General features: G+C 40.3%; 3 protein-coding genes across 4 annotated transcripts; 2 read left to right on the forward strand and 1 right to left on the reverse strand.

Annotated features, from left to right (window-relative positions):
• The first annotated feature begins 16,955 nt into the window (after positions 1-16,955).
• On the forward strand, positions 16,956-74,244 carry CC2D1A (coiled-coil and C2 domain containing 1A). Of its 2 annotated transcripts, none has more exons than XM_070938207.1 (30): positions 16,956-17,019; positions 19,614-19,736; positions 22,513-22,645; positions 23,725-23,834; positions 24,050-24,118; positions 26,792-26,929; positions 27,615-27,981; positions 32,000-32,124; positions 33,323-33,395; positions 35,294-35,407; positions 37,533-37,663; positions 38,821-38,893; positions 40,915-41,030; positions 45,148-45,280; positions 46,073-46,245; positions 47,769-47,891; positions 50,711-50,769; positions 52,314-52,430; positions 57,864-57,937; positions 60,698-60,756; positions 61,391-61,442; positions 63,977-64,076; positions 65,299-65,389; positions 66,676-66,807; positions 68,249-68,304; positions 69,514-69,580; positions 70,771-70,897; positions 71,022-71,098; positions 71,279-71,326; positions 72,397-74,244. In XM_070938207.1, exons 2-30 carry the CDS (start codon positions 19,665-19,667, stop codon positions 72,415-72,417), a joined length of 3,030 nt encoding a protein of 1,009 aa, XP_070794308.1. In that variant the 5' UTR covers positions 16,956-17,019; positions 19,614-19,664; the 3' UTR covers positions 72,418-74,244. The 2 variants fall into 2 exon arrangements, with proteins under 2 accessions (XP_070794308.1, XP_070794307.1); XM_070938206.1 differs by lacking the exon at positions 16,956-17,019 and adding an exon at positions 17,749-17,789.
• A 147-nt stretch (positions 74,245-74,391) lies between these two features.
• Positions 74,392-95,614, reverse strand: PODNL1 (podocan like 1). Its single transcript, XM_070934457.1, has 14 exons — positions 95,316-95,614; positions 94,949-95,147; positions 86,065-86,182; positions 85,666-85,772; positions 84,198-84,455; positions 83,948-84,041; positions 83,247-83,311; positions 81,173-81,282; positions 80,758-80,914; positions 79,379-79,494; positions 78,573-79,230; positions 78,005-78,153; positions 77,565-77,733; positions 74,392-75,282 (listed from the first exon to the last, which is right to left on the reverse strand). The coding sequence occupies exons 1-13, from the start codon at positions 95,612-95,614 to the stop codon at positions 77,583-77,585; spliced, it is 2,481 nt and encodes an 826-aa protein (XP_070790558.1). The 3' UTR covers positions 74,392-75,282; positions 77,565-77,582.
• Positions 95,615-97,460: 1,846 nt separating this feature from the next.
• DCAF15 (DDB1 and CUL4 associated factor 15) lies at positions 97,461-121,606 on the forward strand. Its single transcript, XM_070938210.1, has 13 exons — positions 97,461-97,587; positions 102,140-102,237; positions 102,380-102,515; positions 105,239-105,345; positions 105,806-105,942; positions 107,768-107,938; positions 112,272-112,856; positions 115,146-115,237; positions 117,172-117,300; positions 119,512-119,597; positions 119,972-120,076; positions 120,436-120,551; positions 120,941-121,606. The coding sequence occupies exons 1-13, from the start codon at positions 97,471-97,473 to the stop codon at positions 120,994-120,996; spliced, it is 1,935 nt and encodes a 644-aa protein (XP_070794311.1). The 5' UTR covers positions 97,461-97,470; the 3' UTR covers positions 120,997-121,606.
• Positions 121,607-124,327: the final 2,721 nt, after the last annotated feature.

Raw genomic sequence — 124,327 nt, forward strand, 5'->3', positions numbered from 1 at the left:
ACTCTTAATAGACTCAATAATAAACAGTGGGGTTCAAAGAAAGTAATACTCATTCCCTAAATTGGTTACTTCAATGTCATTACTGTGCAATTGACATACATTTGGTGGAGTGGCCTCCTAATAAGATGGGCTGTAATGAGAACCAAAGAGTGGTTCTCTTGCAAAGATAACAAACCATCTCTGTCTTCTGGAGTCACTTATTCAGATAAGCAACTTCAGGCAGAAGGAGGAGGATAGATTGCAGTTGAATTTATAGAGGCATAATTAGTTGCTACCTTTGGAGCCCTGTCAAGCTGTGAAGAGAAAGATTTATTAAAGAAGTCAGAGCAATGGTTCTCAATCTTTTATTTCTCGTGGAGCCCCTATTAAATATCTTTTAGTGGCTTTCAGAAGTTTTGCTCTGCAGTTTAACCAGATGTACAGTTTAACACTGTAGCTTAAGATGGACCCCAGGCAATAGTTTGATTTGTGCTGCTCTATCAGCTTCCCTGACTGAGCTGTTGCTGAGCTGGCTGGCCAGCAACACTCAAACCTTTTGTGGCCATGGAGCCAGGCCAGCGATCCCTAAGACTTAACACAAGATTTAAATCATTACATTTCTTCAAGCCTTCGCAGACCCCCTGTGATGGTATCACACACATCCCCAGGGTCTGCAGACCATAGGCTGAGAACCAGGAGAGTTTCAAATACACCACCAGGAGATGCAAATTCAGTCCTACAATATTACAAGATTGCAGAACAGCATTTACTGGACTCTTAGTTTTGTCAAAGGGCACTGGGATATCTCATGTTGGCTGTTCAGTGCCACAGCTGGCAGTATTTATTTATTTATTTATTTATTTATTTATTTATTTATTTATTTATTTATTTATTTATTTTATTAGATTCCTATACCGCCCTACTCCTGAAGGACTCAGGGCGGTGCACAGCCAAACAATAAAAACACATACATACAAAATTTAAAAATAGAATAAAATCAAATTAGATAATTTTGGCCCCGACAAATTTAAAACCCCAAACTTTTAAAACCAATTTAAAATTGAATATATAAAATACTAAAAGATATTTAAAATTTTAAAAATCTTTTATAAAAGAGGGGGAAAATTAGGCCAGGCCGGCATGGTGAAATAGTAAGGTCTTTAAGGCGCGGCAGAAAGTGCGCAGATCCGGGATCCTCCGTATCTCTGGGGGGAGCTCATTCCAGATAGTAGGTGCCCCCACAGAGAAGGTTCTCCCCCTGGGGGCCGCCAATCGGCATTGTTTGGCTGACGGCACCCAGAGGAGCCCCTCTTTATGGGAGCGTACCGGCCGGTGGGAGGCTATTGTGAGGAGGAACTACTGGATATAATCCACCCACCAGCATTACCCAGGGAGTGTCTACACAGCAATAGATTTGCCTGCCCAAACTGAATGAAGGATATTTAACTAATATATTCCCTATCCTTCATTTTCTAGAACATTGCAAGGTGGAAATCCAGAAGCAGAGTTCCACAATTCCTGGCATATATCTCCAGCTACAACTTTTCCCCCCCCAAGAAAAATGTTTTTTAACTTCTTGCCACACTGCAACAGTGACTGGTGACCTTTTTGTGATAAATGGACATTTCAGCAATCAGGAACAATCATTACCCTTGTTAGAATGGAATATGTTATTATAGGGGAATATTATTATTCAGTAATAATGAATAAAAGAAGAATAAGAGGATCTGGATGGTGAATCACAAGGCTGGGAGCAGTGTTATCTGAGAGTTCAAACTAGAAGTAATAGAACAGAATAACAGAGTTGGAATGGACCTTGGAGGTCTTCTAGTCTCAGACAAATTGTTGTCCAGTCTCTTCTTAAAAACCTCCAATGATGAAGCACCCACAACTTCTGAAGGCAAGCCATTACACTGGTTGACAGTTCTGTCAGGAAATTTCTCCTTAGTTCTAGATTGCGTCTCTCCTTGGTTAGTTTCCATCCAATGTTTCTTGTCCTGCCTTCTGCCTTGGAAAATAGGTTGACCTCCTTTTTGTGGCAGCCCCTCAAATATTGGAACACTGCTATCATGTCACTAGACTGGATAAACCCAACTCCTGCAACCGTTCTTCATGTTTCAGCCTCCAGCCCCCTAATCATCTTTGCTTCTCTTCTCTGCAGTCTTTCCAGAGTCTCAATGTCTTTTTTATATTGTGGTGACCAAAACTGGTTGCAGTATTCCAAGTGTGGTCTTGCCAAGGCATTATAAAGCAGTACTAACACTTCACATGATTTTGATTCTATCCCTCTATTAATGCAGTCTAGGATTGCATTAGTTTTTTTGGTACAACTACCTGGAGAGAAGAATGCATTGGAGTACCTCAAGGTTTTGTCATGGGCCAGTGCTCTTCAAAATCTTCATAAATGATCTAGATGAGGGGATTGAAGGGCACTCAACAAATTTGCAGATGACTCCAAGCTGTAGGGAATTGCTAATACTTTGGAAGAGAGACTCAAGATTCAGAAGGATCTTGCCAGACTTGAGTATAGAGCCCTATCCAACAAGATACAGTTTAGAAGTGAGAAAAGGAAAATCCTACACTTGGGCAGAAAAAAACAAATGCACAGGCACATAATAGGCAGTACCTGGTTCAACAGGAGTGCCTGTGAGAGGGAGCTAGGTGTACTGGTGAACCATCACAAGTATGAGTCAGCAGTATACTGCAGCATACTCCTCACTGTCCAACTCCGCTGCCAGCTCTGCAGGCTGCTGGCGGACCACAACAATACTGGTAGCACCACTAAATACTGCACTAGTGAGGCCACATTTGAAATACTGTGTCCAACTCCAAGATATAAAAAAAGGTGTTGACCCTAGAAAGCAGAACAACAAAGATGATATGGGGTCTGGAAGTCAGATTGTATGATGAAAGGCTAAGCCTAACAAAGAGAAGGATTAGGGGGTAACATGGTAGCTTGAAGGGCTGTGCCAAGAAAGAGGGGATTGATTTATTCTCCATAGCACCTGAGGGCAGAACAAGAAGCAGTGGGTAGAAGCTCATTAGAGGGAAATCCAACCTGGAACGAAGGAGGAATTTCCTGACAGTGAGGACAATTAATCAATGGAACAGCTTGCCTCCCCAAGTTATGGGTGCTCCATTGCTGGAGGTGTTCAAGAAAAGACTGGATAACCATTTGCCCAGGATGATATAAAGTGTTCTGCCTTGGGTTGGATTAGAAGATATCCAAGGTCTCTTCCAGCCCTAAAGTTCTATGATGCTATAAATTCTATGATGCTATAACAAGGGCCTGATGGCTCAGCAGACTGATAGCATTGTGATTAACACCAGCTGTCTGCAATTACTGTAAGTTCGAATCTCACCAGGCTCAAAGGGTTGACTCAGCCTTCCATCCTTTCTAAGATAGGTAAATTGAGGACCCAGTTTGTGGGGGCAATAAGCTGACTTTGTATAAATATACAAAAGTATGAAGGCTATTGTTTAACGCACTGTAAGCCGCCATGAGTCTCCGGAGAAGGGCGGCATATAAATCAATTTTTTTTAAAAAAAATTAAAAATAACATTTTAGCAGGAAGAATATGAATATAAGAATATGAAATAGGATATTCCCAACTTGTTCTTCAATAGTAATGTTGATTGGTAGTGCAAAATTTTAGTTATTTGATTTATTAAATGGATAATTCAACAGTCATTTTCCAAATACATTTTACTAAGGCATGAACTGACAGGAGTATGAATTTTGTAAAAACCAAAGCATAAACATGAATTACTCTAGTAATTTCTTCAAGTTAGTAATTGGCAAGTGGTTTGCAATTAGTATTAAATTAATATTGTAATTGTATTTGTTTTCAGGAATTGCTGAGCATTGCTGAATCCTTCTCAAACATTTTAAAGCAGTGAAGTAAATTAGTCTTGCAGGCCATAAAATATGCTGAAGGTTGTTTTAGAAATAGATTATTTTCCTTGATAAGTAAGTTTTCCAAGGATCTTGCCCAATAATCACAGACACGATAGGCTTTGAGTTCAATGTATTTTTTTACTCAATTTCTTTCTATTCAGATAAACTCATTTGGAACTGGTTCTGGACTTCTGCGCACAGCCTTTATATATGGAGGAGGTGGAGTCAAGGTAAGGAGGGGTTATGGGAAGGGCTAAGTGAGGGAGGAGGGATCAGTGGGTCAGTCTATGCAATGGTGTATACACAGTTAGGCATTTACTTGTAACAAATCCCCCTCTAAATGCCTAACATTCGGGGTTGATTCGTACCCGGCATGGTCACCCCTAGTTTTGATGTGAGATATGTGTGTTGCTTGTTTGGTAATGGTTTCGTTAGAATGTCCGCGACTTGCTCAGAGGTTTCACAATGTACGGCCCTAATAAAACCTACATTTGATAATTGCCTGACATGCTTATGCTTGATGTCGATATGTCTGGACCTCTGACCCACTGCTTCTGCGTTGGAGATGTCTATGGCTGCTTTATTGTCCTCGTGGATAGTTATAGGATAAGCCGGTTCAGTCCATATTTCAGAGAGCAGGTCATCGAACCACACTAAATTGTTAGCTGCCTTTGATAGGCAGATGTACTCTGCTTCTGCCGTGGATGTGGCAACCAGGTTCTGTTTGCCAGTATACCAGTGTACCGGGCAGTTATTGATGAGGAACACGTAACCTGATGTGCTTTTCCTGCTCTTGGTATCACCTGCCCAGTCAGCGTCCGCATAGCAGGTCAGCGCCGGTTTTTTGGATTTGGATGGTTCCAGGCATAGGTACGCGTCTATGCTATGTTTCAGGTACCTGATTACTCGCTTCACTCCTTCCCAGTGGTATACCTTGGGTTCACTGACATGTCTGGATAATAAATTAACAGCTAAGCTGATATCGGGCCTTGTCCAATTGGCAATATACAGGAGGGATCCAATGACAGATCTATACAAGGTGTTGTCCTTAAATGACTCCCCCTCTTCGTGCATATGTTTCAAGAAGTCTGTTTGCATGGGGGTTTCACATGGTTTAGCGTCCCTCATGTTGCATCTATGTACAAGTTCTAATATTTTCTCCCTTTGAGAAACCTTGAACCCGTTCTCTGTTTTCTCGATTTGTACTCCTAGATACTTATTGACTTTCCCTAGGGTCTTGAGTGTGAATTGTTTCCCCAGTTCTCTGGCGAATTTATCGCAATTTTGCTTGTGCTGCCCCATGTACAGGATGTCGTCTACGTAAACGAGTGCGTATTCGATCGAAGTGCCCTCCCTCTTGGCGAAGAGGCAGAGGTCTGCTGATGTGGCGGTAAAACCCATGTCCCTGAGTGTTTTGGCTAGGCATTCATACCATCTTTTCCCGGACTGTCTTAAACCGTACAAACTTTTGTTTAGTAGCCAAGTGACTCCCTCTTTCGCGCCTTTCCCTGGGGGTGCCCTGACATATATTTCTTTGTCTAACTTCGCATGGAGGTATGCGGTTTGAACGTCAAATTGGTAGACTTCTAGGCCTAAGATAGATGCAACTACTAGGGCGCTTTTGACACTTTCTGCCCTAACTGTGGGTGAGTAGGTATCCGTGTAGTCGTCTGGATACCTTTGGGCGAACCCCTGAGCTACGAGTCTAGCCTTGTAGAGGGCCTTGTTGTCTTCGAGTTCCTTGATTTTGAAAACCCACTTCGTGCCTATGAGTGTCTTATCGGCTGGGACCTTAGAGGGGGTGTACACGTTCAGTTCGCGCAGGCTAGCCATCTCCCTTTCCATAGCTTGCTCCCACTTATCTCTCTCTACCTGCGGCAGACTAATGATTTCTTCGTATGAGTTGGGTGTTGTTCTATTTGGGTGAATGGACATGACATAATCTTTAAACCTCTTGGGCATTTTGTTTCTGTTGGGTCTGATAGGTCTTATGGGTCTTGTGTCGGTGTCGTGCATGTATTTGGCCTCCTTCTCTGTGACCGTGTCTACCTTGATGATGGGGTGGTCTTCCTTCCACCCCTTGGTGGCTACCTCATGGTGTCTTGGTCTTTGTCTGTCTTGTGTATTTGCTTCTAATGTGATGGGTTTGCTTTCGTCCCTTGATTCGTTTGTGTTTTCCTGTCTGATGAGTGTCTCGTTGAGGTGTATCTTAGACCAGTTGGCGTTCTCGTGGAACACCGCTGTTCTGGATACGATGAACCTATTTTTTTTTTTATTTTTTTTATTGCAAAAGTTTTACAATTACATTTTCACCCCTTTTTCCCCCCCCACCTCCCCCCCCAATCTTCCCAACCTCCCTAACCCTCCCTAACCCTCCCCTCCCCCCAAACTTCCCAACCTCCCTAACCCTCCCTAACCCTCCCCTCCCCCCTGACTTCCCTATAATATACTCATAATCATGAAGAACCCTAATATAATAACATAATATAATATAACACTTATATATAAACTTGAGCCGCTCCCTCCCCTGTATAGTTTTTCTCTTTATCTCATTACTTTAAAAAATTTCTAGTACATTATTTTCAAGTAAAAGCTATTTGATACTTTCTAGTTTGATATTTGTTCTGAACATATTCTATCCACCTTTTCCATTCCCACTCATAAGTCTCTTGTGAACAATCTTTTAAATATGCTGAAATCTTCTCCATCTCTGCAAAACTGGCCATCTTCAAAGTCCATTCCTCAATAGTGGGCAAAGCTTCATTCTTCCAGTATTTACCTATCAACAATCTTGCTGCTGTTATCATATACAATATCAATTTTGTTTCACCCAATGTAAAACCCCTAACTATACCCAGTGTATTTGCTTCTAATGTGATGGGTTTGCTTTCGTCCCTTGATTCGTTTGTGTTTTCCTGTCTGATGAGTGTCTCGTTGAGGTGTATCTTAGACCAGTTGGCGTTCTCGTGGAACACCGCTGTTCTGGATACGATGAACCTATTGTCCCTGTCAATGAATCTATAGCCTTTTGTGCCTGGTTCATACCCCATGAACCTTAATCTCCTGGAGACCTTGTCTCCTTTTCGCCTCAGTTGCCTGGGGATGTGCACATCCGCCGTGACTCCAAATATGTGCAGGTGCGCAATCTTTGGTTTTCGGTCGTACATCACCTCATAAGGTGTTTTCCCTATTACGCTAGACCAGAGTCTGTTCAGCGTATAATTTGAGTAGTTGATAGCTTCCGCCCAGAATGGCTGTCCTAACCCCGCATCCTCTAGGGCGCATCTCATCATTGTTTGTAGGACTCCATTCCTCTTCTCTGCGACTCCATTTTGGAACGCGGAAAAAGGAGAAGTCTTGTAGTGTATTATCCCGTGCATCTTTGACCAGTTCGAGAATTCCCTCGATAAGAACTCAGACCCCCTATCTGTCATTATTTGCCTTATCTTTGTGTTGTGTTGCGTTTCCACTCTCTTATAAAACTCTTTAAATTTTTGGAATACCTCGTCTTTATGATTAATGGTATACACAAAGCCATAGCGGCTGTAGTCGTCTACTATTGTCAGAAAATATCTCCTTTTGTATTTTATAGAGGGCTTCATGGGGCCCACAATGTCCATATGTACCAGGTGGAAGATAGAATTGGTAGTACGGGTGGCTTTTCTAGGTCTGGGTTTGGTTTTTAATTTAGATGATTTACATATAGAACACTCTAAGTAGTTTTTGCAGTTTTTTATTTTCAAATCACTGGTACATTCTGTCATTTTTTGGATGACTGGGAAGCTGGCATGGCCCAATTTTCTGTGTAGCAAATGGGCGCAGTCATCGTGAATGGGTTTGCCTATTAGCAATTTCCCTCTGTGTGTCGTGTTGCCTTCGGTGGGGTCGTCTTCCCTGCCCCCCTCTGCCTCAACATGTGTGTTGACTTTATTCTCAGTGTTTTCTAGTTGGGCGATAACTTGGGTCTGGTTATTCTTTTTAGGGTGGAGGTATGTTAGCCCTCCATTAATGACTATTTTGCCGATGCTTTCCCTGTCTCTGGTCAGGTAGGCTTCTCCCTCTTTGAAGGTGGTCTCTATGCCCATGTCCTTGCTCAGTTTAAGCGGTGCTAAAATGTTGTGGGGTATTTCGGGTATGAGTAATACCCCCTCTACTTTGCCTATTCCGCTTATGAACGTGTTTCCTCTCCCTGTCACTAGGACCTTGTTTTGATTGGCCACCTTAATGTGGTAGTTTTCCTTTGTGAATGAGGTCAGTATCTTTATGTCATGAGTTGTGTGGTTGGTGGCTCCCGAGTCGATGAGCCATGTTTCTCCTTCTCTGGTTCGTGAGTGTGTGTGTGTGTTCTCCTCGATCCCATACATGGACCCTGGTCGGCTCTCCCTAGAGCTGTCCCTACTTCCCCTTCTGTTCCTTGGGTCGGGGGAGTCTCTGCGCCTGTATCTGTTGTCTGATGGGGATCTATCGGGGAGCCCTGGCTTCCTGCCTTCCCTTTCCCTTTGGTAGGTGTGGTCCCTTCCCCTTGAGTTTCTTGGGCAATCCCGTTTGTAGTGATTCTTTGAGCCACAAGTGAAGCATTCTGGGTAGTCTAGGTTCCTAGTTTGGAACTCAACTTTCTTAGTTGGCCTGCTGTCCCTGCGGCTGATGGAGCGGTCCCTCCTTAAGCTATCTTCTGCTATTATCCTATTTGTCAGTGACTCGAGTGTGAGGTGGCCTAAGCCTATGCTATCCAGCTGCATTATAAAATTGTCCCAGCTGGAGTCCAGGGAGTTGATGACTATGCTCTTCATGCTCTCTTCGGATATATCCTCCCCCCTTTGTATCAGTTCAGTCCTTGTGGCATTCAGGTTCAGTATATGTTCACCCATGGGAGTCCCCGCTTTATGCCTGGCAGAGTGGAATTCCCTGGATATCCTTGCTGTGGTGGCAGCGCTTTTACTATAGAACAGATTAAATATTCTCTGCTGTATCTCAGACACAGTCAGATAATGGCTTAGGCTGGGGTATACACCTGGTGGGATACTTGCTATAATTAAATAGTAAGCCCTGTGATGCAAGCAATCTGTTTCTAAAGTCCAAGGTTTTGTGGGGGGGTCATCAACTAAAAACAATAGATCCTCTTTTAAAAATAAAACCTGGAGTTGGTGATTCCACTGCATGAGGTTCGATCCGTCTAATTTAAGAGTGGGAAAGTTAGCTAGTAAATTCCCTGAGTTGTGTGATGAATTACTCACAGTCTGTTGCTGCCCATGGTGTCTCAGGTGAGGGAACTCACAATATGGCTTGGGTATGCAGTTTGCAGCTCTGCACAGACTTGGATTTATGTTCCCTCCTTCTCTTCTTGCTGGAGCCGACTGAGCACGTGCGAGGCCCATTTCGCTACTGTAGCCGATGGGGGAGTAGCTAGCTGTTGCTGCTCTTAGGCCTCGGCCTAGGCCTCCAGTTGGGGGTCCCATCTCACTCCAGGGGTGTCCGGCTTCATCTCTGGAGGCAGGCATCCATCGCTGGGCGTCCGGATCCATGCAGGGGGCTGGAGAGAGGCGAGGAGGCGAGGCGGTCGTAAGTCGAGGACTTCTGGGCTTCTGGGGCGTGGTGGCTGCGGTGGGCCCCGATCCTTGATTGCTGGTCCCTGGGCACGTGAGTAGGCCGGGCGGAGGCCGCATGGGGGTTGAGTAGCAGGTGTGGCCTCTTCCCCTCGGGCCTCTTATGCTTGGTGCTGCGGGTGCTGGGTTCGAGTCCTGCCATCTGCATGATTCAAGCACAGTTGGTGCCCTGCGGTTGTCTTCGTGGGGGTTGGTCATCGTGTGGAGTATCTGGGGGTGTGTGCTATCATCGATGGCCCCCCCGTAGCCCCCTCGGTTCGCGGCGGTGTCTCTGGGGTGCATGGCTGGCGTGAAGGGGTTGCGTGCAGGGCCTATTGTGGCTGCTGGGGCCTCGGGTGTCTTTCTGGCTTTGAGCTCGGGAGGCGAGCTCCAGATGCCTTGGTGTGTCCCTTCTGGGGTGCCTTTGGCTGTTCCCCCATTTGTTCTGGGGTTTCTTTCATTTCCCGCCATTGGATTTGAATCCTGGCTCCCTATTGGTCGGTGGCCATCCCAAGATGGCCGCCCGGAGCATGGCACGAAAATGGGACCGTTTGGCTCTTGGGCCTCTGCCAGGGGGTATCTCTGTCTTACCGGTCTGGCAGCCTCGTGGTCTTGCTCCTGGGGGCTCATCGCTGCTCCCTGGTCATCTAGAAGGTCCCGGAGCTTCGCGATGAGTTCATCCTTGCTTATGGAGGCTTCTATCATTTTCTGTATGGTGTCCTTCAGTTCATCTCTCTCGGGTGATCTGTCTCTGGCGTTCCTGGCTGCACTTTCTTTTGGCCTCACGCTTCTGTTTGTCTGGTCCAGTTCCTCCATCTCTGCCATCAGCCTGGTGGTGGACCTTGTGTTCATCCTTCCTTCCATTTCCGATTTTGGTTCTGTTTATTGGGCATAACCGTCCTCTGCTGCCATTTTGATAAGTAAGTTTTCCAAGGATCTTGCCCAATAATCACAGACACGATAGGCTTTGAGTTCAATGTATTTTTTTACTCAATTTCTTTCTATTCAGATAAACTCATTTGGAACTGGTTCTGGACTTCTGCGCACAGCCTTTATATATGGAGGAGGTGGAGTCAAGGTAAGGAGGGGTTATGGGAAGGGCTAAGTGAGGGAGGAGGGATCAGTGGGTCAGTCTATGCAATGGTGTATACACAGTTAGGCATTTACTTGTAACATTCCTGATTTTCCTGAATTTAACTATTATTTATTATTTAAATCCATTCATTGAAGAAAGAAAGATTGATTTTGAGAGAAACCATTATAGTCTTATTGGCAGGGGTTACAAATCAATTTACTGGGAGTTGTCAGGCACCAACCTCTCCCAGTAAAGAAGTAACACTAAAACAGAAAAGGGAAAAATGTACCAACCACATCATTGAATTAGCTATATTCACTGTTCTGAATGGTGCTACCTCTCATTCTGCTAGAATCTAGTCTGTATCTGACAGGAATATGATCGCCATCATAACTGTCCACTGGAGAAAAAAAACTGTCCACTTTGAAAAAAAAGTCCAGTTGCCTTTTGAAAAAGCACCTTTGGGACAGTTTATCTAGGCCAATTTTCCCATTTAGTGCCTTACTTTTCATATGTATTTGAATAAGCTGGCTGAAAATTCAGGAGTTATGGTCCTAAACTATTTCAGGAGTACCTGGTTGGGACTGTTTTGGAATTAGGTGGGGGAGGAGAAGATGCATTACCTTATACACACACACACACACACACACACATATATATAACATAAAATTGTTACCTGAGTTCCTGATCTTCTTCCAAATTTTCTTTATGTTCTTCATATACTTCTGGTATAGAGAGAGAATGACTGGTCTGAGAAGCTTGGGTTAACATTTCTAGATCACTTTCTCTTGTCAAATTCATTTTCTTTTTAGTATTCTTCTTTGGCTTAGAAATGCCTTCCTCGTTATTTTCTTCTTTTGAGAGAGAGGGAAAATAATATCAATAAGCTGTAATGTTTATTGAAACACAGCAAACTGGTTAGTACTTACCAAATGAAAATGAATATACTATTGATTTAATTAAAAATATTACATAGCAATAGCATGTAGACTTATATACTGTTTCACAGTGCTTTACATTCCTCTCTAAGCAGTTTACAAAGTCAGCATATTGCCTCCAACAATCTGGTCCTCATTTTACCAACCTTGGAAGGATGGAAGGCTGAGTCAACCCTGAGCCAGTGAGAATTGAACTGCCAAACTGCTGGCAATCGGCAGTCAGCAGAATTAGCTTGCAATGCTGCATTCTAACCAGTGCGCCACCATGGCTCTACACAATATGATGCATAATGCATATAATTCTTATTAATATAAGTCTTCAATTAAATGCTCCCCATGAACGTCATTCCCACTGGAAATAATGAGATTAGCGGCCTCTGACACAAGGCCGCAAAGACCTAGTTTTGTCAATGAGCCTGAGGACCCCAGAGTGGGATGGAGCCCATCAAATGTTTGTTGCCGCTAAGTGGGTAAAGGATTATTGGTTTTTTATTGCTTTTATGTTTATTATGATTTTGTTCATTAGCATGAATACTGAGAGCTTCTGTACCAGAGACAAATTCCTTGTGTGTGTAATCACATTTGGCCAAATAAAGTATTCAATTCAATATAGTGGGTTTTTAAGTATGTAAGTCATCCAGAGTCACTGAGAGTGAGCCATGGTTTTCTTAAATTTTAAATTTTTCTTAAATAAATAAATAACCTATACTCACTTTATTAAAGTATAACTATCAACATTATTTCTAAAAATGACAGGCATTGCATAGTATTCTCATTGCATCTTTGGGCAGATCCTTCAATTCTTCCCATTAGGGAAAGAACTGAAAATAAAAATATGTACCTAGTAATACCCTTTTAATAATTTTTAATATATTTGCATTTGGACTATTCTGTTTGGTCTTAGTTGCCATATTTGAGAAAGGATATAAGGATATAATAAAAAAGTACAGAAGAGGGCAAATCAAATGATTGGGCATGAGATTTTATATTAAAGAAAATCATCTTTATATAAAATGGTATGGAGAAAGTGGGTCAATAGGATTATGGTTTACCCAATGAAACTGATTAGAAAGAGATTTTAAAAAGACTAAAGAAAGCTTGTTTTCACATAATGCACGCTGCCAACATTCTACTAGGATTGATGTAATAGATAAATACCCACTCAGAATGGGCTCGCAATTTGGGGGTCTTTCTAGACTCACAGCTGAGATTGGAACAACATCTGACAGCTGTAGCTAGGGGGACCTTTGCACAGGTTCGTCTGGTGCACCAATTGCAACCCTACTTGGATCAGGAGGCTCTCCTCACAGTCACTCATGCCCTTATCACCTCACGGTTGGACTATTGCAACGCGCTCTACATGGGGCTACCCTTGAAAAGTGTTCGGAGACTACAGATGGTCCAGAATGCAGCCGCGTGAGTTATAGTGGGTACACCTAGATACACCCACATTACACCAATTCTCCACGAGCTGCACTGGCTCCCTATCGGCCAGTTCAAGGTGTTGGTTATTACCTTTAAAGCCCTACATGGCTCAGGACCAGGCTATCTTCGAGACCGCCTTCTACCACATAGCTCCCAGCAACCAGTAAGACCCCACAGAGTCGGTCTCCTCTGGGTCCCGTCAGCTAAACAATGTCGGCTGGCGGGCCCGTGGGGGAGGGCCTTCTCTGTGGCTGCCCCAGCTCTCTGGAACCAATTACCTCCTGAAGTCCGGACCACCCCCACCCTATTGGCCTTCCGGAAAGCGGTGAAGACCTGGCTCTTCCGGCAGGCCTGAGGCCATTGATCTCGTTATAGTGATCTTGCGAGACCCGGCCACAAATTGGAGTGTATGTGTTTTAACCTTTTAATGTTTTAATGTTTTAATGTCTTCTTTTAACTTTTGTATGGGATATTGTTGCATTATTTTATTCTCTGTTATAAGCCGCCCAGAGTCCCTTGGGAGTTGGGCGGCATAGAAATGCGACAAATAATAAATAAAAGCCCGATTGGGCTTATTATCAGGGGATGTCATATTTTCAGGGAAACATGGTAGTAGTGCAGACTTACTGATTTTGGAGACTCAGTGTACCTCTGGATTGGGGTAGCATGCTTGCAAACAGCAATAGCAAAAACACTTAAGACTTATGTACCGCTTCACAATGCTTTACAGCCCTATCCAAGCAGTTTACAGAGTCAGCATATTGTCCCCAACAACCTGGGTCCTCATTTTACTGGAAGGATGAAAGGCTGAGTCAACCTTGAGTTGGTCAGGATCGAAATGCCCGCAGTTGGCAGAATTAGCCTGCAATACTGCATTCTAACCACTGCACCACTATAGCTCCCAATATACATGCAATACCAGTTAAAGGAGAGCAGGTTTGAGAGTTTCCTAGAAGCCTCTAGTTACCACTGTGAGAACAAAATACTGGAGTAAAAAGGACCTTGGCTTAATCCAGTACAACTATTATTCGATTATTATGTACACATATATGAGAGTGGGAAGGGAAGTACTGTAAGTGTATGAGTGAATACATGATTATGCATGGACTGGTCAGCAACATCTTTTTTTCTTATGGAAGTTAAATTTAAAAGGACTTTGACATGCTATGCTATTAATAAATAAATAAATAAATAAATGCTAAGTCATCAGTATTGCATTGCATTTCAAAGTGGCTTGACTACCAGGTAATGGTGCATCAGATTCCAGAGTAACTAACTGATTGTAGAACAAAAGTTTCTACAGAAGATAATCTGTTTCAAGAGTATTCAAGAAATGGAACTAATATTTCTACCTATGGCCAACTAGATGTCTATAGGATACTCACAAATGCATATATATACTAACTATAGGTTAGGATATATTGCAAATTAACGCTTTTTAGTTGTGGTGTAGAAGAGTGAATGCCCCAGTAAGATTAGGCGAGGCAATACAAAAATATCCACTGTTTAACATTGTAGGTGTAGTTTTAAAATCATGCTCCCCTTCAACAACTACAATAACAATCTTCATCAATGAAATCTTTTTAAAAGGATTGAACTGGATTTAGATCACTGCATTTATTCACTGTATGATTATGAATTCAACTGTCAATTGCTGGACATAGATAAAATTGTTAAAAATTCTATATTACAACTATTAGTTTTACTACTTAAACATTTTTAAAAGTGCTTATGACTGTACAACTGAAAATATACAAAAATGGGAAAGTGAACAAATATGAAATTAAAATGTAATAAACTATTTGGTTTGAACATTCAGTTCACAAATGTGACATGATTTTTCTACTCTACCCTGTTTTCCCCAAGATAAGACATCCCCTGATAATAAGCCCAATCGGGCTTTTGAGCACATGGCAATAAGGCCAAGCGCTTATTTCAGGGTTCAAAAAAATATAAGACAGGGTCTTATTTTCAGGGAAACATGGTATTTAAAATGTTAAATACACACACTACTGGAATATAGGAGCATAAAGAAAAAACAATTATATCTTTAGCAAAGCAGATTTATAGTGAAAAAGTATATTTAGCGGAAAGGTACTTGACTGCCTAATTATAGATTCAAACTCATTTTCTGGATTTCCATTTATTTAGGTTAATATGTTGGGTGAACCCAACCATTGTAATTTATCAAATCATAACTTGTGACTAGTAGAAGTGGGCAACCTCTGTCCTATATGTGCCTTCATCATTCCTATTGCAACTCAGAATGCTTTGATGTTAAAGAATTTGATTTCAATACTGAATGCCTTAATATTTAATCTGAAGTTCTGAACTGTTTTTCCTAGTGCTTAAACTGAAGGATATAGGAATATCCTTCTGATACTGAAGGATATATTGTAGCACCCAGTCATATATTAATGATTTTAAGAAGATATAAATAAAATTATATATATATGTATATATGTATGTTTCTATTACCTGAAATCTGAGTCTTTCTTCTTTTACTCATTTTGGGGAGGCTTGGTAAATTGAAAAGGAAATTTGAGCAGAGGTGACAGATTTCTGTTTAAAAAAAACATATCACATTTCATATTTTGAAAACTGAAGCTGAAACGTCTTGTTTTAAAATAAACATTTTGGTTTACATTTTGTATGCTTCAATATTAAAGTTTGAACAAAACAATTCTGATATGTCACTTTTCTATTTGAAACTGAAATTAATCTTCTTGGCTTACTTTTTTTCCTGAGAGTGAAGCAGCAGCAAAATAGGAATAGCCATACCCCTACCCCAATAAATGAAAATAAGACTTTCTGCTGGTTCAAGTTGTTTAACAACTTAATGGGACCTACTATATTTGCTGGAAAAAATGTGAAAACTTACGCATGTTTCCTTCAAATACTCAGTTCATTTTTTAAAATGTCCATTGTTTGTAGAGTGGCTTATTAGAGACATTATGTAAATAGCAATAGCAATAGCACCAGTGGTGGGTTGCCCATGGTTCACACCGGTTCTATAGAACCAGTAGTAAAACCGGTGGGAGGCCCCACCCACCGACCCCAACGTCACCAAAACGCTTCTGCGCATGCGCAGCACACACGCGAGCGAAGCAAGCGTGTGCGGCCCTGCTGCAAACCGGTAGTAAATGTAAGTAGAACCCACCCCTGGATAGCACTTAGATTTATATATTGCTTCACAGTGCTTTGACAGCCCTCTCTAAACAGTTTAGAGTCAGCATATTGCTACCAACAATCTGGGTCCTAAAGACTCCTAATACAATAAAACTGATGATGCAGTGAAAAATATGTGGCTACAAGCCTACTGATGTAGATGTAGACTAAAATGTTGAAAAAAAAAATATTTTATTTTTTTCTCCACATAAAACCATCCATAGTAGAAAAAGACATCTTATTCTTTGCTTTTATTCACATAAATGTATTCCGTTATATAATTTTTTTAAAAAAGCTTTGTATTCAAGAATAACATTTGTTTGCAGCCCGCTTAAGAAAGCATCTTTTTAAGTTCATTAACATTCATCTCATCGATTATTATTAAAGTAGAATTTTGTCTTTAGAACCAGTATATTTGAAAATGGCTGCATTGGGACTGTTGTTGTGTGCTTGGGGTATTATGTGGAGACAAATTTTGTTTCTTGAAAGACAAGGAATCCAAAAATTACACTCCCTTTCCACGCAAGAAAATTTGCCAAGGAGCATTTATAAATTATGATTATGCGCGTAACTGATCCCACGTGTGTCCAGCTGCTTAAACCGACAAAGGCTTTTCCCGCCAAACCAAAGCACGCCCTTCTTTCCCAACAGCGCCTTAAAGTAACCGCGATCCACTCCGCCTTTCACCTCCTCATTTAGCCGTGGCTCCTCCTATTCTATTTCTTAACGCCACGCCCCCTGATAGAAACCCTGCCTTACTCCACTTAGATCGGCAGGAAGATAAACGTAGAAAACTCCAAGAGTTGTGCGCCGTTTCATTTGCGGTGCTACTTGAGGGAACTTCCTAAGTCGGGGTAACAATACTTCTATATGCCAGCAGAGGCGCAGCCCTAATTGTTACGAATTGTTCTGCTCTCTTCAGCGGGACGAAGACATTCTTCTAGAAAGCTTTGGGTACGTATTGCCCCCCCCCACTCCGTTTCAACCAGTTCATTGGAAGGTGGGAGCATCAACTGGGACTAAATTGTAAGCTCTTTTCATCGTTGTCTATTTCTCACCGGCTTCTCGGTCTCAGGGTCCTGGAGAGACTTATAAATTAATAATTAGGGAGATTGATGCCTCTGTGCCCAGACTTTCCAATCGGAATAAGATCCAACACCAGCCTTCTTTAATAAGGACAATTATGTGCGACTAGTTTTTTCCCCTCTTGCAGCAGAAAGCAGTTGGAAGGCAACATCTCAGTTTTGAGACATGATCTAGTACAGTGTTTCTCAACCTTGGCAGCTTGAAGATGGGTGGACTTCAACTCCCAGAATCCCCCAGCCAGCGTTGCTGGCTGGGGGATTCTGGGAGTTGAAGTCCACCCATCTTCAAGCTGCCAAGGTTGAGAAACACCGATCTAGTAGTTTGTTCCGCTGCGTCAAGCTTAAATTTGGAACTCTTTTGAGAATGCCGCGGCTGCTTGGTCCTTAATTCACTGTGCCCTTAAGAACTGCAGGGATAACGCCCAGGGCTTATTTTATTTTATTTTATTTTTGGACCCCATTAAGGCGAAAACCCAGCAGCTGCCTTCCTTAAAGAGAAAAAGGAGCTACGACTCCCAATTAGCAAAAGACAGAAGGTACCGTAAAGGGAGGAAGGGCATTGCCGTGACAAAAATCAAGGCAAGGGAGCCGTAAAGCCAAGCGCGGTGTCGCGGGAGGCTTCAGGAGAGAAAGCAGGAAGTGAGTGCCTTTTAATGGGAAGGGGAGGGGAGGGGAAGGGGAGACATGGCCCCCTGTTGCATTACATGTTGCGCGCGCGTAGGGAGGGGGACACACACACGACAAATCGCTGCATGAAAGCTTACTGGGGGGGGAGGGAGAATAGGGAACCCACAAATCAAGATAATCCTGTTAAACCTGCATATTCACTTCCTTGTTATTTATGCAAGTGTCCTGTAAGCCAGAACGGTATTGTGATTCCTATATTAGGGAAAGGGAAAATCGGAGTTTCCACTGAAGAACTAAGGGAACTGTAGTACTTGTCCTGTAGTTCTTGTCCTGATTTGTGGTACAGGTAGGCCAAATAGGACGTCCTTACCTGGGAACAAGCTCTCAATACCTTGGTGGCGCAGCAGACTATAAAGTGCTGTTAAGTACTCCCCTTTTTAAATGGAAATTTTAAATTTGGTTTTAAATTATTGGGGTTTTAAATTTGTTCAGCCAAATTATTTAATTCGTTTTATTTTATTTTAAATTTTGTATCTATATGTTTTATTCTATGGCTGTTCACCGCCCTGAGTCCTTCGGGAGTAGGTATATAAATTCAATAAAATAAAAATAAAATAAATAAATAAATAAGTAGCACCAGCTGCCTGCAATTACTGCAAGTTCAAATCTCACCAGGCTCAAGGTTGACTCAGCCTTCCATCCTTTCGAGGTAGGTAAAATGAGGACCCGGTTTGTGGGGGCAATAAGCTGACTTTGTATAAAAAAAGAACACCGCTTTGGGGGGGTGAAAGCCCTACTAAGCAGGTATATACAAAAGTATGAAGGCTATTGCTTAAAAGCATTGTAAGCTGCCCTGAGTCTCCGGAGAAGGGCAGCATATAAATTGAACCAATAAATAAATAAATGCAAACGGAATTCGGTGCAGCGTTTTCTGATTAACATTAATAGAGGCAAAATATGAGCTGACTTACAAGGACAAAAATATCACACCAAGTACATAGGTAGCAAGGTAATTCCCATTAAGTATTAAATGCTATTTGTTGTTTTTAAATTTAGTTGTACAACTAATTCTACAGTTTTAGCAGAGACTTAATGGGAATAAGAGCATATTTCTTTCCAGCATATTTCTGGAAAGTCTTTCTGGAATCTATTTATAAGGATGGCTGGGACATTGAGTTTGGTGATGTATATGTACAGTGATCCTATTCCAGATCAAAACCAAGATAATAAATCTAAAGGAAAGCATTCTGAAATAAAGGACTGTCCTTTATAGTAACATAATATGATTCATAACACAGTGATCATAGGTGTTGTTAAAATTGATACTCTACATAACTCACACCAGATTTTCTTATAAATAAACTTGCATGGATTTCAACAGCATGTTGACAAAAGAATGTGGGAGATATTGGGGTGTGGCAAGAAGCGGGTGCTTCTTGATTTAAAACATATTACAGTCATCATAGATGGCAACACCTAGGCATCCTTGGTTGTTTCTGAAAAAGCTAAGAAAGTTGTACTTGGTCAGTGCTAGGGTGGGATGACACATGGAACTATAATCTAGACTGAAATAAGAAAATTGGAAGAGAAGAATGGCAAAACACTTCCATGCTGTTGCCAAGAAAACTGCATGGATCTGTCTATTTACAGTGCTAATTGTGAGTTAGACTCTGCTCAAAGCAGTCTTGATACTTCATTTTACAAGGTATTAATTTAACTGTCTCCTGCTGTTTGAAGCCTATGTGGAGAAGGAAGTAAGGGCTGACAACAGAAAGGGAGATGAGACCGTGAGAAACAGAGACAAGAGCTTACGGAAGGCTTTCTAAATATCCTTAGATCCATCTGTCTAATGCTAACTTGCACTTACTGAGGGCATAGTAAAGGAAAATGAAGAAGAACAGGAAGCCACCACCTCCACCACCTTCACGGGGAGGCAAGGGGACTGCTGCAGCCAGACAAGTGAGTCATTATACATTTCTTCTTCTAACCTTTGACATGTGGAATCTTTAGGAAGGCCCTGACACTTGGTTCTGTCACCATCTCTGAGGCTCTGGTGATGGTGGGGAGCTTTTACAATGGCTGTGTTGAGCTGATGTAAGGATGGATTCTGCCTATGATCATGATTTTTTTTTGTTTTACTTTGATTGTAACAATAACAGAGTTGGAAGGGACCTTGGAGGTCATCTAGTCCAACCCCCTGCTCACGCTGTACTAGGGATTCTCGAACCACCGAACTGCCGACCTTTCTGACCAATGGTGGTTATATATTTATATATTAGTTTTCATTGGATTGGGTTTTTTTACCTGTTGCAAGTTGCTCAAAGTTGCTTAGATGAAAAGCACTAAGCACTTTTTCCCCTTGAAAAGCACCTGGAGGCTCCAACTGGTCCAAAATGTAGCCGCGCGGGTGATTATGGGTGCAGCTCGTTACGCCCATGTAACACCTCTCCTACGCGAGCTGCACTGGGTCCCGGTGGTCTTCCGGGTGCGATTCAAGGTGTTAGTTATCACTTTTAAAGCGCTCCATGGCTTAGGACCTGGGTACCTACGAGACCGTCTTTTGCCACCAATAGCCTCCCACCGACCAGTTCGTTCTCACAGGGAGGGACTACTCAGGGTACCGTCAGTCAAATTATGCCGACTGGCGACTCCCAGGGGGAGGGCCTTCTCTGTGAGGGCTCCAACCCTTTGGAATGAACTGTCCCCAGAGATACGGAATATCCCTGATCTCCGTGCTTTCCGCCGTGCCCTCAAGACCCTGATGTTCCAACAGGCGGGGCTAAACATATGAACATGTGAATGATTTTTTAAATGTGATCTAATTCTGGGTTTTATTTAATTGACCAAACTAAGTAATAATTTTAATTAGCAATTTTATGATGTTTGTGTGTCTATATTCTTGACTGTACACCGCCTTGAGTCCTACGGGAGAAAGGCGGTATAGAAATATAATAAATAAATAAATAAATAAATAAATGAGATGGGCAGACATACAAATTGAATAAATAATAATTCCAAAACATCAAGAGCAGCATTTGAACACCATTGGCACTGACAATATCACCATCAGTCAGTTGCAGAAGGCAGCTTTACATCCTGCAACAATACATGTAATATTATTGAAAAATAATACGTGCATATCCCTGGTCCTTGGGATACCATAGTGCTCATCACCGTAGTGCTCATCATTGCCAATTGAAAGTGATGTATGCTTTTTATTATCATGACTGTTGAAAATGTGCTCTAATTGTCCATCAGAAATCCAAGAATTGGATCCTGCTGTTCCTTGTACAGGAAAAGATGGCATATTTTATGAAATCTCATACATATCAAGCAAGATTCCTAAATTCCTATTCCTAACACAGCGTGACTCTATTGACTCTTTAATGACAACTTTAAGCCATTATGATTAGGCTGCAACAGAGGGGTCAATGGTTTTGACAAGAGCACAAAAAATAAAGCTTAAATCCCAATACAGCTATGCATGGAGTTAGTTAAAAGGGCACCACAATACAGTAGTTCTTTTTCTTAGGTCCTAAAAAGTTCTTGAAAAAGATCTTATCTAATGAGATGAATATATTGATACTGATATTAAATGCCATGGGTGTTTTAATTTAGAGCAGACCTGCATAAGTTGTAAATGGAAAAGGCCATATTGATAAATTAAAAATAATCACAGGCCACATAGGAAGAACTTGTGCTCTGATCAGCTGTTCAGCAGCTACCAGGGTGGTGTTATTGATTGAGCTGGTGATGTCAGTAAGGCCTGGGGGCATTGGAGACACTCAGCAGCAAAAGGTATGGGTGGTTCCTAATGACTGCCATTATTATTATAGAAAAACAAAACTTTTGTTGGGACAGTTTTTCACCCAACTTCCCCACATTAACATCTGCAATTTTATGCGTATAAACAATAACTTCCAAGTTTTCATTAAAACCATCTTTCTTTTTGTACAGCAGCCAGATTTATTTAACAAAAACTTTAGTAAGATCTTTGATCTGTCACAGAGATGCTAGTTATTTTAGAGATCCTATACCAGACCAAACCATTTTGTTCCCAAAGAAGCCAACTGAGTGCTAGATGGAAGGACTGCATATACTGTTTAGCAACTGGTACTTCCTATAGCAGTTGTATTAAGCATAATGATTAATAACTGTTGACAATTTTATCCATGAATTGACCTTTAAAAAAAGTTGGCTATTGATAAGGCTACATCCTAGGACAGTGATGGCTAACCTTTTCTGGACCGAGTGCCAAAAGCGCATGTGTGTGTGTGCGCACCCCCAAAATGCAATGTGCACGCCCCACGTATGCTCTCCACCCCCTGCTCATGTGCACACCCCATTCATGTGCCCCACTCCTCGCATGCACATGTAGCCCCCCCACATGTGCCCACAGCCCCCTGCATGTGCCCTACCCCTGTGCATGCACAGCAGAGACCTGACGACCAGGTGGCTGGTGGGAGGCGCGCACGCGTGCATGGTGGAGCTGAGCTGGGGCAACGCGTGCCATAGGTTCGCCATCACGGTTCTAGGATAATGAATTCCACAGTTTAACTGTGTTCTATATAACAAATTACTTCCTTTTATATGTCCTCAATCCCCTTCCCTTGAAATATATGCTAATATAACCTTATGATAAAATGAGCACCATAAGAATTTATCTATGAAGCAAGCTCTAACTTGGTTAAGAAAGAGGCTTCTGTAGTTTACATGCTTGAATCCTATTATACAGATGGGTTTGCTGTTGGATTTCTCTCCTGAAAACATGATGGCTAGCAATGGAGAGGATGATCAAGAACTGGAAGCTGAATTCCTGGCTATTGTTGGAGGCCAACCAGATCCCAACCAGAAGCCAAATGGAAAAAGTAAGTGGACTCTAGGGTTTTTATGGGGTTGTTATGACTTAAAAGTAGTGATTTATGAGGTCTATGAAGTGGATATGTGCGGAGTTATTTTTAAAAAATTGCTGCTGCTTTCTTGCATCTTTCTGGAATTTTATTATTGGTATTTTTGTGCTGGTCTCTTTCAAACCAGCTCCACTGGCCTACAACAGAAATAAAGACAAGAAAACCTAACATCCATCAAATACTGTCCTTCAGAGACATGTTTTCACTTCTTTTCAGAAACTCAGTTGGAGGAAGGGGTTTTTACATGCAGGGATAAGCTATTACTTGGGAAAGACACCACCGCTAAGAAAGGTGGAATGGACCTTGTTCATATTTTTTGTGGTCTCAATACTTCTATTCAGATACAGTATTCAGGAATAGAAAGAATAATCCAATCACCAATGCTCAGATGAAGTCAGGACTATGAGTGCTACAGATTCAGCATAATAATTGCTGAGAGAAAATCTTCATCTATGGCTTTATACACATTGGCTTCCAGGCCAAAAAAAAAGAGATCTAGCATTGTCATGATCCTTGCTCACATGAAATCCAATACATGCAGAAGTTTCTCCCATATATATACAGTACATACATACATACATACATACATACATACATACATACATACATTCTCCCATATATATAATATTCTAAGGAAGCTAATGTCATTTGAACAACACTGGTGGGATTATAGAGTACTCACGTGGTAAATTCAACCTGTGTTTGATGTCTGACTAAAGGGAGTACAGTAGCAGTACCTACATATAAATTGGAGTAAATCTATGAATATTTGATGCTAAAGCAAATAGACTTGTAGCGTCTTTTGGGTATTTGATGAAAGATCTACTTTAGTCTTCCAAGTTTCAGACAAGTACAATCATCCCTTTAGAGTTCTTATTTTAAGATTATAACTTTGTGCATCACAGCTGTGTGATTATGTATTTATCCATTTTTACCCTCTGCTGTATCTATGTAAGTTGTAAGTAATACAATCTTGAGCTGATTTCATGGCACACGAGAGTGACTGCTGGCTGATGCTGCTACTTTTTCTTTCTTAGCTCCTTTGCCAATGGAAGCTATTGAAAAAATGGCTGCCCTCTGTATGAAGGACCTTGATGAAGACGATGGGGTAGAAGAGGAAGATTTAGAAGATGATGATGAACTAATGGTAATAATACCTTGAGATCTAGTAACACCCGGTCACTATGAAACATACAATGTTAGAGGTGGAAATGAAAGAAATGTAGTTCAGAACAGGATTTCATAACATTTCCTAGGTGTTATGCTATAGTGTCAAGATGTTAGAAATGTTAGAAATAGAAAAAAAATTCTCTTGTTTAAATTTCATATGTAGCTTTAACAATATATTTCTCTGATTTTCAGGCTGAACTAACAGAAGTACTTGAAGAAGATGGTAAGGCCCCAGATGCTGTGGTACCTGCTGCTACTAAGGTGCATATTTTCATATCAACTTGGCTTTGTTGTTCTTGCTTACTTTTAAATTGCAACTCCAAAAAAATTGTCCCAAAAGGTAATTTGTGTACCTTTTTGTGCCATGGGTTCATTGATATCCCCCATTGTAACCCCTACCTTTTCACTGGAAAAGGTAGAAACCAAAGCCCTAGACTCCTTCACAGGAATTCCACCCACTCACTGGTATAGGTATGTGGGCAATACTTGGGTGAAGATCAAAACACAGGAATTGGAAGCATTCACCAAACACATCAACTCTGGACAGATACATCAAATTCACATGGGAGGATATTAAGGAAAATAGTCTAGCCTTCCTGGACTGTGCAGCACACATTAAGGAAGACAGAAGCCTTAACACTGAAGTTTACAGAACCCCCCCCCCCCCACACACACACGAATCAATATTTACATTTTGATTCCCACCACCGATTGGCACACAAAATGGGGGTCATCAGAACCTTACATCACCTAGCTGAAGACCTGCCTACCAGCAAAGATGGGAAAGAAAAAGAACGTAAACACATCAAGGAAGCCCTCAGAATGTGTGTCTCTCCCAAGTGGGACTTCATCAAATCTCAGAAAAGACCCTCCAGGAGCTTCTCCACAACAGATAATGAAGAAAACAATAAACGAAGCAACGTTGTCATTCCGTACGTTGCAGGCATAATGGAAAAGCTCAGGAGGATCTTCAGCCAACATAACATACGTGCACACTTCAAGCCCAAGAATACAGTAAGGCAGAAGCTTGTCCACCCTAAGGATAAAACACCCAGACAGAAACTGAGCAACTAGGTATATGCAGTACAATGCAGTGAGCCATGTGCAGATCTGTACATTGGGGAAACGAAACAACCACTTCATAAACTCATGGCACAACATAGGTGAACAAACACATCAGGACTAGATTCAGCAGTCCATCTGCATTTAAAAGACACAGGCCGCTCTTTTGAAAATAACAAAGTCCATACTTTGGACAGAGAGGATCGCTGGTTTGAAATGGGTTAAAGAGCCCATTTATATAAAATTTGAACAGTCCTCTCTCAACAGAGGGGGAGGGATACCACATCATCTATTTGAAAAGGCCTTCGGGCTATTCAATAAACAAATACACATCATCTATCTCTAATCTATAACAGTACTTTCAACAGCTCCAAGAAGGCTCCACACCCATTTGCACAGGTGATCCTGATGACACAGATAAACCTCCAGGTGGCCTTAATGACCTTAAAGAATGCAAATGACCAGCTGTCTGCAAGAAGTGTAAATCCTTGTCCCATTCCCCACCATCCAGTCAGAGCTGAAGAAACTTCTTGGATGAGAAGCAAAACATCCTCAAAGACAAACCAGAAAGTCCAGTTGCCTCTTGAAAAAAGCACCTTTGGGTCACATATCTTTGCAGTGCTTTCTGTGCCTTCCTTGCAACCTCTTACACTCTTCCCATCCCTTGTCACTCTCATGCAGCCTCCCCAACTCTTGCAGACTCTCTTACCCTCACCACATCTTGCTCGCACCCTTGCACATCTCTACACACCCTCCCGTGCTTTCCACGTACCACATTGTGCCCTCTCCCATCCAGTAGCAGCGATTTGCCTGCCTGCCTGCCTGCCTGCTTGAAAGCCACTTGCAATTTTGTGCCAGCAATACCACTGATTTGGTTGTGGGAAGCTGACAGGAAGTCGCCTCACTTAATGACCATGGGATTTGGTTAACAATGACAATGACAGGGATTGTCATCACTAAGTAATGCAGTCACATTTACATCCGCATCACTAAGAGATGGACATTCCAGTGCCAGTTGCCGATGTAAATCAAGGACTACCTGTATTGCCTCTTTCAAATCTCATGGAATCATTCTTCCCTCAAGGAAGTGGATTCTATTTTATGGATCCAATGCCATGTGACCTCCCTAATCTCACTAGCTAGGAGGGGTGATGATTTAATAAAAGTGGCTGAGTTAGCACCTGAGAGTCCTGTTTACTCAAGAATAACAGGATCAAATTCTTCCCAACTAATCAAGCTGACCCTGCTCCATCTGCCCACAATCACACATCTACCCCCCATCTACCCCCACCAATTCCTAGAACTCACACTGTCAGGCTTTCCAATCAACCCACTACCCCTCCAGACACCGTCTTAAATGCACTTATGCAACAATCTTAACAGCAGACCTATAAAATCCATAGTAATAAATTTTGCTCTAGCTTTTTTCCTCGTGTCTAGAAAATGTACAACCCAGCAACAATAAATCATGTGTCCCTAGGCAAAGAATATAACAATAATTTGAATTAAGGCAATAAGTATCCCAGAAATAAAAAGCTTATCTAAAAAGCAATCTGTTTGAGCAGTTGTTGTGCAAATTTCTGGGTGGACATAAATAAACTAGAAAGATAGAACAGCATTTCTTTTTGCAAGAGTGTAAAAGAGTGTATAATTTTGATTCCAAGTTAGTAGTCTCTCCCCTTTTTTTGCCAGGAATATGATTTTCCTTCTCTTTTATATTGCTGTTTATGGTTTATTGCTGGAGGGGGAAAAACATATCCTGGGACTCCTGGTTTGACCTCAGATGTATACTATGCCACAGAGTAACTCTTCTGCAATTGAACTAATGTTGGCTTTCTGTAAGAAATAAGGATTGGTGTTGTGCTTTGCCAGGAACATGGTGCTCCAGCTGCTTCCAACACATCTGAATCCATTTTGCTGGAAAGACTGGCTATGTACAAGGTTGCTACTGCTAATGCAAAACAAGCTGGGGAAAGTTCCAAAATGCGTCGCTATGAAAGAGGCCTCAAAGTAAGTCACCAAATATTTGCTGGGATAAATGTATTAGATCTTTAGTGTTTCTTAATAACATTAATAGGAAGCTTGTGCTGGAAAGGACTTTTGTGCCTTTCACACCTAGAACTTTCCATTGTGAAAGTATTTCTATTGGAAGCCATCACTAATCATTCCATGTTTCGTTACCCAGTAGTACAAGTAAGTCTATTTTTTAGTGCTAGCTGTGAGAGTGGCAAGTGAATGTCAGTTCTATACAGGATGCTAGAGTATAGTAGTGACATGGTTAGCCATTGGGATCTCACCTGATTTAAGAATTAAAACCTCTACTGATCTTGGCAAGATGCAGAAGTTATGGAAAGACTTGGGTAAGGTTTACAAGACGCTTGGAGGTACTAAAAACTATAAGTAGATGGGGCCAGTGGGAGGAAACCCAAGATAAAGATGGAGCTTTGACAGATATGGAAAGTGTCACATGAGCAGCTGATAAATGAAATGAGAAATGCTTTTTTCTAACTTCAGTGGTAGATAACCATTGTTTCCCATGAGGATTTTATAATGCTCCAGTCTTATCTGTCTTGAAGATCCTTTTGGGGTGGGTAAAGGATGTGATTTTAAAAAACCATGTCCTTTTACCGGGGGCATACTCAATTTATGGATGAACCTGCAAGCTGCTTTTATTATATGAGGCCTTTTTTCCCAGACTCTAGAAAACCTATTGACCTCTGTACGGAAAGGCAAAAAGATAGATGAAGACGAGATTCCTCCACCAGTAGCTACAGGAAAGAGTAGTAATTGCCCGCAGGCTGCTTCTTTGAAGATCGCTCCAATCTCACAACCCTCCACAGCAGAAGAAAGTGAAGTGTTAACCAATCACTTTACTCCAGAGCCACCAACTGCAGCTCTTGAACAATCACCATCTATATCATCCCCTGGGTTACAGCTGCCTCCCAAAGTTCCACCACCAAAACTTCCAAAACCAAAGATTTCTCCAACAACTGGCCCACCACTCAATTCCTCAGAAACACCACTGGAAACATCTGCCCCAACAGCATCTTCCCTTTCATCAGGTTAGTACTGAAAAATATGACCCAGCTTAAAGTGTCTAAGAGAGGAAAGATGTGATTCGTATTGGGAAATATAATTTTCTGCAGAGGAAACAGTCTAAAGCTCAGTTTAGCTTTGATTCTGGATCCAGTACTGTTTTTGAAGAGTTGAGTACAAGGTAGTTCAAAGGACTAACTAAAATGCCACGAGAAAGTGACGAGCTTTCTAGCTCTCCAAAGTCTCTATCATCTCAGTCAGCCCAATAGGTAGGAAAGGAGAAAAAGCAGTAGAGAAATCTGTCAATTTTATCGGGTATCATGATTGTGAGGTCTATATGTCAACCATCCCACCCAGTCATCTAACAAAGAAAGAGATGCAGCTAGGGCACTATAGCAGATTCTCCAGGTTGGAAATTCCAGACTGACATAATGAATTACAGAGAAGAGCTGTTAATAGGGCCAGGAGAAGGGAGATTTAGGTACAACCCTGTTGATGCTCATGAAAATAAAACGGAAAGAAGTCTGAAAAGGAAAATTAGAATACAGAACAATTATAATAAGTTGTTTTGCAGGACTTAGAGACCTCAGTGGATTAATATTTATATTAGCTAAGTAATTGTAATAAGTATATAGGAGCTCTCTCTTTCTCTTATGTCTAACTATTACTTTACTTTTGGACCATTATTCGTATTAGGATCTTTTTTAATGTTCAGCACCTTAATGTCTGAGATTTGGATTTGATTTAATCTTCCTTGCATCATTTTGAATTGCCTGGAGCTTAATTTAGCATTAATTTTGTGTATAGCTAGGATTCTTCAGTTAGTTTCACCAAGAAACTTGGCATGTTGTAGCCAAGATACAACATGCTTTTTGTTCATTGACTAGATCTGATAACAGCAGCTGAAAGGATTAAAAAGGATAGAATCAAAGCAAGCTTTATTTTTGTTCTTCTCAGATCCCATGCATTTGATGTCTCGTGTTTGATAGAAACCACTTAAAAAAATCTGTTGCCAATCATAAACCTTTGAAGTTGGGCCAGAGCATAAATCACAGTAAAACCTTGTGCTAATATTTTCTTTTGGGAATGCATAGCCTTAGCAGAACCACCGAGATCTAAAGAATAGCTTACGTACTCATGGTGTGTTCTTAAGCCACTATTCCTCGTGGTAAGTTGCTTTTGAAACAGAGGTGATTTTTGAAAAGCATCTGACAAATTTCATGATGGCCTGCCAATCAAAAGGGGTAGTTAGAGACATACAATTCTTGGAACAAATCAGTGAGGGTCTCTTACTCCCAGTTCATCAGATCACTTTGATAGAGAAGGTAGCATTGTGATCAGCCACTAGTTTCTGATACGTTAGAACTGTATTTTATGCAGTTCTTCCTACACCAAGTATAAATTTGTGTGCCGCAATATAAGTAGAAAAGTAAATTGCAAATACATGTATTGCGATAGTGACTTGTTCAAATATTTATATATATTTATATTCTTGATTAAAGTATAGAAGCTGGAAAGCATAATAGCATGTCTCTCACATACACCCTTCAAGTAATTTTTGATGCTTAGCAACAGCCCCAGAATTTTTCCAAAAGTGCTTTTCTTCCTATGGCTGAGCAGTCACCCAGCTGATTTTGAGTCTACATTGGGAGTAGAATTCACAGTCTTCAAGTTTCTAACTCAGTGCTTTAACTTTTACACTGAACTGGCTATACATTTAAATGCTTACATTATAATATAAACTAATTAGGAATAGCAATAGCATTTAGACTTATATACCGCTTCACAGTGCTTTACAGCCCTCTCTAAGAGGTTTACAGGGTCAGCATATTGCCCGCAACAATCTGGATCCTCATTTTACTCATCTTGGAAGGATGGAAGGCTGAGTCAATCTTGAGCTGGTCATAACTCCTGGCAATGAGCAGAATCAGCCTACAATACTGACTGACTCACTCAATATTTTGTAAGCATTTAATTTTTTTTATCTCACTTGTAGTGAAAGAAAAAAAATTAGCAAAAAGTAAAACATATAAAAAGTATTTATTTCTAACTGTTTTTGTGCTTTTATGGTTTTAATTGATGATGTTCACCACCCAATGTGAATTGGATTGAGATGGGTTGCTATAGAGATTGAATGAATAAATAAATTGGATAGCTCCCTTTAATTTTTCCTCCCATTCTTTCCTTCTTCCCTACATGCTTTATTAATTTAAAGATGAAAAATTCTATAATTCTATTTTTATAATGTTTTTATTAAACATTATAACTAAACAGACACAAACTAATGCAGACTACAAAAAATAAAAGAATAAAAAGAAACAATAGCGCAAAAAGAATTGAAAAAGAATACAAAAAAGAAAAAGATAAGAGTATAGGAATAGGAAAGACATCCCGATATAGTCAGTTGGTGCCATCACTGACTATTGGGGGCGAGTCATTGGCCCCCACAGAGACAGCTCGCAACTTGGGTGTCCTCCTGGACTCACGGCTGTCTTTGGAAGAGCACTTGACGGCCGTGGCCAGGGGGACTTTTTATCAGGTCCACCAGATTCGCCAGTTGCGTCCCTTTCTGGATCGGGACTCGTTAAATACGGTCACTCATGCTCTCGTTACTTCCCACCTGGACTACTGCAATGCTTTCTACATGGGGCTCCCCTTGAGGAGCACCCGGAGGCTCCAGCTGGTCCAGAATGCGGCCGCGTGGGTGGTTATGGGAGCAGCGTGGCGCTCCCATGTGACCCCCCTCCTGCGCGAGCTGCACTGGCTCCCGGTGGTCTTCCGGGTGCGCTTCAAGGTTTTGGTTACCACCTTTAGAGCGCTCCATGGCATCGGACTGGGGTATTTACGAGACCGCCTTCTGCTACCAATAGCCTCTCACCGACCAGTACGCTCCCATAGAGAGGGGCTTCTCAGGGTGCCGTCGGCCAAACAGTGTCGACTGGCGGCCCCCAGGGGGCGAGCCTTCTCTGTGGGGGCACCTACCATCTGGAATGAACTCCCCCCAGAGATACGGAGGATCCTGGATCTGCGCACGTTTCATCGTGCTCTCAAAACTTTTTTATTTCAGCAGGCTGGCCTGGCCTAACTCTCCCTTTTAAATTTTTAAATCGTTTGATTTGTTTTATAAATTGGGTGTTTTAATTTGTGTTTTGGCCAAAATATTTAATAATTTTAAGGGACTTTTAATGTTTGTATTATCTGTATTTTATCTTGGCTGTTCACCGCCCTGAGTCCTCCAGGAGTAGGGCGGTATAGAAATTTGATAAATAAATAAATAAATATAATAAATAAGAAGTGACTTCCTCCATACAATCAGGATAAACAATTTTAACAACTTATCACCTTCTGTAAAAATACAACAAACAATCTCTTCATCCCATATCTCAACTCTTACCTATAAACAAATCCTTAAAACCTTGTCATTCAGTCCTAGTCAGCAGAAGTCCATTAAGGAAAATTCTGTGAAGTTACCTATGATCATGGACCTTGTATAACCTGAAATTCAACACATGGCAATTCAACCTTTTTTGGTTGGAGGAGTTGAATGCCCCTTCACGTTGGGGCAAACTCTGGGGTCATGCCAGTATGGCTCTAGTTGGGCCCCATTCATTCTGCTCCCTTCTTCCCCATCTTTCAGTCGTAATCTCTATTTTTATTGTGATTAGATATAATACTTTTATGATTATTTCTTTTAATGTAAGCCACCCAGTATCGCTTTGCAGCAAGATGGGTGGCAACAAATTTAATAAACAAACTAGCTGCAAGCCTGAGAAAGGCCTGCTTGCCTGCTCTGCTTTCCCCAGTCTGTGCTGAGTGACCCTCACAGTCGCCGTTCATACAGAGTCGTGAGCTTGGGTTGGACTCCCACTAAACCCCAATTCAGGAGCCTGGAGTTTTGTAGCACCAAAATTAGTATTAGGGGGTAACTTAATCTTTTGTATGCTCAGTTTACCTTCTGTGCAGGTTTGTTGAGTAGAATGCATGCACATATATGCACTCTTAGATGGCTACATAAATTGTGACAGCTTCCCTCTTTGCCCTTAGATGCTCTGAGCTCCAGCACTCAAGCTGTCCTGCAAGCCAGAGTACGGGAATATAAACTGGCTGCCCTGCGTTCCAAACAAGAAGGTGACAATGAAATGGCCACCAAATATTACCGCCTGGCAAAGGTAGGTGTGTTTTCACAGTAAAGTAACTATGACTTTTTTTAAAAAAAGAAAAAAAAAAAATCATCACTGGGGAAATTAGCAAGGAAGAAAACGTTTCCATTGTTTTTCTACCTGCCCTCAAAATTCTTGTTATACCCAGTAAATAATGTGGCTTGCTTGGCCTGGCATAACATGGGAACCCAGCTGCTATATTTTGTAATCCATGTATGAGCCAATCATGATGATGAAAAAAGGTATAATTTAAAGAAAGAGATAAACCAGACCAATATATGGAGCAGGCACAAAAGCTAGAATTTGCATAGGTTGGGTTTTGCTCTATATTCTAGGATGGCTCACATTCAGATATATCATATGATTCTGATGTGAGTCACTTCACTTCACTTCACTAACATCACCAAAATTAGGCCGATGCCTTTGCCTGAATTGTCCAGTTTTTATGACAATTATGCAAAAGCAGCCATTCAAATAAAAGCTTATGTAGTATTTTGGCTTCAGGAAAGTCTGTGTCTCCTGCCACTGTTCCTGTAGTTCTTCTTTCATATTCCCCCCTTTGGATAAGAGGGTTCTGTCTGACAGGCTGATAGTACAGATAACAGAGATAATGAATGTGGAATGTTTCTGTCTCATGCAGCCAGTAAAAACTACTTGCTGGGGAAACTGTAAGTAGAATATGAAGCAACTGCTGTATTTCCTCTATTGCTTGGCAACTTCTCTGATCCACTCCTCTTATGAAGTGGTTAGGTTTCATGCTTTTTTCATCCAAAATTCAAATGTGAAATTTAATTGCTTAGTCACAGTAGTTTTTTATCTAAAAATGTACAGGTAATCCTTGACTTACAGTTGGGATTGGAATTTCCTTCATAAATTGGGGCGATCGTAAAACTACTTATCATGTGACCGGATGTGATTTTATTACCATTTTTACCGCAGTCTTTAAGCAAATCCAGCTTCTCCAATGGATTTTTTTTTTTTTTTGCTGGAAACCAGTATAAAAGGATGCAGAGTGTAATTTACCTGACTCAAATTACAATTATGTGACCATAGGTGGGGCTGCAATGGCATAAATGGAAGTACAGGTCATAAAGCACTTTTTCTGAGGCCATCATAACTTTGAACTGTTGTTAAATAAGGAGCTGTAAGTCGAGGACAATGTGTATAGAAGAACAAACACTTACTTGCCTGTATTCATGTTTTTCAGAGTTTTGAGCCTATTTTAGAATCTCTTGATAAAGGAGAAGCTGTAGATCTCAGCAATCTGCCGCCACCTCCAGGTGAGAATGGAAAATAGGCTATATTTGTCTTAGGCATTATCTTTGTTGAGAATTTGATTATATAGATCTTGCACCAGAAAGTCAAATCAGATGGCAGTGAAGTTAGTAAGTCTTGTTTCTTTTAGAGTTTCATTATCAAATGCCTGCATTGAAACATGAAACATCAGTCAGATTACTAGATGGAAGTAAGTGGAAGTTTATTGATTTGTTCCTCAACCCAAAGTATGGAATAATCCCAAACAAGATATTAGTTATCATAAAAGCTAGGCATTCTAAAGCTGAAACACAGAGCTTTAACAAAACACTGGAATAATCCTTGAGTGACAACTGCTTTTCATCTAGGTATAAACAGTGAAGTGGATATAGCTCTTAATTTCTCAGCAGTTTTCAGAACATAAATTATTTTCAGTGGAAATAAATATTAGGGAATTCAGTAGACTTTTCTTTGCATAGGATATGTTTCTGATTTACACAAAGGTATTGTGAAACACTAAGGCATGTAGAATTGCAATATCTGTAGGGCAGGTGTTTGGAACTTGTAAAGAAAAGGTGAAGGTCTAATGGAATTTGATTCTTTGCGGCTTCTGTGTGGTCCTAGCTGCAATCAATGAAAGAAGGACAATTTTAATTTTGCAATCTATTTTAGCTTGATACCAATTTTTATGTCATCATTTCAGGTTCTTATAAAACAGAATATTTGTAGCTCAGGGTTGACAGGGGGTCCTTGGTGATCTATGAGCTTGCTTGTTTTCTTGCAGACGTTTCATTACCCAAACTAGGTAACATCAGACCAATAATCAAATAAACAATTACCCCAATCAAGAAACTGCCCAGGAAGCCAATAGCAAACAACCCAACCAAAGAATCTCTAAGACGATCCCCCACAAACACTGACAGGCAAGCCACTAGAATATAAACTGACAGCAAACAGTACTCCTTACTAGCACTGAGGATGTTATCTAGTTTGCAAGAAAATAAGCCAGCTCAGAGAGCACCAAGGACTCCTCATTTCAGGTTCTTACTAAGAATCCAAACTGTGCTTTTGTTTCTAACTTTGGCAGATATAAATGAAATTGACTTTAATGTTGAACTGCTTGGTCTGCTGCTTCAGTGCAATTTTAAGGTGGGGTGTTGTGGTAGAAGGGGATATTAAAGGTACATGGGTATCACTGTGTAGTGTCTGCTTAGTGGTGAGAACTGAGAATTCTCTCATCTCTGTAGAAAGATGATAAAATCTTCAAGATTCATGTCCAGCTCAGAACTTCCATTTATCTGCAGGATTTATGTCCTGGCTTTTATTTGAATGATCTGAAGACATTACATGGTTTGTAATAAAGTGGATTCTCAAGTCATATAATTCAGAAATTCCATCCAGGGGCAGATACCATAGCTCTTCCTTACATTCTACCATGTCAAGCAACTGCATTGGAGCAGAAAGCATTGTTAATGTATATTTGAATTGATCAGTATGCTTTGAGTGCCTGAGTTAGGATGGGCTGAGAAGAGGCCAGTTAGGGCCTGGGGTGCAATAATAAAAAGAAATAAATAAATAAAAATAATAAAAAGAATCACAGGAGGGAGGGTCTGTTTCCCAGAGTTCAGAAAGACAGTGGAGCTTGGAATGTCTGGTAGACAGGAAGAGAGCAAGGTTGGACCCTACCTGGCAATTTACAGAGTATACCTACAGTTATTGAAGGTAATTGCTTTAGTCTGGCAAGATTCCTGTGTGTAGGTGAACAACAATAAAAAAGCTACTCAGAAATAACTCCACATGTCGTTCTTGGTTCTTTGAGCCTGGCAGAGGCAGGTGATATAACTGCATCTTACCTCCTGAGCTGAAATGCAGACAGATTAATTAGTTTTTTAACTTACTTTTGTTGGTTATCTGATTTTCACAGATCAGTTACCTAAGGAGATGTTATCTTCACGTGTACAACAGACTCCGGTGGCAACAGCAGCACCACTTGCTCAAGCAGTAAATCATCCAGCCCAAGGAGTCTCAAGGACAGCAGGTAGGAACTCCAAAATACTTTGGGTTTTTTTCTTGTTTCTTGATAATAATGCTGCTTTGTTTATTTATTATTTCAATTTATATGACTGCCCATTTCAAATTCATTTAGGTATCTAACAACAATTTAAAATACCATAAAACAACAGATTACAATAGTAATAATATATACCGAATATAATCAACAGCCAAAGTAACAACCAAATCAAACAGCAAAAAATCAATATAACCATTGCATGGGCTCTGCCACACAGCTGAATCCCTCAGCTTAGTGAGACAACCATGTCTTTAAGGCTGCACAGAAAGCCAGCAGGGTGAGGACCAACCTAAACTCAGGGAGGAAGGGGATGTTGACTCAAAGGGTGGCCACCACAAGAAAAAGACGCTCTTCCTGGGTCCCACCATATGGCACTTCCTAATAAATGAGATTGGGACTATGCCATTTCTGCCATATCTGATAATCAGAGAGGTTGTCCCTCAAATAACTTGGCTGCATGCCATAAAGGACTTTATAGGTCTAGCCCAATAGGATAAGAGACTGTGGCCGTGTTCTCTCAAAACAACTCACGCTCTGTCACCCCAACCATCACCACAGAGTTCTTGTGGTGCAACCTTAATCCCCCAGAAAACCCTTCCTCCCACAACCCATACTACCTAGCCCCCAAGTTAGAGGGTCCCTATGCAATGTTCTTTTACACAGAGAGTTTGCAGTTCAATTTGTTGTATGAGTGAAGGGATATGTGCTGCTGCTGCTTTTTCCGTCTGTGGTTAGCATGGTGACTTTCCTACAAAAAGACATCTTGTTTCAGGGTACTTCCTGGACCTCTCAGACTAGATAGTATTGGGTTCCTCATTCAAAGAATGAGGAAATGGAAAACAAATAGAGAAAGAAGCAAAATTCATAACTATCTAGCTTGACTTACCTGTGAAAAGAGTTGAAAACTTTCTAAACCTATTCTATTCTGCTCCCTCTGTGTCTTAATAAGACCAGTAGAGTCCTGTCACAGAACAACTATTTTATATGAGAGACATGATTCTTTAGTTAAACCTTCCTTTGAGTCCCTATGAATATTAAGTAAGGGAAATTTGTGCTTTTAATATTTAGAAAATATTGCTTCTAGGGAGGTACCCTCGGTCATGTGACCTTCCACCCTCAGTCCAAAGTGACCACTCTTGGGTTTAGTACCTAGCAGTGGTGAAATGTAAAATTTGTTACTACTGGTTCTGTGGGTGTGGCTTGGTGGTGGTGGTGGTGGATAATGTGACTGGGTGGGTGTAGCCAACTTTCTTTTTTTTACTTTTAAAAGCATTTTTTCTACAACCTCTTCAGCCGAAAAGGCTGCAGGAAAAAATGCTTTTAAAAGCCTCTTGACGATCCCAGCTGAGCCATGCGATCATCAGAGGCTTTTTTTTTTTTTTAACTTTTAAAAGCATTTTTTCAGCCGAAGAGGTTGTAGAAAAAATGCTTTTAAAAGAAAAAAAAAACAGCCTCTGATGATCGCGCGGCTTTGCTGGGCATGGGGGGGGGGCGCAGGAATTTTTGCTACCGGTTCTCCAAATCACCTGCCACTCTCACCCTCACTACCAGATCAGGTGATCCGGTCAGAACCGGGAGCATTTCACCCCTGGTACCTAGCGATCTAACCAAGCGCTTTTCTGCATATCCTGCCCTCTGGAATGAACTGCCCCCGGAGTTCATTTTGCCGTGCCCTTAAGACTCTTTTGTTCCAACAGGCCGGGCTGGCTTAGAAAATGAATTTTAATTGGGTGTCTGTCGTTTTTAATACAAGGGCCAAATTTTTATATATTTTAAATTGTTTTTTTTTAAATTTTATGGGTATATGTTTGTTTTAATATGGCTGTACACCGCCCTAAGACCTTCGGGAGAAGGGTGGTATAAAAATTTAATAAATAAATAAATAAATAAATAAATAAATAAATAAATAAATAAATAAATAAATAAATAAATAAATAAATAAATTAAATAAATTAAATAAATTAAATAATAATAATAATAATCATCATCATCATCATCTCCCTGGGTTCTGGAAGGCCTCAAGCTTTTATAAGATACATGATAGATCTTTCGCTGCCAGCATGCTACCTAAAATTCTATCTTTGGTTTCCAGAGAGGCCAGCCCCCCCTCGAGATATGATGGAGGCCTTGCAGCAGAGGATGGACAGATACAAGGCAGCAGCAGCCCAGGCAAAGAGCAAAGGAGAGGACAGGAAGGCCAGAATGCATGAACGGATTGTGAAGGTGAAGTGGCTGCATATTGTGACTTTGGATGTTCATTTGCTGTACCAAGCCTCGGCCTGTAACGGAAGAGCAAGTAGAGCAGAATTTGAAATTCTTGAATGTTTTCTGTTTTTTCCTATTGTCTCCCTATGGTGGAATTATTTTATAGGTTCTATTAATTGCACAGATACTGCAACCATGCAAGACTTGGGTTTTGCTCCAAGGAGGAGCTGGTGGAGACTAAAGCAGCTTGGTGCTTTTGTTAATATTCATTGTCTAAGATCAGTTATAATATTACTGTCAAATGTGCCACTTGATTGCTCTTTAGAAAAATGATCTCTAGTGGGCTATTCTCAGAACAGTTAGAGTTTGCTCTCCACTTTCCCCTCTCCCATTTCTTCTGTTTTTAATTCTTTATGGAAAAAGGAAGCCTCTAGACCAGGGGTCTCCAATCTTGGCAACTTTAAGACTTGTAGACCTCAACTCCCAGAATTCCTCAGCCAGCTTTGAATTCTGGGAGTTGAAGTCCACAAGTCTTAAAGTTGCCAAGATTGGAGACCCCTTGCTCTAGACTTTCTGCTTCTTGAAAGGGGAATTTCAGCCTGAATTCCTTCAGAAATTCACCACTGTAGACAGAAAGTTAACAAGATAGGTCTTTGAACAAAGCAACCTATTTATATATTTTAAAAAGTACACATTCCAGAGGGAATTGCAGAATAGCTTCACAATATTTAAGTGACATGGATTAAAACGGTCCATGGCAGCTCATCAAAGAGCATTCTATTCTATGGTGCTTGCTTTTGATGTGCAGTAGAAAGATTTCAAATTACAGCCCCTTGGTATTGTTGTCATTGACAATTGGCAGCAAAGCAAGCCAGGCCTTTTAATGAAAACTTCTTATAGTAGCCTTCTCCAACAACAAACAAGGTGTGTGGGGCTACAAATCCCATTTGTTGTTGCCAGCATCCTAGGAGTTATATGGAATATATCAAGAGAGCTGTTATATTGTTTCTTAGTAGTATTGACTGAATGATTATTTGAGAATACTCTTGATGCTCCTGATGAAGATGTAAAAATAATACTATAAGCAACCATTTGGACAGAACCAATCTTGTTATACAAATACCATATTCTTAAAGGAATCTTGTAGCTTATTGCTTTTTTTTTTATTCTCCCAGCAATATCAAGAGGCCATCAGAGCTCATAAAGCTGGGAAACCTGTGGAGTTTGCTGATCTTCCTGTGCCACCAGGTATTTAATTTCCAATTCTGCTGGTTACGTTGTTTGCTTTAGGATTTTTCTAGACTTTCGGTGTCAGGGTTAGGAAAACATATCCAGGAGTATGGCAGGTAATGGAGCAGATCACATCTCTTCCATCTACAGGTAGCCTTGTCCTTTTTGAAAACTCCCCTGCTAAGCTCTCCTACTCACATTAAAGAGAGTTTTAAACTTTACCCACTCCTGGTTGGCTATGCAAGAATCTTTTTATATACAGCATGTGAGAGTTCTTTTTTCAGCCTGAAGTATGTCAGTTCATTTGAGGCTTTGCTTTGCTTGATTAGACAGATTTGTGTTCACATGAGTGCTAATCAAGACTGCTTGGTCTCACCATTGGCCTCTGTGAGCAGAGACTGCTTTCTGGAACGCTTTTAGGGAAGCTTCTTTGCCTTTCATAATTTTCTACAGGTAGTCTTTGAGTTACGACCATTTGTTCAGTGACTGTTCAAAGTTGTGATGGCACTGAATGAAGGGACTTATAAACTTATAAATGGTCCTCAAAATTCCAGTCATTACAACACCCTCATGATCAGGCGAACAAAATGTGGGTATTTGGCAACCAGCTTGCATTTATGATCATCAGTTGCAGCATCCTGTAGTTATGTGATCACTGACCTCTGCCAGCTTCCTACAAGCAAAGTCAGTGGGCAAGCTGGCAGGGAAGATCACCAGGTGCTTGGAAATGTCTTCACCCCACCATTTTTCTTTCTTTGCTTGCTGGATGGTGGGGAATGGAAGGATTTATACTCCTTGCATTGTACTGCATATGCAGTGAGCCATGTGCAGATCTGTACATTGGAGAAACAAAACAACCACTTCATAAGCACATGGCACAACATAGGAGAACAAAACCATCAAGACTAGATTCAGCAATCCATCTGCATTTAAAATATACAGGCCACTCTTTTGAAGACAGCAAAGTCCACATTTTGGGCAGAGAGGACCGCTGGTTTGAAAGAGGGGTCAAAGAAGCCATCTATGTCAAAATTGAATGGTCCTCTTTCAACAGAGGGGAGGGATTTGATCTATTTCCAGTCTACAACACAGTCCTTTCAACAGTTCCAAGAAGACTCCACATCAGTCACACTACTCAGGTGACCCTGATGGCACAGATAAACCTCTAGGTGGCCTCAACGACTTGCTAAAAGAATGCAAATGACCAGCTGTCTGCAAGAAGTGTAAATCCCTGTCCCATTCCCCACCATCCAGTCAGAGCTGAAGAAACTTCTTGGATGAGAAGCAAATGTCTTCAAAGAAAAACCAGAAAGTCCAGTTGCCTCTTGAAAAAGCACCTTTGGGATGTACAAAGATGGTGATAGAATGTAATATATATTATTGCATCCAGCCTATAACATGCTTACAGAAGCATCCTCTTGATTTGAGGGAAGAAAAAGACATGTTTTATGAATGCCGTCCTGTTACAATAGTATAATGCAAGAACACAAAACAATTCCCAAATAGATGATATTTCTAACTCTGACTTTACCTGTGCCAACCTAGTGCCATCCCACAGTGTTGAATTTTCAGTTTTCATTATTTATTTATCAAATTTAGAGACCTCTCAGAGCAATTCTGGCTAACAATAATAATACTGGCTGGAAATGTTGGGAGCTGTAACGCAATATATCTGAGGGAGTCTCAGGTTGGGAAAGGATTTCTATAGTTTTTCAAAGCAACCAATGCCAAAATAGCTGAAACCCATGTGGACTTCGTTTCCATTCATAAGCGCAAAGGCTGTGATCTCAGTTGTGCTCTTTTTTTAGCACAAAATCTTCAGTTCTGTGAATGGCACCTTGGAAATCTAATTGTAGTCTATGGCACTCTTGAGTAGATAAAACTCTATAGTTTTATTCAAATACATGAAGAAATTGATTCCTTACTAATTAGTGAATGAGTCACTGCCAAGTAGCCAAGAATGACAGCAAGCAGCTGGCAATGATGCCATTTTTAAATTAACTGTCTTTTCACCTTTAGCTTTTTGTCTTCTTTGGCAGGTTTCCCTCCCATCCAAGGAATGGAATCTTTGCCAGGAGATCAGAGTTTGGGAGGGATCCTTGAAACAGCAATGAAACTAGCAAACGAGGATGAAGATGCAGAAGAGACAAAAAAGGTACTAGGCAAGATCTTAAATGCTTTTCTCCAACATGTGTGTGCCATGGTTGACAGAACTGGGTATAAATTGGGAGTATACAATATTTCCACCTGTTTGTAACTGCCACCTTCTCTGGGTGGAATTGATTATATTCTTTCCTTTTTTATTTTAAATTGTCTAACCAACACAATCACCTCTTAAATTACCTTCATCAATTGCACCTTATATTGTAAAAAAGACAAAGTGCTCACAAACCTGACCCACGTCAGCCTTTCATGTCTGCTTTGGTTGGTATTGTTTATCAGGAATGCCAGCAGTATGTTGCAGTTCCTGCCACCTCTTGCTAGAATAGTCCGGGAGGAATGGAGCCTCTGTATCACAGGATGACTTTCAAAGTTGCAAAAGAGAGGGCCCCTTTTCTTCTGCAGGTGACAAATGAACTTGCAAGAGGCAAAGAAGAAAAACTTTCCTCTAATTATCTTACTGTGCAGAGGTAGGAGGAAGTTTAATCAAAATCATCTAGGTTTTTCCTTAGTCAGAGCCAAAGATCATCTTGAATAGAAACATTATGCCATACTGTACTTCTTACTATGTTGCACAACTAAAGCAAGATATGAGAAAAGATGTTCCTTCATCTCCCACTTGGGAGTGCTAAGTTGATTTCATAAAGTTTGACAAGTACATGTGAGAAGAAGAGAGCTTCACTATGTGTCTGCTAATTTTCACTCTTGCATTTATAGCGCATCCTGGGAATTATACAGACAGAATCTTACAGATCTGTAATGTTAAACTCTGGACATGGAGGAAAAATTGACATTCCCAAAAGTAGAAAGCCAGAAAACACTGAGGGGAAAAGCCTTACTTTGTTGAATAAGCACTGAGATAAATTAAAATCATATATATAAGGGCATATAAAATTATTGAAATGAGTGTGTGAAAATGAGGTGCATATTGTTATGTGAAAGAGTGTCTTGCGCCTTAAAGATAACTGAATTTGATGCACTTTGTATCTTAGCAAACAGTGATTTGAAATTTAAAAACTAAAGGGAGCAAAAACCAACCACAAATACCATGGAGGTAATATGTTTTCCTAGCAAAGGTGTGACTTTGTATTTTTGGCTAATTATGAAAAAGTTGGGAGGAACGAGGTTTATTTTGGAACGTGGGATTATTTGAACAGAGGAGGATGTGTGATTTGAAATTGCAAGAGTGAAAAGGTGATAGAAACCAAGAAATAGAAAGTTTAAAAACAAATCTGAAAAGCTTGTAAAGAACAGTTCTTATGAATTAGAGTTTAAAACTACCAAGAAGTTTTTATGAAGTGAGATATGGTTGGGGAAGGCAGCTAAGTAAAATACAGTGTTTGGGGTCTTCAACTCTCCTACCCACCATCACAGGGAAAGAGTTAGCTGGCCTCGGGAGGGGAAGGGGGCAATCTGTTGCTGAAGAGTAGAACAATGACTGTCTCCTGTCCCCTCCCTGAACCTCATATTGTACATATTGAGGGATCCTTGACATCCTAACTCAGCATGTGTACACTTGAAGCAAACCTAGTGGGAACCTAGGCACAGTGCCATTTTCCACTTTCCCCTTCAGGCAAAATTTGCAGTTAACAAGAAGGGCCAGACATATTCCAACAACAAGGGCTCACCAAAAAGGCTGTTACAAAAGATCAGTATTCTACTTGGCCAAAATGGTCATAACTGAGGAGTTCTCTCCTCTATCTTCTTGAGAGCTGGGATGGCTATCTTTCTATTAAAATAGCACTTTGGTAGTGACTTAAAAAAAAAAAAAGCAAATAACTAGGGTTGGCAAGGTTGAGAAAAGTAGAAGGGGAGGACAACAGGTAAAGTGGATGTAGTGGATCGAAGAAATAGCAAGACTATGCTTTGAAGAGATTCAGATTATGACTATGTCAAACTTTTGTGCAGTTAACAGGACACAGGTCTGTCTTGCTGACACCTAACTAACTTGCATGCATATATTAATTAAGCCCAAATATTTGAAGAATAATTAGTGTTCTTTTTTGCAGTTCCGTTGATAACAGGGTCATGCCATTTGTGTAATCTAGATTTTAGCACTGAAAGCCATTTTGCTAGAGTGACCATTTGAACCCAAAACCTTTCAGAGGTTTTGGGTTCAAATGGTCCTCAGGCCTGGCCACAGGTGGTCGTTTTCTGAATGATGTAGTTTTCCTTCTAAAGGAAAAGATGTGTGGTTTGGGAAGTGTCCTTAATGCCAGTCTGTCACTAGAGGCACAGGTGACCTTATTGGTAAGAAGGATCTGTACCCAGTTTCAGCTAGTGCACCACTATGACTCAATCTGGATCAGATTAGCTTTGATCAGAGATCCATACCATAATATAACCTTGACTGGATTCCCACTCATCCTTTGGAGGTGTTTGGAAAAGGTCTGGAAGCTACAACAAGGGCATTGTAAATAGGATAACAGGGACCACATATCATTGGTCTTGGAAATCTAGATCACTGTGATTTACTGGACTTGGTTTAAAAGGTTGATCAAAAGTGACAGATCCCAATACCATCCATCTCAACAATTGAGATTAGAGACAGGAAAGCCCTGCTTATGGTCTATTAGCAAGTTTGGCTTACAGTGTAGTGGCCAAGAGTGGAACCTTCTCAATGACAGCACCCCAATTATGCAATTTCTGAGGAGTGTTTGTTTGCTACTCCAGAATCTGGGTATCTTTTAGATTGCTTGATTTGCTTTCTTTGTTTCTTATGATGAACTTATTTTAATTTTTTATATTTATTGCTTTTAAACCTCATTTGTTTTTTTGGGGGGGGATGGTTTCATCTTTGGGGTCTTCCGCTGAGAGGAAGAACATTATAGAAATAATGTTCAAAAGAAGACTGAAATAGATTCTAAAGCAATCTTGATAGATGAGCGAAATCGATTAAAAGTAATAGAATGAAATAGAAATGAAGTGCACACGTGTAGATGGGAAATATCTGGTTTGGTAACAGTATTTTTGAAAAAGAATTTGGAATAATTGTCTCAAGCTGAACATGAGGAGGCAAGATTGTTGTGGGAGTTCCTGGAGTTTTTTAAAGAAGAGATTGGAAAGCCATTTACCTGGAATGTTAGAGGGTCTCCTGCTTATGTAGGGGGTTGGACTGGAAGACCTCCAAAGTCCCTTGTAGCTCTGTTATTCTGTAATCTGGACAGGAAAAAAGGCAAAGGCACTTTAGAAGTTAGAGAAAGTCATTGTTTCACTTTGTTCTGCATGGGTCAGACCCACTTTGAGTATTATGGCCAGTTCTGATTACCACACCTTAGAAGAGAAAATGGGAGCAAGAATGATCAGGGCTGGGCACTGGAGCCTGAAGGGAGATTTAAGTGTATGTTTAGTGTGTATGCTGAGTATGTTTAGCCTTGGAAAAAAGATGACTGGGGTGTGTGTGTGTGGATTTCCTAGCACTTTTCAAATATCTGAAAGGATGTGACAGAGTAGTCAAAGCCCTTGTTCCAGCATGCTACACAGGGAATGAATGATAAAAAAGCAGATCTCAACTGAATGTTAAAAGAAAAAAAAATGGGATATGAGCAGTTTGATAGTGGAACCAATTATCTGGATAAGTAGTGGGTTCCTTTTGGAGTCTTGAACTGAGCAGGTGGTTGGCCTTGCTGATCTAAATTGCCCTTGGCAATTCTAGGATTGTGTGATTTTTTTTTTATTTTTATTTTTTTTATTTGATTTATTTGATTTATTGAGTCTTCTCCGGAGACTCAGGGCGGCTTACAATGCGTTAAGCAATAGCCTTCATTCTTTTGTATATTTTTATACAAAGTCAGCTTATTGCCCCCACAAACTGGGTCCTCATTTCACCTACCTTAGAAAGGATGGAAGGCTGAGTCAACCTTGAGCCTTGGAGAGATTCGAACCAGCAGAAATTGCAGGCAGCTGTGTTAATAACAGGGTGCATTAACCACTGTACCATCAAGGCTCTTGCATTTTATTGCAGTAATGCATTCTTCAATAGATACCTGTGAAAGCATCTGCCATACCTCCAATACTGTTTGGACTTCTTAAACTGTGGAAATATACCATTGTTACATTGGTGCTGAATCACATAAGGAACTATTTCATAGGCATAATCCTTGCTCTTTCAGCCTGACACCTCTCCAGCGTCATCCAAGATGCCCCCCTCAGTTCAGCCGAAACTGTCCCATCAGCCAGGCCCACAAGCTGCCCTTGCAAAACCAGTCCCAACTGGTAAAAGTGCCCCAAAGATGATTGCAAAAGGTAAGTGTTTTTTTTTTTTTTATTGTACTCATTTCCTTTTTCTTCTGCATCATCTTGCTGCTGGTGTCCTCAACCCAGTCAATAATGTAAACCTGTGGCTTGCATTCTTTGGAGTGCATAAAGATTGTGAGTCAGAGACGGAAGAAGAAAGTAGGCAAATTTAAGTATCTGTTCCATTGCACTTTTCGGTGATGATCAGGTGGTTGACTAGGATGGACAGAACTTCTCAAGAAATTTCTCCTATATTTGGGTACTGGTGCAACTCTCCAACTACATACTGTATTAGTTCCTTTATAGGTTTCTCCTTGCTTTCTCTCAACCATGCAGTATGAAATTACGCTTTAGCTTTTCCCTTCCTGCATCGTGTATCACGTCTGCCCAATAATAGGTACCTAAACGCTTTAGTTAGATAGCTAGGATGACCTTCACCATTGGGTGTTCTTGTTGGGAGTATATCTTCTTGGTGTACACATTCTTCACTCATTCCTCCCAGGAGCACACACACACACACACACACACACACACACACACACACACACATACCCATCACACTGAGGCAATATAGCAAGACCTGAGAAGGGGATAGATTTACAAATCTTCAAAATCATCTGAGTACATGTCTTCTCATACTAACCGTGCTGTTGTTAAATGGCAACTGTTTTGCACAGAGCATGACCAAATTAGAGAATGGATTGTACAACGAATTTCCCTCATCCACATGGAAAATTTCCTTTCTTGGGTTTACCAATTACTCTGAATAGTATTTCCTCTGCTTGCCATTCATCTCTGCAGCTCAACAGCAGTTGACCTTCTTAGAAAACCGGAAGAAGCAATTGAGACAGGCAGCTCTCCGAGCAAAGCAGCGGAATGACATTGAGGGGGCCAAGCTGTTCTTATGTCAGGCCAAAGGGCTGGACCCCATGATTGAGGCATCACAAAGTGGGCTTCCCGTCGACATAAGTAAGGCAAGTTGTTTTTCTGTCCATCTAGGGAGGGAGCGTGACTCATAGATGATCTGTAAACATCCCATTTGTTTAGTACAATCTTCTTTTAAGTGTGAAGCAATTTTGATGGCAGAAATTGGAGTATCTGGGTTATGAAATTTCCAAGACAACTTCATTTAAAATGAGTTTGGCAACTTTTTCAGCTCAAGGAAATGCCTGAAATCTGATGAGATTTTAATGATCTCATGCAAGAATATTGTAATCTCAGAAGATTTTGGCCAATTGGATGTTTTCATTTAATCTGAGTGCCTGCAGCCAGGATTTTACTCTGTTTTGCCATTTTTGATTTTAAAGAAACGGCGGCTGTCGAAATCTTCATTTCAGTTAGGTATGGCTTAAGTTTTCAAATGTACAAATGAATGTCATCTTTGTAAGAAGGATCAGGCCAATAGAACCTGTGCCAAATCAAAATGAATTGGTCTGACCCAGCAGGACAGTTCTTATGTCAGGTATGGAAACTGAATCAGATTGGAGGACTGGTCCTTCACCTCCATGGATTTGCCAGATCATGTTAGGAACTGGGCTTTCAGAAATAAAGCCTCATCTCTAGCCAGAAGTTTCACACCAAGGCTTTTTGTTTGTTTGTTTGTTCAATACCATTATTCTGAAATCCTCCTGCAGAGAGGACTTGGCTTTCTCTTTGAAGTGGGAGAATGGAGCCTGGGCAAAGTGGAGCCGATCCTCTTAGTGCTGACTGATTTTAATTCTGTCCTCTATTTCCCCCTTGAGGAGAAAAATGAGGTGCAAGCCAAACAGGTTTGGAGGAAAGTTTAGGGGACAATGAGAGTTTCACCGAAAGCCTGACAGTTGGATAATGGGCTGGAATTTGAGCCCATTGTACTCCCTATATTACATTCCTATGGTCCCTTGTCAGAAAAGGGCCTCCAGCTAAGTATCTTCTTAGAGTCTCTGGTTGGTGCAGAATATTTCTGCAACTCTCCTCAGGATAAATTGCTGAAGTATAGCAGTTCTGCTATTTATTTATTATTGTTTATTTTTATTGGTTTGATTTATATGCCGCCCTTCTCCAGAGACTCAGGGCATCTTACAATGCGTTAAGCAATAGCCTTCATACTTTTGTATATACCTGCTTAGTAGGGCTTTCGCCCCCCCCCCCCCCAGCGGTGTTCTTTTTTATACAAAGTCAGCTTATTGCCCCCACAATCCGGGTTCTCATTTTACCTACCTCGGAAGAATGGAAGGCTGAGTCAACCTTGAGCCTGGTGAGATTTGAACTTGCCGTAATTGCAGGCAGCTGGCAGCTAAGTGCTACTTAACAGCACTTTAGTCCGTTGCACCACCAAGGCTCTTCCTCCATGATCAAGAAAAGCCTACATCAGTTTTTTGTAGAGATCGATTTGGTTTAAGTAAAACAGCCCCAATATGATTTCCCCTTGCTGGGATATAAAAAATGGCATCTATTAAGACATAGTATTTTAGAAGTGATTAATTCCAATGTTTGCTTTCTTCTTTCCTTCATTTAGGTGCCTTCGGCTCCTGTGAACAAGGAAGAATTCATGCTTGTGCAGCGCAGTGGAGCCAACATTTCCCCAGCAACAGCTGCCCAGTACACTGAGCTTGTGAAGCTAATGAGACAGCAGCATGAGGTAGTAAAAGCTGAAGCCTGAAAGGGGCATGAAGCTCTTCTCTTCTAAGAGATGAGATAAAAGAGATTCTAACCTTTCCTTACTGTGTACATAGTTCTTCCTATACCCTTGTAGTTCTTTCATTCTTCATCCAAACCATTTTTCTGATCGTTCTTTTTGGATCTTGGACAGAAATGATGAAGAAGGGTTGTAGCCTAAAGGCCCTCTCTCTAAATGTGCTGGACGTCAACTCCTAAATTATTCAGGGAGCCTGCTGGCCTTTGGTTATAATCCAGTACGTCTGGAGAAGAGTCCAGCCCCTTAGAAAGAGAGTCTGATTTAAAAGAGCTTTTATGGGAGGCAAAATTTTAATGGTAGCAGCCACATTTGTTGTTTACCTGACTTGTCAGTATGCATGTATGTGTGCATTTTTGCGGTGGGAAGTGAGAATTTCATCCAAAAGGATGTGTGGAATTAGGTGAGAAAATGTCTCTGCATTCTTTAAGCAGTTTTTCTCTCACCAAACTCATGTTTGGTATAAACCGTGTTCAGGTAAAGAGTTAGGTGGTAGACTAGGAGTGGGTGGAATTGTTTGTCTACTTGCTACTTTTGTTTTAAAAATCCTGTTTCATATATGGAGCAGATGTCTGGGCCAAGATGAACTTGGCTTCTTAGGTTGTTTACCATTCCAAGGGATATTAGAGAAGTTATGTGTGTAAGGAAAGAATTTATTTGGAGGCAGTTCAGTGGTTTTTAAAATAGAAACTTTAAAAAAGAAAATAAAAACTGCCTAAAGTCATTCACTTGATTCTCACTTCATTGCTGTTCAGTTACATCCACTTTTTAATGAACCAATGGATATCATTTTAGCAGGATTGTCTGTTAGCAAGAATTATTTTGAGTATGTGAATACTATGACGTACATATGGAAACGTATGACTAGTTTTTTCCCCCCTAACTACTTGAATAAGGATTATTCTTTATATTGTTCATGTTGTCTTGTATTCTTGTATGGACTGCACTAGTAGAGGCTAAACCAATTTCGTTGTATACATGATGAACAATGACAATAAAGGCTTTGAATTGAATTGTATAAGATTATATTGTCACTATCAGAGATAGCATCTAATAACCTTGACTTCTGTTGACCGCATTTTGATTGCCTTTGATTTTCCTAAGTATTAGCAATTACCCACAAAGACTGTTCTCTTCAAACTGTCCAAAATATCAAGCTTTTAGCTCCCTTATTAGTTTTCCAGTGAGAAGACTTGTTCTTCTTTATGTAGAATTACATTTGGATTCTTCTTGTGGTCCAAGGTACTCTCAACATTTTTCTCCAGTACCATAATTCAGAGATATCTATTTTTCTTTGTCCAGCATTTACAGCCAGGTGTTAACAGTATTTGTGATTTCTCTGCATTTTGCCTAAATCTGTGGTATTGTTCTCCCTAGTACAAGTAGTCCTCACTTAATGAAAGTAATTGGACTGGAAACTCTATGCTAAGTGACATGATCATAAAGCGTGGCATCAGGTGACTGCATCAACTTACCAGAGCAGTTGCAGTAGTTTCGCTTGACATATTTAAGTGAATCCTGCCGGGCCATTAGATGCAACATCACATGATCGTCATTTACAATCTCCGGCTGACTTCCCCACTGACTTTGCTTGTCAAAGCCAGCACCAGTACTATTTGTATTTTCCCTCTGCTCTTCCCTAGTCACCTGTTAAATACCTCCCATCTTGAAGTATCATGCCAACATGGTGTTCTTGTCATTTCCCATTCCACTGGATTGTATTTAGTCTGTTCCTCCATCTGTGATGCACCCATCATGGGTCATCCTTCTTTAGGATCCACTCCCAGCAATATAGCCTTAGAGAATGGGTGTCAAACTTGCAGTGTCATGTTGCCGTCACATGACATATCACGATGTTTGTCCTCTTCGCGGAGCTGGGGTAGGCATGGCCTTGCGCATGATGCATCTGGCCTGTTTTACAGGCCTGCCTTACAGCATCATTGGGATGCGCAAGCCCCTTTAGCACTATGAGGTAGCAGTTTCTGAAATACTATTTGTGATCTAATGCTTTGAAAATGTAAATGTTCAGCTCATTTCAGTGGTGAAATCCAGCCGGATCTATCCGGCTCACACGAACTAGTAGCACTGGCGGCTGGAGGCTCCTCCCACCCTCCAGGACATCATTATGTCCCATTTTTGACCCTCTGCGCATGTGCAGAAGAGGTGCATGTGCACATAGTGTGCGTCCACACTCCCGCACGCTCCCGTTCCCAAACTGGTAGTAAAGGTAAATGGATTTCACCGCTGGCTTATTTGCACATGATGTGTAACAACTTCCAGAGTGTCCTGGTTTCATGTTCTACATCCTGTGTTGTTTAGCAGAAAGCTAAGACAGTGAGGGAAAGGTGGAAATATTCTGTTTGCCAGTTCTGTGCCCTCTTCAGTGCACCATGCTCTGCAGAAACTGGTGATGGTCCAGTAATCTCTACCTAAAGAGATCTAGCTCCCGCACATCAGATTGGAGTGGATCATATACGTGTCTGTTGATCTCCCCAAAGATTCAGTTCTGACAGCCAGTAGCAACTGTGAATAGGTTGTCCACAAGGCCCAGGATAGAGTTAACTACAGCTACTGGATGAGGGATGGATTACATCAAAAATATGTTCCTGGGTTCAGTGAGGAAGGAAGCTGCAGACTCTTGCGTAAGAGTTGGGCTTATTAAGGGAAGGAATATGAGTGTTGCCTGAGGGATTTTGAATGGAGAGGAGGCAGCCAAATCTATCACATGTTTGTCTGTTCCTCATGTGGCTTCCTTTTTGTTCCAGATGTGCATCAGTTACTCAAAGCAGTTCACCCACTTAGGAAACATCACAGAAACCATCAAGTAAGTATATCCGTAAACTTACCAATACGCTTCTCTTCTGTTACTGTTATACAATCTTCACATTGGCTAGACATGTCCTTGTTGTAATGAATATTCCTTTGGGGAGTTAAGCCATTGACTAGATTTCCTTTGGATTTGAGAAAACAACCACAAAGATTCCTGAAGCAAATTATAGAGTAATTAAAGATAACAGTAAGCCTTTTGCCTTAGGAAAAGCTGCAACTTCTTGGAAAAAATAATCAATAATCAGGAGAGGCCAAGTCAGACAAGAAGCATGTTTTCATGCAATAGGTTCACTCACAGCATCTCTCAAACCATGCTGGAAAATATTACTGTTTAAAACCTTAGTTGCTGTTTACGCTAAGGAGAGCTAGCTCCTAAATCAAAAGTAATAATTAGAAAACAGCAGTAAATGATGAAGTGATCTTCTTTGCCCCAGATCATGAGAATATAACTAAATCTTCTCAGGTACCACATCTAAAGCATCACATCTTCCCTATGTGTCCCATCTTTTTCACCTCTAAAGGTCCGTTTTTGTATATAGCTTTTATGGCATGATTCATGGATCATATGCCTGATGTGTTACTCAGTGTTTGGTAAAAATTTGCATTCGCTAGACAGATCTGGGACCAATACTGATGCAAAACACTCTGGTTTGCATGGAATGTTCTACTTTGCCAACGCAGTTCGCAAAACACAACTTGTTCCCAGACGTCAAGATCCACTGCCAGTTAGCTGTGGCTGGAGAAGTTCCAGTTTTATTCACTGTTTGCAAATAATACTGCTTCTGTTTGCTGGGGTCAAAATTAACTATTGTAGACTGAATTCTCTGGGTATTTTCATATTCTTTGGCAGCTATCTAAAAAGCCAAAGTTTCTATAGAAAATGCATTGCGATGAAAAGGATGGGATTGGAAGAATTCCAGCAACTGAATTGCTCTCAACTAATACCACTATTATCTCTGTTTATATTATTTATCTTATTTGTATTTGTGTTTGCTTTATTTGCATTCTGGCCATTCCTGAGGACTTTTTAGGAATAAGTCTTCAGTGATGTCTCATTAGGACAGAGAGTTTCTGATTTTCTTTGTATGATTCAGTGTGGGCTCCTTCATTGGTAATGGGGAAACCTGCAGCTTCTTGTTTAACTAAAAGCTAATTTTTACTGGGGTCTAGAGTTACCTAATCTTGTTTCTGATATAGCCTATCTAGTGCTGTGACATTTTCAGTGTATTCCTGCTTTTATAGCGCAACCATCCACAGTTTTAGATGATCGCTTTGCTTCAGTAGTCACTTCACATGTTGTAATATTTTATTTATTTAATAAGTAAATTTATATGCTGCCCATCTCACTGTTGAAGCGACTCTGGACAACTTACAAAATGATAATGGTAACATAGTCTCCAAATTTACACAGTGCAATTCATTGTGTAAACGGGCTGTTAACATGCCATCCAGCTGAGCATGTGAAGGGTGTCTGGTTAAATTTCATGAATCAGATAGATGATTCAAACTAGATGTTTGTTTTGGTCTTCCCCTCTCCAGATTTGAGAAGATGGCTGAAGACTGCAAAAAAAATATGGAGATCTTAAAACAAGCACACACCAAAGGATTTCCACTTCCAAAATATCATTATGAGCAGCGGACTTTCAGTATGATCAAGTGTGTGAACTTGTCATGATTATGGGAATTTTTCCCTGCTAGGAAATGCTTTTCAGTTATTTTCCTCATCAGAAGTGGTTTCAGGTTTTGGACATCCTGATTAAGTTTCTCTCTGAGCCCCAACAATTAACAATCCAGAAGAGTGCAATCCAGTCTTCATAAGATTGCCACAATTGAATGTTCAGTAGTGCCAGCAAGGTAGGGTTTAGGAGTGAGGAAGAACTATCCCCAGTTTGACACAGGGTAGAAATGGCCACAGTTTGAATTTGGTATATTGCCAAATTCACAGATTGCATTTTAATCAAAGCATTGAGATAATACTATTGAAGGCTGCAAGAAGCCCATCATGGTTTAAATTGATTTTGTGAATTGTTTCTGTGACCTGAATGAGTTGCAAATTTGCCAGCCTTGACGTGGGTCTGGGGCTTTAGAACAACAAGCCCAGATTCTTAAAGTGGGGATTATAATTATTTTGCTGGCATAGGACTTGAATGGTATTGTGGAAGGGGCTTGGAAGACACAATAGTAAGACCCAGTTAAATTGTTTAGAATTTATTTTTACTCTTGATATATCCTATATGCATTTTTAATGACTGCGCTCATCCTTGATTATGCTAATCTATGACTGTTTTGAGGATTTGACAGTAGGAAAAAGAGGAAGAACACAAGGATTGGGGACTTATCATAAGGATAAATGGCGCTGGGTTTTCTCTTTTTTTCCTAGATTTCTTTTAGGGATAATGGACATCCCTCGTCAGGGGACTGTTCACTTAAATAGATCTGGCTCAGTGTCTAGCACTTACAACAAAAATAGAAAGCAAAGGTATTTTCATGGCAGGGAGCTAAAAAGGATTTCAAATGTGTAGCTATTGTACAAGACAAAGGGGAAAAGCCCATTACAGGCAGTTCTTGCTCCATTTTATGACCTTTCTTGCCACAGTTGTTAAGTGAATCACTGCAGTTGATAAGTTAGTAACCCAATTGTTAAGTAAACCTGGGTTCCCTATTGGCATTGTGAGAAGGTCGCAAAAGGTGATCACTTGACCTTGGGACACTGCAACTGTCATAAATATGAACCCGTTGCCAAGTGTCTGAATTTTTTTTTTTAATTGAAAAAGTTTTTCAAATACAAATTTTCCCCCTTTCCCCCCCCCCACTCCCTAACCCCCCCTCCCCCTCCCCTCCCCCCATGGCTTCTGCAAGATGAAATCCAAATTAATATCACATTATATAATACTTTACCACCCTTTTACACCACCCCCTATGTGCTAAACATTTCTTTCTAGCATTATTATTATGTCCCCCGCATACTATACGTTTCAAACAACATTTGGCTATGAAACTATATAATAAATCCTAATTTGGCATTTATTCTACTCATAATCCACCCCCATACGTATATCTCTTAACTCAAATCTTTTAAGTATATTAATATCTAAACATAACATCCCTTTTCCTGAACTAAGCAATCAGTAACATTACCTATCACCTTGTACCATGTCAATTTTATTTCACCCACTATCCTACAGGTCTACCATACATAATATATTTAATATCTTTATTCTTCTGCCTATATCACTAAAAGATATTTCCATATATAAATAAAACCCTCAAATGACTTTAAATTTGTATTCCATATAGTATCTTCTGTAATGTCTTTCAACTAGATTGTTAATTCCATCGACCATGTTAGGGTAACATCAAGTCCTGCTTCCAACAGTATATTCAGTATCTTCAATTACCATCTGCCCCCATCATTAATAAGTATTTCTGTATATGAAAAAAAAAAACCCAAGTGACTTTATATTTATATTCCATATGGTATCTTCACTAATGTCTTTTGTCTAGATTATTAATTCCGACAACCACGTTAGGGTAACAGCCAGATCATCTGCATGCCCCGATTCCATAGTTCTCTTGCCTTGTAGCTCAACATATACGTAATCCATTTTTCAGAGAGTCCAAAATAGAAAGTTCCAATTCGGTCAATCACAGGCCATCTTCCACATCCCAAAAACACCAGCACTGCAGAGATCTGTTATTCTTCTCAAAATAGTATAAGTCTGTAATTTGCCTCAGCTATATTTTCATGTATAAATCCCGCTTATTATATTTAATCGTCTCTTAAATAACTGGCATTAATCTGTTGGCTAAGAAAAAATTGTAGTTTAAAATTTTTTAGTTTTGTAGAACCTGCTTCTTCTTTTCTTAACTCGTTGTGGTTTAGATCTCCACCCTGGTTGCCTTTGTAGAACTTGTATATCAGCTGATTGAGTTACATGCTGGTCTTTAACTTGATAAGACATCAAATCGAGATCCGAAGCCACCTCTCTTGTATTTATAGGTGATCCAGCCTCTGAAGGAGAATCCAAAAGCAGCTCATCCAAAAAGCCCTCTATAACTTGTCGTTTTTCCATTACCTCCATCTCCATCTGCTTAGCCTGAGTTTCAATCTCTTGTTCATTTTGCTTTTCTTTATCCCCCTCCTGTATTCCTGACACTGATGACATACGTGGAGATGTTGGGCCCATTTTAAAAACCTTGTAGTAAAATTCTTCCGCTTTTTCAACAGTGTTTAATTGATATCTTTCTCCTTGATATCTCAATATTATACCAACTGGAGCATCCCACCTAAATGGGATGTTTTGTTTCTTTAGCTCAGTCACCAAAAATCCAAAGTCCTTTCTATCTTTTAACATCTTGGACGGCAGCTCTTTATATATCCAGATCTTCTTTCCATTCATTTCTAGAATGGAGTTAAAAGACTTTTGCACAATATCATTTCTTATTCCTTTATCAGTAAAATAAATCACCACATCTCTAGGCAATTGTCTTTGCTTTGCCACCCAAGAATTTACTCTGTAGGCCTTATCAATCTTACAAAATACTTCTTCAGAGCTGACCTTTAAGATCACAGCCAGAGCTTCAGCAGACATCTTTCTCAGGTCCTCCCTGTTATTTTCCTGTATTCCTCTCATTCTGATCGCAAATTCCATGGATCTAAATTGCATCATTGTAACTTCATTTTCAATCCTTTGCTTTATATTATCTGCATTGTAGGTCTTGTGATCAGCTTCCTTCATTTTAGACTCTACTTCTGAGCTATTTTCTTGAATCATTGTCAAATCATTTTCAATTCTTTGTATTTTATTATCCAGATTATGAATCTTATAATCAGCTTCCTTCATTTTAGAGTCTATTTCTAAATTGATATCTTTATCCATCTTTAGAATTACTTCTGAGAAGCTTTTCAAAGCTGTTATAATATATTGCTTCAGGTTATCATACTTTTGTTGAACCAACTCTTTAATTTCCTGTCTAAATTTTTCAAGATTCTGGTTCATAATCTCATCATGTCTTGCCAACTCCTCCACAACAAATTCCTTTAAAACTTTAAAACCATTCTTCTGCATCTGCGAGCTCAAAAATTGCTCTTATGATTTATAAATGGGGGAGGGCCCCCCCCACAGCTTGGTTGTCTGGCTTTGTCAGTTTTAACGCCATCCTGCCACACAAACAGACTCTTTTTAAAGAAAAAGTCTTCTCTCCACACAATATCAATATGAAGTCTCTAAGAAAGGAAGAAGCATGAAACAGAAATTTTTCTCTTCCCTTGTAGCCAGCGCTATTGCTTCAGATACTTTGTAGCAAGTTAAACCATTCAAACGGAAAGACTTTCACTTTCAGCTTTCTTCTCAAGCCTCAGCCAGCCGCCATTTTAAACTTTTTTTTTCCCCTTTTCACTCTTTCTTCATTCTTAGAATCAATCATAGGGTTGTTACAAATACTTGCGGTTTAGAGTCCCAAATCCGGATTTCATCCTGCTTATTCGAGCAATCTGTTAGTTTTCGCTAATTAGGTTGGTCACATCGTCTAGCTCTGCAAAGCGCAGAGTTCTCCCGCAGCCCGGAGCAGCGGCAAGCTGGATAGGGAGCCTCATCCTGCTTCCTCCTCAAGAGTAGAAAAAAAACTCTGGGGACTTCGCAGAGGGCTCTACCTGCTCTTGCCGGCTCACCTCACATTTCCTTAAGGAAACGGAGTTTTTCGAGCCGCCTCTCAGCTGTAAAGGTGGCTCTTTACGGGCGGCGGGGGGTGGCGGTCCCAAAAGACTGTCTAGCGACGACGGAAGCCAAACCGGAAGCCCCAAGTGTCTGAATTTTGATCACATGATCCTGGGGATGCTGCAAAGGTCGTAATTGTGAAAAACAGTCACAAGTCACTTTTTTTGTGCCATTGTACCTTTGAATGGTCACTAAATGAACTGTTGTAAGTCAAGGACTACCCATATTGGCAATCATTAAAACAACTGGAAATACAGGTAGTCTTTGACTTACAACAATTCAACTTAGTGACTGTTTGAAGTTACAGTTGCACTGAAAAAAGTGACTTAGTACCATTTTCCATACTTACGACCTTTGCAGCATCCCCCTGGTCATGTGATCAAAATTCAGACGCTTGGCAACTGATTTATATTTATGACAGTTGCAGTGTCCCAGGGTCATGTGATCACCCAGCTGTCTTCCATGTCTAAGGCGGGACTAGAACTCTCCTGGTTTCCAGGTCAGCACCTTAACCACTACATCAAACTGGGTTTCTGGCCAAAGCACTTGTAGACAGAGATTTTAGTTCAAGTAAAGAAGGAGAAAAGGCAATTGATATTACTAAAGGCTAGACTATCTTCCTATAAAGCAAAAATGACAACAGCAGGTAAGAGAACACACATAGATATATAAAAACATGCAAGGTATAGAAAATATAGGTAAAAAGATTTCCCCCCCGCCTCATAGTATTAAAAGTGGAAAAAATGAAATCAAATCAGGGAACCAATCAATTGTCAGTACCAATAAAATAAATTGCTGTCACATATAGTGTATAGTTAAACCATGACATTTCTTGGACATTAGATGTGCTCATGACCACATTTTATTTATTGAGGTTAAGGCTCAGTGGTTGTATATAAATTTTCTAATCACAGGCAGCATATTTCAAATACCATTTCAAATGCTGTAAATACCAGTAGAAAAGGGCAGAGGCTCTCTTGTCCATTCTTAGAAGCTTCTGAAATGCACTTGGTTGCCTATATGCAATCCAAACGATTGGACTGAAGAAATGCTTGGCTTGAAAAACGATGACGTATAAGGGTATGCAAGTGGCACTGTGGGGTTTAGTGTCTGTGTGTGTTTGCAGGGAGGTGCTGTGCAGGAAGGGAGGGTGAGTGGATTGTGCAAGAGATGCCATGTGAATTGGGGAGATTGTGCAGGGATGCAATGTGTGTTAGGAAGGGAGTGTGGGGATGTGAAGGTAGCACAGGGAGGGTGTGAAGAGTTGCACAAATGTTAGGTAAGGAAATATTTCTGAACTGATGACCCAATGAGTTGTCTAAAACTGACTAAAACTATTTGCTGCCCCTACCCCCCTTTTTTTTCCTTTTAGGATCTTTCCAGAATTAAATAGCAATGATATGATTCTTTCAATAGTAAAAGGAATCAACCTCCCAGCTCCTCCAGGTAATCTATAAAATTTATTTATTTATTTATTTATTTATTTTGAATTTGTATACCGCCCTTCTCCCTGAGGACTCAGGGCGGTGAACAGCCCAGTAAAAACATCAAGTACAAATATTAAAATACAGTTAAAATATGCATATATAAATTTGGCCCCATTAATTAAAAACAATAAACAAAACACTTAAAAACACTTAAAAAATTAGGCCAGCCCGGCTTGCTGGAAAAGGAAGGTTTTAAGGGCACGGCGGAAGGCACCGAGGTCTTGGATTCTCCTTATCTCTGGAGGCAATTGATTCCAGAGGGTAGGTGCCCCCACAGAGAAGGCCCTCCCCCTGGGGGTCACCAGCCTGCACTGTTTGGCTGATGGCACCCCGAGGAGGCCCTCTCTGTGGGAGCGCACGGGTCGATGGGAGATTGTCGGTGGCAGCAGGCGGTCTCGAAGATAGCTAGGCCCTATGCCATGGAGCGCTTTAAAGGTGATAACCAACACCTTGAAGCGCACCCGGAAGACCACTGGGAGCCAGTGCAGCTCGCGCAGGAGCGGTGTTACATGGGAGCGCCAGGCTGCTCCCGTCACTACCCGCGCTGCTGCATTCTGGACCAGTTGGAGCCTCCGGGTGCTCCTCAAGGGGAGTCCCATGTAGAGAGCGTTGCAGTAGTCAAGGCGAGAGGTGACGAGGGCATGAGTGACTGTGCACAGGGAATCCCGATCAAGAAAGGGCCGCAACTGGCGGATCAGGCGAACCTGACAAAAGGTCCCCCTGGTTACAGCCGTCAGATGTTCCTCCAAGGACAGCTGCCTATCCAGGAGGACTCCCAGATTGCGAGCCCTCTCTGTGGGGGCCAACGACTCGCCCCCAATAGTCAGTGATGGAGTCAACTGACTATATCGGGATGCCGGGAGCCACAGCCACTCAGTCTTGGAAGGGTTGAGCCTGAGCCTGTTCCTCCCCATCCAGATCCGCACAGCCTCCAGGCACTGGGACATCACTTCAAGGGCATCGTTGGGGTGGCCTGGGGTGGAGATGTACAGCTGGGTGTCATCAGCGTACTGGTGGTATCTCACCCCAAAGCCACGGATGATCTCGCCCAGCGGCTTCACATAAATGTTGAACAGGAGGGGCGAGAGGACCGACCCCTGAGGCACTCCACATATAAGAGGCCTTGAGGTCGACCTCTGCCCACCTGCCAACACAAACTGCGACCGGTCGGAGAGAAAGGAGGAGAACCACCGTAATACGGTGCCCCCCATCCCCAACTCTTCCAGCCGGTGCAGCATGATACCATGGTCGATGGTATCAAAAGCCGCTGAGAGGTCTAACAGGACCAGAACAGAGGAACAACCCCTGTCCCGAGCCCTCCAGAGATCATCAACCAACGCGACCAATGCCGTTTCCGTGCTGTGTCCAGGCCTGAAACCCGACTGGAACGGATCTAGATAGGATGTTTCCTCCAAGAATTGTGGAAACTGTCGCGCGACCACACTCTCAACAACCTTCGCCAGGAAGCGAAGGTTGGAGACAGGACGATAGTTGGCCAATATTGCCGGATCCAGGGACGGCTTCTTGAGGAGAGGCCTCACCACCGCTTCTTTCAAGGCGGCGGGGAAGTGACCCTCACTCAACGAAGCGTTGATAACACCCTGGAGCCAGCCTCGTGTAACCTCCCGGGAGGCCAGTACCAACCAGGAGGGACACGGGTCCAGTAAACATGTGGCCGCACTAAGTCTCCCCAAAATCCTGTCCACATCATCCGGAGTCACAGCATCAAACTCCTCCCAGGTAACATTCTCAAGACTATTCCTCGTCACCCTGCCCTGATCTACCCAGTCAGAGTCCAAATCCCCCCGGATCTGAGCGATTTTGTCATACAGGTATTGTCCGAAATCCTCCGCCCTGCCTTCCAAAATGAGACTAAACTAAGTAGGGGAACCCCCCAATGCTGCCATCCTTTTTAAGGATGTTGAAATAACTGACTTCTTTCTTCATGTGTTCTGTAAAATACCCCTCTGTTGGTCCTTTTTCTGTGTTATTACTCTCTTGGCTTTCTAAGAGTGGCAGAAGCCAAAATATTCTCGCCAGTATTTATCCTCATCATTGGTACAATTATTGATTTTTGGCTGTTCCCAGTTGATTGACAAGATGGATGCTTGAAAGCATGGTTTTGTCTCTGTTGCCTTTTTTCAACAATGTGGCTGTCTTTAAGAGCTGATTTTTCATTCAGTGTATGCCCTGCCTTTGGTTCCAAAAGAAGGATCAGAAAAATAAACAGCAAAAAAGAAATAACCAAAAAGCAATAAACCTCATATGAAATGATTGGATTATCTAATTTCAGTTACCTATTCTAGTTGGTTACTGCAATAGAATATTTAGTCAAAAAGTACATAATTTTGTTGATTTCTGAACAAATCTGTTGCTGGCATCATCAAACAAAATAAGAGCCTGAAAGGGCATCCTTCAGCAATTATGTCCAATGGACTAGACTCCAGTCATGCTGATTTGAAGATTACCAAAGGCCAAGCTTCTCTTGTAGAGATCACCCTGGTGTACAAAAATATATCTGACTCTATTTCTGTTTCACACCTTAGTCTAAATTTGTTTGCCTTCAAGTGGCAGATAATCATGTTTGTGGTTTGAAATGAATGTTTGTAGCTGCTGTCATGCAAGATTGTGTTTTGTGAAGATTTATTTTTACTTTCAGATGTCTGTCAAAAAAAGTTCTTGACTATTATTTGCCATATTCCTGTTACCTTTTTTTCAGGCATATCTCCTGATGATTTGGATGCTTTTGTGCGTTTTGAGTTTCACTATCCTAATGCGGTAAGTTCCTGCTGGTTTAAAAGCTACTGTTTCATCTATATGGAAATTAGCTTATCTGAACATCCAATGAGTTCATAGATAGTACCCACGGTGCTTACCCTTTTTGAGCCTATGGAAACATTTGGAAAGGCTATCGTAGGTAACGAGTGTCAAGGTAACGATGTAGTATGTTATAGTAGGCATGATGTTGCATTAACAATCCCTTGGGAAGTGAAAGAAACTTTTAATGTTTATAATTATCTCTCTTAATATGTCTCTGCAGATGGCATTTTATGAATGATCTTGTTTGGATTGGGAAGCTAAACAGGGTCAGGCCTGATTATTATTGTGTATGGCTAGATGGGAGAAACCTAGAGAATATCTTTATCATATCAAACCTATCTAGGTTGTAGGCTAGACTGCAAAGTCAGAAGAGTATCCTGTAAGAAGACAGTGGCAAATTAATTCCATATTGCTGCCAAGAAAACCCCACGAACTCATTACTTATTAAGGTTGACATGAAGAGATGTAACACAGAGATAGAAAAAAATAGATAAAAGGATAAAACTGCCTGTGTCAGATGGTTATCAGAGCCTTGTTAATTCTCAAAGAAGCAGTGATTCTTAATTGCCTTTCACATTCCTGTGTTTTCTAGGAGGAAGCTCAGAAAGACAAGACAAGCGTGATTAAAAACTCCAACTGTCCTGGTAAATCTCTATGCATGAGTTGAAAACGGAGCAAGTGCAAATTTTATTTTTCCGGGTTTAGGTTAAAAGTGCATTGGCAGATAGTATTTGGAAACACAATAAGTTTTAACATCTTTTCTTAAAGCTGCATAATCCTTTATCATCCTCAACTGTATTTTTAATCCCCCTCCATAGAAACCCAGGTTAGATATTTGTGATTTATTTGGGTTAAAGACAGGGGTGAAATGTAAAATTTGTTACTACCGGTTCTGTGGGCGTGGCTTGGTGGGGGGGTTAATGTGACTGGGTGGGCATGGTCAACTTTTTTTAAAAAAAAACTTTTCAAAGCATTTTTTCTAATGCTTTGAAAAGCCTCTGCCAATCAGGCAACTCAGCTGGGATCGTCAGAGAGCCATTTAAAAAAATACCTCTCTGCCGATCAGGCAACTCAGCTGGGAGTTGCCAGAGACTTTTCAAAGCATTTTTTTACCACCTCTTCGGCCAAGAGGTTGCAGAAAAAAAATGCTTTGAAAAGCCTCTGATGATCCCAGCTGAGCCACACGATCATCAGAGGCTTTTTTTTTTTTTTTTTTACTTTTAAAAGCATTTTTTCTTTGGAAGAGGTTGTGGAAAAAATGCTTTTAAAAGTAAAAAAAAAAAAAGCCTCTGATGATCTTGCGGCTCAGCTGGGCATGGGGGACAGCAGGGATTTTTGCTACTGGTTCTCCGAACCACCCGCCTCCATCGCTACCGGATCGGGTGATCCAGTCCGAACCGGGAGCATTTCACCCCTGGTTAAAGAGGAAAAGTTAAAAATGACCCTCCTTCACAGATTTCATTTATTTCCTTCTTAAGGTTGTGACTTTAAAGTCTTTGACATAATGTGTTCTTGAGCAGTAACAATCCCACACTTTTAACTGGAGGAGGTGCTACAGATCAAATATCTGATAAGATTAGGAACTAGTACTGGTCTTTCTTTGATGAGATTTAATTATGACATGATTGGATAGGCAGATTCTTCATCTTCTACAGTGTGACCTGCCCCTTACCTGTCTCAGGTACCAAGACTGACTGCAAGATCTGAGAAAGAAATGAAATTGCCAGATTAGGAATCTGGCAATCACTGGGAGCATGCACGCACATATGTGTACACACAACCCCCTTCCCCAAAAAGGAAGAAAAAGACAGAAACAGGCAGTGGGAAGGGAGAGAAAGCCATAATCACTAGAGAAGTTTAATAATCTGAAATGTCCACTTGTTGAAGGAATAGAGCAGCATGTGACCAGAATGCTGATAGTTCACACCCTAGAGAGATAGTAAGGTTTTGTGGACTATATCCTCAGACATGTTTTTGATGAGCTACTACAGGTCCTTCAGTTTGCTGTTGGCTTCAGAACATATTAGTTCCTTTCTCTGAAGCTGTTGTTACCTGGCAAAACTTTCTGCAGATATAGTTGTTTGCTGGCTGAAAGTTAAAAAAGATGTGATCAATTGAAATTTGAAGACAAAGGAGAGGGTTGTTGGTTATGAGCAATTCACGAAAGGCTGTTGGAACATTATTACTGGCATGGACTTGCGAGGATTGCAACACAATCTTCTTTCTTGATAGACAAGGCTAAAAGCCAGAAAGCATAATTTTTTTGGGGAGAAACTGGAACAGAAGGGGATATAGTTGTCAAACTTTGTCTTCATTTCTTGGAATTTGCTGACTGTTACCTTTGGGAATGTATTTCCTGCAAAGGAACAACTAAAAAATATTCCGTGACTAAGTCTTCTTCTTGCCTTTCTGTCAGTTCCTGCCCCCAGTTCAGCATATTAGAATTCAGATTTCTTAAAAAGTTTGAGGTCAGTTTATTTGAAGGATCATTTCCTCCCATATTCAATTTACCTCTGTGAATTTATCTAGAGAACAGTGGGTGCTTTTAATGCCTAAGCCCCAGATATAATTGCCTTCCTCAAAAAGAGACTCAACTGGTGTTTTTATATCAAACAAATGCTTCTCTGTTTTCTCAAGTTTTTAACTTTTCCATTTTAAACATGTGCTGATTCTTTTTAGAACCTTATACATGTATTGCTAATTTTACTTTGATTTTATTCTGTGGCTGTTTTAATTTGTTTTAAATTAACTTATAAAAGCCTACAGGCAGTGACAACTTTAGAAGACCCACCCAACTATCTGTATGCTAATTTTATAATTCCCCAGAAATTTTCATCAAGTTACATTAAAGAACAAACTAGGACTACTACTTTTCCTGCCCCTTACTTTTGGATAATGTAGTCTGTTGAAGAATTCCCAAGTAGAGGTTAGGCATCTGCCTCACAAACTAACACAACTGCGTTCATTTGAGTCATTGATTTACATATGTTCAGGGCCTTTGGGGGGGGGGAAGGAAGAGAAAAAAAAAACATTTGAATTGAGGTCTGTAATGATTTCAGCCTACCAAGTAATGCAAGCATGACTCCTCCCCATAGGCTTGTTATAGACCTTGCTAAGGTTGCTATAGACTTGCATCTCAACCCAGCTAACCTTTAGGTTTGCCATTTTCCTTTGGCAGAGTTCCAAGAGAAGTTCAAACTGTACATTAATCGGAGCCATCGGGGATTCAAGAGAGCCATTCAGTCCAAAGGCATCAAGTTTGAAGTTGTTCATAAAGGGTAAGCAAGATGCGTCTCAATGCCAATAGACAGCTTTGAAATCAGAAGTCTGCTATGGTAGTAACTTCTCCAATTAACAGACTTTATTCAAAGGTAGAAGCTTTTGTGATGAAGTCAGCTACATGTCATAAAAGCTTATGCCTTTTAATAAAATCTGGGAAATTATGTGCTTGGTGTTGTTTGGGTTTCACAGGTGGGAGGTGTTAGTACCACTTTATAAGGCCTCGATAAGACCACACCTAGAATACTGCATCCAGTTTTGGTCAACATATAAAAAAGATGTTGAGACTCTGGAAAGGGGGCAGAGAAGAGCAACAAAGAAAGTCTGGGGTGGCATGATAGATATTTGAGGGGCTGCCACAAAGAAGAGGGGTTTAATTTATTTTCCAAAGCACCAGAAAGCAAGACAAGAAACAATAGATGGAAACAACCAAGGAGAGAAGCAACCTAGAACTAAGGAGAAATTTCCTGACAGTGAGAACAATCAATCAGTGGAACAGCTTGCCTTCATAAGTTGTGGGTGCTCCAACACTGGAGACTTTTGAGAAGAGACTGGGCAGCCATTTGTCTGAAATTGTACTGGTATATAGTCTCCTGCTTGAGCAGGGGATTGGACTAGAAGATTCTCCAATTCGGATGTTCTATGTTAGCAGAGCTGCTTTAAATGCCAATTGGTATCTGTGAGCAGAAAATGGCTGCTGTGTAAAGGCACATCTAAGGTCATAAGCTTAATTAGATTTTACATCAAAACCTCAAAATCTGTTGAGAGGATGGTTATACGTCTTCAAATCAATATTGACTCCTGGTTACTACCTGGACTAGTCCCTGGAATTTTCTTGGTAACAATTTTGGAAGTGCTTTGCCCTTGCCTCCTTCCCGTGGCTGAGAAAGAGAGACTGACCCAAAGTCACCCGGCTGGCTTTGTACCACAGGCAGGACTAGAACTCTTGGTCTCACAATTTTTAGCCTGGTGCCTTAACCACTACACCAAACTGGCTGTACTCCAGGAAGTAACTCTTCTAAAAGATACAAAGTCTGGATTAGGGCTTTGAGTGGTGTGTAGATTTGACTGTGCAGATTTGACTGTTGAATCATTTAAAAAAACCACATCATTAAAATAACTCATAACCAATAAGGCAGGGTTATTTTGGAGAGGTTCTGTGGTATTTATCTTTCTGAAATGGAATGGAGGCTGGAATTAATTACTGCTATCTCTCTATAGGGGGCTGTTCAAAAATGACCGTGTGGTGGGAACAGCTCAACTGAAGTTGGAAGCACTGGAGACCAAGTGTGAGCTTCGGGAGATTTTGGAAGTAAGTCTTCTCTTTTTGTGAAATGTTGAGAGTCAGTATCCATGAAAATCTGGGCCCTGTGGCCAGACTAGGTAGAATAGATTGGGCAAGCTGCTTTTGCTTGGCCTCTCAGTTTCTATGCAAGACTTGCTAAAAAGATTAGTATTTTTTTATACAATACATAATTAAACTTTGGGATTTGCTCTCATAAGATGTGGTGCTAGCTTCGAAAAAGGGTTGGATTAATTCACAGAAGTCATGGGAATCAGTGGCTGTTAGCCTTGCTGGCAGCCTGACTGTCTATGAAGCCATTTTCTGGGAAACTGGTAGAACTCCTTGTGCAGTTGGTTGGCCGCTATGAGAACAGACTGCTGGATTAGATGGGTTGGAGGTCTGATCCGACAGGATAGTGTTTATGTTTTTATGCTGCTTTTTTAACTTTTGACATAAGCATAGTTCTTTAGCCTTCTGTGCTAAAGATCAAGGTCTTTTTACTGTCAATTGTTTATTGTCTACTTTCTGTTAAAACTTTTAAAAACTGAATTGATTAAATTCGTTATTTGCATTCTATCTTGGTGTACCTTTAGGTTATTTTATTTCAGCTTCCAGGGAAGAAGCTGTTTTAACCTGTTTGAGGCAAAAACTAGGCCCCTATGTCATTGTGAAAGCTGATATGTTTAAAATAACTCCCTATCTTCACTATGCCTAAAGTTTCTCTGGGCTTCCAACTTTTGTTACTTGATTTAATTTTGTGTAGCAGACAGAGGATATATAATTGTAGGTATCTAATGGGTTTCAGTGCCTCAAATTAGCTTCTTATGAGGAAGGGTAGTTCACTCCCTGAGTGCCATCATGGTGTGCAGAAGAGTGAATAAGGTTTTAAATTAGGACATGTGAAAGCTAGTTCTAGTTCACCTACAGCCATGGATACTTCCTGATTGACTTTAGGCCAGTCCTTGTCTTCCAGTTAAGCTTATTTTACTGCAAAGGGTTGTTGTGGGAATAACATGAAGAAAGTTTCCAAGTGAGTCTCCTTGAACTCCTGGAGAAAAATGGGATAGTATAAAAAAGAAATGGTGTCCTGATAGCAAGTGTTTTCTCATCTGTGATGAATATGATAATTCATTCCTTAACTGGGCTTGGGAGAATATGCTGAATGGTTTTAAGATGCAAGTTTAAATAATGTGGATTCACTCAGGCTCTGATTTCATATGGAAGTGATTAAATGTATCTCAGAGCCTCACAGCTTCATTTGAAGAAGCCATCATATTTGTCAATCACCAATCTTTCCCTGTTCCCCTTTCTAGCTTTTGGATGGTCGACGACCCACAGGAGGCAGGTTAGAAGTGATTGTCCGCCTCAGAGAACCGTTGACATCTCAGCAGCTGGAGACCACAACGGAGAAGTGGCTGGTCATTGATCCTCTCACTGGGCCCCCAGTAAGAGCTGAACCACTCTGTGCATTCTAGCACTAGGCTTTTTTCAGTGACAGCAAAGCCTCCATGTATGGCTTTGCATAGAATTCCAGTTTGGTCTGAGCTTTTTTGTAGCTGGGATTCCTGTCTGTGCAAAGTCTGATTATAATGTTCCCTTCAGTCAGTACAATTCCATTTTCCAGCTGCACATCCGGAGGCCAAATCTCGGGCCATGACTTCAGAAAGAGATGTGGGTTCAAAGCTTCACATTCAGAGGGCCCCGCTTGGCTTTGAGACTTCAAGGCCTACAGCCTTTATTGCTCTTATGGGGCTGGTTTCCTTATACTCAGGGACAGCTTGTGGGATGTGAAGGGTCAGATTGCATCCAATCCTGTGCATTCTAGAAATATAAGGAAAAAAATTGCACCAAGGTATCCTAAACTCTGTAGTGTGCACAGATCTGGCAGATACGTGTGAGTTGATTTGCGTAAATTATTTTGCAACAGTTAATTACTTTGCATATTGTATTTCAATTTTGCAAGAATTTGATGTGCTAATAGATATCCAAGAGGGCATTGAAGCTCTGTCTTCTGCCTCTGATGCTTGTCCCTTGAGATTTCACCAGACCTTACTTCACACTATTTCATCTCTAGCTTCACAACCCATCAGAACCATAAACTTACTCCTTCATCTTTCAAATGAAAATTGAAATAATAGGAACCATGCCCAGAACCACATATTCTATCTTTATCTGTGCTGCCATAGAATCTTTAATATATACAGTAGTTGCCAAAATTGTGGAAACCTTTTGGAAAAAGTGTATTTTCTAAAACTAGCTAATAACACCACTTTTTTTTTTGGAGTAGTACCATAAAATTATATATCAATGGAAAGATAATTTAATCAAGAATGTAATGCAATAACTTTTATGAAGGATTTGCTATTAGAATAGCAGTTACAGTATAAAGAAAAGTGAAACATGTAGAAAAAACAAGATATACAAGAATTATCACCATGTCAGTTAATAGTTGGGTAACCTTTAGCATGAATTATGGCCTTACAACTTCTTCCCATGGAGTGAACCAAGTCTTTTAGTTCTGCAGCTGTTATAATGTGAAACCAAGATTGAATGATTGCTTCTATTAACTGGGTTTTATTGCTGGGTCGCTTCTGACTAACAAGTTTCTTTAGTCGGCTTCATAGATTTTCGATTGGGTTAAGGTCTGGGCTATTCCCAGGCTATTCCAGCAGTGGAATGTGATTATCTTGAAACTCCCAAAAAAAGTGGTGTTATTAGCCATCAAACCTCAAAAATACACTTTTCCGAAAAGGTTTCCACAATTTTGGCCACTACTGTATATAATTATTTACAGTTTACGCTAATGGTTTATGTCATCCTGAGACATCTGAATGAAAATGACCATTTTTGCAGAAGAAGTTAATAGACTCTCTTTTCTTCACGTAGGCTGCCTTTCCCAAACCTAAGCCAGCAGTAGCTCCTGTGAAAGATACAGGCACTAGGTAGGTATGTTCTCTGACTATGCTGAAGTCTTCAGGATTTGAATTCTACACACAGTGCCTGTGGGGATGTCTTCTGTCCTTTCAGCTATAACTTAAAACATACTATATTATGCCTGCCTGTTGAGTAGTGATTGCACAAAGGATAAAATGAGAATTGCCTGGTTCAGGTTGGATACTGCTATCAAATGTCTCAAGGTGCCATCTTTTGGGGGTTTGTAATTGCATTTCTGAGCCATTGGCATCCTTCACCATGTAATGTCTGCTCTATAACCACATACATATGCATACACGCATACAAACATAATCATTCTTGCATGTGTGTACCCTCTTCTATGTAAATAATAATAGATGAGAATAAATAATCACAGGTAGTTCTCGATTCATTTGTGACCGGAATCTCGGTCATTGAGCAAAGCAGTCATTAAGATATCACATGCTTCGCTCAACAACAGGACTTCCAATTGCAATCTCGTTGGTCATTAAGTGGCTGCAGTGTCAGGCAAGGAGCATGGAGTTCCTCAGGAGGAGTTGGGGAGACCCTAGGAGACTCCGCTCAGGAACTTTAAAATCCTTCCTGCTGAAATCCAAAAAGGATCTTCAGCCCTTAAGCAAAGAAACATATGTTTGCAGCCTGCACTGGACCTCCCTCACCTGTCTGAGACACCCCACCCCACCCTCCTTACCTTACTGTGCTGCCTCTCTGCTCGGCTTTCATCTCCATCTCATCTCTGGGGGCAGGGTGAAAGAGCAGCCTGTAGAGGGAGTTCAGTTCCCCTTCCATGCGCAGAAGGGAACTCCTTCGGCAAGGTGCAGGAAAGGAGCTCAAATATTCAGGATTTGAGCTCCATTTCTACACTCCACAAAGGAGTATTTTGTTCCTCTCTGGGTAAGAGAAAAATGTTAAGCAGGCATTTTTAAGCAGTCTTTAAGAGGAGAGATACATGTTGAATAACTAAATCAGAGTCCACCTGGGATATTTTGATGCCTGCGGTAGAAAATCCAAAGAGAATATTTTTTTTCCCCCATAGAAGAGATTGGGAGATTGCTCAGACAATTTTCTTTCTGTGAAGCCGGCATAATTTTCCTCTGAAAGTATGTTTTCTCCAAAAGTAGTGGTAATGGCCTTTGGTTTCTGTTTTATAGGCCTTGTAACTGTGTTTCTGTGATTGGCCAATTTTGAGGTTATGCTGTGTTTGTTTTTCCCTCCAGCAAGCCGGCCTGTTCTCTGCAAAGCTTCAGCATATTAACTTTGGACAAGGAGAGGCTGGAGAAGAAGGTCAGTGAAGTGGATCTCTCTGTATGTGTGTGCATGTGCACAGACGCACGCAGGGAGGGGATGAGGCAGTCACATTGCACAACCTCAGTATACACTGTGCTTTGCTTTGCTTTAATTTAATTTACACCAAAAGGCAGGCCCCCAATTTTCTGCCCTTCAGATTAAATCATTTCTCGGAAGTGAGGGAGGAAGAAAGGAAGATGCATGTGTGCCTGCATACATACATAATTACACAACAAGGGAGTGTCTTTTCAGTTGACTTTATCTTTTTATAAACATTTTATCTTTTCATAAGCATAGGTATTATAATATTTGTTCCACAAAATTCAGTAAATGAGAAATGAATAGCCCTAATATTACCAAACATTTCCCTGTTTTTCTTTTGTTCTTCTTGCATGTGAGTTTGATCACATAAGCAGTTTAAATTTCCAATATTTAGTAATTATTCACTTTGTACAATGTAAACTAAATTTTGACAGGGCGAGAGACAGATAGGTGATAAGAAGTAAGAAACATGCAACAAATGCTGTATAGGTTAGGAAAATTCTGTGGTTTTGGTTCTCACCATCTTTTTTCATCATTCCAGAAAAATAAAGGTCATGAGAATTTTCCATAGTAGAATTGCAAACCAAATATTGATTGCACTGCATATCTACACACACTCTACACATAATCAGAACCCTGGTTCTTGTATAGCACGGCACTGAGAATAGCATTGGTCACAGCTGGAGAGAGAGAGGGATGGATGGATATTTTACGTTCTGCCCATTTTTGCTGTGGGTTATTTTTGTTTTCTGGTCCTGCTGCTTCATAATCTATGTTTTGTTTTATTTTCAAAGTAAGAAAAATATAACTAGATTTTAGATTTGATTTATGAAACATATCTAACCTTCCTAAGGTCTTATTTTGAGAAAAAAAAACTTGTGCCAAACTAAAAGAGACAGTAGGAGATTCAAGTGATTGTTCAAGGCCTCTGATGCTCAGTGTCTGTAAGTCTCCCCCTTGGCACCTGTTCAAGAGAGTTCAGAAATGCTCTGAGGTTGGAAAAGAAGACGTTTCTGGGGGCTGATTACTCAACCTGTTTGGCAATTAACTTGCTAGAATTTGATCCTAGAATGTCTCTTATTGTATATTGTGCACTCTCCAATGATTTTGTTAAGGATTTACAAACACCTCACTTTTGTTAACAGATAGTGACATACAATCAAGCTGGTCAGCCTCCACCCAGTGACCTGGTAGAGCAGCATCAAAGCATCATTCAGAAGATCAACTGGCAAAAATCCCAGCTACAGCATGGAGGACCTGCAATCATGAAAGGTATTTTGATAGGAAGGCTCAGCTATGAAACCTGTCTTTCTCCTCCGAACTGACCTTGGTACACCAATCAGCCCTAAGGTATCCAAGCGACGGTTCCTGACCATGTTTGATCTTCATTCTACAGAATATCTGACTCGATTGGAGCAGTACCTCCAATGGTACACAGAGGCAGCAAGGCGCCTTGGAAATGACGGGAAACGGGTAGGGAGTGATTGTATAGAATGGTGGTAGGGCGAGGGGAAAAGACTCATTTTCAAACCCCTGAACTTGGTTTTCAGTGGAGGACCATTTATTTAAAAGAACACGGAATCTGTGTCAATACTAGGGCAGTATCTGAACACAGGCCTCAGCTACAATGCTATCTCCTCTATTGTTTGGCAGGAGGCAGCTAAGGATGCTCTTTACAAGCGCAATCTGGTGGAGAGGGAGGTGAGTAGTGCCTGCAGATTCTCCTTTTCCCTGCCCAGTTGGTCAGAATAGATTGAGACATCTTGTGTCATGGGTTCCCCTTTGGGGAGTCCCTTCTTTCTTATGGGCGGGAAGAAATGGTTTTCCTGAAGGATTTTAAGTTGTACAATTTAACTGAGTACTTGTACTACTGAAAGTGTTCTACAAATCAGGGGTACCTAATCTTGGCAACTTTAAGACACGTGGATTTCATATCCCAGAAAGGGAAATTCTTGGAGTTGAAGTCTACATGTCTCAAAGTTGTCAATATTGGGAACCCTTGCTACATATGATAAGGCCATGTCTCCAAGTCCTCCTAAGTCAAAATGTTCTCCACTTTGGGGTGCATGGTTTTCCTGTAGCTGCGACTGGGGCAGGTTCTTTCTCCTGTCTCCATAGGCATAGGAATGCTCATTGCTGAGGTCTTCCCAGTCTAAGTGGTTATGTCACTTCAATGGCTACATTATACTAACTGCACTGGTTCCCAAGTTGAGTCCAATTTAAGAGTGCTATTTTGTACTTTTTGAGGGAGGTTATTTAAACAATTGCCAATTTCCACAGATATTTCTTAGGTGATTTTGTTATCAAATATTAGGCTGGTGGCTGCCAGGGAGACAGTCTTCACGGTGGTTCTTAAAATCTCAGTGTGTCCACCCTGGATTATTTTAATTTTTTTACTTTTTATATTTTTATGCCAGCTTTTGATCAGCCTTGGGAAAATTTGTATGTTAGTGGTCTTTATTTTTTATATATATTTTTATCCTTCCTGTACTATTTATATAAATAACTGAAGGTGGCACAAACATACCTAATATGCTTTCCACCTCCTATTTTCTCCACAACTCTGTGAGGTAGGTCGGACTGAGAGAGAATGACTGGGTCACGGTCACCCCTTACATGATAAGGTGGGACTAGAACTCAGAGTCTTCTGGTTTTGAGCTAGTGCCTTAACCACTAGACCAAACTGGGTCTTATGAGTGCCATAGATGGTTTACCTATACTTTTGTCTTTTCTTGGAAACATTGATGTGCCTGCATGTTTTTGTCTTTCAGCTGCAGAAGTTTCGGAAATGAAGCTAAGCCACTTATCTATCCAAGCAACAATGCTTTCAACCATGGTCTTTTCACTGTTACAGGTGAAGGGTAGTGGAAAGACCAAAATGCATAGGCTGTATGCTGATGGATCAGTAATGCCACAAGCTGATTCTTGATTAATTGACTTTGCAGAAAATTCTTCCTAGGCTTCACCATAAATACATTATAACCCCAATGACCTGAAGAGACAATCCACGTGACAGGTGCCTTATAGCTACATCCACCACTCCTTCCTTCCGTTTGCACTAAGCATTTTGCACATGCCACTTGAGCTCTGGTTTTTTTTTAACCTGATCTAATCTAACCCCTTCTCAGCGGTCAAGGAGACCCTTGTGTATGAAGTCTTATATGCCCAGGCCTGTGGGATTCCAGTTTTTAAAACTACCTTATATACCGGTTGAGAAAGAAGTCCCGTTCACATGGTCTTTCTCCCCTGACCAGGGTATTTAATAGTTTTAGGTGTGTAATGTAGATATCAATTGCAATGATGGAAAGATTCCAGCACATCCCAAATTAACTGAGTTGGCCCAGTTTGGAATTTGGCACTTTCAGTGTGTTTAATGAGTTTATTCCAGAAGCCATATAGTCTGCATTCATTTCCTAGATTTCCTTATAGCTACATCCATCACTCTGCTCTCTTTTGCACCAGGCACTTTGAACACTCTTTGATTTTCTGGCCCTTACTGGTGTATTCTGACAACTGAAAATTCACTTTTCTGACAACTGAAAATTCACTTTTCTGACAACTGAAAATTCACTTTTGACTCATGTAATCACTTTTCAGTGGTCAAATAGATCTAGTTGGGATTCCTTGTGTGTGCAGTCTTATATGCCAGTTGAGGGTCCTGCATATGTGGTATCCTTCTCTACTGAGAGCTAACTAGTCTGCTCCTTAAACAATCTCTAATATGGAGAAGAATGTAGCCACAAGACTCATACTTTTTGATGGGTCTGGACCTGTAACATACACTTTCTCGTTGTTTCTACCTTGTCTTGGAGGGACCAAGAGGCAAAGCATCTATGAGACTGCTAAATGAGATGGTTCCCTTCTTCAGTGTATAGAGAGTAGCAGAGCAGTCTTTCTCCTAAGGAAGGAATAACTATTCAGTTCTGGTGTACAGTTTATGGAATTCATTCATGGTACTCTTACGAAGGTTAGATTTTCTTCTCATAATATATGTAATTGTACTATTTCTGTTGAATGGGAAATGGTGTCTGATAACCTCTACTTCCTGATACATTATAGAGAGAGAGTGCGTCACTTAGCTCCCTCTTCCCCATACAAAGACAAGAGAGAAGCTACTGAAACCTGTTGGGGTGCTTCTTCTTTTTTTCTTTTTTTTTTTTTTTTGTATAATCTATTTTGACAGATGGAAATGTGATCTTTCCTAGTTCTTTTTTCTGTAAGATTTGAGTATAAGAAATTAACTCAGGATTGTTGCTGCTACTCAGGATGAAATGAGGTGATGAACTGTGGGTTGTATCCAGGTGGTCTTCCCTGCCTCCGCCTACATACCTTTTAAAACCAAATTTTAGTTTATTGTAAAGATGACAAAAGGAGAACAAATGTACTATATACCCTTTTCTTTCCTGACCCATTTTCACAATCTCATTTTTATAAAAGTGCCTGTCTCTGAAACTATTGTTCAGCCAGAGGTTTTCAGAATTAATGTTAAAAGCAAAGGCTGCAAATATGTGTTATGGCTTTATTTTATGTGTAGGATGACATAAATATATAACATTTTTAAAGGAGGGAGGGGAGAAACTTTGTTCAAAACAAAAAATCTTTAATGTACCAGTAATAAATTCTCCAAGCCTCCTTTTAATCTGGATTCTGTTTATGTGTCTGCTCAACAGTAAGATGCCATTCTTATGGAAACTTCCATTTATTTTACCACTTTAATTTCTTTTTTTCCCCATCCATCTCTGTATAAAGAGTTTAATCTGCTAAGATAACACAAGTTAGTTTATGAAGTCATTTGATGTTGAAATAATTTAGTTTCTATGGCTTCATCCTTGATACAGGCATGGTGCCTTTGATCTCAATTAAAGTTATATTCTCCATAGAAAAATACAAGCCTTATGACTTTAGTCTTGTAATGATGGACCCTTAGTTAGAACATAGAATAAAAGGGCTGGAAGGGACCTTGGAGGTCTTCCAATCCAACCTTCCGCTTAGGCAGGCAATCCTATACCATTCTGGACAAATGGCAGTCCAGTCTCTTCTTGAAAACCTTCAGTGATGGAGCACCCATGATTTTTGGAGGCATGTTCCAGAGGTAAGTTCTTTTGAATGTTGCCCCCAGTCATAAATGTGGAAGATCAAAACACTGACTTAGTAATTCTATGTGATAGTGAACAGCCTAGCTGTCATTTCTGTCATCTTCTTTGCAAAATGATTAAATGGGATTTGACACATGGGGAAGAAAACCTTGGCATTTGCAACTTTCTAGCTCACTGCAGCAAGCTGGGCTCTTAGATTGGAAATACATATAAGAAGTGATGCAGAAGAAGGAACTGTGGGGGAAGTGCTCCACTGAATATGTCCTTGCCAATATTGCAAATGAGTGCAGGAGGATGCACTAGCTTCTTCTGGGTAGGACTGTCACATTAGTTTCTGGAAAGCTTAGCCAAGCCAAATGTCAATTGGCATTCCAAGCCATTGGCAATTAGCATTCCAGTTTTGCTCCAAAGAAAAGCAGCTTGCTTGCACTGGCTTTGTTGTATTTGGCTGACGGAAACCACAAGAGTAAACACTATACAACAAAACCCCTTCCAGAAGTTGGCAGGTAGGTTAGGTTCATCAAAAGGCCTGAGGAAGTGCAGAGAATTCCGGATGGTAATCTGCAGAAGAAACAGATACAATCAGTTGGATGTGACATGTCTAGAAAGATTGGCTGTATTTATACTTATAACACGGGATTTTCTGCACATGCAGAAGCAGCACTTTACTTTTACTTTTATTATATTTATATACCGCCCTTCTCCTGAAGGACTCAGGGCGGTGAACAGCCATGGTAAAAACAGTATACAAAACAAAAAAATTAAAAACTTATTAAAATAATTCAATCACTGGCCAAATTTAAAACACCCAGCTAAAATCGTTATTTAAAACTCCTATCAAAACCCAATTAAAATCCTTTATCCTGTCAGATCGGCTTGCTGGAATAATAGAGTCTTCAGAGCACGACGGAAGGCGCAGAGGTCGGGGATCCTTCGTATGTCCGGGGGCAATTCATTCCATAGGGCCGGGGCCCCCACAGAGAAGGTCGGTGGGAGGCAAATGGGTGGCAGAATGCGGTCCTGTAGATAATCAGATCCTAAGCCACAGAGCGCTTTAAAGGTGGTAACCAACACCTTGAAACGCACCCGGAAGACCACCGGGAGCCAGTGCAGCTCGCGCAAGAGGGATGTTACATGGGAACGACGAGTCGCCCCCATTATTACTCGCGCGGCTGCATTCTGGACCAGTTGGAGCCTCCGGGTGCTCCTCAAGGGGAGCCCCATGTAGAGAGCATTACAATAGTCCAGACGAGAAGTGACGGGAAGCACTGACAGCAATACTACACATTTAGGTTGAACTGCATTGTGGACTGGGAAAAGACTAGGGTGCGAAGGGAAAGCTCAAGCTGATAAAAATTGCCAAACAAACCTTGGGTAATGAGATCCTCATTCAAGGATCCAATCCCAGCAGGGGATTATCCCATTTTGGTAGGATCAGGCACAATTATTGCTATCATTTTAGTGCTGGGTGAAGACATTAAAAAAATTAACTACAGCTTCTGTGGATATTCAGTTTGCTGCAGTTTCATTCTGTTACACTGTATAGATGTTTATAAACCACTGGATTTACACTCATACACATTTTTGGGAAACTTAAAAAGCAATGTACAAATGATTAGGTCAACCACCAATCTATCTGCAACTAGGTTGTATCAAATTGCAGGTGGCATTTACATCCTATCATTCATACAAGAAAGCCATCTTAGTGTAATCTAAAAACCAGGAGACCTTGAGTTCTAGTTCATCTTAGGCACAAAACCAACTGGGTAACCTTGGGCCAGGCATGCTCTCAGCCCTAGGAAGGAGGCAATGGCAAACTTTTGAAATATTGCCAAGAAAACAGCAAAGATTTGTCCAGGCAAACAACTGGGATTCAACACTGACTTGAAGGCACTCTTCCCCCTGTCAGTTTTTATATGGACAGGTAGTCCTTGACTTAAGACCATAAATTGTGGCCATTATTTTATGACCTTTTTTTGCAGCAATCAAGTGAATGCCAGGATCATTAAACAAATGTGGCAGTCATTAAATAAATAAATCCAATGAAAGTACTGCCAAAAACCAGCAAGAATTGTAGTACAAATGGCTATAAATACAAGCCAGCTGCCAAGCATCCCAAATGCAATCATGTCTCCATGAGGAGGTGCAATTGTCAGAACTCTGGAAACAAATCATAAGTAACTTTTTGTGGGTCCATCGTAATTTTGAACAGTCACTAAGTGGCTAGTTGTTAAGCAAGGACTACCTGTACACATTTCCTTGAAGGCAACTACCATAGTAGGGAACAGCATCAATTTTTCTTGTACTTGCTCTGTGATGAAAATGAAAGCTATTTTGTATAGTCTCATGAATCTCACTCAGCTTTGTAGTCCAACTTTCAAGCATACACTCAAGAGATAATTTTCTATACTTTTTTTCCTGTAAACTCTTGCATTATCCAGCTCCTCTACAGCTGAAAACTATAAGGAATCTGTTATCAGTTAATAATTTTAATAATTTTTATATCATTAAATCACTTATCAGAAATTTCTGATTCCACTAGAGCTGAAAAATATACTGCTCAAAAAAATAAAGGGAACGCAAGCAGAAGATATCCAAGATCTGAATGAATGGAATAGCCTTATTAAATACTTTGGTCATTACATACAGTAGTTTATACACTGCTCAAATAACTAAAGGGAACACAAAACTACTGTATGTAACGAACAAAGTATTTAATAAGGCTATTTCATTCATTCAGATCTCGGATGTCTTCTGCTTGTGTTCCCTTTATTTTTTTGAGCAGTGTATATAGAGTAAATGCAAACTTATAAGTTAGGCCCACGGTGTGCTCTAAATCTAACCTCTTCCAGGCTGCTTTCCTAGGTGCCCATTTGAGTCTGGGCCTGATGTCCAGCTTGCAGGACAGAGGTGCTGATAGGCTCTGGGTTGCCTGCCAGGTCTACTACTTCCAAGAATTTCAGGTCTGCAAATGCCACTTCCGACACATTGGCTGCCAATAAGCGATTGGATCTACAAAATAAGGAGGGTAGAGTAATGTCACAAAAACTGGAGCCTGACATTTTTGGTTCTTAAAAGATTTTTGGAGGGAATTCCAAAGGAGGGTATTTTCATTTAAAATACAGACCATTTGTTTTGTTTGAAGTTGTTTTAAAGAGGAAGAGGTACACACAAACTAAACTCACAGATCCTTAATTTATGAGCTGTAAGCATATAATATTCAGACTACAGTAGTTAGGTATTCATTCTTTTATAAAAGGCAGTTAGTTGGTCTTTCATTTACCTGAGAGAGATGACCCGTATATTGGATGTTGTGAGGAAAGTCTTAGCCATAATGACAATAATTCTGTTGTGTTGCAAGTATAGATATTCCAGTGATTCTGGAAGGTCTGGTGGAACATATGACAACTCATTGAAACTCAGATCCAGGAGCTGGAAAGGAAAAACCCACTAAATATTAGGTTTGGTTGTCATTTACAATGGCAATAACCAGAGATAAGAAGCTATCCTCCACAAACCTACCTAATCTGTAATTTCTGCAGACTTTCATAATGCACTATGTAAAACAGCTTTTCCTTTTGTCTGTCCTGAATCCATAATAATATAACTTTACTAGATTAAACTAAATATGATAAATTATTTATTTGCAAATTCAAATTTAATTTTGCATGTATGTGTCTATATTTGTTTCAACTTGATTTTGAATGTCAATTCCCAATTGCTTTACTTACACATAGGAGTTTATTCTGAAAAGCTCTACCATTTTGCTGTCCTAAAATGACCTTTTTAGCCACAAAAATATAGCAGTCAACTTGAGCAGTCAACTCCTTCCCTGTTCCTTCTTGCCTCACCTTGAGCCCATGCAGCTCATGCCAAGTGCCTGGAGAAATACTGCTGATCTTCAGCCGGTTGTGTGCCAGGTGCAGCTCTTTAAGCATGGTGAGGTTAACTAACCGTTCTGGAGAAAGAGCATTGAGCTGGTTCTTCTGAAGGTTGAGGACTTGAAGACTGATGGGCAACCCAGCAGGGAGAAGTGTGAGCCTATTGCCAGAGATGTCCAGAGTTTCTAGGAGCCTAAGTTTGCGGAAGGCCAGACGGTGGATGTGGGCACTATAAAGCTGGTTGTAACTGAGATTGAGCTCAGTCAAAGCATACGTGGCCGCAAAGTCATTCAAGCCAACACGTGCAATCTGGTTGTGCAACAGCATCAAGGATCGGACACGCCGCGGAAGTCCAGGTGGGATTCCATCTAGCTGATTATTGTACAAATGGAGTGTATGCAGGGAGCGCAAGTGGGCAAAGGCTTCTGGGTGCATCCCTGAAGTTGTTAAAGCATTGCTTTGCAATAGGAGATACTGCAGGCCTCGCACGCGGCTAAGACGCTCAGGCGGTAGTCCCTTCAAGCGGTTTCGGCCCAAATGTAGTATTACTATGTTGGCAGGAAGACCAGCAGGCACCTCCGTCAAGTTGTTGTTTGAAAGATCCAGGTATTCGAGGCTCTTCAGCTTGCTATAGAGATACAGGATGCTGGATAAAAAGCCTAGAAAGTCTTCCAATGCCCCCTACTCCAGCAAGTTGTCTACCCAAAATCCAGAAGCCCTGATTTTAAATTATACTGCTCTTTGCCACAGCCAGTTTCACTTTTTACCATTCTTACCTGAAGGTAGGATGGCTCAGGACCTCACTGGATAGATTATTATTCTGCAGGTAAAGCTCCCGGAGGCGCCCCTGGCTGCTCAAGGCCCCTTTAGGGATACGAGAAATGTGATTATTCTGCAAAAGGAAGTCTTATGGTCAAAGAAATGCTCCACTCTTGTTCCCCCAACAATCTAAAATGGCATTATAGGTGAGAATAGCCAAAAAGCTCTTGTGGTATTGCTATCACGCAGAAGCAGAATAAATAGGAAATGAACATCCATAGCTGGGTTGTGGTAACTAATAACAACTCTGGCATCTTCCTCAGAATCTCAGAACCAAAATCCTTGGCTTTTCAGGCAGTTGATATTAAATAGAGAAATCAATTTTAACCTTCCAGGACTGAGTCCAGCTGCAGAGAGCCTAAATTCTTGAATATATTTCCTCATAATTAAAATGTGGAGAACATGGAAGAATGTGCATGTTTTTCATACTTAGACATTTTCTAATAGTCAAGTAATATAGTTTATCTAGTACAGGTAGAAAGACTACAGGCAATCCTTGACCTCAATTGTGGGTACAACCACAATTGAGCCCCAAATTTATGTTGTTAAGTGAGACGTGTTAAGTGAACTTTGCCCCATTTTACAACCTCATTTGTGTTAAATTGGTAACGGAGTTGTTAAGTGAATAGGGCTTTCCCATTGACTTTGTTTGTCAGAAGGTTGCAAAAGGTAATCACATGACCCCAGGACCCTAAGGACTCATAAGTATGAGTCAGTTGCCAAGCACCTGAATTTTTGATCGTGTGATCATGTGGGGATGCCACAATGGTCATATGTGTGAAAAATGGTCATCAGTCACTTTTTTCAGTGCTGTCATACCTTCAAGCTAAATGGGCTACCTATATTAGATATTTTGCCACCTTGAGGGGTTTATAAAAATAATAAAGGCAGGATAATAAATAAATAAAATACAGTCTCTTCAGACACAGAAAGTGCCCTTGACATTCTGAAGGGATACTGTTAAAGAGCAATTTTCATAGCTCCGTAGGTTTCATATGTTAGCCCACAACTGCGTTTCCTAAAAAAGGAATTAGCTCTGATTATCAGTTAACATTTCTATTTAACACAGGAGACAAGATCAGACAAGGAATTCGCAACATATAAAAGATTGTGAGCATATGTGTTATGCCACTTTTGGGGCCCTTTCCTATCCGTTCCAGGTTCTCCACTATGGAGAATGAGCTTGTACAATTGAGAAACATTTGAAAAACTGAGTTTAACACAAAAGATTGCATTCTTTCTGCTAACAGCACTCCCTCTCTTACAGCTTTTCAGTTCATATAATTCTAGCCAACCTTTTTTTCCTAACCTGACAGGATGGGAGAGAGCTACAGACCTGCAAATGGAGGCGAACAACACCACGGGGCAAATTCTGGGGCACATAAGTGAGTTGATTGTTGGAAAGGATCAGGGTGCTGACAGCATCCGAGCCATTGAAAGCATCAAAGGACAGACCAGTGTTGTTCAAGTAATTGTTGTGCAGATAAACAGACCTGAATGGAGGAAAAAATGGAGGGAAAAAATTCAACTTTCCCTGTTTAGTAATTCAGGTCAGGCCTTTGGCTGCTTCTTGAACAATGGGTGTGATTTCCAGTGGCTTGACTTTTCCAAAAATCGGCATTATTCCCATCCTCCCACCCCTTGCCCCAGGATGCCATTCTTGTCATGTAGTTTTTCAGGAGTTGGCCAGCACCTGGTAGTGCTGGCTTTACTTCTAATAAAATGTGGAGTTTTTTTTATCTTAGCTTTACCTGAGACCAGGCTTATGCCCAAAGGTGAGTGGATAGAGCCATGTCAGGCGGTTGGCAGCAAGGTCCACAATGCGTAGTGTGTGGGGTAGGAACTGTGGTGCCACGGATAGCTGGAAAAGAAACATGAAGATATGTACTGAAGGAAGATTTTCTCATTTTATGCATAAAGTTGGAACATGGAAAATGGGAAACATGAGCCTGGAAAAACCCAAAATGGTTAAAATGGAAATAAAGTGTACTAAAATGAATGCTTTAATAATATGAACTTAGGTGGACTGGGAACATTGATGTTGTATAACCAAATGCACCAGCTACAGATACAATGGGGAAAGATTCCAAAGAAGCCCACGGCAAATTGCAGGAGGTGCTGAATATGGTATCAAGATAGATGTGCTACTACCGAGTGATTGGAATGAAAAAGTTGGAAGAAAGGAGAAACCTGGAATTAGAGGAAAAATGGATTAGGTAAAAGCAACAATACAGAAACTAAGTTAAATGCAGTTTTGTGAAGAGAATGCTTCTTTATCACTAACCTCTACTTCATGCAACATAACAACAAAACCAACCATATAGAGAAATATAATCCAGTCTAGGTTCAGGTTGTGCATGAGTAATAAACTAATAAAGTAATAAAATAATAAAAATGTTAATATATGGATTAAACTTTGAAAATTAATTCGCTAGATGTACCAGATTTTAACTGGTGGACAAATTATATGAAAGAGACTCTAAAGAGATAAAAGATCACTGAGTAAGCGAACAGTGGAAATTAATAAGTGTCTGTCAAGGCAGATTAAGGGAGAGTCACTAACAAATTTTCATCTAAATCAAGAGTCAAGTATTTAACTAAGGATTCTAAAAAGAGTTAGAAAATGAAATAAAAGCATTTCTACTCGTAATACTCTAAGAAGACAAAAAGAAACTGAACAGTGGGCAACTATGATTTGCAATGTTTGCAGCAGGTCTTCTTGCCTAGAAACAACGAGATAAATTTGCAGCACAGTGGAAATAACCTTAATATGAAAACAGAGAGAGAAGCAAGGGCAGAAGACAATAGTATCAATCAGGAGCGAGAGGATTAGATGGGAAGTAAGTAGGCCTATTCTCCATGCAGGCCTATTCTTACCGTTTTTTAAATTTTTGCTTTTTTATTTTATTGGATTTGGGAGGTAAAGCCAATATTCTAGCCCAGAGCATGCCAAAGCATGTATGGGATAGTTAGCCTGGCTATAATTCCCTGCTTGAGATTTGAGTTTCGAGAGGAGACTATTATCAAAGGGTTAGAAAAAAGATTGAGCAAATAGTCTGAAAATTAAAGATAATTTAATGGGATTTTCTACAAGAATATTGTTTTTCTGAATTGATTCAGCAGTTTGGAAATCCAAATAAATCTATCTAAGAAATCCAATTCAAATTTATAAATCTAAATAGGAAGGGAGGCGTTCCATCTTTGCATAAATCATGTCTGTTCTTAATTTTTGGTTTTGTTTTTTTTTATCAGCCAAGGAAGTTATATATTTCTGGCCTGGGAGGGAAAAAAACCCTTTAAATCAAGATTGATGCCTACTGGCTACATAGACATAACCATGCAATTCTCTTGGCAATAATATGGAAGTGAATTGTCACTGCCTTCATCTAGAGTTGTTGGGGGTTTTTTTATTCTCAGTCTAGCCTACAATCCTGGTATTCCTTGGTGGTCTCCAATCCTAGTACTAACCAAGTCAAACCCTGTTTACTTTTCTAAACCAGACAGATTTGGCCAGGTGAGGTAAAGTAATGGTCATACATGGTGACCATAGTCCAGTGATCCAATGGTCTACCCTGAGTCCTTTGGAGGAAAAGTGGGCAAAAGTGTAATTAAAAAAAATCAATGATTCCTTCTTTTAAACAATCCTAGTTATCCATTAACCATTGATTTTTATATAGAAATCTCAGAGCCTAATTTTTTCATCTTGTGGTTCCTTAACTTAGCATTTTTCATTTTCTTTGCTGATATTTGTGTTTATTCTGTGTTTGTGCAAGTAAAAACCCACATCATTACACTGTATGCGCTTATTGATCTATATATGCTCACCTTGTTATTGGCCAGGTAGATGTACTGAAGTGACTGCAGTGACTCAAAGGCTTCATCCGGGAGACCTTTAAAATGGGACAAATTAGGATAAGGTCTATCTATATTTGGGATCCTGCCTAAATTGCTGTGCCAGTTAGATTTCTTACCCCATGCAAGACCTCTCAGTATCTACTCATCTACTTAGTATTCACCTCTCGCTATCCACTGATGCCATGCTCAGAAAGTAAAGAAAACTGGTTACTGCTGAGTCAGTCAGCTATGACTGAGACCAAGCTGCTATTTATCAGCCGTTCCACACAGAGCAGCCCCACACCCCCCCACTCCTGCAAAATATACTTGAGTTGTATCCTGCCTTTTATAGGAGCTGAAGCAACATATTGTATCTAGCATTCCCTCTTATTTTCCCTTTAAACACCCTGTAAGAGGAGGTTGGACTGAGAGGGAGTGACTGGCCCACAGTCACCCAATGAGCTTCCGTGGTTTAGGATGGACTGGCCTTCTAACCAGTTCAGTTTTTTAACCCTCTATTCGATGGAAGAAAAGCAAGTGATACTTCACATTTGAAAGAGCCCTTCCACCCACCAAGCCATTTACTCTTAAAGAGAACAATGATCTTAAACAGATTAAGGATTAACTACTGCTTGTGTACATTCAGAAGGACCTTCTGAAACACAGGGAAATACCAAGGAATACCCGCTTACCATCAGAAGTGATCAGATTGTCATGGAGATTGAGGGTTCGTAGGTTGATCAGACGGGATAGTTCATGGTAGGGTAGCTCTTGCAATTGGTTATTCTACAGAAGGAAGATCAGCACTGTATAACAAGGGTAGAAAGGCATCCATACCACCATGGCGTGGTCTTTCTCTGCACACCTGCAGTTTATGAGAGCTATTATTTTACCCCACAGAGCAAAGCTCATCTGCCCCAATAGTTATCAGGGTAACATCACCTGCAATGAAAGATGCTGGATATCTGTAGAGATATTGCTGGGGAAAATGTGCAGGTCAAGGCCACCACAATCCACTGTCTCCTCTGTTGGGCATGTGCATTTAGCTGGACAGCCAGACACTTTCTGGGCAGGGTCCCCACGGGGCTGGGATGTTGATAGTGACAGGTCATCATCTTCATCCTCATCCTCCTCATAGTTTTTCAGCAGAAAGCTATAAGGAATACTTGCCAGGAGTAGTAGTATATGACCACTGCACAGCTGCTAGGGTAAAAGAGAGGGCTAATCAATGGTCCTCTATATAATATCATAATGTGCTTTTCTCTCAATGCTTCTCCTGTCTGCTCCATTGGGTAGGCCAGGAAACACCCCTCCTTTCTTCCTTCCCAAGTCTGTGCCTTTGGGAATGTAGACAGAGGTCCTTCATAGTATTGAAATGCCTTACTAATTGAAATTGGGTACCCGAAAGCCACTAGGCTGTTTGTCTCTCCTTTGGAGTATTAAGCAAATGATGGTTTTGTTTTTTTTTAAATAGAGGATGACAAAAATATCACATGCAGGGTAGGCACAACAGAAGCTTGCACTAAATGTTTGGGTAAAGTTCATGCACACATGGAACAGTGTCAAAAGTGTTGGGAATGGGCTTACACAAGATTTTCATTAACTTGGCATGGAAAAATGCTTTATTGACTAATTATTGGAAAAGGGGGAGCAAAATCCCACACAATAGACCTTACAAGGAGGAATTTCAAGCAAAAATTAAAGGCCAAAGTGCAACAGAGAGATCTAGAGAGCATTACATTTGTAAATGTGTAAATGAGAAAGAGGGAGAAAAAATAAAGTATGTTGATATTCAAGGGGCTTCTGTGACAGGTGCCACAGTGCAGGGGGGAAATATTGGGGGGGGACTCTATAATCTTGTTGAAAGCAGGAACCAATCAATATTACCCATTTAGACACCACTTTCTTGAGCAAAAGTAATCCAAGCTAGCATTCCTGGTCCTAGCTCCTAAAGTATCTGCTTTCTGATTCTTTTTTTGGGGTGGGGGGAGGAGGTCTTCTCCTTTTAACATCTTTATGACAGTTTCAATTTTCATAGGTAGAGTTTCTTCCATATGGTGTCACAGAAATCGAATTAAATAAATTATAAATATATAAAAGAAATCTTCCAAATAGCTGTAGAATTTCTGCCTGATATAGCTGTTCGATGTGCGCATGAACTTCGTGAGCTGCAAAGAATTTTCATACTAGTAATAGAGATTCCCTGTTTTCTTGCTACATCCACAAATCACACAAAAACGCTGGCACACCTTAATTCGAAACAATCTGTTTCCCGACGTAACCATTTCGAATACAGATTCCCACTTTGTCAGTCGGCATGCGTGGTTAGAATTAAGAGTCCGATCGCCCTTCGGCAGCTGCCACGCAACGGAGGTAACGCATCTGAATTAAAGAGCCAAATTAGCCGCACCTCCGCCCTCCCATTCAAGCCTTTGTGACCTGTCTGCGGATCTCCTTCCTCTTCCTCCTGTTCAGCCCCAGATGGGAGCGGCGGAGTGCACACCCTGCCGGCCTCCGCTACGGCTCAGATCGGTGCCGTCCAAAGCCCGCTCCGCCCCTACAGGCGCCTCTGTCGTGCAGCTGCCGGGCGCCTGGGTACCATGCGGTTAGAAACCTCCCGGGCCACGTTCATGCTTGCTCACCATCGCCCTGTTTGGCCGGAGCCGTCTCTCCTCCGACGGATGCCACGGATCCCAGATGGGATCTAGACCTGCGCAGGGCGGTACCTCTTCTCTCCCACGACCCCTGCGCTACCTCCTTCCTTCCTTCTCTTTCCGAAGCCAAACTCTTTTGCCTATAGGCGGCTTACGGAGGAGTCCCGAGAGCGCACGAAAGAAACCCTCCTCCTCCCTTTTTTCTTCCCCTAAGGCGCCTGGGACAGACCGGCGGACCTGCTCCAGCCGTGCAGCTGTCACTTCTGCGGGCGACTGGGAGGGTGAGGGAGAAGAATGGTATGTTTCTTTCCCTTTGTTTTTCACCCGATCAAAGTCAAGAAGGAGGGGCTGTTATTGCATAATGTTCAGTTAGCCAAAGGAGGCTGGGGGACTGCCAGCCAGCCGCTACTCTTCGGGAACCGATCAGCTGCGGTTCGCCTGCTGCGCGCCTTGCTTGTTTTCTCGGGTGCCGTAGAAAGTTTCTGCTACAGCCACAAAACCTCCAAGGCATCTCTTCAACTCTTCCTCTGATAGCTACAGGATGCAGTACACCTTTGCTTTCTCTATACCATACTTCCTGGGTCAGACCTTGCAGCCCTCCTCAAACCAGTAGCAGAAAAAGTTTGTTCTGACCTGAATTACCATTAGTGTATCATAGTGAATATTCAATATCTCTAAACCTATCCCACACATGCTGGGGAAAAAAAAACACTCTACAAACTGCCAAAAGGCAGGAAAGCAAGGCAGGGTTTTTTTGGTGACAACAGGCCAAATAAATGGTTTGCTCTCACCTTCCAAAACATTTTCTGATTTGCTAGTCTAGCTTGTTATTCAGTTGCTCAATCCCTTCAAGATCTTATCATCTCCCATCCAATGAATAACCACACACCTTGCTTAGTTCCCAAGCTCAGATAAACTCAACCAGATTACCAGTTATTACCTGCTAGGACCTGAAAGCTGGAGCTTCAATAGTCAAAACTTGTACTGTAAAAATGCTAAGGTCAATATCGTAATGAAATTAATAACACATAAGATGGCAGTAATATTAACATTGCGTGCATTTTTGTACAGCTCCTGCTCTCCAGAAACACTTAAAAGTCCTCCGCAGAAGTGCTGTTAAGACCCTGACAGCATGAATGTTGTCTCTCGCCCAGATGGCACCAATGTCTGTTTCTTTAGCTCTGGAAGAGAAGAGAACCACTATCACTTCTGCCTTGAGGCTTAATAGCTAAAATTTTATCCAATAGCTGAATTTAATCACAAAATGTCCAATTCTCCACTCTCCCCTCCAAATGTACACACTTAGGAATACTATAGCTCAAACATATCTCATTTTGGTCATATGTTTAAGAGCACGCATATCAATAAGAGGAGGGAAAAAAGGATTATGTCCTGAACATAACTCATTCCTTTTTTGAGATTGCAAGACATTTGGGTATGACTCCAATCTATGGAGTTAAGTCTTCTGAGGATGGAAACAGACATCTGCTGTCTTGTCAATTACCTTTTCCTCTCTGAAGCCTAAAATATTACTAGCAATGCTATGCCACAGGGAATCATATGGTAACTTTCCATTAAACCTTCCATTAATCAAGTTACTGAATAAACGACAATGTCTGGATTCAGACAACTAACCATTCATGTGGTTTGTTTGTAATTTAGCAGATTCTGTGAACTTAGACATAGTCATACATCCAAACTCGGAATCAGAGCCAGATGCCAATGCCTTTCTGTATGTACTCTGGCAATGTTAATATAGGATCTAATCAATAATTTCACCAAGAATATCAGGCATGTATACTGGCTCATCTTCCAATGTCAAAATCGTGGTCCTCGATTTATGATTATAATTGAGCCTAAAATTTCTGTTGCTAAGTAATTTCTGACTTAAGTAAGACATCAAGAGCATATTTCCACATCAAAGAAGGGAGTACAATATATCAAAATGTTCAGCTCTTATCTGTGATTTGTGCAAAGACAAAGGCTTTTCTTTTAACCATCCAGGACAGCAGTTCCTTTTGTGCCCAGTGATAATTTTTTAATTTTGGCACAACATATATTTATAAATTAGTGGTACAGCCATGGGACACTGCATGGCTCCACAACATGCCAACATCTTCATAGCTCATCTAGAAAAACATTTTAATTTCTACTCCCAAAGACCCCTCTGACTGTGAGTTCTAGCCCTGCCTTAAGCACAAAGCCAACTGGGTGACTTTAGGCCAGTCATACTCTCTCAGCCCTAGGAAGCAGACAATGGCAAACCACTTCTGAAATCTTACCAAAAAAACTACATCAAATTGTCCAAGAATCCACACTGACTTGAAGGCACCCCATTTTGTAATGCATCAAGTAATAATTATCATTTTTAACATTTAATTTCCTTTTTATTTCAACATATGCAATTGATCCATTTTCCTAACCAATGTTTAATCTAAGTGCAACTATCTCAAGATAATATTAACTACATCTGATGAACATGATATAAAACTTTATAGACACTATAAAGTTATAAAACAATAAATAGATTAATCAATAAAAGACTAGAATATTCTTTGATTCCTAATGTATATTCTATGACAGGGGTGTCAAACTCAAGATTCGCAGGCTGATAATGTCAGATCTGGCCCACGGGGCTGTCCTGGAAAATATAAGGGGACAGCCAGCATGGCTTCGGCCTGGTCTACCCAATACAAAGAGGAAACATCAGGCCAGCATGGCTTCGGCCCGGTCTAGCCAAGGTGAAGAGGAAACATGTCAGCAGTTTGGGGAGTAGCATTAAGCTGGTCACACCCATCCAGTTGGCCATGCCCAGTGAGTGGTGTCAAGATGGCCACGCCCACTGAGTTGGCCACACCCGCCTGGCCCCCTGAGGTCAACCACAGCCCTGATGCGGCCCTCAATGAAATTGAGTTTGACAGCCCTGCTCTATGACATTAAGAGAACAATAACTAAAAACAGGATGTTGAGTAGACATCTCTCTCTCTCTCAAAACACTAGAGTGCACATTCACTCAGCAAAATTGATGGGTGGTTGATTCAAGACAGACAAAAGAAAGTCCTTTTTTTACACAACATACAATTAACAGTGTTTGAATTTGCTCCCTTAAAATGTGGTAACAGCCACAAGCTATATAAAACTACACAAGTTTGTGGACTAGAAGTTGATATTAGCTATGGTTGCATAAAAAGGAATGTCCATATTTGGAGGAAGCCTATGTCAGGGTTCCAAGTAACACCCCCAACCAAGTAAGACTCCGAGGCTGGCAGTTCCTTAAAGATCCATTTTATTAGAGATGTCATATTGGCACATCTGGGAAAACCCAAATCTGAAAGTTCCCGGGTTTTCTCCACCCAAAGGAAAGTCCAAGTCCCTTCCCCTGCACCCACATGTCCATCACATGGTACAATCAATCCACTGTCCCAACTGGAGATGTCTCCCAGTCACACCTCTCCAGGTGCAGGCTCATAGTCCTTGACTCTCAGAGAAAACAATGTTGTTATGGCTAAATAACTCTACCATGCAACCCCCCTTCCACTTTCCCACAGCCCAAAGTGTGGCAACCCTGAAGATCCAAAGAAAAAGATGGCCTCCAAGGCTGACAGCCTACCTCCAAATACTGGCTATTAGGGAATAATCAGGAATGAATTTTTGCAAGAGTGTGTTTGTGGGCCTTGTGCTCTGCAGTGACATCTGGCTAACTACTACTGAAATCAGAGAGCTGGATTAAATGGTCACTAATCTTAATGGGTTCTTTTTCCTAGAAGAAAGTTGTCCTATGCTGTTTCTTCCATTCTCTGTAGATCAATCAAAGAAGCAGCAGGGTTTAAAAACTCCAAGTTCTGCTAGCAAATGAAATATTGCACCTTAGACATATGTGCGATACAAAGCTAAGCAATTGCAATTTTACTGAAAGCATTCCCAGCCTTTGTCTCTAAAGGTTTGTCCTGAAGGTGTCAGGCAACTCATCTTTGGGAAGTAATGGATTATGTAAAGACAGAGTCTGTAAATAAGAGCAGGCGGTTTTGGTTTTTCTGTTGTCATGCATATTTATACAATGTTTGATGCCAAATATTCCCAGAGACGCTGGAACCCTCATTTATAATTTCCTGAAAATTACGTACGAGATTAGAAAATGCTGTAAAGTGATGGGCAAGGCCTCAGTTTTATTTGGCTCCTACATATGAAGTTTAATCTGACCCACAGCTAAATTTCAGAAGCTCTGTGCCAACACTCAGCCCCTAAACATATAAATTTGGTGTTAACATATTTATGCTGGAGTGCTCAACTGTGGATAAACTGTCTCCCCAAACAGTAAATTAAAAACAATACATCATGTGATCTGTTAGGCCTTATGTATGCATAGCATGCATGCTGACATGGATGAAATATCAATCCAGGAGCAAGTAACAGCATCAAGTAGAATTCAGCTGATACTGAAAAGCAAAACAGCGCTGTATTTGGTTGGTTTTTGGATGGAAAACTACCAGGGAATCCTGGAGCGTAGGCTACTTTGGAAAAAACAAAAGTACATCTTGAAAATGAGCAATGACAACCCACTTCCTTATTATTGTCAAGAAAACCACACTGGTGTCTCCAGTTAGTCACGAGGCGTCAAACTTGACTTGAGGGAAGTTTTATTTAACAGAGAAATACTAATCATTCAGCGGCTCTTATCTCAACTCCAAATTTAATCCTGTTTCATATAAGATACCCTTTTCTTTGTAGGCTCATCTAGCCAAACACTGTTCAGTTAATACATTGACATTCACCAGATATTTCAATTTCCAACTCCTTCTTGGCAGTTTCAGGAGGCATCAAGATAAGACATTTAATACATCTGTGACAGATGGCTTAGACATAGTTGCATTCAGCTTGATGAGTTTCAATCTGTTATGAAGTTCAATCTAAAAAGGGCAATATTTTGCATTCAGAAAAAGATCTAGCACTGAAAAGTTTAGCTGGAAACACAACAATTTATTCTAGGAATAAATCCCATCAAAAAAGGAAAAATCTGATAAACATGCATTGGATTACACAGTAAATAGATCAATTATCTCTGTTCCCCCAAATGGCCAAATCAGGGTTGAAATCCAGCAGGTTCTGACAAATTCTGGAAAAGCAGTAGTGGAAATTTTGAGTAGTTTGGAAAACCAGCAAATATCACCTCTGGCTGGCCTCAGAGTGGGGAGGGAATGGAGATTTTGCAGTATCCTTCCCCTGCAACGCCCACCAAGCCATGCCCACCAAGCCATGCCCACCATGCCATGCCTGTCAGTTTGATTCCAAACCAAATTAATCTGGTCCAGGCTAAGATACTCTGGCAACAGTTTAAAAGGTATTCAGTTTAGAATGTAGATTATCATTTTCCTGCCATTGAATATTTGCACAGCTGCTCTATGGATGACATTTCCACTGCCTGGTTTCTAAAAAGGTCTGAAGATCTGATTCTTCTCTCAAGTACTGAACAACGATGTTATGTGAGCTCATTTTCAATGGCTTTAATGTGGGCTGTCTATGTCTATGTGTTTTCATGATTTCTGCTGCGTTTTGTTTGTTTGCTGCTTTTAACCCTCTGTTAATTATCCAGAGTCACATGCCAGGAGAAAAACCATCTAAATTGAAATACATTGCCCTGCTCTGTTCCCAAATTTCCTTTCCTTAGAATCAATTATTTTCCTTTTTGGACATATATTTTTTATTTACACACACACACAAAGTTAAGCTGAATTTTTACATATATAAAGCATTGAAATGCAGTAATAACATGCATCTTAAAAAACTATTTCCAGCATGCACACTAATATTTCTATACCTTCATTTACCAATGATGCAGGAATAACAGAGAGTTAAGATCTTTGGTTAGCATGCAAAAGTTTGCTGGTTTGAAATCCAGTGGGAATTTCTTCTTTCCTTAATGATAGCTTTTCTTTGCTCAAGTAGGTAGTTTTCCCCCATTCCGTTTTAAAAAAATAATTCTTGAATTTTATTATTTTACCTTTTTCAATAATCTCACATAGAAAAATTTCATTCCAGCTCCCAAATATCCCAAACACAACTATGCACTTTCTGTGAACTCTGGGTAAAACCCTCCCACTTCAGGTGACTTGGGAAATGGTAAAATCCTTAACCTTAAAAGAAATAAAAGAAGCGGGAGGGGAAGGGAGGGGAACTACCAACCTATGCTAAGTGCAAATTTTAATCACTGTGCTATTATAGCAGCCTGATAATAAGTGATGATATTTAGCCTCTTTGAATGTATGATAAGCATTGGATTAGCTGAAGGAGCAATATAGTACTCCTCAAAATCAGTCAATGTACTCCTGAATGTAGCCTGTAGTCAATAAGTGTCCTAGCCCTTAACAAGCAGAAACTCTCAAGACAACATATTAGGGAAAACAGACTTTAGAAATGGAGGAAAAAACTGCTCAGAAGTTGTTTTGAAGGTGACTAGGGGGTTAATAGGTGACTTCATCCATTACTACTGTACCATGGAAAAATAGTTGCCTACCTATTCTGGTAATAGGCTGGCCAGACACTGCAGATAAGCCTTAAACAATGTCTGCAAAATCAGCTTGACTAATAGCAGTAACCTGTCCCATCTTCGTTCAGGTACAGTTTAAATATATATAGTCCTTAGTTTGACTGATCATCACTTGGTGCCATTGCAAAGCTATCTTTCCCAGTTGAAGGATAACAGAACCCTGGGAAACAGGATTTGCTGCATCATTATTACTCCAATTACAGTCTACTATAGCACTTGCTACTATCCGGAAAGAAATCTAATCTGATAATTTTGAGAAAAATAACTTTTAGACTTTAAATGACAAAGGGGTTGGTCTATGCATCTTACCATTAAAAAAAAAAGATATATATTTTGCATCTCACAAGCATGCTCATTCTTATAGGCCAGTAGGCAAAATTTCAGGTTATAAATTTATTTATTTTATTGAATTTCTATACTGCCCTTCTCTCAAAGGACTCAGGGCCAGAAATAAAACCAGAAATAAAACCATGACAATAGAAAAATTAAAAACAAGTTAAAACAATTAAATCAATTGGCCGAAAATTCTAATAAAACCCATTAAAAAAGCAAAAATATTATTATTATTTAGGCCAGCCCTGCTTGTTGGAATAGTAATGTTTTTAGGGCACGGCGAAAGGTATGCAGGTCGGTAATCCTACGAATCTCCAGGGGCAGCTCATTCCAGAGGGTAGGGGCCCCCACAGAGAATGCTCTCCCCCTGGGGGTCGCCAGCATTGTCTAGCTGACGGCACCCGGAGGAGCCCCTCTCTGTGGGAGCGTACTGGTCGATGGGAGGCTATCGGTGGCAGAAAGCGGTCTCGTAGATACCCAGGGCCCATGCCATGGAGCGCTTTAAAGGTGGCAACCAATACCTTGAATCATACCTGGAAGACCACCGGGAGCCAGTGCAGCTTGCACAGGAACGGTATTACATGGGAGCGTCGGGTCGCTCCCATAATTACCCGCACGGCCGCATTCAGCCTCCGGGTGCTCTTCAAGAGGAGCCCCATTTAGAGAGCGTTACAATAGTCCAGACGGGAAGTGACGAGGGTGTGAGTGACGGTGCGTAAGGAGTCCCGATCCAGAAAGGGACGCAACTGGTAAATCAGGCGAACCTGATAGAAAGCCCCCCTGGCCACAGCCGTCAGATGATCTTCCAAGGACAGCTGCGAGTCCAGGAGGACACCCAAGTTGCAAGCCCTCTCTGAGGGGGTCAAGATCTCACCCCCAAAAGTCAGTGATGGAGTCAACTGACTATCACGGGACGCCGGAAACCACAGCCACTCGGTCTTGGAAGGGTTAAGTCTGAGCTTGTTCCTCCCCATCCAGATCCGTACGGCTTCCAGGCACCGGGACATCACTTCAAGGGCATCATTGAGGTGGCCCGGGGTGGAAATGTACAGCTGAGTGTCATCAGCATACTGATGGAAATCCACCCCGAAGCCACGGATGATCTCGCCCAGTGGCTTCACATAAATGTTGAACAGGAGGGGCGAGAGGACCGACCCCTGTGTCACCCCACAGACTAGGCGCCTTGGTGGTCGACCTCTGCCGCCCTGCTAACACAGACTGCGTATGGCCGGAGAGGAAGGAGGTGAACCACCACATAACGGTGCCCCCCACTCCTAACTCCTCCAGCCAGCGCAGCATGATACCATGGTCGATGGTATCAAAAGCTGCTGAGAGATCTAACAGGACCAGGACAGAGGAACAGCCCCTGTCCCGACCCCTCCAGAGATCATCGACCAATGAGACCAATGCTGTTTCCGTGCTATACCCAGGCCTGAAACCCGACTGGAACGGATTCCATTAATTCGCTTCATCCAAGTGCTGAGGAAGCTGTCGTGCCACCACTCTCAACAACCTTCGCCACAAAACGAAGGTTGGAGATAAGGCGATAATTTGATAAAACAGCCGGGTCCAGGGAAGGCTTCTTGAGGAGGGACCTCACCACCGCCTCTTTCAAAGCAGTGGGAAAGAAACCCTCACTCAAAGAAGCGTTAATAATCCCCTGAAGCCAGCTTCATGTAACCTCCCGGGAAGCCAGCACCAACCAGGAGGGACACGGATCCAGCAAACATGTGGTCGCATTCAGCCTACCCAGGACCCTGTCCATGTCCTCCGGAGTCACAAGGTCAAACTCCTCCCAGCTAACATTCTCAAGACCTGCCTCTGTCATCCCATCTGAACCCATCCAGTTGGAGTCCAAGCCCTCTCGAATCTGAGTGATTTTGTCGTGCAGATATTGCACAAAGTCCTCAGCCCTGCCCTGCCCGTGCTCCCGTATGGAGAAGGGAGCGGGTCACCCTAAACAGGGTGTCTGAGCGGTTATCTGCAGACCCAATCAGAGCGGAAAAATAATTAAATTTTGCCACTTTGATCGCCACTAGGTAGGTCTTAATATGAGACCTCACCAGTGTTCGGTCAGATTCGGAATGGCTGGCCCTCCAACCGCTCTCCAGGCGTCTTTTCTGGCGCTTCATCTCTCTCAGCTCCTCGGAGAACCAAGGAGCCAATTGAGATCGGCGCCGAGTCAGAGGCCACAAAGGCATGACGCGGTCCAAAGCCCCGGTGGCCGCCCTATGCCAGACAGCCACTAGTTCTTCAGTTGAGTCGTGGGCCAGAGCCTCAGGAAGTGGACCACGCTCCGTCCAGAACTTCTCCGGGTCCATCAAGCACCTGGGACGGAACCATCTGACCGGTTCCGTCTCCCTGCGGCGAGGGGTAGAGGTGCGAAGAGCCATTTGAAGGAGTGAATGGTCAGACCATGACAAGGGCTGCATAACTAAATCCCCTATTTCTCGATCATTCTGCCACTGACCAGAGACTAAAATCAGATCCAGAGTGTGTCCCCCCGTGTGAGTAGGGCCTCGAACTAACTGGGTCAGGTCCAAGGCCGTCATGGAAGCCATGAACTCCCAGGCTGCCATTGATGTGTCACTGACTGATGTCAGGTTGAAATCCCCCACGACCATCAGCCTGGGAGTACCAACCGCCACCCCGGCTATCACATCAGGCAGCTCGGGCAGGGCCGCTGCCATGTAGCAAGGAGCCAGGTACACGATCAGCAGACCCACCTGCACCCCATGGCCCCACTTCACAAGGAGGGACTCACATCCAGCTATCTGAGGAACAGTGGTCTCCCTCGGACATAGATCTTCATTAATAACAACCGCCATCCCCCTGCCCCTCCCCTGGGCCCTCGGCTGATGGAATGCCTGGAAATTTCTGAATAAGATCTTCCTGAATAAGATCAAAAATGAGGGGGGTTTTATTTACCACAGACCTGGCGTTACATAACATCAGCCGGAGGTCCAGGGCCTGAGGATCTGAGACACCTGGAAACGAGAAAGGCATTGGGGACCGGAGCGCGCAATCGCTCGAAGGTAGCAAGTGTGCACTCCCGGAACATGATATGGCCCCCTGTCACCCCCATATCTGCCCCTCCCACCTACAGTACTGATTGAACTACCCTCCTTGGATCAAGCTCCCGCCCCCTCCCACACGTCCGACCCCGTATCCCTGGTGCAGGGATACAGGGTGGATAAGGATAAATGTGGTGAGAATTTTTACAAAACAATTACTGTGGATGTATTGCCCATTAAAATGGCTCCGAAGTCAATGCTGCCATTTACAAAATACCAGCAAACTAGTGAAGATGCTGTCTCTCATCAGGTTACATAGCACCATCTTGCTAGTTTCCTGATGCTTTTCTTCCTTGGCAATATGATTCCACTTCTAAAACTGGGTTTTACCCCCAGCTAAGTTTCTTTATTATAAATGCATGGGAATAAATGCAGTTCTCTAAACTGCAGCTAGTCCTTTAAATAAAGTACATCAAGTTGCCAACTTCCATTATTTTTAGTTAAACATATTTTATTTCAAAATGTTAGATAGGGCAGGTAGCACAATAGGTCTAAAGTATGAATACCAAATGTGAATTGTTATTCATCAATAGTATATACATTTTTAAAAATACACTTCTATTTAGACTAAGAACTAGCTTCATCACTTACAATAATCAACTGGGAGCTTGTACAGTTTGGGAGAAATAAATATTTTTAATACAAAGACATAAAGAAATAAATATTCTTTAATACAAAGAATTACTGTGATTTACCTTGGGCACTCAGATCAGTACAAGATACATTTAAACAAATAATATAAAATGGGTTAGTTTTAGGAAGTTTGTGTCAGCATTTATAATCTTTGATGTTATCATGGCATCACAAACAGAAGCAGGTCCATAAAATAAAACTTGCCTTAACAACAAGTTAAGGCAAGTAATGATTACACAATTCCCATGAAGACCAGATTAAATACCGTAGAAGTCATGCAAAGTAAGGAAAATCAAACGGTTAACCATCTATTTTAAGGAATTTAAGGCTTGGGTAAACATCCGGTTCTCTGCAAGCAGATTAGTAGTTAAATTAGAGAAGGTTAAACTCGCTCTCTGTCATGCATTAAGATTTGGTCCATATCCCATTATTTTGTTTAATATGGTCTCATAGGAAATCACAGAAGCACATTCTAATACCACAGACAGAATTCAATAACGTCCGGTTTCTTAGTCCACAGTACACTCTGCTGGGGTCCTTGCTTGACAGGATACCCACCCCAGGCCAAGCCGTGTTACTAGGGCAACATAATACTTTCCCTCTCTGTGTCTTTTTCTACCCTGCGTTGCATCTGAGAACCTAGGGAGGCGTCGCTTTCCCTTCCGAAACTGAAAGGCAATTTCGCCAATCGAAATCCAGCGAAAGATCTGGCACGCGCGAGCGCGCGCGCGCTTAAACTGTGACACCGCTCATCTGTGAGGTGGAAGCTGGGAGGTACCGTAGATGACAGACAGTTATATCGTTAAATTTACCAATGAGAACCGAGGGACGAAATGAAGTTCAGCGCGAGCCCTAATCGTCGCTTGCTCACGTGTGAGGGCTGGCCAATCAGCAAGGGCGCGATAGCGTCGGCGTGGGCGCTCACTCGAGGGAGGAGAGGGGGCCGTGGCGGCGAACGGCAGAGGAGGTGGAGGAAAATGGCGCCGAGCTCGAAATCGGAGCGGGGCTCCGCCTCGGGTGGAAAACGGGGCTCGGCGGAATTGGGGCGCGGGGCTCGGCGGGAGCACGTCATAAGGCAGCTGGAGCGCATCAAGGTGAGTGGGAACAGCAACTGGAGGGGAAAGGGACGGATGCGGCTGGGCGTTGCGGCTGGAAGGATACCTTCAGGGTGGAGGGGGTGAGAGAGGGCCGATGTGGAACGAACGGAAGAAGGAAGGCGTCGATAAAGCCGTTTCGAGCATTACGGTGGAAGCAGCTTCCGTAGCTCATGGCCGCTTGGCGTCGGCGGTTCAGCCGGAGCCGCTCTCTGGCACCGGGGGCGCGTGGGCTCTCCCACGAGGATCCACAGCAGCAAGCCCTCGAGGGGCGGCAGGAAGAAGTTGGGAGCGGAGTCGGGGCGAGCGGCTGCTCATTACCCTCCTAAGCCCTTCAGCCTCTCTGCTCTCTTCTCAGTCTCGGGGTCTGTTTCCCCGGACTTTTATCTCTGTGCTGACTGGAGAAACTGAGGAGGGGCCCTTGACGTGAGGGCACGATCTGTGACCAACCCTGGTTTATGTTTGTTGGAGGACCGGGAAGAGAAGGTGTGACTGGTCGGTTGGTAGGTTGACCAAGGCAGGTGCTGCCTCCTCCGTTGCTGGGTGCAGGAGTAACTGGGGAGGTCCCTATGATCTTGGAGGATTGAAGGTGGGGGGGAGGGGTAGTTGGTTGTGTTCCATGGCCCTGGGAGGAGGAGGAGGAGGATGAGAATGAATGCAGGGTGGAGATGGATGGAGAGAGAGGAGAGAGCTCTGGTTCCATCAAGGTCAGGGCAGGTTAAACCCAATATGGTGGAAATCTGAGGGCAGATGGCGAAAATAGTTTTGGATGCCAGATCACTGGATCCTTGGTGCCCCTGGATCCTGAATGCTGTTGTAAAGCGTAAGCTCATATGTAACAAAGCCACCTTTGTTTATGATTTGATCACGAATAAGGCAATCAGTTTGGCATATTGATTAATACTTGTGGGGCCCCAAGGGGGGAGTTCCCTTCTTGAAGATATGCCCACCTTGCTTTCAAGTTTAGTACCTGCTGTAATCCCAGGAAAAACTGAGTGGAGCTGTGAGTGTCATCTGGGATGTCTTAATAGCTTTCAGAGATTTTGCTCTGCTGTTAACCAGATGTGAGACACTATAGTTAATTTGGGCTCCAGGCAGTAGTTTGATTTGTGCTGTTCTACCAGCTACCCTGGCTCAGCTGTTGCTGAGTACTCCCTGGCAGTGGAGTACCCAAAGCATTTGTTTATGTATTCAGTTTGATACTGCCCAACTCCAAACAAGTTTTGTGGACTTTAACTTTCTCCCTGACGACATTGAATCTGGAGTGGTGCAGGGTTTAATGGCAGCCATAGGTGTGCCCCTAATTATTGAAGACCCAATATGTGCCAGGGGTTGCACACAAGGTGTGATTTTTTTTGCTGGTGTAGTTACAACATAATCTGGTAGAGGAAGATTATGTTGCAGCTACAGTCAGTCCTTATATAATAGAGTCTTATTCTCTGGTAGCTCTTCAACCTATCACCACTGCCCCCTCCCTCTGGTTTTTCCCAGAGGATCTGGTGGAAAATTCAGTTGTTGCTGAAATGGATATTAGATGAAAGTTTTGGATGAGATTGCTCCTATGCAGCCTCTCAGTGTGAATTGATCCTATGGTGCTCCTGGTTTTCTGAGGAACTCCAGGGAATGAAACTGTAGAAGAAATGCCTAGAGCACTATTGGAAGAAAATCAAGAGTGAATCCAACCAAGTGCCAATGAAAGTCCATATCAAGGAATACACTGTGGCATTAAGACTTGATATTGTCTTTCTGCTGTTGTTGTGTCCATTGATAGCCAGACAATTGCAGTGACCAATTACCTGCTGAGAAAAGATGAGTCATAAGGCCATGTGCATAGCCATGGTAAATAATAGTTTTCTGGTGGATAAAATCACTCAGATTCACTTAGACCTGGACTCTAACTGGCAAGATTTGAAGATGTGATGCCTGGTTACTTGGGGCAAGCTTTAATCTTTAACTCCTGAAGAAATGGACAGAATTCTTGACTTAATTCCTGCTTATTGATATTCAATAGTATATAGTAGTAGTGTGTTCCAGGTGATGGTGATAATTCTGCTGACTTTGAAGGAAGCAGTGGTATGTCAACTCCTGGATCTAACAGTTCTGGACAACTTTTGTCCAGTCCTTAACCTTCTTTTTCTTGGAAGGCTTGCTGAAAAAGTAGGCAATAACCTCAGAGTGCCTTGGAGGAAATGGATAATCTGGACGTGTTTCAGTCATGTTTCAGATTGGGATAGAGATGGCTTGTAAGCAACCAAATAATGCTGTTGAGATATGCTCCTAGTCTTTGACAGCTGTGGGGATCTAGATGAAGACAGATAGACTCAAGCTCAACCCTAGCAAGATAGAGTGGCTGTGAACTTAAGAATTTCCATCTTTAGTCGTGAATGGCATTGCACTTTTCTGTTTGGGGTTGGTGCACATATTGGGTGGAGCAGGGGTTTGGACTCGGCTCCTACTTAAAGAGCAGATGGCAGCTATGGTCAGGAAGGGTTTCTCATAGATTTATCCTATGTATTAATTATTCTCATTTCTTGATCAGGTAACTCTCCAAGATAGTCATGTTTTCATAGTCATTTTGCCTATATGGCTGCTCTTTGATGACTACTACTAAACTGAAGCTGGTCCAGAATTTGGCAGCATAGCACTTATGGGCATGCCATGGAATGCTCATGTATCATCTCTTCTCTATGAGCTACACTCATAAAGATTTATATTGGCTGTATTCTAGCATAGTTCAAACAGGCCTTAAAATCTAGGATTAGATTGGGTGGTAGGCCCTTCATGTGTGTTTGAGATGATATTGATTTGTTTCCCAGATGTCCATTTTTTCTTTTTTTCATTGTAATTGTGATCTTGTTTTTAACATTGTAGATTGTCTTAAATCAAGGGCTTGTGGACATACCTTCAAAGCTGGACTTGAACCAGCAAAACTCCAACCTAGTTCAATCATTCAGTCAAATTATTTTTTTCTCTAGGTAATTTATTAGGCATGATTGTGTGAGGATAGGAACTATGTGCATACTTAGATGTAAGATAAAAATAATTAACATAGACAATTATGCTATGAGTAGTATTATAGTATAACTTGTAAAACTTGCCACTTTGCTTGATGATGTTCCTTTTTCATTAGTCTTGAATGCATTTTGAGTTAACTTCAGTAAGTAATTCTTGTATAAGAGGATCACCATTTTTTTCTTTCTTTCGTTTGTTCTTATTTATTTATTTCTTGAATTTATATTGCCGCCTATTCGCTCACAGCGACTCAAGGCGGCTTACAGAATATAAAACCTCATTTAAAACAATAAAACTAATAAGAATCAAATAAATTAATATAATATAATAAGATCAATTTTTATTACTAATTCTTTCACAGTTACTTGAGGGGTGTGAGTGGAGAGGAGGTCAATTTTTAATTTTATGTAAACTTATGCAATGTGTCAACACAGGCAACTTCAATATACACTTTCCCTTTATGGTTATTTGGTCACTGTCTCTGATAGGGATGTATAGAGATCGTTTGCTCAACTATATGAAAAGAAAAATTGATAATATCAACAAACAAAAATTATGGCCTTTAACAAATGACCTAAGATTCATAATAGGCAGCTTAAAGGCAGTAACATAGAACAAGTCAAATGCTTTGACTACTTGGGTGTTACTTTTCATTCATCAGGACATAATCCCATACCTGGCGCACATATTGCAGGTTGTTCAAAGGAGTGGCACCACTTTGCTGTCCTTTGGTTACTCTGAAGGTGTACGCTACATTCAACTAAAACTGTTCGAGGTTAAAATTATGATACCACTATTATATGGGATTCAGCTGGGACCTTACTTAGCTGCAGCATAGAAGTGACAGTCCACATTTTTTAGATTAATCATATCAACCAATAGCTTGTCATGTCAAATGCAACATTAAGATTAGAATGAGGAATTAGAAGCCAAAATCTAGATTGTTACCTTTAAGATGGGCTAAAATCACTGTTTAACCTAACAGGTCTGACATTTGAGCAAGGATAACTTCCAATCTACTTGGAAAATATTCATCAGAGAAAAACTGGCAGCCTATGGCACATCTAATAAGGCAATATAAAGGATGGAATATGATTAGGCAAAAAGTTCATTGAAAGAAATATCTTAGGCGCAGAATGGTAAGAAGATGTTAGTTTAGTCTCAATGTTGGAGATTGTCTTTTACATGCAATGCAAGTGATTACTCCCAATCCCTAATTAAGTATGGACATTGCAGGGCATTTGTTCTGGCCAGATTCAGTGCACTCCTTTTAGAAGTCATTGGTTGTAAATACCAAAATAAATAAATCCCTTTCATGAATGACTATCACTGTGATTCCCATTGAGCATGTGTTCTGTTGCATTGTGTTCTACTCAAATTTGTTTGATATATGGATAAATTAATCTTTTTTTCTAAATCCTTTCATTTCTTTTGATGTGTGTATAGATGTACATATGGTCAAAGATTATAATAAAATTTGGGTTAGTATGGCATAAAGGGAATATGTATGTATTTGAGAACTTTTGATGGCTGTTTACAGATCAGTGGTCAGTTGTCACCTCGTCTCTTTCGTAAGCTGCCACCCAGAGTTTGTGTGTCTCTGAAGAGCATTGTTGATGAACATTTCCTATGTGCTGGGTAAGTTTATATTCAAATCTTTCTTTTTTAATATACTATGGATTAGTTATTTTCTCTGGTATGAGGTGATTAACTGTTCATTTACATTACTTGTTTGAAAATCTTGCAGTCTCACCCTGGCTTGCCTTTTCTTGCCTTGCAGACACATTTTCCTTGGGTTCTCTAAGTGTGGGAGATACGTCTTGTCTTATACTAGCAGCAGTGGAGATGACGATTTCTCTTTTTACATCTACCATCTCTATTGGTGGGAATTCAATGTTCACAGCAAACTAAAAATGGTATGGACTGCACTACACATTATATATACAGGACTGAGATATCTATCTCATACAGTTATGAAGTTTGACCTTTTGTATTAAGCCCAAGTTTAATTTTTGCTATCAGAAAAATTCAAACAGCTCAAAAGGTAGAAGAATTAAAACAATTGAGTGTTTTTCTTTGCACCGAAGCTGCAAATGTAAACCTTGTGTAGAGTTTTGAGTGGACTCGTATAAAATGTTTGGATGCTGTGACCTGTGAGAAGAGCAGAGTAGTAACAGGTACAGGAGCGGAATGTTCCTGCTGGATTTTTGCTATTATGTGGTTTTATGTTTTCTAGTGACCATTGTATATTGATTTCTTGAAATGTGGGTATTAAGAGCTTCAGTTTGCCTAACAAAAAAAATTGAATGTCATATTAGAAAAACAAATAGTAATGGCTCGTGTCTGCAGTTTATAGGCTTGTTTCTGGTAGATAATCTAGAAAACCTGGGATGGGACATTTGTGTTTGTTTCTCATCTTCAAATATTATGTTTATGTCATTCAAAACTAGATGGGAAGCATTCTTTGTAATCTATTCCAGAGAATTTTATTTTTCTAATTACAAGTGTTTGGGGTATTTCTTTATTTTTCCTTTAAAACAAGGAGCTATAACTCATAAAGCAATTGAATATACTCAATTAATAAACTGCTAGAAGATGATAACACTACCAAAGGTTTAAAAAAAACCCATTGTGGTCTAGTGATTAAAATGTTGGATTACACTAGATAACAGTTACATTTTAAACAAAATATATAGAGAAGATTAAACATCATAGTAGCTTATATTAAAGATAGCACAGAAAGAACAATTACAAAGAGAAACATCTCCAAAATAAGAACATGCATAGCTTTTACTCCAACTTTTTAAGTACAATGTTTTGTCATCGTCCCCTCCCCAAATTCATTTAGCAGATTTACATTTCTTCTTTTATGAATATCTGTGGCGTATTATAAAGTAAAATAATTCTTTCTGTGGAGATTCTCAGTCATCCAGGTCATAGTATTTCCAAAGGTGCTTTTTCAAAAGGCAACTGGACTTTCTTTGTTTTTTTGCTTGGAGACGTTTTGCTTCTCATCCAAGAAGCTTCTTCAGTTCTGAAGAATAATTCTGAAAAAACTGATTTAAAAAAATCATTTTTAAACCAGTTGCTGGAGTAAATCATTATGGTCTTGAATTTTGTTTTGTTTTAAGGAAAATCACCATTTGGTAGGAAGTGGGGCAGGGGGAGGCAGTAAAGTTGTAACCTCGTGACAGCTAATTGTGAGAAGGGGCAGTTCAGATACCTTGATATAAAGCCATAGCTGTAGCATATTCTAAACTGCTGAATCCTGTACTAGATTTTCATCTATCTATCTGAATTTGTGCTTGATACTTTTCCTTCCAATACTACTTTTCACCAATGTAAATCATAGTTTGAGCTTTGACAAATTAGATTGGTAACATTTCTGAAGAACTATACAAATTACATTGGATGTTACAATCTAATTTATTAAAAATAATCACAAACTTCTTTAGCATTTTTATAAAATATAAATCAGTTTCAGTCATTTGTATGTTGGTCTTTCCATGTACATGTTAGTTTAGTGTAACAAATAGTTTATTATACTAATTTATTGAACAATAGCAGTAGTAAAAAATTAAATTAAAAACAAATGCCCAAATGTTGCAAGGCTGCCTACATGTCAGTGTTTCTTCAGACATACAAGATTTTGTCAGAGGTTTGATCACTTAACATTTTAATTTAAAAAAAATGTCATCCATTTTATTTATTTATTTGATTTTTTAAATCCTTTATTACTTAATAACTAACTCCAGGCACTGAAAATACATACTACTGTGCTCTCCTATTTTCCCCACAATAACTACCCTGTGAGGTGTGTTGGGCTGAGAGAGAGTGATTCATTTAAAGCCATCCAGATGGCCTTCATGCTTAACTCAAGATTTCTAGGGTTTCTAGGCCAGCCCCATAAACACTATCCCAAACGGGGTCTTGTCATATTATCATATTGATTATAATTTCATATGATTATGCCTGCTCCTTGGATTAATTGCCAGATTTCTGGGCTGGTTTATATTTTGATAATATTTGAATTTAAAATCTAATTTAGATCAGACACATAATAATTCCCCTCTGAAACAATATTCTCAGTTAAACCAAGATATACTTGAATAGCTTGACATCCAAAGACTTCTGCAAATGGAGTGCAAAGTATTTTGTTCAACTACAATAATTTTTATCTATCTGTCAGGACGAGAACTTTCAGGTGATGGTTAAAGAACGGAAGAATCAGATAATGGAGGCCTTGCTTTCCTTTTGCTCCCAAAGTAGTTCTGCTGTATTTGATTCAGATAGTATTGCTTCATTTTCTCATTGAGAAAATCTAGTCTTGAATGTTTGCTAATTGCATAGGTAGATCAGGGACTTTGTCTAGTCAAATTGAATTTGACTCTGCTTCATAATCTTGGCAAATGCTAACTAACTAGCCATAATAGGTTGCATTAGCTGTCTTTTACTGTTTGGTTTTCTTTTTCATGTAGCTACATTTGGCAACAGTTAATTCTCTGACACAGGGCTATAGCGCATTTGAATTAATGCTTTTATTAATAAGGTTTATTTTTTTATCATAGTTATTGTACATCCTAATAATCCTTTTTCAAAGTACATCTGTGTTCTAATAAGTGTCTTCTTATTCCTTCAGGTCCGCCAAGTCCGATTATTCCAGGATGAAGAAATCTATAGTGACCTTTACTTGACTGTATGTGAATGGCCCAGTGATTCCTCCAAGGTCATCGTTTTTGGTTTCAAGTATGCTTCTTTAGTAAATTAAGATTTGAGTTTGAAACCTTTATCTGCTATATCCTTCTGCAGACTTATCCTGTTTGGAGGCATTCTAAATTATACTTTTTGTTTCATATTATAAATGATAAATATCTAGGAAATTAGATGCTGACTTGAAAAGTTGGGGAACAGACATTACTCTGAAGTTTAGCAGTATATAATCTCTCAGCTTCTGAATTGTTACAAATTAAATTTAGGAATTTAGCTGAACACCGTAACCTTTTGTTACCAGTGATTAAATCAGTATTCCTGTATATTAGAAACAAATGTCACTATTTATTGGCAATTAATTTGAGGGTTTGGAAGTCTGCCAGATACTTTTAAAACAGGTTTGGAGTTTGATTTGGAAGCCAGAACTAAAAATTACAAAATCAAAAATGTAAATGGACTTGTCTGAGAATGACCACTATTTCTTTTGTCTTGGTAGTACCCGTTCAGCCAATGGCCTCTTGATGAACATGATGATGAGTGATGAAAACCATAGAGATATCTACATCAGCACAGTGGCTATGCCACCTTTTATGTACTGTCCCAGTTGCCGGGACATGGCCATTGCACATCCAGGTAAGTTAAACATGAGTAACGGAGGGGAATTTTTTACCCTTATTTTACCCTTCAAATAATTTTGAAGGTAATGATTAAAATTTTAAGTAGAAAGAAATATATAGAAACTGAGAAAAATGCTAAGATTAATACATTATCAGATTATTATTGTCTAATATTTAAAAACTATTTTCATATTTGTGCTCAGTTTCAGTTTTTCAGATATGAGAGAAATGATTTTTTTTTATGACACTGTTAATCATTGGGAATATAAATAGTTCTTGACTTATGACCAATCTGTTCAGTGACTTTGAAGTTACGGCAGTGCTGAATGAAGGGACTTATGTTCAATTCCAGAAGTTATGGCTGTTGCAGTGCCAAAAATTCAAAATTCAGACGTTTGGTAGCCGACCCGCACTTAAAACTACAGGGTCATTTCAGTGTGCTACCAACCTATCTCCCTCTCATCTCTGCCTTTTTGTCCCCTGCACTCCATAGTCCATGGCATGCTACTGACCTTTTTTTTTTTTTTTTAATTTGATTTATATGCCGCCCTTCTCCGGAGACTCAGGGCGGCTTACAATGCGTTAGGCAATAGCCTTCATACTTTTGTATATTTTATACAAAGTCAGCTTATTGCCCCCACAAACGGGGTCCTCATTTCACCTACCTTAGAAAGGATGGAAGGCTGAGTCAACCTTGAGCCTTGGAGACATTCGAACCAGCAGTAATTGCAGGCAGCTGTGTTAATAACAGGGTGCTTAGACCACTGTACCATCAAGGCTCCTGAAAGTGACCTTTGCCACCTTCTTTCTCTCGCTGATGATAAGGTGTGCCTGGCCGGATGCTTTGCAAGGCAACTGCTGGCTGCATTTTTTCCCTACGTCAGGCTTTGAGAATTCCTTATGAGAACTGAGGAAGATGATCAGCAGCTACCTCCTGAGGGGCCAGCTGGGCACACCTCGTCAGCATCCAAAGCCAGAAAATGGCAAAGGTCTGTTAGGGTATTGGAGCACAGGGCAGCAAGGGTCTTGGAGTGTAGGATAGTGTGGTTGACTGTGGCTGGGACTGGACTAGGATTGAGTCTTGCACTGTGCTTCAGCTCAGAGGCTTCCTGCAGTTCCAGAGCCACAGTGTGCCAAGAAGCTCTTTTGTGCTTTCCAGGGTGCAATTTCCATGCTGCTGGGGCTTCCTGGGGCTTGGTGGCTTTGAGCTGCTGAGCTGGGGTGGTTGAGACTTCCAGGGACAGCTATAACTTCACATTGTGCTATGGTCTAGCCCCAGAGCTGTGATGTCCTGAGACTCCCCTGAGTTGCAACATGTTCTTTCCCCAGCCTCCCTGAACTCACAGAACACTATAGCACTCCGCAACTTGTGTATTGCCTGTGCTAAACCTCCCAAGGTCTCCTTTTCCCCTCTTTGGAACCTCGTACTCGTTATCTGGGTCACCTTCCCACTTGACAACCTCCACATCTGGAGTTATGATAGCAGCTGGGAATGCTAGCATTGCTATTGTTAAGCAATGCAGTCGCATGATGTCACTCTTTATGATCACATTACTTGGAGATGGAAATTCCAATGCTAATTATGGTTGTAAGTCAAGGACTACCTGTAACTGTAAGTGAGCTCTTTATCAGTGGCTTCAAAAATCTTATTTTAGGGAATTAGCATGATATCACAACTTAGATGATGTGCATTGTGCAACATGCTTATTACTCTAACTTGGAAATTTAATTCAAGAATAAAAATGGGTAACTGTAAACGCTGCCTAAGAAGGAGTCCTTTCCCAACTGATGAGAGGGTTTTTTTGTCTTGGTTCTGTTGTTCCCTTGTGTATACTTCTCAGGTGACCCAAATGCCAAATGTTTGCAGCATGGATTCATGCTGCACATGAAGTACCAGGTGGTGTATCCTTTCCCCACATTTCAGCCAGCATTCCAACTCAAGAAGGACCAAGTGGTGCTACTTAACACCAGCTATTCTCTAGTTGCTTGTGCTGTTTCTGTGCATACATCAGGTAAATGAGTGTGGAAGTGTGTTTATGTGTATTTGCATATATGTATGTATGTGTATGTTAATTTTATTAATATTCATTTTTCATGCAATAAAAATTCCTCATCCCTCATAAGTATTCCATATTAACTGCTGACAATGAAATATTTCAAACATATTTTGAAAGAGAATTCATATCAGGCTAAATTCGCTGTGTTTTTTTAAAAATGCAGATTTCACCTTTTTACTTCAATGGGTTTTCAGAGTAATTAAGAAAATAGTAAAAATAGCTATCAATCCAAAAACATAAAATAATAGAATATTTAAAATTAACTATATGATAAAACAACTGTAAAGCTGGAAGGAAGAGAAGAGCTTTATTAGGTACTAAAAAGGTATAAAAATAAATAGACCATAATTTAGTGTTTGTGAAGTAAGACTATCCAAGAAAATTAGATTTATCTTATGAAGATTAGAGTTTATGCCTGTACCACTGAAGTAGCAATTTGGAGTTGATTTCAGCTTTTGATTCAAGGTATTAGTAAAAGAAAAACTATTTTTTTTTTTAAATTGAAGGCAAAAATATGATTTGGCTACATAAAAATGCAAACATGGCACCTGTCTGCAACTCCTTAAACCATTTTCCCCAGGATGAGGTAGCAGTGTGATAGGACCCAAAAGGCATTTGTCCGCAGTTCATAAGCTCTCAGTGTACATACAAACAACAAAGTACCATATTTTTTGGACTATAAGACGCACCTATCTTTTTTTGGGAGGAAAACAAGATATATGCTAGTGCATGGATATGGGAAATAATATGAAATCTTACCAGTTTCAGAATCAGTAAGTTATTCAGCATGCAATGTACACGTAAAGCTTTTTTCCTTTCTCTTTATTTTCCTTCAGGTAACATTTTAATTAAGTTAGTGAAATGCTTTTTTTAAATTTCAGCTAATTGTTGATTCTAGACAGAAATTTTACAACAAAAGGACACAAACAAGAAAATAAGATTCATAATCTGCCTCCCAGCAATTTGCCTTGCAGCAAACAGCCTGCTTTTGTTTCCTTTTCAGCCTGATTAGTACAAGAAAAAAAAAATCTGCCTCCCAGCAATTTGCCTGCTTGCAGGAGGCCCGTGCGGCAAAAGGTAATGGCAATCAGTGCAGCCTGAAACAGCTGAGGGTCGGGAGACCAATCAACCCACAATCAACTGCTTGTGCTAATTAGGCTGTGCTGAAGCTGAAACAAGTTTTTTTTGCTGCTTGCTGTAAGGAGGTAAATTGCTGGGAGGCAGAGGCCAGCGGGTGGGGGCCAGCGGGTGGGTGGGGCTTCATTCGGACTATAAAACGCACCCAGATTTTCACCCTCTTTTTTGGGTGGAAAAAGTGTGTCTTGTAGTCCGAAAAATACGGTATATAAACATAAGATACCATTGTAGAAGGTAGTAGAAAAGATGAGAAGAATAATAGTAATACAGCCACACTACATAGGTAAATATCCTTAGACATAAGACAGTACTGTGGTAATTAGGTGTTCAGCAGAGTGATGGCACAAGGGAAAAAACTGTATTTGTGTCTAATTGTTTTGCATGCAATGCCTATAGCAACATCTTGAGGGGAGGAGTTGAAACAGTTTATGTCCAGGATGTAAGGGGTCTGTAGATATTTTCTCAGCCTAACCCTAACTCTCTTTCTGGGTCATACTATACTGGATGTATACTGTATAGGTCCTCAGTGGAAGGCAGACTGGTTACAGCTGGTTTTTTTGCAGTCCTAACTATCCGTTGAAGTCAATACCTGTCCTGTTTGGTTGCTTTACCAAACCAGTTAGTTATAGTAGAACAAATGACAGGTTCAATAATTCTCCTGTGGAATTTTATCAACCATTCCTGGGCAGTCTGAACTTCTGGAGTTAACACAGAAAGAACATTGTTGCCTTTTTAATGATGGTTCTAATGTTAGGTGTTCATTTCAAATCTTGAGAGATTATAGAACCCAGAAACTTGAAGATCTCTACTTTTTATATAGTGTTGTTTAATATTGTAATATATGGTAGAATAGGAGGAGGACTCCTCCTATTATTATTATTGTTGTTGTTGTTCATCGCACCGTCAGACTGGGTTTGACATTTTTGTCTATCTATCGAGTCCTTACAAAGGACCTGGGATAGGCAGATGTAGAAGTTTGATGGTGTTACAGATATCGTCGCAGGATGGAAGCTGTTCCCAGTAAAGCCAACTTTTGCAATTGAGTGATGGTGAATTTGTCAATGCCAGTGGTGTTCAGGTAATGCTCCAGTTGTTTTGGGATTGCACCCAAGGTGCCTATTACTATTGGTACTACCTTTGCTTGCTTTTGCCATGGTTTATTATTATTTAAGATTTAATCTTCAATTCGATTCACAGTCTGGGACTGGTAAAAATTTAAGTTCAAGTTCTAACCAAGGACTTCAGAGCTGTTAACTCAGACACTATATAGCAGGGGTGTCAAACTTGCGGTCTGAGGGCCAGATGTGTCATGCGCTGGCCATGCCCACCCCCGGTTTAGTGAAGGGAAAGTTGTGATATGTCACATGACAACAACATGATGCCGCAAGTTTGACACCCCTAGTATATAAGTAGTTCCGAGTAGTTTTTTGATTCATAGTTTAGGCCTGGTAAAAACTTAACAGTTGAAGTCCTAACCAAGAACCTAAGAGCTATTAAGGTAACGTCTGAGTATATAGGCAGTTCCGAGTAAAGTGGTTTTTTTGCAAAGTCAGGATATTCAGGTCTGATAAGTTCAAAATTTCCAAGTATCTAGGCAACCCTTTGGGTATTGCTCTACGACTATTGGTTCAACCATTGATTTCTTCCTTCACAATCGCTTGACTTCCGATTTGCAAATTGCAATATTTCGTTATTTTTTCCAGTTGTTTCTCTTCAATTTGTGCATCACCTGGTATTGCAATATCAATGAACCAGACTTTTTTCTTTTCCATAATAGTGATGTTAGACGTGTTGTGGGCTGGATGTCTGCCGGTTTGGTTTTGAAAGTTCCACAACATCTTGACTTGTTATTATTATTAGGATGGGCTGTATATAGTAGGCCTACAAGAATCAAATAACTGAATAAATCAGGAATGTTATCAGAATAAATAATTCTCTTGAGATCTCTGGGAGTTTTTAAACATTTGAACTTTCAAACAGGTCAATGATGGGCAAGCCTTGCCTGCTCTGGTTTAGTTTAGTTTAGTTTAGTTTAGTTTAGTTTAGTTTAGTTTAGTTTAGTTTAGTTTAGTTTAGTTTAGTTTAGTTTAGTTTAGTTTAGTTTAGTTTAGCTTATTTGATTTGTATACCGCCCTACTCCCGAAGGACTCAGGGTGGTGAACAGCCACAGGATAAAAACACATAAATACAAAATTTAAAACTGGATAAAAACCGAATTAAACAATTTGGCCGAAGACAGATTTTAAACACCCCAATAAATTAAGAACAAATTAAAATTTGCGTTTTAAAAAGGGAAAAAAGGAAAAAATTAGGCCAGGCCAGCCTGATGGAATAAAAAGGTCTTGAGAGCACGGCGGAAGGTGCGTAGATCCGGGATCCTCCGTATCTCCGGGGGGAGCTCATTCCAGATAGTAGGTGCCCCCACAGAGAAGGCTCTCCCCTTGGGGGCCGCCAGTCGACATTGTTTGGCTGACGGCACCTGGAGGAGCCCCTCTCTATGAGGTGTACCAGCTGGTGGGAGGCTACTGGTGGCAGCAGGCGGTCCCGTAGATAATATCTATTATTATATTGTATCTATTATCCCGTAGATAATATTGGTAATATCCCCAAATACAGCATTTCAGTTTCCGCATAAAAATGAATGAGATCAATTTACTTAATAGGAGAGGGGATGCCCCTCCCCTCAAATTACCTCAATTATTGCAAATCAAAGATTATTCTAATACAAAATATATTCAAGACAATTTGAATAGTAATGGTCAAGCTTGCTACTAGTAGTTTTCATAATTGGTCTATGTAACTTAGTGTTTTCTCTATTGTGGATCTTCAAAAGGCAGTGAGAGAAATAAAAATTATGCTTATGTTGTATGTATGATCTACCTCTGAATTACTTTCTTTGATAGCTTGTTCATAGAATGTTCATTGTCATAACTATTGAGTCTACATATTTTTTAAAAAAAAAGCTTTGCTGGAGAATAGACTAAAGCCCAGCTTGTCAGTGGGGAAAAATGACAAAGGCATAGTTCACACAACCAAACACTGATTATTTGTACATGTATATTCATGTATTGGTTTCTGAGTAGAATTTAGTCAGCAACATATTAAGAATAGTCCTTGAAAATGTGCTGATTTTATTGTTGTTTCCTTTTAGATGACAGCAACTTCTGCCAAATTCTTTATGACAGGAGTCGCCAGACCAGGGCCCCTGTTGTGGAAGTGAATCACACATCCCTTATCTCACATTGCCCTGAGGGCTTTGAGAAAGGGTTGGAAAAAGACAACTGCTCTTGCCAGAGTGAGACTCCATTGACGCAGCCTCTTGCGGTACCACCACAGGACATAGATACCCACATTTCACCTGCTGTAGCTATGGCAAAGGAATTTGTTGCAGACATCTTCCGAAGGGCCAAGGAAGCCAGAGGCAGTGCACCCGTAGAGGAAGCAGCAGCAGCAGGCAATGGACTCAAGTGCCTCCTTGACTCTGGGGCTCTGGGTCAGGATACTTTAGGCTCTTGGGATCTGAGGAAGACTTTGGAATCTTGCTTACATGGCAGTGTTGCTCATAGTTCTACATCATCTACTGGAACCAGTAGCATTTCTGATATAGGGAGCTCCCCCAAAGAATCTTTCGTAGCCAATTTTGAACTGGAAAATCTGCCAGCTGAGCCAGGCTATGTGAACTATACCAAACTGCGTTATGTCCTGGAGCCGAACGATTCTTCCGAGGCAGAGGATGGTGAGTGTGGGGAAGAAAGTGGTAGTGGGTTTGATTTCTGACAGGATTTGCAGGCATGAGCCAAATTTCAGTAAGAAAATGCTTCCATATTCTCCAATGGATAGGCACTCTTTCCCATATGTACTGAGTGAATTTCTGTTTGAACAAGGGAATGGCTTCTTCATTGTGTCACCTTTTACTACATGAATTTTCTTTTCTCACTTCACCCAACCTTTTCAATTAAGGTTAGCAGAAGGTCAGATGATGTAGCACAGTGGTTCTCAACCTTCCTAATGCTGCGACCCTTTAATAAAGTTCCTCATGTTGTGGTGACCCCCAACCATAAAATTATTTCTAAGACCATTGAAAATATGTGTTTTCCGATGGTCTTAGGCGACCCCTGTGAAAGGGTTGTTCGACCCCCAAGGGGGTCCCGACCCACAGGTTGAGAACCACTGATGTAGCATAACCTCATGAGGAATCTTTTTATCTAAAATATCTAACATAATGAAATAGATCTAAAAGTTGCTGTTATGTCTTGTTTCTATGTAACACTGAAAAACTATTACGTGGCTTGAATCCTAATTATGCATTCTGTTTGTGTAATAGCTAATAGCAGTGACTCATTCATAATTTTGGTCCTGTTGCTACCTGTAGCTTATAACTCTCTTAGTAATATCCACAGTTAAGACTTATTCTGCATCATACTGAATGTATTTATGTGTATGTGAGCAAAAAATCAAATTTGGTGCTTTGTGATTTGAACTGATTAAGCAGGAGTGCTGGCATAATTAAGGTAACGTATCAGTTATAGGTTTTAAAAGTTACAGGAAAGAGTTTTAGTAGTATATAGACTCTTTGGGTGTTATTTCATATAATCTGAAACATCTTTTTTTAATTTATGTCACATATTATGCACTGCTTTCTGTGAAATGTAAATTGTGGACAATCACAGTATTTTTTTATGCATGGATTTTAAAACTTGTCTAGGAAGAAATTTCTGGACTGTAGCCATTCTGAGACATCTGATCTTCTCTGATTGTCTAACATAGTTGTGCTGTTTAAAAAGACATCTTATGCATCTGGCCATCTATGGCATTCACACTTTTTTCCTCTTGTTGCCAATGTGAATTGTTACAATATTGGGTTGCTTGCCAATGTGTGAAGGCCAGAAAAAACTGAGAAAAACTTATTTCCTTCCAGTTGCTTTGTTTTATCCCCTAAATCTTGTTTTCCTTGATTTTTGTTCTAGCTTATCATGTCTCTAATTGCTGTTTTGCTTATTAGAGAGCAATTGTTATTTAATCAGCCTATCAGTCAACTTCTTTGCTGATAAAATGTCTGATTTTCTTAAAAACTAAAATTTCAGCCTGTGTATTATTAACCCTGCTATATATTTAAATACTTGGTGTATCCATTTTTGGATCCTTTTATCCAAAAGGATAATACATACTAATACTTTTATCATTAGTATGTAATCAGAATATGCAGAAATTCAAAGTGATACATTGACTGGAGTGTGTCTGATTTGGTTTTACAAATTTAATAATAATAACTCATATATATTCAGATGGATTTGTGGAACAGTTTTTTCCCCATATAACCAGTAAGTGTTGCTTTTTAAATATTATTGTTTGCAGTGACAAGTTCTTATTCAATACAGTATAGTTTATGAAGTGTTTTAAAAATTGGAAAGTAGGAAAGATTAATGCTGACACACAAAGTGTGTTCTTTTGCATATTTGATCATGGTACCCTGCCAGAACTAATTCAGAAGACAAAAATAAATATTTTTGATAATGAAGCCAGTCAAGTAGACAACTGCATGTTGAAGTCAGTCAGTTCTATTTTTCAGTGCAAACACTTTGCCTGTTCAAAAATACTAAAAACATAAGTTATTGATACCATGTAAATTTGTCTTGTACGCTAGTGATAGGACATTTTACTTTGATTGAGGCAGCATATAAATTTTATAAATGTATTAATAAATTATCCAAAGCAAGAATATTAGTAAATGGAATTGGTAGTTACAAAATATGAAAAAATCTAATGTAATAGATTTGAAAAAAAGAAAAGGTCTATCAGTGGCTATTGGATGCTTTGGAATAATAATCACATTAACCTTAGATAATCAAAGGGGAGGCAGAATGCTTTGAATGCTTTCTCCTTGAAGCATTCAATACATTCATTTCTCCTGGTTTTGGTTCCCTCTTTTTATTCTTCAATGTTATAAAAAATATATTTTTGAGGTCATTCTTTTGAAGCTCCATAATTATTTTTTTACTTGGCTTTATATTATTTTTTATTTCAGAATATGAGGATGACAAAATCTCCTTGCCATTTGTTGTGACAGACCTCCTAGGAAGAAATTTGAAGCTCTTGAAGGAGAAGGCTGTTTGTGAGGTAAAAGCTGTTTGTAGGAATCTTCTGATCTGAGAGAAAGAGATGCTACTCCGTTTGAGTACTAGACCACTAAATAATTATTCTCAAGGAAATGTGACCTCATTAATATTTTTTTCATTACTTTCTTTCTTGGGGTTTTTTATTACTTGCTTTTTTGGTTTTATCCAGTTATTTGATCTCATTACACGAAATACACACACAAAAAAACACCGATTAGTTGGAATATAGTGGTTTTAAATTAGGGAGACATCTCGAACTCAAGGGATTATTTAAATCGTATCAGTTCATTTTTCAGCAAGTTTCAAATGTTTCCGATTTATATTTATATTTATATTATATATTTATTTATATCTGGGTCCGCTTCAAGGTGCTAGTCTTCACCTATAAGGCCCTTCATGACTTAGGTCCGGGATGTTGGCATGACCTTCTCCTGCCTGCCTCTCACTGTCCTGTTCGCTCACATAGGGCCGCTCTCCTCAGGGTTCCGACGGCGAGCCAATGTCACCTTTCTGTGCCCTGGGGTAGGGCGTTCTCTGTGGGTGCTCCCACCCTCTGGAATGAATTACCTACTGAGCTCCGGACGGCTCCTGATCTCCGCTCCTTCTGTTGGGACTTGAAGACTTGGCTTTTCAAACAAATAGGCTGAGACTGATTCCGGGCTTTATTATTTACTACTAATTAATTATTTAGATTAAATTATGATTTTATTGTACTTGTTTCTTAACTTGTGTTCGCCGCCCTGAGTCCTTCGGGAGAATGGCGGCATATAAATACATTAAATAAATAAAAAATAAATAAATAAATAAATAAATAAATAAATAAATATTTTCAAGCATCTTTGGTTTAAGCTGCCAGTTTAACAAACATTATATAGTTTGATTTTATCTTAGCTTATATGTGACTGATTAGTATGGTTGTTAATCATAGTTTTGCATTGTATGAACCCAAGCACTTGTGGTTTATTCTGTAAATGATGGTTAAACAGGCTTAGTATATACTAGGCTTGTAATTTATCTTTGAGAAGGACCTTCATACAAGGGCTGGCCAGTAGCCAGAAGACAAGAACTGTGTGAATGGGAGAGATTTTCCAGTCTAGGTCTCCTTCTTTCTTTTCTGTTAGATTTGAAAGAGGTTCAGTCTTTAAACAGAAAACAGTCTTTATCTTATTTATTTGTGCAATTCCTAGGTTTCAGAAGTAATATTTTTGTCTCTTATATATTGTGTTGCATTCTAATTAGAGTTTGAATCTGTTCTGGAAAAAAACACTTCCCCCCTCCAATTTTTTAAATGAAATTTTAGAACTTCAATTTAAAATAGTTTTTGAGGCTGATTCTGTCCAGATCAGAGAGGAGAGACATTCTATATGTGAAAAGCGAATCAATCAATGTGCAGAAAAATATTGGCTAAAATATAATATTTAGGCAATTGTTGCCATAATAGCATGCTGAATTTTAAGCAGAATGTTAATCCCTCAGTGGTACTTGTCTGAAATTGTGAAATTAACAATGTACATTCAAGTTGTCTTGCAGTTATGGTTCTCAACTATGCACCTGTTTTTCACATTTCCTTCTATCCCATGGATGAATATATATATTAACTAATCCCTGCCATAATTCAAAACTATGTACAAAAATTATAATAAGAGCTTGGGTTAGTTTGTGGTGTCATATTACACACATCAGATTTTCTGGCTAGTAGATTGTGGAGATTTTGTACAAGATAGCTTGTTGATAGGAAAAAAATGAAGTGGGAGTATTGATTCAATGTTAGAGGAAGAGGAGTATTGATTCAATGTTAGAGGTGTAAACAGAAGAGCAGTTTTATATTTGTTTGTATAATGACTTTCTGAAAATTAAATGTTTTCTTGCTAAGGAGCAGGCTATGCCAGAAAGTACTGATACAGATTCTTCCCTGCAATCTTTCTGCTTTTCCAGGGCCAATATTTAACAGTGGAGCAGCTGACTTTGGATTTTGAATATGTTATTAATGAAGTTATTCGAAATGATGCTTCATGGTCCAAGCAGTTTTGTTCCTTCAGTGACTATGACATTGTCATCTTGGAGGTAGGAATATGATAGATTTGTTTAATGATATCTTATTTGAGAACATCATTTTTATAGTATTGCTTCTTGGCTCATTAAAAGAAATGCAGATGCTGTTCTTCAGGCCTGATATATATATATAGAACAATTATAATAAACTCAAACAACAGATAGTGACAGACTTGGCAAAGTGGGAAAATTTATGATTATCACTTTCAGATTTTTTTTGTTTTTGAAAATAATGGGGTATAAATTTAACATACTTAAATTATTTTGGCTATTATTCACTATACAATACAAGCACCTTTAGCCAGAGCGCTGAGTATTGACTTGCAAGTTTACCTGTCCTCTTGAGTGTCAACATAGCTTGAAATAGTTAGCTTTAATTCAACCCAGATTTTTTAACATTTATCCTTAAGTAATAATAAAGGCCCTTACCATTCATAAAATTGGCCCATATCTGTAATGATTTGTTTTTCAATACTTTTGACTATAGAGTGGGTATAAGGCAAACTGCTCTCTCCCTGTCTAAAACGGGGTGGAAATGGACTCTTTAAGGATGTCACTTGGTATAAATAAAAATAGTGCAAATTGACAGTTTTCTAGACCAGACTTTTCCCAACATACCTCCCTCAGAATTGTTAGACCACTTTCCTTTTGTGTCATATTTGTGATGCTCACTGCATTAGTAAATGGGGGTTCTGGGAATTGTATTCTATCTCTGGAAGACACCTTATTAAAATAAGGATGTTTAAGAATTAAGATATTTTTACAGTCCAAGAAGATCGTATAGTTAAGATAAGAGATATGGCTTTTTGCAGATTTGAGGTCATCCCTAATAGAAAATGCTTCTATTTACATTTTATGTTGCCTTTTAACATATATTCTCAAAATAACTTATATGTAAGAGATTAACATACATGTGTATTTAACTGTGGAGAGTAAAACTTAAGTTATACAGAAGAGTAGAAGAGTCTCTGGTTGCAATTGGAGATATAGATGATAGAGATAGATAGACAGATAGACAGATAGACACCATTCTGATTTATGAAAAAAAATGCTTCTTAGTGAAGAACCTCAGTTCTTTTTAAAGAATAAAGAAGATTAGAATTTCCTTTAGTATCTAGAACTAGAAATGCAGAAAATACAAATTGTGAGAACTCGGTAAAAACTTCCATTCTTTTTCCAATCCAGCCATTCTTGGGGCAGTCTGGCAGCTTTCCAGAACTTCCTATACGTGATGATTGTGTAAAGTAGGCAGGCATGAATAATAAAGCTAGATAGCTCTTCAAGCAGTAACACAGTGGGTGAATTAGCTCACAATAACAATTCAGGGCTACAACATCTGATCAAGCTACAACAGCAGCCCAAACAAATACAGTACTGGGATCAATTTAATGACTGAATTGAGGTTATATTGACCTGTTCTTATTTAAAAAGTTCTCAGCAGTCTAATTTATTGGAACAAAGAAATAATATATTTTTTTAAAAAAATCAGAATTTCTGTAGAGCAGAGGTCTGAGTCATGTTTTCATCATTAGTTAGAAGATAAATATTGCCAGTTTGCTTCATGTTGACTATTCTGATCCATAGTGCCAAGTTTTAATTAAAAGCTCTGGCATCACTACTATTGCCTCATTGTACTGTGGTACTGTCTCTCGTCAGTTCTAAACTTTCTTGTTCAAGGTAACCTATGAGTCTTACAGTTTATGACATGTGGATTGACATAGTAAAAGGATTAAAATTTGGAATAAGGTTGTACAGGCAACATTTCCTTGATAGTGTGATGATTTTATTATGGATTGCTAGCTCATCACTCTGATCACTTGTTCACATAAAGCTTTTATTTGTGCCATTTTAGAATGGCTGATTTGAGTAGAAAAGAGAATTACTTCAGAGAAGTCTCTGACTAGTAAGGGGCAGAGTAGGAAAACATTTTGTTATTCATTCAATAAAAGCTGACTTAGATGTTAGGAACTGCCAACCAGCTAATTAGACTTACATTTTGATATTTTGAAATTCAAGGGTTCCTGCTTAGTGTATTTCTTTTCGGTTTGAGAATTAAAACACTACATGTCACATATGTAGCACAGGGGCATGAATGATCTAAGGACAATCCTTTGTTTTCTTAAGTTCCTTTCAGTTTTAACCTTGGGTACCCTTTAGATGAAAATAAAACTTTGGCTTCCAGCCGAATGCAACTTATTCAATTCCTTTAAATGTGTCTTTTAGGTATGTCCAGAAACCAATCAAGTCATCATCAATATTGGACTTTTACTACTTGCATTTCCTTCTCCAGATGAAGAGGGACAGCTCAGGTGAGTCCAATGCCAGGCTAGACAGTTCTTTGGATTTGTTTCCAGGATTGTACGTCTGCTGCACAAGCCTTCCTGAAGCAACATTGCAATCTTGCAAAAAGGCACAACTGTTTTAAAACCTCCAAGTGCTTCTGCATATTCTGAAGCATTGAGCAGATCTGAAGGTCTGCAGTTCTACCAGAAATTTAAAATATTATATCCCAGGTATTAAAATACATTCTCAAAATGTTTGGAGACAATATATGCTATCTATATGAGCAAATAATTTCTTGGGAGCAACTGTATAAGGTTGGGAAAACGTTGATATAAGTAGGTGTATTATTTGTCTGAGTTTATCGGATGGGAAATCTTCTATTCATTATTATTGTCTGCAGACCAAAGACATATCACACCAGCCTCAAAGTGGCATGGGATCTGAATACTGGCATCTTTGTCACTGTCAGTGTAGGTGATCTCACCGAAGTCAAAGGGCAGACCAGGTAAGACAGGATTGACCTATTACTTTTCTGGGGGTATATTTATCCTTGAATTCTTTTTTACCATTTTGCTATTGCAACCTTTCTAATGAAAATTAGCCCTTCAACACTCTTTCCTCAGACATTTCCCTTTCTGCAAAGATTTTCAAAAGGTACCATTCCATGTCTCCTGATGGAAGTGAATGGTGACCATTATTATATAGTAAATTAAAGGAACATAGGGAATAATCTGTCACTTGTTCTGATGATCTTACATTTGAGAGCAAATTGATTAGTATTTTTCCATGATTCTAAATGCTGTATCAAAATTATCCATGTGTGAACTCTGGGCTTGCTAACTAACCCTAGTTCCTGCCTCTCAGTGGCAGTGTGTGGAGCTCCTACCGGAAAAGCTGTGTGGATATGGTAATGAAGTGGCTTGTACCAGAGAGCAGTGTTCGCTATGTCAACCGAATGACCAATGAAGCCCTTCACAAAGGTATTTTCTGTCCTGTGAAAGTTTCATCACAATCAGTGGATTCAGTTGGCTGACCAGTATTGACATAATAGCCAGCTTTTAATCAAAGATTAAATTCTCTGACATTCTTTATGAAAAAAAAATGTAGTATAATTTTTCTAGAAAATTTGTAATGTTAAAGAGCGTAGACATCTGTCTTGATTCTGGATTTTTGGACATTTCATTCAATCTCTTTGAATGATCATGGCCTATGAAGTAGCAGCAGTTAATTACTATCGTAGTTTCTGGTTTCAGATAGCAGATTTCCAGAAATTCCATCCAAGATGACTTTATAATGTAGTTAGTTTTGGAGAAACCTGTATTGCAAGGACACTAGTTCCTGGCTAACACTTTTTTGTTTGTAACTGCAGGTTGCTCGTTAAAATTCCTAGCAGACAATGAGCGCTACACATGGATTGTCTTATGAGATCTGATTCAGAAGCAAAACTTACAACAGTTGTTCATTTTTTGCCATAACTGTATGTCCAATTCAACTACCTCCTTGTTAAACATTTTTAATTTTCCCATTTCTTTAGGGTAGATGTTGCCTAGATGATCTTGGAAACATTAGATTTTGTGAATAGAAACATATCCTCTTCTTCCTTGTTGCTGTTGGGGGGGGTGGGATATGAAAAAACAAGGTTGCTTGATACTCTGAAAAACAAACTCTTCCTTGCATCCTAGTATTATTGTTTAAGATGGGTCAACTTCAGCTGATTTAGAAAAAGCAGAAAGTAGCTGTTTAACCTTCTATAGTAATCTGTATTTGGTGAAGCTACAAGGGATAGGTGGGAATATCCTGTAAGATTTTACTCCCTCTAATGCAAGAACAAATTATTCCAAGGCAACAATATTGTTTAAGGAGACCAAATCCCTTTCTTGTTTCAGTGTCATTTTGTACTTGTTACTTTATCCATTTTTTCCTTCCTAAATGTAAATGCCACCCCACCTCACATACGTAGTGGACTGATTACAAATGTTTTTCTCTGTTTTCTCTCCGGCAGGTCTTATTTCCTGCAATAAATATTTTAAACTGAGACTAATGCTTGTTGCTTCTTTTCATCTTTGATGAAAAATTCAATAGGAATTACAGTATCACAACAGAATTTTCACACAGGTTGACATTAGGGAATGTTTACTATCTGGAAAGGATATGCAAATTTAAGATACTTACTGCTTGTTATACAAGAACATTCCATAATTCACACTGGCTATCATAATACATTCTTTTTTTCATGGTGTACCTATGATCCCTAGGTGATCTGTCCAAACTTAGATTTTCCCAGTTTGAGCAAGGTGTTTCTGAATTGTGTGATTTCAGATAGTAAAAATAACTGTAATTATAAATAATTTTTCATAACGTGCAAGAGAATGTTGTCTTAAAAGATGGGAGGGTAATTAAAATTCAGGATAGGTATGAGAGGAAGCATCATTTCCCTTTCATTGGCAACCTTCACTTTGAATCAGAAGTAATAGTCCTCATGAATAAAATTCATATATTAGCAAAAATACCACTATAGGAATTTCAGGCCCCAAGAAGTTTAATATAAACGTGTTCCACTTTACAGTTATTATGAATAGCAGCCTTTTTATATAACTCCAATAGAAACATACTTGCCTGAAAAACCTCTGATTAAAAAAAAAAATTGCAGAAACTATACAACAACTGTGAAATATTAAAAGGGAGCCAAATGGCATTTGATTGTCTCAGAAAAAAATCCTTTAAAGCTATGCTCATTCCATTTAATACATCAATTGTATTCATCCTATCTAAATACTCTGCTGGGATGGGGCACCAGGAGATGAATTTTTAAACATGACTTTAGATGTGAAATCGATTTATTCCTCCCTGTTATTTCTTGGCTCTGTAATTTGTATGAAGGGTGTAATATAGCCCTGACCCTCTTTATATGTTTAGATCTGCAGTTCCCAAACCCTGTGCCATGGCAGGCACCACAGCAAACTTGCAGGGGCAGCGTAGAATATTTAATAAATGGAACTGTTAGGGAGCTTGCTACAGCATCCAGGACACTGTGAACCAGGAAAGTTTGGGAACCTCCGAAAGTTCATCCAAGTCATAGAACCTGTGCTGGAATTGCCAAGCAGATACCTTGATTTTAATTTTGCACACGAGGGCTAAAATGTGAACTCATTTTTGCAAGAGTAAGCAAGCAGCATCCTAGGCAAAGAACACGGCTGAATTTATTTCTTAAGAAAGAACTACAAAAGGTAGAAAACAGCTGTTGCACTCTAGACTACACACACATACATCATCTGACCACAGGCACTGCCCATCTCATGGACTCAGGACACCTACAAAGCTCTTCAGACTCCACTTGAAGTCTATAGAACAGCTAAAGCTGCTGCTGTTGCCGCCGCACAAAAGATTGACACAAAATATATATTTTATACAATATGTAGATTTTGCAATAAACATCTATATCACAGGTTTAAAACACTGGAAAAATTGAACAAATAAGGCCATGATGGTTGAAAAACCCAAAAATATCAAGTAATTTATCTTCACCAATCTCACAATATTTAGGTGGTTTATAGAACAAGAATTAGTTATTACATAGAAAAGCACAGATATTTTTGTTTAAAACTAGAATATCTAATATTCAGTTACAAACCAGAAGAGTGATTACTTTCACTAGGGTAGCAAGTAATCAGATCTGTTTGCTTAGTTACTAGCACAGAGAGGGAACAGGACTGGTTTGTGTGGGCTACTAAATATACTCTGCAAGTATTTCCGCAGTCTGCAGTATTCAGACTGGCTTGGGTTTACTAACAACTGTTCCTAGCTGCTCTGCAGCTAATTTGCTTAGTGAATGGAGATAATCCTGGTTCAGAAGGAAAGGATTTTGTTGTGTAAGGCAGCAACTGAATACAAAGGTAAGCTTATTCATGTTGGTTTTGTGTGATTGGTGGATCCAGCATTATGCGGTTTATAAAGAGGGAATAGCTAGCTCACAGAAGCAAGATTTTTGCAAACAACTAGATCCATTTTCTTTACCAGAATTGGGACTGTCATAAAGCTAAATATCAATCTGCATACATTTCGGAGAGCAAGGACTGGGGGAAATGCTGGAACAGAGGAATCTATTTCTCAAAACCTGATTAGTGCTTGTCCTTGTAGATATCATTGGTTATCCTGTTGGCGCACGAAATTTACGATTCACTGATGGATATATTCATACATCCAACAAACCAAGGTATATGCACATGTCCAGGACAATGGAGTTGAAATTTTAGGTATGCCACAAGAAACGTACTGTAGAAACCATGGATACTACATGCTGCTTTGCTACAAATAGTTTTATGAAAATGATAGTTGAGCCAGATAAGGAAATTAAGGTGCTTCTCTGAGAGACAGGGTTCTTATGCAAGGGGATATTGGCTCTGGCACCTCTAGTAAAGGCAGGGGAGAATTTTTCTCACTTGCATCTTGCAAATACTATCTGTGTTGTAATTCAAAACAGAGGTGCTTTATGTGCAAAACGTTTCCTTGAAGGCAGCATTTTGCTTTGCGAGCAAAGCAAAAAGGTCCAAACTTGTGTTTTCCCTCTATTTACTCCCTTTCAAATTGTGCCACTTCACAACTTGGGCTACTATGTTAAAGACAGCTTTACATAGAAATAGCTTTGTTAGGCTTACATATTTTAAGAGGGACTACAAGGTAATAAGTTTATGTTCAGTGCCTGAAACATTTCATTTGCTGTAGCAAAAGAAATTGGACAGAAAATAATTTCATGACT

Source organism: Pituophis catenifer, unplaced genomic scaffold (genome assembly GCF_029215685.1).
Source record: "Pituophis catenifer annectens isolate HBS135680 unplaced genomic scaffold, rPitCat1.0.hap2 SCAF_2, whole genome shotgun sequence".
NCBI classification, from domain to species: domain Eukaryota; kingdom Metazoa; phylum Chordata; class Lepidosauria; order Squamata; family Colubridae; genus Pituophis; species Pituophis catenifer.

Coding starts and splice junctions, on each gene's coding strand:
- CC2D1A (XM_070938207.1), top strand. CDS start 19,665: ATGAAGAAGAACAGGAAGCCACCACCTCCACCACCTTCACGGGGAGGC. Junction 22,646..23,724: donor CCAGAAGCCAAATGGAAAAA/GTAAGTGGACTC, acceptor TTTCTTTCTTAG/CTCCTTTGCCAATGGAAGCT. Junction 33,396..35,293: donor CAATCTGCCGCCACCTCCAG/GTGAGAATGGAA, acceptor TGATTTTCACAG/ATCAGTTACCTAAGGAGATG.
- PODNL1 (XM_070934457.1), bottom strand. CDS start 95,614: ATGGCGGTTGTTATTAATGAAGATCTATGTCCGAGGGAGACCACTGTT. Junction 86,183..94,948: donor CTCGGCGCCGATCTCAATTG/GCTCCTTGGTTC, acceptor TCACCCTCCCAG/TCGCCCGCAGAAGTGACAGC. Junction 84,456..85,665: donor GCTTGAATGGGAGGGCGGAG/GTGCGGCTAATT, acceptor TTACCCTAGCAG/CTGTGCAGTGGTCATATACT.
- DCAF15 (XM_070938210.1), top strand. CDS start 97,471: ATGGCGCCGAGCTCGAAATCGGAGCGGGGCTCCGCCTCGGGTGGAAAA. Junction 102,238..102,379: donor GAACATTTCCTATGTGCTGG/GTAAGTTTATAT, acceptor CTTGCCTTGCAG/ACACATTTTCCTTGGGTTCT. Junction 102,516..105,238: donor TTCACAGCAAACTAAAAATG/GTATGGACTGCA, acceptor TTATTCCTTCAG/GTCCGCCAAGTCCGATTATT.